We start from the raw sequence: 112694 nt of genomic DNA on the forward strand, positions 1-112694 counted from the left end.
TACGTCAGGTGTAGATATTTTCCGATCGGGGGGAGGGAGGGCGACATTCAGTGTTTGTTTTCTGCAGCAGTGAGAATAAGAGAGAGAGTGGCATCCTCAGAGTTCTGCTAGCACACACTCTGCCCCATCAAAGAAGGATGTAAACCTTTCCAATTCAACACTCTGACTCTAAATTTTGGTGTTACTGTGATGAAGTGTTACAAAAACAGGCAACACGGAGCAGGACTTTTCCTCACTTTGGTCGTTTGGGAAGAAACTGAGGACGCTTTTTTTTCAGGACGGAGTTGTTTTCTGTCCTCCTCTCCTTCCTGCTCCAGCTGTTGTTGAAGTTGTCTGTATATGTGGAAGACTGAGCAGCAAACTGCAGCATCAATCTCCTTCAGGACATGGATTTTCCTCCCTTTCTGCAGCAGATCTGAGAGGATTACACGTTGTTGGCCCCCCCAAAAGGAGAGTCCGATCTGCGAGCTGTCCAAACACGTCTCCACCGGGTCACAAACAAGTTTACCTTGGATGTGTTTTCCCCCCTGACGACATCAGTTACACACATGAGCAGTGTGTGGACATGTGGCGAGGTTACTGTCGGTCATTCAGTAACAGCGTCATTCACAAACTTTAACCTTCCTCGTACAGACAAGCCGTTTGGACCCCAATGCCGTGTCGTCTGAGGTCTGTGTGTGCAGTAGTACCCAGTGTGTGTCTCTTATGGCATCAAGGCCTTGATGAGTGGCTGTATGGACTACATTTAACAATTGTGGTTATAATAGATATTCTTAATGGGCTTAAAAAGGACGAGAGACGAGTCTGTATCTGGTGAGAAACAGCAGCCGCTTGTAGGCTCACATTGGAAAAAGTGCCAAGAAGGCAGCATATAAAAGTGTAAACCTATTGTTATGAAAACCACTACTTGGAAATCCTTTTAAAAAAATCACTTGAAGCATTGTGTATTTTTAAGTTTTAGAGCTAGTCGAGAAGCTTAACGATAGTTTCTGTTGTTTCTGTAAGTCTATGTACACGTAAATACGCGACTGCGGTGGTTTAATATTATTATGCTCACCTTAGGTGGAGAAAATGTTTACAGAGACGATGTTTTGTTACACTAATGTGCATCACAGTATTTATGTTCAATGCATACGTGTCTTTAATTCTTTGTTTTTGCTTTTTGAGCCCGGTTTTTATTGGATATTTTCATTTTTCTGTCATCTCCCCCTTCCCCCATAAAATAACCTACTTACAGAATAATACAGAACACACGTGCTGTTCATTTCAGGTATTCACATCGCGCTGCTTCGACGTGGAAACATTGCAGTAACGTTCCCTTGCAGGCTTGGACGTGAGGCAACGTGTTTTTCCTCTGCTGTTTCTGCCATGCTACTCTAACTTATGTCCTCTCTGTGTATGACAGGAAGTCTTGTATTTCCTGAACGTTTCTTTTCTTTGAATAAACTTTAAAAGAAAATTTAAAGAAGACTGTGTCCTATCTCTGAGAGACCTCCACTGATGTTTGTTCCCCAAACACACACATGCAAACATGTTGAAAAGAGACATGTTGTGACACATGTTGGGTAACAAACACCTCTAACACGTCAAGTTGCACATTTTTGCTGGATTTCAAAAGCTGTTTTTTAATAACCACAACTTCATATTTCCATGGAAACAGCATCTCTAAGTGGTTTGCACAGACGCCCACATGCTGCATCAAATTAAACCTTTAAATTACATCACGTGTAACTGTAAAGCCTTTAAGAAAGCAGTTAGAGTGACATTAAGAGTGGCTTATGATCTTGGGGAGAGTGAAAAAGAGAAGTAATGACACGTGGAATATTCAAAGGATGTCTTATGTAAGATGCCACGCGTATATAATCATGAGCAGTGTGTCATCTGGAAGATGCAGCTCTTTGTAAAAACAGTTTAAAGTTTGGTGAACACATCCGTCTCTGGTTTCTAAAAGCTGATAGTGTTTGTTTTGGTTCTGTCGGAGCGGCAGCCTCAGGCATTAAGAAAAGAAGACGATGTGGAAGTGCTGAACTTTGAATGGAGCATCTGCTTGAGGCTGGCTGCAGAAGCAACATACCTTACTTAAGATAAGATAAGATAAGATAAGAAAGTCCTTTACTCGTCCCACAACGGGGAAATTCAAGTGTCAAAGTAGACAGTGCAAAAAAATATAAAGCAAACAAGAGCCTTTAAAATATCAACTATTAAAAAGTTATTAGCAATTAAAATTAAAGAAGTAAAAATATGAGACACCGCGGGTGAAGAAGTCTGTCACTGAACAAGCTACCCAGTGTTGTTATGGTCTCCTGGAGGCGGTGTGACGTGTTGTCCATCAGAGAAGACAGCTTTGCTATCATCCTCCTGTCAGCCACCACCTCCACAGGGTCCAGCGGGCAGCCCAGGACAGAGCCCAGGACAGAGCCCAGGACAGAGCCCAGGACAGAGCCCAGGACAGAGCCCAGGACAGAGCCCAGGACAGAGCCCAGGACAGAGCCCAGGACAGAGCCCAGGACAGAGCCCAGGACAGAGCCCAGGACAGAGCCCAGGACAGAGCCCAGGACAGAGCCCAGGACTTACACACCCCTTTCTAAAAACCCATCCTTTACAGCCTCGCACATAAATTAGATTTAGTCTGAAATGCTCATTTCTCTACCAGCACACACTGTACAGAGGGTTGATTTTTCATTCAGTAGTTATGAAGATATGAAAGATATGAGATTCAGATAATTAGTGGCACGGCTGACTTAATTGACAGACGTTCAAAAGTCAACATTTTTAATATGGCGACTGCCAACGATTCAAAAACGAACAGAGACTTGGTCCATGTATCATGTGGGCCCAATCTCAATGTCTTCCCTAAGCCCTGAGCCCTGATCCCTGAGCCCTGATCCCTGAGCCCTGATCCCTGAGCCCTGATCCCTGAGCCCTGATCCCTGAGCCCTTATCCCTGAGCCCTGATCCCTGAGCCCTGATCCCTGAGCCCTGATCCCTGAGCCCTGATCCCTTCTTGACTTAACTGATGTCACATGGAAAGTGATTGAGGGCCAGAGGCTGTAAGGGCTCAAACTTTAGAACTGGAATGGGACAGCACTTAGTGACTTCTCACGTGACGTGCATGACGTCACCAGCTCACCTTAGAGATATTAGGAATTATTATTGCACAATTTTTACTTTCCTGAAATTCAAGGCACTTAAGGGACTGGCTGCCTGATTGTCATGTGATCCATTCTCTTACTGTACAGACTGCTTAACCACACAATGTAAAATATAGAAATATTATAAAACTAGAAATTTATGATTTATACTGTACACACATGTGTGAAGATAAATAGATGACGGGTGTTGTCTCTATTTATACTTACAGGCAAACTTTTTTACCTGTAAATTTCATTGCAACTTTCATGCTTCTTGTTTACCGTCGCACTTTTTTAAATTTCATGTTATGGGGTTCGTTTACCCTCCAAGCTCGAGGGCTTCCCCTGGGAATCCTGTGTTTCACATCACAATGCTATGAACTCTGGGTAATTCCCTTACGCTAAGTCTTCAAAAATGTCCACTTAGGGAAAGGGGGGCATAAAGGGCTCAAAAAGTCAGAGAAGAGATCCCTCACACACTTGATGATTTGACAGTGGGACAGCCCTAAACCCTCACAGACTTAGCAGGAACGCACCTCAAAGTCAGTGAGGGCTTGAGGGTGGACATTGAAATTGGGCCTTAGTCTATGTTTGTGTCCCCTCAACAAGGCCTCACTTGATTGCACTTACACACTCAAGGTAAAACTAAAATGTTCAAACAAATCAAAGTAATTTGAAATGTGTGCCCCCTAGTGGCAAAAAGTGAGAACAGATTATTACTTATGCTAAGGAGTTCATGTCTCAGACTTTACTGATTGAGGGAATTATAGACTCTTTTTTTTTTTTCACTTGTGCCAAGGAGGAACATCTTTTGGACTGGATCTGGTATCAAACTGAACTCATGAACAAACTATAACAGCAGCTCTAACTCATGAACAAGCAAAAAAACAGCTGATCTGACTCTGGTTATCACAAGCAGTATTAGCTGGTGTAACTCATTCAAACATCTTTGTGGTAAAGTGAAAGTCATGGTGCTACTAAACACACAAAAACCAACATCAGCCCCAAAAACATCCCTTCAGAAAAAAAAGGTGGTGCGTGAGTTTGTCTTGATTAAAACCAGATTCATTGCACTGGCAGAGGAGAGACAGCTCGGGTGCATGTCTGTCTTTGTTTATTTCTATAAAAACAAACAAGTTAATGAACGTTTTGCTAAATTCAACATTTATGTGAGTATGTTGGAATAAAAGGATTCCAATGAATGAACCTGCAAACTAACTTTGCCTTTGACCTAAATTAAGCTGCAGTTCATTTGTAGACTTTCCCTCACATTTCAAAATAAGCATGAGGTCATGTGTTTTAGGCTTGATTACATTACTGCAGTTTGATTTTTGGTCAGGACAACCTTTACTCAAATGTTAGACCTGGCTTTGGTCTAATTTATTAGTTTTGCACATTCTAAGATGTTCAAAACTGCTTGAACTGAATTTATTTTACTTAAAGAGGCATGCACACACTGCAAAGCTTTACTCTTACTTCTCCAGTTTGGTTTAGCAACCAGGAGTTTCCATTTTCAGAGATACACAAAATGCTCTTCCTGCTCTGCACTTGCTTAGTTTTCGGCCCTGATGGAGTCCAGTTGGGCCTCAGTGTAAAACATTGGAAGTAAAATCATTATCTGATAAAACATGAAGGCAGTCTATCAAACTGTGTATTCATTCCTCCAGTGTTATTGAGTATCAGGATACCACAGATACCAGATGAGGCAGTCTGGAGAATTCCCAAAAGATGCAACACTTTCCGCTTTCTCAACGGCCAACACATGAGTGTAAAGAACAACATGTGCTCTGTCTGTCACCTTTTACCCTGCACTAATGAAGTCACAAGGCCTGTTGTCTTCTGCTTATCAACTTATGATCTTCTGCAAGAGCTGGTTTAACCCTGAAGGCTCAAGAGAATCTGCTTGAGAGAAACAATCATGCCTTCTACTTTGATTTTAGCATGTCTTTATAAAATTCATCATCATACTCAAAGGTGGAGGATTTGTTTTCATTTCCTAACCAGAGCTCTTGAGCAAGTCTGGAGAAGTATGGCAATTGATACAACACATGACAGACTGACAGGTGTCACATCCTGGAAGGACCAAATCCACTGACAGTCTTGATGGCACTGTTCTCATGGACAGAGAGAAATGTTCCCCAGGGTTATTTCAGGCAAACAAGAGAGAGGAATGATGCTACCCTTCATCTTCTGCAAAACCTGAAGATATCATACAACTCCAACCTGCTGCCTGCATCACTGAAGAGTACCAGTGTCATCAGCTCATATATGCCAATATTGCAAAATGCCTCGTCACGATCAATGTCACAAACCTGAGTAATGCTGAATAGTGCCCGATGGTGGATGCCCTGGTTTCTGTGCAGAGAGATGACCGGGCAGTGAGTCACACTAACAACGCACAGTTTTCTTTGTTATTTACAAAGAGAAGATTAGCTGAGCAACACCTTTTTCTTCCTTTGGCAAAGCTTCAGAGTCAATGACTTCCAGGGATTTGGCAGAAATTGCATCACTTTTAAACACAGCCTGCTTCTCTCACTTCAGATTTGAGTTATTTCAATTATAATTAACCATTTGTTTACAGAAAGCTTCATAATGCACTGTTTAAAATGTACAAGGGAACTACAAAGCTTGTCCTTCAAATGAAAGCGGAGCTGCACAATCCCTGTGGATTAAACCACATTTTATAACTGTTACTAGTTATATATGTATCAATGCAGGAAGCCATTAGCAGAGATATATATCCACAATTTCACCTACAGTCATATCATTGTTTGTGTTATATAAAACAAGCCAGTTAGTGTATCATGCTGAGGCTACTCATTAGCTTTTCTCTGTCTCTCTGTCCGTCTGCCCACCCGTTCTTGAGTTTGTGAAGAACTTGAGTTATAATGTTCAGATTGAAGATCATTCAGATCTGACACAGAGGGAGAGAAAACCAAAAATATCATACTCTGAAATAAACAAACCAGAGTGCAGCTACGGCCCAGAGCTTGTTTCTACAAGGTGGTGAGAATATGATTGAATCCTTAAATCATGGCTTTTTTCTGTTTCTGTTGTCCTGTTTTTCCTGTCTTTCCTTTTGTGAAGGACTTTATAACTGTACACAAAAAAAGTACAACATAAATAAAGTATATTATTATTATTTTACTATTGTATTATTATGTATTTATTTTTTTATTTATTTGTTTATTTATTATTATTATTATTATTATTATTATTATTATTATTATTATTATTATTAGTATTATTATTTTAATATTAATTTATATTATTATTTTCATTTTTATTTCTTTATTTTTATTATTATTATTTTTATTTTTTTATTTTTTTTATCATTATTATTTTATTATTATTTCTTGACTTAAGAAAGAAAAAAATAAACATTCAATTCTAAAGTCCTCACCGCTCTCACCCTCATCCCTCCTCCTCCTCCTCCTCCTCCTCCTCCTCCTCCTTCATTCTACTGCAATATTGAACTTTACCTGCCCTGGTGAATGTGCACGTGCACACGTACTGCACTGAACAAAGAAACAATTAAACAACAGGGAGTGGTGAATTTTTCCATACAGTCTGTCCTGTCACTCATGCTACCTCCTCCTGTCACTCATGCAACCTCCTCCAGGGGAAGCAAAGCAACTATTTCCAGCTCAAACAAGACTAGACTCATGAGTTTGGATGATCACAGTCTTTTTTTTTGTCTTGACCTGAGACATGATAACAATAATGTCAAATTAAAATAATAAAAAAGTATAAAAATGTTCAAATCACATTTTTTTATAAATAGTAACTGGAACTTCATCTCAGCTTGAAAGCAAATCAACACTATATGAATCCTTCTTTCTGTACGTTGGAGACAAACACACAACTTGTGTCTGTGTGTTGATATGGAGCCGGAGGTGATTGGATAATTTTGGTTAAGCATAAAGCAGCTGAAAACAGTGACCAATTTCTCAAAAAGGCAAAATCAGAACTGTGTGCCATAGAATGCAGAGGTGACAGATGATTTTTGTAGTTGGGATGAACTAGGACTGAAACTAAAGAGTAAGCAAGTGTTGATCAGGCTGTTGAATTTTTTTTAATTGATTTGTTTATTGGTCTAAAAGTGCATTCACAAAAAAGTGTGTGTCCTCTCATGTCTTGTTTTGTCCCCACTTCAAGAAATATTCAATTTGTCCCAGAGGAGCGAAGAAATAAAAATGATTTGATTTTGAGAAACTGAAATCAAATTTAATTAAAATTCTCAAACTGACCAATTCACCGTTAAAATGGTTGGAGACTGATATTTGGCATTCTAATAAGTTATTACAGCTCTATTTACAAATGTTTAGAGACTGGTTTTCTCTCATGTGTGTACAGTTTGTGTGTTTGCACTTAAACAAACATGGCATGGCGCAACTGGCAGGTGAAGCAAGAGGAAAAGCTACAACAGCTGTAAACATTTGTAAATCTGACACCACTGACTTTTTTCTCAATGAACCAAAAAACTACCACTCTTCCTCCACAATGTAAAAAATGCGTACATGAGTAAGTGTGCGTATATTCTGTGTGACTGTGTGTTAAGGAGTCAGCAGACGTGATTGGTGAGCTGTGCAGTACACTGTGTTACATTGGGAAACCTGAGAAATTTCCCTCTGAGAGGGGTGGGAACCTTGAAAAGAGAGCACAGGTTCCCCCTGAGTGGCAGGGAACTGACCACATGCTGCTGGAGTCCACGCAGTGACCACGTCTGTTGCCAACATCACACTGCCACTGGAGACCCCACGCTCACCTCCACACCGTGAGTATACTGAGCTGTGTGTGTGTGTGTGTGTGTGTGTGTGTGTGTGTGTGTGTGTGTGCGTGCGTGTGTGTGTGTGTGTGTTGAGATCATTTGAGCAAAATATGTGTTTGAAGTTTTGACAAAAATAATTCACATTATAATAAATATTGCATCTGTGCCTCAGTCACACTCCTACATTGTGCTTTATATTACTAAATTAGCCAATTTGGGAAATGTATGGAAGAGCATTAGGGTCACTGACAGTGTCTGTTTCTGACATTTTTAAAATTCCTACTTCAAATTTAGAGTTCTGATTTTTTTTTAACAAATAAAGTACACACTCTGACTTTATTCTCACATTTTCTGGCTTACATCTCAGAATTCTCAGTCCTTAAATTATCAGATATTTTTAGAAAATTAATAGAATTTATAAAATTAATTTTGGAATGTTTTTTTTGAAGACTGCAGCTGTATGTGATCTACTGAAATACTGTTGTTACCACGTCCCACTCCTCACAGCCAGTGGTTGACCCTCTGTAAACTGGTCCATGAAGGTGTCCTCTTGTGTCACTAGTTAATTTGTATTTTTGTCTCTCATGACACAGAATTTTAGTCTTGCTTTTAACTGAGTTTTATTAAACCTTTATTTATTTATTTATTATCCAGTTCAAATTTTAGTAACATTTTATTCAATTTATTTATCTATTGTTTATTTATTTATTTATTTTAAGTATATCATCTTATTTTATTTTAATGGTTTAATATTTTATTTTAATGGTTTAACCATTTTAATGGTTTAATATTTTAGTTTTATTATCTTAGAAATGTATTTTATTTTGGTGAGTTTCATTTCCTGTGTTGAGTTTTAACATCTTATTTTACCTCCAGTGTTTCCTCATTAAGCTATCATGAGAGCGTTTCCTCAGTTCCTTCAGCAACTTATAAAAAAAAAAAATATTTATTATTTTATTTTTGTTATTATTATTACTGTTGCATATATTGTGTTCTTAACCTTAAGATTGTGCGGTGGGTTTGAGGTCAGGCTGGGGTTGGGATTAGGATGGGGGGTCTAGTTTATATCTTTTTTTTTAATTTATTCTATTTTAAGTTGTTTTTATGTACAGCACTTCGTGTTGTAATGTCATTGTATGAAAAGCGCTTTATAAATAAAGTCTGATTGATTAATTGATGAAGCCTGCAGACCTGAACAGATGATCTGTGCTCTGCAGGTGGAAGAAAGTAAGTGCTGCGTTCAAGAATTATGCAAAACAAATGCAATCTAGAGCGGTGGAAAAACTCTCTCACACAGAGAATAGTGTTTTGGTTGGATTTGGTTAAAGTTAACTAAGTGACGTGGTACAGCTTAGTTTCTAAGCCAACGCAGAGGCTGAGCTGACCGGGATCCCCTGTGGGTAATACAGCTCATACAACCCCACTTCAAAAAAACTGGACTATCCCTTTTATCCTAATGTAACTCTCTTACTGCATTGTGACTCATTTTTTTATGCACGCTTACAGCGACGACACGCCCACAGATTTTATGAATGGGATTGCCTTTGAGTGACGCATTTTGAGGATTTCAACTGGAAAAATAATTTAACTTCTGCCTGTGGGGGCGTGTGTGTGGAAAAAGAGTTTCTATATGTCAGAAGCAGAAGTGAAAATGAACCTGTTTTTAAGCAAAGGATGATTTAACTCTGCAGCAAAATGTATCTGCATAAACTGGGGAATAACTCTACTGTTAGAAAAGTCCTGATAATATTTGTGGAGAACACAGAGGAATGATATTATGGATTAACCCGAAACACTGAGTATATCAAATTAAAATGAATACATGAAAATCCTCAAGAGCTTCATGACAAACAGAACTGAATGTTTAAAACTGAAGACTCTTATGGGCTACATTTGTAATCTAAAACATCAAGTGAGACCTGATATTACTCACCTTATAAACCCGACCCACAAGACCTTGATCTAACACAGACTACTATTCTAACTGCAGCGTTTTTTGAGTTTTGGAAAACTTTAAAAAGTCCACTTAAGCGGTACAAAAGTCTTCAAACATGTAATAAAAAAGTATTTTATATATATTGTTTTATATATTCTAAGGCCATTGTGAAAATTAATTGAGCTGCCATCTGATTGAATTGACCTTCAACCAGATTAAGTGACTCATCATCATGATGGTAAACCCCCAAGGTTAAATTTGGCTGCTGAGAGAGGGGGCGGGATGACAGGGAGTGCTGGCGTTTACATGACGCCACCTGTGATGTCATTAGAGTTAGAAACTACAAGAGAGTTCAAATCAAAGGTGGATGTCATCACAACACTTCTCCACCAGTATCAACAGACATCAAGAGTGTAAAAGAGACACGTCTGTTACCCTAGCTGTGATTTTTATTCCCAGGGTTTGCTCTTCTGTCACATTTAAGCTTTTGCAGAGAGCTACTAACAGACCCTGATCCTCCAGCTGTTCCACTCAAAACGGTGGAAATCATTCTATATTATTAAGACGATCTTTTATTCAGACTTTTTTTTCACTGCAGACTGCCATCATGGTCCGCCTGGCACTGATCCTTGCTGTGGCTATCCTCGAATACGTTAATGGAAAAATCCCTAGACTACCTCCTCTTCCCTTCGTAGGTGAGTATGCTGAATATGTTGTAGCTCCTGTATCCTGTGTATTATATGCAGTTTTCCTTGGCTCAGTGAAGCACCCGTTCTGCACACTCCTCAATCCTCATAAATATACAGTACCAGTCAAAAGTTTGGAAACACCTTCTCATTCAAGGGTTTGTATTTATTTTAATAATTTGTAGATTAATGCCAAATACATCAAAACTATGAAAGAACATATATGGAATTATTTAACTCACAAAATAGTGTTAAACAAAGCAGAATATGTTTTATATTTTAGATTCTGTAAAGTAGCCCCCTTTTTCCTTCATGACAGCTTTGCACACTCTTGGTATTCTCTCAGTCTGCTTCATGAAGTGGTCTCCTGGAATGGTTTCTAATTAACATGAGCCTTGTCAAGAGTTCATTTGTAGAATGACTTGTCTTCTTAATGTGTTTGAGACCATCAGTTGTGTTGTTCAGAGGTAGGGTTAGCACACAGTGGAGAGCCTTATTTGACTACTGCTGTAATCCAGATTATGACCAAACCAGATTATTTCCTAGTTTTGATGTCTTCAGTATTAATCTACAATGTTGGAAATAATTAGAATAAATAAAAAACATTGAATGAGAAGGTGTGTCCAAACTTTTGACTGGTAGTGTATACAATATGAGAATTAGCCTCTTAAACCTTGGGGACATTGAACTGAGTGCACAGAAAAATTCCAGATTTCTAAGGTATAAAAATCACAGATTACCAATATGCCAGTAAATACAGTGACCTGCTGGAAACTCTGGAGTTTTATCTATTTATTTTTAGTCCTTTCAGCCCTCAAGTCTGATCTTTTATTCTTTTCTTATTCTGTTTTTAAATGTGTGTACTACAAAATTGAATACATTTCTTGCTATATTTATACCGTACTGATCTGTATTTAGAGTTGCTAATATTGTATGGTGTGATCCTGTAGGGGCGATAATGTTGATTTTCTGTCTTATTTGTTAATCATGATTGTTTCCTTTTTTATAGTTTACTTCATTTCCGGTTGTGAAGTGTATTAAGTTAATAGATAATGCCAGAGTCAGCACAGTGTCAGAGTAACCACTCTGCTCTGAGCTGGTAGGTTTTGAGTTTTCTTCAGTGTCGCTGTCGCTCGTCTCAGCTGTGTTTAAATTCTGCACCGAACGTCTTTAAGCCCCGCCTACCTCTCCCCCTGCGACATGATTGGCTGTTCAATGCAGTCTTCTTCTTCTGTCTAATGTTGGGTGGCAACTAGCGTTTAAGGCTCATTAGCGCCACCTCCCTTTCCAGGGGTTGGGGGATGTTATTGCAGGTTTATTTATATCAAATTTGTATCAATTGAGTAAAATTGTATCACCATAATTATCGTTATTGAATTATCGCCCAGCCCTAGTTCATATGCAGACAGTGCTGAGAGTATTGTAAGCAATGGAGTCACGATGAGCACTATGGGACAAACTTTCTGATGACGCTGTAACTAAATCAACCCAAGCATTGTTTTTTGTATTCTAAGTTCAGAATAAGTTACAGCTCTAAATCAGCTATTTGCTGTTTTTCTCCCCCTGCAGACGGCTGCTTCTATACATCTGAAGAGGTGGGTACGTACAGAGTGGAGGGTGAGCCCACAATACTCTCCTTCCCAATGTTCATGAGAGTGCTGAAGGTACGCAAGATAGCCCCTACAATGGCTAAGTACTTAATCACAAAGAAAAACGTGACGGAAGGTGCGCCCCATGATGGTGAGGGGCGAGTCCAGCAGCATGACAAACAGCTATGGTTCCTCCCAGCTCAGGCTTCAGACTCTGGGGAGTATACCTGCACTTACAGGTAGGAAATAAGAATCAGAATTAAAAACTACTAAAACATACTCAAAATATATCTCCTTAATCCACTGTAATAAACAATGGATTTATCTCCCATATTGTCACTGTCAGCCACCTCAATAAATTATGAATAAAGACACAAAATATCTGAAAATCAAGTTTGTATTTTGTATTGTATGATGCATTTCTAATAAATACTTTAAATCTGTAACTTTGACATGTTAAGGTATAAAATGTTAAAATCAGTTTTTGCAGATTAAGGCTAAAGATGCTTTCTGATTCAAACTTCTCACTGAAGGACTTACTTGTTGTAACTTATCTTTACCCTTGCCTTAAACTTGAATTCTTCTCTATTTCTCCAGGAATGAAACCTACTGTGTTCAGGGGAATATCACTCTACAAGTATACAAGTCAAGTTCTGTGGATGCAAAGAATCTGTCCCATCGAGTATCAGTCCAGGTGGGAGAGAGTCTGACATTCAGCTGTCCCAATCTCCCTGACTTTAACCGGACAGGCGGACTGATCGAGTGGTACAAGGTGAGGGGGAAAGACTGTTTCCTGGATGTTGATTTGCACCAAAGTTCAGGGATTCATTTGTCAGATAATGTATGACGGAGGATTAGGGCCACATTAAATAATCTTTTTTTATATTTTGAGATTTAAAACTCTTAAATTTACAAGAATAAATTCATGAATTTAAATGATGTTTAAAAAAACAACAACTCTATCAGAAGAGCAGCAATCCGCCTACACAAAGAGGAGGAAATGAGAGCGTCTTCTTGATTATGTTATGCATCCATATATGAAGCTTCCTTCCCCTGCGTAATGCTCCAGATGATTTCTGGGCATGAACTTCTGTATTTCCCTGACATAGCTGTTTCCTGTACCTGGGTCAGCACGCAACCACTGTGGACAGCCTTCAATGCGAGTTACTGTGTTTACGAAGTAGTCTGCGATTATCTTGGGATCACTGTTAGTAGATTAGGTTAGATTAGAAAATCTTTATTGTCCCCAAGGGGCAATTTGTGTTGCGACAGCAGTCCACACATCCTATACATACAAGCAATACACACAACAACAAACACAAGTTCACAAATCAATTCAAGTACGTATCCATATAACTTAACCCCCGTGGATGACATCATTCTTCCTGTGCATGAGACCAAGGTAAGGTCCTACAGCTTGTTTAAAAGCCCAACAGCTGAGGGCACAAATGATCTAAGATATCGGTTTGATCTTGCCCTCCTAGTGTAAGTGAACCTCCTCCCTGTTGGCAAAAGTCTAAACTCTGAAAAAAGGGGGTGGTGAGGGTCTTCAAGGATGGCCTTTGCCTTCTGAGTGGCTCTCACTTGGTAGAGATGGCCCAAGATTATTAAGATTAGTGCCAACGATCTTTCGGCAGACTTTGACAATGTTATCTAACCTGTTTTTGTTAAAAATGCTGAGGTTACCAAACCAAGAGGTCATTGTAAAAGTTAAAATAGACTCAATAAAAGATGAATAAATTATTTTTAAAAGTGATCTGTCAACATTAAAACTCCTCAGCTTCCTCAAGAAAAAGAGTCTCTGATTGGCCTTTTTGCAAATGGCATCAGTGTTTGCATTAAAAGTCAGTTTGTCATTGAGGATTGTGCCTAGGTATTTATACTGATTCACTGTCTCAACATCAGATCCAGTAGTGGATGCCTCCATCCACATTATGTGATGACTAAATCCGTCAATGCAGCCATTAAGTCCTATGCCATACGGTTTTAGTTTATCATAAGAATCCACATGCCACAGGGTGTTGGGACCTCTGTTGTTATACTGCTGACGTCGCAGACGCAGAGCTCACCGGGTCTCAACTCCTTCCAGATCCCAAATCTTGATTATCAGTCTAATAGTCTCCTGAGAATCCACGAACCCTCTCTGGATGGCACGCAGGTGTAACCAACGATAGCTTTGTAGACGTCCACTGAAAGTCATTTCCTCTGCCAAAAAAGAGACAGTTTCCTCAAAGTCAGAGTGGTTCTTTCTTTGGAAAAGCCCCAGTTTCTTGCAGTATCTTTTCAGGCTCCTAATACTTATGACAGTGTGATGCTGATGAGCCAAAAGATGAAGTATTTCCTTATTTGTGAAACCTAAACTAAAGTATAACTTAAAAGATGCTCCACATTCCTCATTTTTTTAGGTGGCTGCTGCTCTTCTGATAGCCTAGCTATAGACTAAAATAACGAGTTCAAATCTATAAAAGTAAATGATTAATTAAACATTAACCGTTTACTTAATCATTTACTTATCTCCAATACTGTCTGCACCTTAATATCATTTACACTGTTATCTATTTTCATTTTCATTGTCCATTTTTAAACTGTCACTGCACTACCTGCACTGTGTACATAGGCTGTTTTTATAAAACTGTACTTTATTTTATTTTATATTTAAATTTTAGATATTTAAAAGCTGGAAGAGAGAAACAGCATCTCGTTTTTCCTGTAAGTCTCATATATACAGTGAAAATTGACAATTAAAACCTTTGAGTTTTGAATCTTGAAAAATTTACGAGTTTATTCTATAAAATGTACAAATTTATTCTTTTAAATTTACGAATTCATTCTTTTAAATTTACGAATTCATTCTTTTAAATTTACGACTTTATTATTTTAAATTTTCGAATTTATTCTTTTAAATTTACAACTTTATTCTTTTAAATTTACAATTTTATTCTTTCAAATTTACAACTTTATTCTATTAAATTGACGACTTTGTTCTTTTAAATTTACAATTTTATTCTTTCAAATTTACAACTTTATTCTATTAAATTTACAACTTTATTATTTTAAATTTACGACTTTATTATTTTAAATTTACGAATTTATTTCCGTTAATTTTTACAACTTCATTTTTTGTAAATTTATGAATGTATTCTCCCAAATTTACGAATTTATTCTCATAAATTTATGAGCCTTTATGAAACCAGATTTCAGCCTTTTTACTTCAGCACGCATTTCAAATTTTGTGATTTCATAAAAATAATAACTAAAATTTGTTTTTTTTAACTCGTCTCAGCTAAAGAAATGTAGCTTCTGCTATAGCTAATTTGGGAGAGGAGTTAGGATGCACTTGTTTGGAGTGAAGTTGAATTCCATGAAAAGGTGCTGCCAGGAATGAAAGTCACATCTTTGTTGATGTTGTTGAATTCTTTAATAATCTATGCCTCATACAGCAGTGATAGTGCTGTGCTCATAAACTCATAGACTGATGCTATATGTTGCCTCCCAACAGAACTCCAGCTCAACTTCAGTTCAGGCAGACAGAGCCAGCTCCTCACCGTGGGACACAGGAAACCTAATGATACCAGCTGTGAAGCGACACCATGAGGGTCTGTACACCTGCCAGCTCAGAGTGCTCGTCAATAATCAGCAGTACAAAGTCAGCAGAGTCGTGCTGCTCTGCCTGCAAGGTGAGTGCCATAGAGGTTTTATTTTAAAGCCTCAGTATGAATGCTTGAAGAATGAGATAGCTATGTTAGTGCTGCCTATGCAACCAACAAGCCAGTATATACTATGCATGATGTGCAGAATGAAACACACGGCTGCATGTCTGCTCTATTAAAGCACAAAATACAACAAAAAACAGGGAATGTTTTAAAGTTTGATATCACACACCACCTTATAGTCATCTGAAATATTCTTTGACTGGAGATGTCATCAGTGTCTCCTGATAGCACCATGAAGAGTTAGCACACTGCGCCCTCTGCTGGTCAGATAGTTGAAACACACTGACTCTTAGAAGCCACAGAAACCACACCACTCATTCCTGAACAGTCTCAACTGCTTGTGTGATATACTGATGGTGTGAATTAAATCATAGCAGCTGTGATTTAATAAGATGTCTTTTGGTTTTGTTTTGTTTTGTTTACGCCTTTCTTAATGTGTGCACACATGAAGGTACGACCACTCTGCCCATCTGCATGACCTCTGACCCTGAGTCAACGATCATCAGCAGCAGCACCACACCTCAGCGTGAGTTTTTCCCACACTCATTGAACAGATTCAAGAATCTAGCTTTCCTGATGAGACTAAATAACCACTGTTACTGATTCAATGTTTTTATAATGTCACAGCTCATGTAATACGACCACCTGTGATTGTGTCACCACTGAATGGCACCGTTTTTGGAAGTCTGCACGGTGAGTCCTCAAATAACTTTTCCCATCTAAAGCATAGTTTCGTGCACATAAAGATGGTTCAGAAATGTCACATCTATATGTTGAATCACCTCTGACTTGGTTTAGGTGCAGGACTGGAGCTGTCTTGTAAAGTACTCACTGACTGCGACATGTCTGAGTCCACTCTGGTCACATGGCGGGTCAACGGCCAATCAGTGGAGTCGTCGTACCTTGATGGACGGGCTCTGCAAGGGTGGAAGAGGTAGTTGTTGATTTTTAAAAAGTTTCAGGCTGATATTTATGTACAACAATAATAATAATAATAATAATAATAATAATAATAATAATAATAATAATAATAATAATAATAATAATAGTAATGATGATGATGATGATAATAATAATAATATTTTAATATGTAGAGCACTTTTCAAAATCCAAGTTACAAAGTGCTTTACATAAAATTCTCCTAAAATTATTCTCAAGGAATGAAATTATTTTATTCCTTGAATATTTATAAAAAATATTTATTATATTTCTTAAAACAATAATAATAAAATAAATTAAATTAAATTAAATTAAATTAAATTAAATTAAATTAAAATAAAATAAAATAAAATAAAATAAAATAAAATAAAATAAAATAAAATAAAATAAAATAAAATAAATTAAATTCAGGAAAGGCTCTCTTTTAGCTGTTCCTAATAGGAGAACAAAATCATTTGGTGATGCTGCTTTCAGCCACTACGCTCCTAAACTATGGAACAGCCTGCCGGAGGATCTGAGAGGAGCTGACAGAGATATTGAGGCTTTTAAACGCGAATTAAAAACACATTTATTCAGTCTGGCTTTTATGTAGGGTTTTACAATTTAATTACTTACCTTTTTACTGTTATATTGATTTACATGTTGCTTTATTATTTTATTAATTTGAACTCTTTGTCTTATTTTAATTGTATTTATTTATTCATTCATTCATTTATTTATCTTAATTTATATACTCAGTTTTATTGACATTTTTAGCCTTCATTTCATTTTCAACTCTGATCCTTGCCCTTTTTTAAATTAATTTATTTAAACTATTTGTATCCTTCATGTTAATTTGATGCTTTAACTTTATATTAATTAAACATATTTTAATGTTGTCTGTGTGCATTGGTCTCTATTTTAAAATCCACCTTTGTTTTTTAAATATGTCTTGTCATTATTTTACTTCTGCTTCTTTCTTGTTTTCAATCACTTTAAAGCACTTTGGGTTGCATTTGATTTGTATGAAAGGTGCTCTATAAATAAAGCTTGATTGGTTGATTGATTGATTGATTGATTGATTGATTGATTGATTGATTGATTGATGTTTCAGGGTAACCAGGGTGTCTGAAGGCTGCCAGACTGAGATGAGGCTAGCTGTTGTAGCGGTGACAGAAGAGGACGTAAAGACAGAGCTGAAGTGCATCACTGAGAACCCAGGAGGGAAACAGGAAGTGTTTGTACAGCTCCAACTAGAGGGTGAGATGTGTATTTGTCTGCTCCTCTTTGTGAATCAGGCAGCATCATCTGTTGAATACTTACCACTGGATATTAATGAACATAAATTAAACGCGTGTGAGCCTAAGAGGACAGTGTAGACGTGCTCTATATGTCAAGTGTCATGAGATACATCTTCCTGATATTATAGCACTGTATAAAAAATATTGAATCAACTGATATCCACCTGTCTTTCTCTTGGCAGACTCCACATTGACATGGCTGGTGTTTGGTGTCGTGGCCGCCTTCTGCTTCCTGACTGTGGTTTTGATCTTTCTCTACGTTCTCTTCAAACCTAAGAGGAAAAACAAAATGGATTACTTCCTGGCTCGGCAGAACAGCACCTTCTAACTCTGCTGGTGTACACACTCCCTCTCCAAAGACTTCAACTCTTCTTTCAAACACTCCTTTTAGGATGTTTACCTGATGTTCATTTTCTTGCCCTGGACTGGGTTTTTGTACGTTTTAAAATCTGATGCATGTGCTGATATAGAAGTTGCAATCATGTAGTTTTATATTGAAGTTGCAGCTGTGGAAGAAGTTTTCCTCTGAAGCATCCGTCCATATTGATGAACTGAAAATGTCATGAAGGCAACATGCAGTTCAGATTGAAGTTATTTCATGGGTTACTTTGATCATTCGAGAATACAAAATGCACATTTGCACCATGCATCCAATGCAACAGTAAGAAATACAGATATTAATAAAAGTATTGTACTGTACATGGTTTTCATTGTGGTTGTAGTTTTCATTGAGTCCAACTGGTTTACAAAACATTTGGAGTGTTTTGAAATGTTTATCATGGAGAATAGATGCCTCACTGAGACTGTTGATTAAGACTTTTTAACATTTTTATGACTAAGTTGGGTTTTATCCCTGACCTGTTGTATTTAACTGCATTAAATCTAATAGGTGTAAACAATAAAACAGCTGCTTGGTGTACGTTTGTGGTAAATGTGTTTTTTTTAACAGTTTCTCATTGAAGATCATTAAATAACAGAAAAAGGCTCATGCTTGGTGAACCCCAGGGCTCCTTCCTCGGCTCTTGTTTGTTCTTCCACTTTATGCTAGGGATGGGCAATGATTTGTTCAATATTCCAATATTCGTTCACTTAGTAAAAATCGAAGAGTTACTGCTCCGCCCCTTTAGCATAACTGGCTTCCCCATTCAATGTACACAATCTCGACCTTGCAAAAATGTGCAACTAATTTGCAAATTAAGCAAGTAAACACAAAACATTCTCGTGTTTCACAACATAAGGCTGCAACTATCTCTTTGTGATATGAAACCATATATCTTAACTGCAGTGTTTTCATAACGAACACAATAACATAAGGTGTTTTTCGACCGCAGGATCTTTACCCCGGAACTATGTGCGTTTCAACCAGAGGAACCAGGGTCTAAATTTAGTTCAGGGTAGTTAATCTCCCTCCTGAAAAGCCCCTGCTTTGGGGGTAGTACTTTTCAAAGGTCCCGGGACTTTCGGGGGCAGGGCCTGCAATGCTGAACGGGTCTGATTGGTAGATTAACCGCAGTGTTTTTCTTCCTCCCGCCGTCCACAATAACATCACACACATCTGGGATTCTCTTGATTTCTCTTTCTTTCATTAGTTTTTATTTGTTCTATCTTTTTTGTATGTGTGTGTACTTTTCAAAAGAAGAAGCTGTGATTCTCTTGATTTAGCAGCTTGTAACAGTAGTCTTCTCTCAGCCCGTCTCTCCCGGTGTTACGGTTTCAAAATTGACCCTGTAAACTGGAGACCTTCAGCTGAACGTGTCAGTGTTTGTGGAGTTTACACAGCTGTTGAAACACAGAGGGAGTTCCTGGGAATGCAAGTTTAGTTTTTATTAAGATTTCAAAATATCCTCATCAGATATTTAATGATCGTCTAAAGACGTTTATGAGGGATGCATCCGGCTGAGAGTCTCCAGTTAACAGGGTCGCTGTTTGAACCAAAACACCGGCTGATCTCTGCCACGGCTTTTTGAGTTCAAAAGGATTTTAAAGCCGTGTTGAAACGTCTTTGCTACTCGCGCTTATCTCCTCTCACGTGTTGATTCAGTGAATCCATCTGTGATGAAATATAGCACCATCTAAAACAGCGCCAGCTGAGTCTCTTCATGCTAACAGGCTAACTGTTGCGTTGCTCATAATGACACCTGCCTGTCCATCTGCTTCTATGGTGTCATCTGGGATGAATGGCATTCGTCTTTGTTTTACTGCCCTCTACTGGTCTGGTGGTGTAGTGCATTTACTTTTTTTCTCCATACATCACTGGCCTGATTTGCACAATCTACCCGGGACTTCAGCCCGCGGTTGAAACGCAGACAACAATGGGGGCACAGGAACCTTTTAGTTCAGGGTAAAGTAGTTCTGGGGGCTAAAAGACCCCGGAACTCTTGGTTGAAGTGCACCTTATAGCGTGAACTTTCTGTTAGAGGAGGGAACGAAAGAACAAAGGAAACCACGTGACTGAAAACACAAAGGAGCCCTTACTCGTGGGGAATTTTTCTTTTATGTCTGGGCTGTAAAGTAGATCAAATTTCACATGTCAGTTTTTCTGAAAGTTTGACATTTTACTTGGGGATTGTGGGTTTTTGTTGTTTTTTCCACTGATGAGTGTAAACCTAATCTGCCTGGGGAATTCACCACTCAGTGATGGGAACCAAAGTTCCTGCTTCATTTTAATCTTTGTGCTCACAACGTGTGTGAAGTAAAGACACAACAGACATTTTATCTAAAACTTTGTAACACAACTTAGGTCAAAAACATCTTTCCACTGATATTTTGTTTCCCTTTTTACATTTGAACTAAAGATAAAAAGCACAACGTTTAAATCAAAAGGTGATATTGATCCTTTGTTTCACCGAGACATGACTTTTCAGTTATTTGACGTTGTGGATAAGGATCGCTTTGACGGTTTATCTACAGATGTTATCAGAAAGTCCAAAAGTTCAGCTACCATTCCTTCCTCCCCTTTGTCAGTCAGTGTTTTTCGTGTAGGTGGGACCTAGCACAGCAGTGAAGGCAATTGTTGATATGGTTAAGAGTTGAGGTTTCCTCTGCTGCTGTGCTCATGCTGCATGAGCTCATATCTCTACTTCATCTGTTCAGAGGGTCTGTGTTGCGTTCCTTCAGGTGAGTCATTTTCTCCTTACTATAGCTTATCTGAAGTCACGAGCTGTTTCCTTCTTCTTTCTAGAGTAACACGTTCACTGCCACTGAATGCAAATATAACCATCGTCTCAAGATAGATATTAAAGCTATTTACATATATTTGCCTAACATCACTCTTTGTGTTGATTGAAACAGTAAGGAGGAAGAAAGATTTATCATGCTAGGTCAAAAACTTTACATTGGAATGAAAGTAGTCATTTGTTTTGGTGCAGTCTGACTGTTGTTCAGTGTTGGTCTACATCCTTCAAGTGCCTCCAACATCAGGACGTTACACCACACCAATGGAACAACCATAGTGTCCTTGCCACAGCATTGATGAAAGTTCAAGTTTAAGGGCTTATGTTTTACTGGTTGTCCAATTATGGTCCATCTGTGTGTCTGTCTTACCCTTAATAGGCTAAAATTAGACATAAATGTCCATTTTTGGTAGAGAACGGGTGAAATGTTTGGGGCTAAAAGGTCAAGTTTCTGTGATCAGAGGTTTTTGAGTCATAACTAAAGAAATGATGCACTTACAATAACTACAATTAGAAGAATCACTCCTTTCTGAGGATGAGCTGACAAGAATTTGATGATCCAGGGTTAAAGGTCAGGGTCAGTTTAAGCCAGTGTGGGAATCCTTTTTCTAAATGCATGAATCAATACTTCTCAAGGTTTACTGTTATTCTACAGGAAACACTGAAGATGCAAACAACAACTCAGCAGATTTGCAAAGGTGTAAGACTGCAACACCAATGAGGCAATTCTGTTGCTTTTTGTACGTGTTATGACTGTTTTAGAGTTGCATGTGTTTGCTCTGTAAACACATGCTTTTGTCACAGCATGCAGCTATGAGGCTTGTAGAACGTTGGTGAGGAAGTTAGATTCTCATCAATCAGTGACCACAAAATACTAAGATAGAAAAACTGAAAGTCAAGGTTAGCCACACTGTGTGTATTAGTTTGCTATCTCATTTTATTTCCTGATAAAAGTTAATCTCATGCTCTATCCTTTTTTTTGTACCTTCTACTTTGTTGTACTTTTGAATGGCCTTTTAGCTTCATGCTATAGTTAGCTTACAATGATTCTGCCATGCTTTTTTTTTCTTCAAAATGTAGGTAGATTGTAGTTTTCACATAAAAACACACACAAAAAAAAAACCTCAGTGGAAAATCCAAGCCTGCCAGCTTTTTCATGAAGTATGTTCCTCACTACAAAACCACAGAGACGCCTTTGTTTCTCAGAATTCTCTCAAACCCAACCCTCGACAAACTGTTGGAAACATCAAACATTTTCCCATGCAGAGTTCAATGAGTGATAAAGTGAGTCCGCTGGCTTCATTGAACTCTTATTCATTTATCCATATTCAAAGATTGACACAACCTTTGGAAGCATACCCAATATTATATCCTGGGTTTAGTTTTTTCCTTGAATTTGGAGTTATAGTTTGACATTTACCATAAAGGTAAATACCTTTAATGTAATCTAAAAAGTGAGCTAGGTCCCACACATCAGCATGTCCAATATCCCAAAAGTCCAGCAGTACCATGCTTTTTTTTAAAATTTCAAAACATTTTATTATGCAAAAAATGTGCTTTACAAGAAAAGGGTGACCAAGTAATAGTAGACAGAATAACAAGTAAACAAGGCACGGATATGGATAACAAAGAAGTGATAATAATAAAAATAATAATAATAATAATAATAATAATAATAATAATAATAATAATAATGATAATAATAATAATAATAATAATAATAATAATAATAATAATAATAATAAGAGGAAAACCAAGGTAAACAGCAAAAACAAAAAAAAACAATTGATGTTTATAAAAAAATAGAGCAGAAATAACCTTTAAAAAATAAGCAATGAAAGAGGGGAGGAAAAAATAATAATAATAATAGGAAAGTAAATAAATATATTATATCAATAATGAGAATGAAACAGACACGACTGAATGACAGCTTACTAATTATTAATTTCAAGGGGTTAATATTAAATACAATAGATAAATAAGCAAACAAATAAATAAATAAATAAATAAATAAATAAATAAATAAATAAATAAATAAATATAAACATGTATAAAAATAAATAAATAAACAAAAAGTGTGTCTTGTGAGGGTTAATGTTTGTGTGGGAAGGTTAGTGAATATCTTCTGATGTATTCTAAATATGAGAAGTGGAAAGATTGATAAAATTCTAAGAAGTAAAAAATTATTTTGTATAACATATTTACTTTTTTCTCTTTATTGGTGCTAAATAATAATGTCTTATTATTATTGGTATCGGTATCAGAAGCTTGATATTGAGGGGGTAAAAGTAAGACAGGAAACAGACATAAAAAGATTAACTAATTATTTAATTTAAAAAAGAGAAAAAAAACTGTAGCTTGTTAAACAGATTATGAGTTTTACAACAATGCTAGCTGGATTAAGTTGAATGGAATAAACATAAGACATAGTTATTTTTTCAATTAATTATTTTTGTTAAAAGAAAAAAAACAGTGTGCAGCTCAACTCTCTAATCTCTAGTGCAACTATTTTCTAGGCAAATACAAATATCAGATCAGGACTGCAAATATGCAATCTTAAAAAATCTAATCAGGATCAGGTTCAAAATAAGATGAATGGGAAATCCCTAATTTGGTTTTTTTTTTTCCAAGTTTTTCATAATTTAAAACAAGTTTAAGATTGTTAAGTTCCTCTTTGTGAGTAACATAAAGCATTAGAGTTAAACATCACAGGTTTGCACAAACAGCAGTATGTCATTTATGTCTATTGTGAGCTGGACTGACCTTTAGATTCAACCTTGAATCCTTTTTATCAGTATAAACTCTGTTTTTAAGCATGGTTGTTGATAAATCCTCACTTTAGATACTCTTTGCAAAGGCTTTGATTGATGAGTCAAAAACAGACCAATGGACAGACTGTTATACAAGTGTTTAAAGCACATGTAACATAAACAATTCAATACTCTGAAAGTTGTGAACAGATATAGCTGAGCGTGAGATGAAACCACAGCACACTTCTTTGTTCTTTTTTGAGTCACTTGAGCAGTTGGCCTTCCTGTGAATTGCTGCACGACACGGACTCACCAACGCACAACTTTGTGGTGCTCATGTCTGTGTCAGCCCCTGCTGTGTAGGGGAGACGCAGAAGTATAAATCAGCCTTAAAGCAGTCCCGCATGTGCTCCACTCATTTCTCCAGGACCGGTTCACTAACTTTCCCCATGACAGATTCACTAACTTTAACAAAACAGCTCCGTCTGACACCCGGAGCCGAGCTCCTCTGCGGGCACATACTACACTTCAGCCTCCGCTGCTCCGGGCGTCCCATGGTCCTGATGCCCCGGAGACTACGGAGTGATAAAACTAATAAATGATAGAAGTCCTGATTCTGAAGTATTTTGTGACTCAGCACTCAGAGACATACTTTTGAATGGCTTTTTAGCTTCATGCTATAGTTAGCTTACAATGATTCTGCCATGCTTTTTTTTTTCAAAATGTAAGTAGATTGTAGTTTCACATAAAAAAAAAAAACCTCAGTGGAAAATCTAAGCCTGCCAGCTTTCTCATGAAGTACGTTTCTCACTTCAAAACCACAGAGTGAGAGTTGTTACCCCCAACCCAACCCTCGACAAACCGTTCCAAACATCAAACATTTTCCCATGCGGAGTTCAATGAGTGATAAAGTGAGTCCACTGGCTTCATTGAACTCTTATTCATTTATCCATATTCATAGATTGCACTGATAACACAACCCTTGGAAGCACATTCAATATTATATCCTGGGTTTCGTTTTTTCCTTGAATTTGGAGTTATAATTTGACATTTACCATAAAGGTGTATATTGTTTAAGATCCACTTTTAATACCTTTAATCCAGTCTAAAAAGTGAGAACATAAAAAAAACAACAAACAAAGAAGTGATAATAATAATAATAATAATAATAATAATAATAATAATAATAATAATAATAATAATAGGATGGAGTTTTTATGCTTTTAGATTCAGAGTCAGACGGCTCAAACATGCAGGCTGTGAACTCTCTCTCAAGGTGTCAACCAAAGAGTTAGCGGACACACCCACAGTCCTGAGAAATACTCTGACCTGTAAAAAAAATCTGTTTTTGAACACACTCAGATTTTTGATGAAGCTTGATTACACATTTAATTTTCATATTCTATGTGTATGTTCAATATTCCATTTACGTTTCCAGAGGCACAAGGAACACAATATAAGCAACAACAACAAAAAAAGAACAATAATAATAATAAAAATACAATAAATAAATGGAAAAAAAGAAAGAAGTTGTTGAACGAACTGAGGAAAGGCTGTCATGATATATTAATGAGGAAACACTGGAGGTAAAATAAGATGTTAAAAACTCAACACAGGAAATTAAGCTCACCAAAATAAAATAAATTACTAAGATAAAAAAAAAAAAAATATTAAACCAGTTAAAGAAACTAAGATTATGTACTTAAAATATGACTCAAATTTGAACTAGATAATAAATAAATAAAGTTAGGGAAAATAAAACTGTTATAAGAATAAAACTCAGTTAAAAGGGATTTTTTTATGTGCCTTGCTGTTTTTTTTTTCTTTTCTCTTGTCTGCATATATATTCCTGGTTTGTGTCATGTTTGTCACAAACTGTCAAATATTAATGCAATTTATTCTTGCAGCAAAAGAAAAGAAAGAAAATTTTTTTCTTCTGTGCTTGTGACTGTGTGCATGAGACCATCACCTTCCCTCTTAGAACTCTGGCCTATCTTTTATTGACAGCTAATATCATGTTCTGTAAAAGAGGGCGTGCACACCTAGGTGGGCCAAAAAAAAATAAGAGAAAGTAAAAGAAAGATTACATAAGGTTATACAAAGGGACAGGGAAAGAGAAGGAGAGAGAGACCTAACACACTTAGATGGAGAGGGACCATCTCACCATGACATCAAAAAAACTCTGTGCGGTGATACTAATGATTAAGCAACCCTTAGTGTCCACAATCATTACTGAAGCTTGGGTCGCAGAGGGTTGCCGCCGTGCTGTGTTCTATTTGTGTAACAAGACCACCACTGGTGCAGATGAAACCACTTGGGTCAGATCAGCCGAGTGGTTCAGCCCAGCACCCGGGCCGCGAGAGCAGTCAGACCGAAAGATCCAACGCGCCGCGGGAGACCCAGGCCAGGGGACAAGCCAAGGACCCAGACCGGAAGCAAACAGGTACCGCCGGAGCACCCAGGGCGACCCCCAGGTCACCCAGCAGGAGGAAAGGGGGGCGAGATCCCGCAGCCCCCCCAAGGAACCCCTCCACAACACCGCCCCCACAGCCCCCCACGACAGAGCCAAAGGAGCCACCAGGGCCGAGGGGGCCCAGCACCAGGAGCAGACAGCCAGGCAGCCGGGCAGGACCAGGACCAGAGCCCCCCACCCGCGCCCCGGGACTGATGGACCAGGCCGCGGGGGCATGGAGGGACACCCCAATGGCTGCCGTAGTAACACCCCCCCAGCTGCGCGCCACCCCACCCCCCAAAGAGGACCGCGAGGGAACCCCCGGGAAACCCGGCCGCGGACCAGGCCCCCGCAGGGGGACGGAGGGTGACAGGGACACCAGCCACCTACCCAGCCCCGATGGACCCCCAACGAGTAGGGCCGAGCCAAACACTAAGGCCCCGCCAAACCTGATCTGTGTTTGTGTCATATGATTTGAATTTTTATTTTATTTTTTGTATGTATGTTTGCTAGTGAGGTGGATTAAAATAAAATTTTTATGTGCCTTGCTGTTTGTGAATCACTTTGTAAACCATGGTTTTTTAAAAAGTGCTATATAAATAAAGGTATTATTATTGTTATTATTTAGAGCTTGGGTGATATTGGTCAACAGTGTCATCTTCAATCAAAACTTTCCATCAGAGAAGATTGGGTTTTTTTCGAAAAATGACAGCCTCACCCTTATGACCGCAGAGTCGCTTCCCCTTAACCGTTCTCACACTGAGGTTTCAAGTTTCAGGAAGGCACCAGCTTCTGCATGATCTGCAACCACACTGACCTACATGCATTATGCGTCAACAAACCACAGCAAAAAATGTTAATTAATCACTAATTGTCAAATCAGAGGTAAAACAATACGACTGGTGCACCTGATCTCTTTGGAGCCATTGATTGTGACCAAAGTCGAAGTCATCAGAGGTGATGCCAAGTCTATTTTCAAATATACAATTCACCAACACATTTAAAACAAAACAAAAAGCAACAACATTTGAAACCAACAGCAGCCAGTATAACAGGGGAGTACCCAAACTGCAAGACAAGGATCTACAAAGACACACTACACTATGAATATGAAAGCATGGTATAGCTGGGGCAATTTGAATGCCCCAAATATTGCCTGTGACTCAAAACTTGACTGAGACATCCAGCAGAGAACCTTTACTACCTGTATACCTTTAAGACATGTTGGGACAGGCTAAAAGTGAACGCTCTCTGGCTTTGAATCAGAGTCTCAGTTCCCTAATGCTGTGTTTTATGAAGCAGTTAAACAACTCCAGAAAAACCTGAAAGTGTGTCCCCAATGTAGGAGGGGAAAACCAGACAGGTGGAGACAGACAGCTCGGTTCAAAGAGGAGTAACAACTATTTTTGCAGATGTTTGCCAAGTTTAAAAATACTTTCTGGAAGTGTGAATGGTTCGCGGTTCCAGCTGTTGTTTGTCAGGACTTGGAGCTTCTTTCCAGCGCTGTTCTGTAATAATGTTGTATATATGAATTTCTTACTGTGTTTTTCAGCCATGGCTCATCATTGGACACTCAGAAGCCTCCTGGTTTTTCATGGACTAGTTGGAATCTGTACAGGATTTGTGCAAGGTGAGCCGAGTCAAATGTTTGTTTTGAAAATAAGAAACATTGGAGAAAGAGAGTGTGTGTATGTTTGTTCGTCTATGATCCGTCATGGTACCGGATTTGATAGGTTTCTATTCTAGTCAATGTGTTAACTTCCACTGAATCCGCTCCGTTGCGTTCCGGCTGCGTATCTGATCCGGCAGGTCAGAGCCCTGCGGATCAGATACACAAGACCTACTGTATATATTTGCCGGACGCCGGAGCACGACGCATCAATATCAACAGATTTAGATGGAGTGGGACAAGAAGTCAGGCACCATAGCAAAATGAAAACGTGGTTAATGAATGTTTTCATTTTGTTTTTGTTTTGTTTTCGCTTGATCTAAATCTGTTGAGATTGATGCGTCATGCTCCAGAATCCGGCAAAACAAGAAGTCTTGCATATTTCAATCAGGAGAGACACAATTTGAATATTAAAGGTGACATATCATGCTTTTTTCATCAACATATATTGGTCTAAGAGGTCCCCAAAACATGTCTTTGAAGTTTATGCTCAAAAAAACACTTTGAAATCAGATTTTGGTCTGCCTGAAAAGTCCTCTTCTTCAGCCCTGTTCAGAACGGTCTGTTTTCTCTCTGACCACGCCCCCTCAGGAAGTGGATGTGGCTCGGCTCTCCAGCAAGTTGATCTAATGTTTACATGTTGGCTGAATACACACGGCTGCTCACAGACCCGCGTTACTTCAACCCTCTGAATCTGATCCAGAATCTGATCCTGACGGAGAGGCGCCTGTAGCAGGACCTTTCTGAAGGATTGGTCATAGATTTAGTGTTTCTTGTTGTTTTATTTATCAGTATGTCGACGTGTGTCTTGGGACACAGCTACGAACATGTAGCTATGTGGCTATGCTAACTAGCGCTAGCACTTATCCATGATAAATAAAAATCATCCACTAGATCTTCAAATCTGCAGACGTGGGGAGTAAAACCGACCTCTGCCAGAAAGGCAGCAGGACCTTTCTGAAGGATTGGTCACAGATTCTGTGTTTCTTGTTGTTTTATTTTTCAGTATGTAGACGTGTGTCTTGGTACACAGCTACAGCTATGAACATGTAGCTATGTGGCTATGCTAGTTAGCACTAGCACTTATCCATGATAAATAAAAATCATCCACTTGATCTTCAAATCTGCAGACGTGGGGAGTAAAACCGACCTTTGTGTTTATTAAGACAGCCTACAACTAGCATGCTTCCCTCCTAAGCTCCTTGTTAGCACACATTTGTGCAGGTCATGAAAAACGGAGGGGGGATTCAGTATTATTTTATACAGTCTATGGGCTGAACAAGCTCCGAGCTCTGACTCCGTGACAGACCGGATATTGTTGTTACGTAACAAAAACACGGAAGTCTGAAACGGCTCGTTTCACACACATTTACAGAAAGGTGGAGAAATCAGAACAGGGGCAGAATGGATTTTTTTCATTCTCGGGGGGTTTGTAGACAGGGACACATATTTCAGGTAGAGAACCATTAAAAAGTCAATTTTGCATGATATGTCACCTTTAAAATAATTGTATTCCTTTAGAATAAAAGTTCTTTTAGGTGAGTTTTATGTCTTTTAAAATATGTTTTATTTCTTTATCTTGACTTGTGTGTGTTTTTATGAACTGCCTGTTTTATTTTGCTGCCCATGTAAAGCACTTTGTAACCTGGTTTTTGAAAAGTGCTTTACAAATAAAATTATGTATTATTATTATTATTTTGTTTGTGACTTTTTCATGTGCAGAGTAATATCGTCAATGCCACTGCTTGGATGACCTCAGCATTACTTACGTACAGGATAAAACCCCTTTGGCTACAGTGGGGACAAATATTATACAATCCAAATGTCCCTCACTGAAGCTTCCAGAGACGTTTATTGACTTTACCTGTGATGAAATGTTCTTCATAAGTTACCAAGAATGATCTGCCAAACCAGTATTTTTTGAATGGAGAACTCCAACAAGTTAACATCTCTTTCTATGCCGACTGTTTTCAGAGAACTGTACCAACGTCACACAGAAGAGGGTTTTCTCTGTACCCGGGGACGTGGCTATGCTGAATGGTACCCTGGAGTCATCACATGGATCCAACCTCAAAGGTGTGCCTTACAACATCACCTGGTACAACTCGAGCACAGGTCAAGAGATGAACAACCTCACAGGTCGAATCCTGGTGCTAAGAGAGATTCTGTGGTTTCTCAAAGTGACACCGGAAGACCATGGAATATATTCGACAATCCTGAGGTGAAAACAGAAACATCAGCTGAAGTGGAAAATGTGTGGTTGTGTGTTTGTGAGTCGGTCTGTAATTGCATCCCCAAAGCTTCTGACATTACTGACTATCTACTACTATCCAGGAACGAAAGAGATATGCAATTCTGATTCATTTCCAACAGGACACCCTTTCAGTGCTTCAGGCAGGACATCAAGCTGTCCGTGGATCAACCTGCTGCCAAAGCATGTGGGAGGCCAAAGACTACTCCTCAGTACCTCACAAAGGGAAGCAACGGCATGCTGTCCTGCCCTCTGGGGGACTACATCAAAAAACTGAAAAGCTACAACATCTCTTCTACCAGAAAGTGGTACAAAGTAAGTTATGGGAAAGTCTTGTGGAGCGCTAACTAATGAGCATTTTAATGTAATAAACCGTGAGGTGAGAAAACACTCCTCCTCAAACAGCCCGTTTGAATCAAGAGAATCAAAATACAGTCACAGTGGTCACATCAAGAATGTTTTTTTTTTACTTTTTTGCAGGGACAGGCTGAATTATTTAATTTAAAGCTGGGGTTGGTAATCAGATTTAGATACAGTTTTTGTTAAACTGGTTAAAATGATCTTTATGTCCTGATGGCAATCAATACATCATGTGATCTTAAAAAAGAGCGAAGAAAAGCTGCTATCTACAGCCGGAGTAAACCTGGGAAAACACCAACCAATCACCGTTTTTTGGGACCCAAAATTTTAAACCATTCAAATCCCGTCCTGCCGTTCTGCCCTCCTCCTGCGCGTACATTTCCCCGGCGTGCACTCCTCCGAGTCCCCATCCCCTGCCTCTGCTTCCCCTGACTCTACTGACTGCCCCTCTTACTCCACCTCGGGCCTGTCCCCTCTGACCAGATGAGGTGCTTTGCTCAGGACTGTAGTCCGGATCAGAGTCTAAAAAGCTCTCACCACGGGGGGCTCTGACAAGCAGAAGAATGAATGACATTTAGTAAGTCCTACAGAAATGTAGATGTACTGTAGCGTCCGTCCGGACGCTGTAGTGATGACGAGTCGATTCGTGAACACGTTGATCTTTAATAACCGGTCACTGTCGGCCGTGATCACGCCAACCAACAAAACAACAATCAATGTTTGAATGAATGAAGAACTTCTCCTCTTGTCTCTCCTCTCTCCCACTCACACACTCTACACCTCTCCTGATGCCTTCACTGACCGTCAACACTGTAGGAATTAAGAACATCTACACTGAACACGTTTAACAAACAGTAGAGTTGTTACAGTGTTATATATGTGTTATAACTTTTCTCCTGATATTGTGTCACTGGTAAAACTGTGTAATGCTAGCATGACAGTTGTGAGTACTAACAGCAGCCATATTTATTTGTATTTTTAACTTTCACTATGATAATGTTTTGGTGAGGACCGGTTTTGAATCAGTCACCATCATATGGGGGGGGGGGGGGCGTCGTTTTGGAGGAGCTCTGAGGGAGGAGGGGAGGGGTTAGACGGAGTCATGAGGAAATGCTACATTCAAATTCAAGCTAGTTTTCCGAGACTGCCAACCCCAGCTTTAAGATCTTACAAAAGCAAAAGTTTTAAAAAGAGTAAAATGTTGATGATTTTAAAACTTGGTACAACCCTGATACCGATATCTGATCAATTACATTAATTATTTTAAAGAGAGAAAATGTTTTGTAAAAAATCAAAGACTAAAATGTGACTAAGACTAAATCTAAAATAGCTGCCAAAATCAACACTGTAGGCCAGTTTAACTGAGTTGGTCCTTGATAACGTCCCCCAGTGCAGTATTTGATAGCAGTAAGATTTTCCCGTGGCATATCATTTTAAAAAGCTAACTTCCATTCTCCTCCTCATTCCTCATCTAGGGTTGTGATCTCATTGAGCCTGAGACAGGAAGGTATTCCTTCGATGGTGCAACCAGGCTCAGGATTAAAAGGGTGGGTCCTGAAGACAGCAGCTCTTTTACCTGTACGTTGACATTCACTCTCGGTGGAATTACAGGATCTGTGTCAGAGACAATCAAAGCAGTGCTCACAGGTGAGAACAGAGATAAGAATTTTTAATCTGCTAAAAAAGGGACTAGAACCAGTTGGTCCTGCCCATTGGAAAATAAATTTAGAGAGATCTCAAAAGTGTTTCATTTCTGTCTCCTAGACAACAATGAGATCTGTCTGAAAGCAAAATGAGACTATAGCTTATGTTTCCTGTTTCTCATTCTTGCCTTCAGAAAAAAAGTTGCAAAAAGTTTCAGCGTAGTCTCCCTTTCAGTTCAAAGGGAGATCTCATAAAAATCTGAAATGATTCTCAGGTATTTCTCAAGTGTTGTGACTCCTTTTGAGCTCAGGTGGAGAAATCAAGGAACTGTCTCAATCTAACCTCATCCATTTGTTTTTGTCAGACTCAGGTTTTGTGTCTCAAGTTGAGCTCAGATGGAGCAAAGAAAGAGCCTGAGCTCAACTTTTCATGAACATTTATAGTGCCCTGCAAAATTAAGATTTCAATGCAATTGTCCATAAACTTACAATTCTCATTAAAACATTTGAACCACTTGCAAGATCAGCTATTTATGATCTCTTCTTTGACTTCACAATATGGTCCTTCCTTTACAAGTCTGTTTGGAACAAAACAACTTCACAAAGATTTAGTGGATTTGAGAGAAACTGCTAAAGATAGAGATTTCATCCCAAGTATGACCGACCATTTATTTAATATATGGGCCGCAAAAGGGCTGACCAGATTTATCCAGATTATTACAATTAAAGGGTTGGATTCCTTTGGGCGCTGGTGGCCTAGCGGTCTAAGCGCCCCACATACAGAGGCTACAGTCCTCATCGCAGGGGTCGTCGGCTCGATTCCCGGCCGGTCGACCATTTCCTGCATGTCTCCCCCACTCATTACTCCCCACATTTCCTGTCTCTCTTCAGCTGTCCTGTCAAATAAAGGCAAAAAGGCCAAAAATATATCTTTAAAAAAAAGAGAAGAAAATGAGCCATTAATGAGATCTCTCATTTAAGTCTCAAATAAGACTCATGTCATGGTCTCAACTATTTCTCCTAGTGAATTTTAGGAGACACTAAAGAGAAACGAATGAGAACAATTTGAAACTTGAATGAGGCTGAAGTGAGAATCTCAATTTTGTCTCCAGAGACTTAGAAGAGAAAGCCTTGAGCAGGAACATTTTCCTCTGGGTGGACACAGTGCAGTGATTCCTGAATTGAAATGCACTTCATTGTTCTGGTGACCAATATAACAATGAGCCACTAGAGGGCAGCATAACAATCACAGAAACAGTTTACAGAGACTGATGAGGAGGAAATGTCACTCTCTCGTCAACCTATCCATGGGACTCTGTTACCTTATTTCATACTGTCTTTTCAGAGGATTACATTAGGGCTCCCTGGATCACTGAGCCGACTAATAGACCAGTCAAGGCACAGATAGGTGAGTCCCTGTCTGCCATATATATTTCTTAAAGTATCGTCCGAAGCAATTTAAATCATGTCATAATGTTGTTACCACTAACTTAAGCTGACATCTCCACGTCTTTAGGCTCCAAATTAAGCATACAGTGCCTGGCTTTTGTGCCATTTCGGGGGAAGAATCCCTCGGTTCAAATGACCTGGTCAGTAAGAGAAGGCCTTATTTCCTGGAACCGTTCACACCGTGTCTACTCTCCAAAAAAAAGGTTTGCATCATTTATTTTTTCTCTGCATTGTTTGTTTTTAGCTGCTGCTTTCCAGAGCAGACACATGATAAACAAACGTTTATATGAGGTGCTCCTGTTACCAAAAAAAAACACAAATAAAAGACATAATTGTTTATTTTGTCCACACAGACTATCATCATCATTCAGTCGACAATGTCTTGAGTGAGCAGTATACCCAAACTCGGTCGAGGCAGATGGCTGTCATGGGTTGCACACGCCTCACTCATCACTGCAAACTTTATGTCAAAAATTACTGGCCATTCTTGAGTGTATGCAGACATACACATTGGCTACGTCTGATTTATATATCTCTTATTGGTTTGGCCCCAACTTATTTGTGTGTGTATCTACAAAGATCTAAAAGCCACTATGCCTTTTGCTCCTCCGACATCTTACAAATGTGTGTTCCCCGTGTTCGGACAGAGTTCGGTAAGAGAGCATTTAGTTTTGCTTCTCCTACTGCTTAGAATACGATCCAGAAGGACTTGAAATTGTCTGATTGTACAGTCATGGCCAAAAGTTTTGAGAATGACACAAATATTACATTTTCACAAAGTCTGCTGCTTCAGGGTTTTTAGGTGTTTTTGTCAGATGTTTCTATGGTATAATGAAATACAATTAGAAGCATTTCATAAGTATCAAAAGCTTTTATTGAGAATTACACAGAATTCATGCAGTAAGTCAATATTTGCAGTGTTGACCCTTCTTTTTCAAGACCTCTGCAATTCTCCTTGGCATGCTGTCAATCAACTTCTGGACCAAATCCTGACTGATGGCAGTCCATTCTTGCATAATCAATGCTTGGAGTTTGTCAGAATTTGTGGGTTTTTGATTGTCCACCCGCCTCTTGAGGATTGACCACAAGTTCTCAATGGGATTAAGATCTGGGGAGTTTCCTGGCCAAGGGCCCAAAATCTTAATGTTTTGTTCCCCGAGCCTTTTTGTTATGACTTTTGCTTTATGGCAAGGTGCTCCATCATGCTGGAAAAGGCATTCTTCATCACCAAACTGCCCTTGGATGGTTGGGAGAAGTTGCTCTCGGAGGACGTTCTGGTACCATTCTTTATTCATGGCTGTGTTTTTAGGCAAGATTGTGAGAGAGCCCACTCCCTTGACCGAAAAGCAACCCCACACATGAATGGTCTCAGGATGCTTCACTGTTGGCAAGAGACAGGACTGATGGTAGCGCTCACCTCGTCTTCTCCGAACAAGCCTTCCTCCAGATGCCCCAAACAATCGGAAAGGGGATTCATCAGAGAAAATGACTTTACCCCAGTCCTCAGCAGTCCAGTCCCTGTACCTTCTGCAGAATATCAGTCTGTCCCTGATGTTTTTACTGGAGAGAAGTGGCTTCTTTGCTGCCCTCCTTGACACCAGGCCTTCATCCAAAAGTCTTCGCCTCACTGTGCGTGCAGATGCACTCACACCTGCCTGCTGCCATTCCTGAGCAAGCTCTGCACTGGTGGTGGCCCGATCCCGCAGCTGTAACACCTTCAGGAGACGGTCCTGGCGCTTGCTGGACTTTCTTGGGCGCCCTGGAGCCTGTTTGGCAACAATTGAACCTCTCTCCTTGAAGTTCTTGATAATTCGATAGACTGTTGACTGAGGTGCAGTCTTACTCGCTGCTATAAACTTCCCTGTTAGGCCCTTTTTGTGCAATGCAATGATGGCTGCACGTGCTGCCTTGCAGGTAACCATGGCTAACAGATGAGGAACAATGGTGTCATGCACCATCTTCCTTTTAAAGTGTCCAGTCACTCAATCATGACAGATTGATCGCCAGCCTTGTCCTCATCAACACCCACACCTGTGTTAATGTGTGTGACACCTGTGTGTCATTGAAATGATGTTAGCTGGTCCTTTTGTGGCAGGGCTGAAATGCAGTGGAAATGTGTTTTTGGTGATAAAGTTCATTTTCAAGGCAAAGAGGGACTTAATTAATTGCATTGCATAAATTAATTGTAGTTGAGCTGATCCCTCCTCATAACATTCTGGAGTATATGCAAATTGCCATTATAAAAACTGAAACAGCAGACTTTGTGAAAATTAATAGTTGTGTCATTCTCAAAACTTTTGGCCATGACTGTATTTCACTTGACGCCTTTGACTCCATCTTAAAAGACAGACAGACCACAGAACAGTGCCTGTGTTCTGTGATCACAAATTGCACTTTATTTGCAAATGAGTTGCACTTTTAAATTATTGATTGTTTCTACACACTGTCTGTATATATGCTCCATTCTGTTGAATTGTACTATTTACTTTGAGGTGTGCTGCTGACCTCTTGGCCAGGTCACCCTTGTAAAAGAGGTCTTGATCTCAATGGGTTCTCATCTGGTTAAATAAAGGTTAACATGAGTCTGGTCCTGCTCGAGGTTTCTGCCTGTTAAAAGGACGTTTTTCCTCGCCCCTGTAACTTGCTAAATGCTGCAAAGTGCAATGCCAGGGTTCCCACTCTTTTCCAGGACATTTCAAGGACATTTTCAGTGATGATCAAGCTGGTATGACAGTCTAAATTTAGTTCCTAATTTAGTTCCTAATTTAGTTCCTAAATAGTCTAATATGTTCCTCTGAGTGGAAGTCTACGTTGAAGACATGCAGTCTATGGCTATCCATGAAATCATCTCTTACATGCTTACAGGTTATGGCAAATTGATTGTAGAATAATGCAACTGCAGATGGACAGCACTTTATTAGTGCAACCAAGCAACAATGATGGGCAACTCTCTTCTCAGCTTTCTCTTTTCTCAAAAATTATAAAGCTGCCTTACTGAAATAAATATATAATAATAATAATAATCAGAGGATTAGTGCATTAATTATAATAATAATATAATAATACATTTTATTTAGAAGCGCCTTTCAAAACACTCAAGGTTGCTTTACAGACAGATTAAAACACAATAAATAAACAGAAACAGGTGGGTTTTGAGTTTTGATTTGAAGAGGGGTAGTGAGTCAGAGTTTCGGATGTCTGGTGGGAGTGAGTTCCAGAGTTGGGGAGCAGAGCGACTGAAAGCTCTGCTCCCCATGGTGCTGAAACGGGCAGGGGGCACAGAGAGGTGGAGGGAAGAGGAAGACCTGAGGGAGCAAGAGGGGGTGACGATGTGGAGGAGATCAGACAGATACGGGAGGGAGAGGTTGTGAATGGCCTTGAATGTGTACAGGAGGATTTTGAAATTGATTCTGAGTTTGACCGGGAGCCAGTGAAGCTGCTGGAGGACAGGGGTGATGTGGTGAAAGGAGGGGGTTCTGGTAATGATGCAGGCTGCAGAGTTCTGGACCAGGTGAAGCTTATGGAGGGATTTGTGAGGGACACCAAGGAGGAGTGAATTACAATAATCGATACGGGAGGTGACAAGACTGTGGACCAGGATAGGATAATTGACCTAAATAGATCTTGAATGACAAAAATGGCCACAAATGTTGAATGGGGATGTGTTTTTTTTAACCTTGTTAAATCGCATGCAGTCATATTGGAATAATTTTCCAGGACAATCTGTGATTTTCCAGGACATTTCACTTTTTCTCCCATTTTCCAGGTGTTTTCCAGTACTGGAAAACTGGCCAACTGTTTTCCAGATTTTCCAGTTTTTCCAGGATGCGTGGGAACCCTGAATGCTCATGGTGGATTAAGATGAGATAAGACTGAAGGCTGATTTATACTTCTGCGTCGAATTAATTGGAGACTTTTGTTTCCTTCCCTTTCTGTCATCTGATCTGTTCACATCAGTTCAGAGAGGCGGGATGTCCCTGAAGAAGGTTATCTCTTCACGCAACTGCTGGTGTTTTCTAAACTGAGGGAGGAGGACTTCCACCTGAACTACACGTGTCAAGTGAATGCTGGCACCGGACAGAGTCATCAAAGATACTTCACTCTGCTACCACCTGGTAAAAAGCTTAACCCAAACTGAACCTTTCTCTAACAAGCACAAGGAGAATTCTTTAACCAAATATCTTCCTCTGTCTTTCAACTATCTGAAGTACTACTTAGTGTTAAACTTTGCCAGGAAATACAAACCCTCTTGGGATCCTGTTGTAGTCAGTGATACCCCTCACAGTGCATTTAGATGGTATAATGTTGTGTCCTGTGTGGGTGTGTGTGTGTGTGTGTGTGTGGCTTTCATCTCCACAGATCCCAACATCATACTACCCATTGGATTGGTGTTTGGCGGCATGTTTTTTTTCTTCATCACCAGTGTCATCATCCACTACCTTTTCAAGGTTGACATTGTGTTGTGGTTCAGGAGAGTGTTTCCAGCCCTCTATCCAAACCAAGGTAATATTTCACAGCAGGTGTGTCGTAATTGGGACCAAGCGGCAACCTCCGGTCTCAAAATATATCAAGCCCATGCACAAGTGTTATAAACTGCAGTTCATGGAGCGTCCACTTGAGGCTGGCTGCAGAAACACTGGAAACCACATACACACCCATTCAAAGAAGACAATCTTTACAGCAGAAATAAACATGTTTACAGCCTGGTTAAAAAAATTGCTTCAGTCTGACTAGCTAATTTCTCTATTGGCGCACAATATACAAGGGGGGAATTTTTCTCTAACACGACAGTTCAGAAAACATTAATATTGCAAGTTTTGCCCAAATAAGGGCATGCCTGACTTGGTTGTCAGGTGGTCATCCTGTAGCTGTTGGCTAGGCAGCTCAAAGCCGCCTCTTTACCTCACACTAGCTCGACAGAAGTTATGTTGAGTTCAGAATTTCCAATATGGCTCCCGTTAACGATTGGCTTCAAAACAGCGCTTCAGGAACAGATGGGTGATGTCACAGACAGGGGAGAACGGGGTTGGTTGTCACACGGATTGGTTGGCACACTCATTATATCCCGCCACCAGAGGGCGCTGTCTCTCAAATTGGGGTATGGTCACTTCCAGAATTAGGATCAGAGCTCACCTACATAGTCTTCTCTGGAGTAAGACAGCTGAACTTGAGGTGAGAGGACTTTTTGTGTTTTTCATGTCAAATTGTAAATATTCAGCTCCTCAGTATTTTTCTTCTAGGCTTTTAAACGATGGGTTTATAACAAAACAAGAGTTACCCTTACAGAGTGTGAGGGGGAAACTATAGTTTAGATTTTTATTAGCTAGCTAAGTACTTGTTAGATGGTTGTTAGCCTTGATGCTAGCAAAAAATTGGTTGTCACATGTAACAACCAACCCCTATGTTGGCCAAATCCTGCATGGTGAAATGAGTTGGAGTGTGCAGACCCTACATTTGCCATCACTGTAACTCAGACAGTGACTGCATGTAGCCTAGTTGAGTCGGCCATTATTGTACGGCCTATTTGTTTTGTTCTTTATGTTGTTATATAGGCTGGTCTAAAGATGTGTTTCCTGTTCATGGTCTTTGCTCATGTTATTTTAAAATGCATTAAGTTATGTAGGCCTATCACTTGTCAGTGCAATTAAACTTTCAAATTTAGTTCTGCCTTCTTGCCTTTTTTGAAAGATTTTTCCCATTGAAATACCATTGTGACAACCAACCCCATAGTGTGTGACAACCAACCCCCATAGTGTGTGACAACCAACCCCATAGTGTGTGACAACCAACCCCATAGTGTGTGACAACCAACCCCATAGTGTGTGACAACTATCCCCATGATGGGGTCACAATGTGTCAGAGTGTCTTTGATAGTTAATTGCTTCTTTGTTAAAATGAGTTGGAAAATGAGAGGGATACACATTTCAAGCCAACACCTTAAGCTTCAATTTAATGTAGGAATCACTATTGAAAGATGTTTTGATGATGAGCAATCATCAAAAAAGTAAAAAGTGTGACAACCAACCCCGTTCTCCCCTACTATGCCCATTAATCATACAGTCTATGGTTATGGGTCTACAACATATACGTGACGTCACCCATGTTCCTAAAGCGCTGTTTTGAAGCCGATTGTCGGCGGCTGCCATATTGGAAATGCTGAACATAACCTAACTTCTGTCAGGCTAGTGTGAGGTAAAGAGGCGGGCCTTTAGCCTTTTTGCTAACCCCCAGTACAGTGTGTGCCAATAGAGAAATGAGCTACTCAGACCTAAACTGTTTTTTGAACCAGGCTGTAAACATGTTTATTTCTGCTGTAAAGATCTTCTTTGAATGGGTGTGTATGTGGTTTCTGGTGTTTCTGCAGCCAGCCTCAAGTGGACACTTGATGAACTGCAGTTTTCAGCACTTCTGCATGGGCTTCATATTCCAAGACCAGAGGTTATCTTCTACTATAGAAAATGTCATCGTGCAAAAGATACTTGAAACATCTTGGGGGGTGTTATTTCTACTTTCTTTGAATATTAACGTACAACTGTCTAAACATTGCAGGTAGTGTTAGTCTCCTTCTCTAAAAAACAAAGCAAATAAATCATGCATAAGCCCCTGTATTCAAAGTCAGATCTGACTTCTCTATCTTACCAACCAGCAACTAGCTCCAAGTAAAACATTGCACACAGTTAACTTTAACTCATCTGAAGTGACCTCAAACATGCATAGAATGGTATCCATGATCCTTTCTTGTTCTCAGATTTGGATGACAAGTTGTATGATGCCTATGTGGCATACCCACAGCCCTCTGACAGTGAATTCAGCGTGGATGTCGAGAAGTTTGCTTTACACACACTCCCTAAAGTTTTGGAAGAGGCCTGTGGCTACCAACTCTTTATAGCAGGCCGGGACTGTGCGGCCGGGCAAGGTAGGTCACCTACTAGCCTTGCATGATGTTTAACGTGCCTCGTATATGGGCGTGAAAATGTCTATTGTGATGAAAGTTGTAGAAAGGGACATGTTGTTTTGAAAACCGTTCATCTCAAGTTTGTCCCTTCATCCTCCGTCTCCTCCTGCAGCGGTAGTGGACTCAGTGGAGAAGAACTTACAAGCCAGTCGCAGAGTCCTTCTGCTCTACGCCGCCTCCACCTTCATCAGCAAAAGACACACAAGAAGCCCTGGTAGCAACAAAAACAACACAACCTCAAGGAGCAGAGACTGCAGCAGGAACAATGAAAGTGGCAGCACGGATTTTGAAAGTGATAAAGAAGTCTATTCAGACACACGGCAGCAGTTTGAGTGTGTGGCAGCTATGCACAGAGCTCTCTTGGAGGGATCTCTGAAGGTGAGGGAACAAACCTTTTACGGGACAGCCATGAGAGCACATCAGTTTTTATCATTTCAAGCTAGTGGTACTAATAATACTTGTAAGATGACAGAATCAGCTGAACAGCATTGTTTAACCATTGCTATGTGCACTGAGGTTATCCAACAAACTGTCTTAATGGCGATGTGTCAGTCAGGTTCATGTGGACTTGTTGTTTGTTTCTGATCCTAACTTGAGCTCTGCTTCACAGGTAGTTCTGGTGGAGTTGGAGGAGATCAGCCCAGCTCAGCTCGCTCTCTTCCCAGAGTCGGTGCGTCAACTGAGAAAGAAGCAGGGCGCCGTGTGTTGGTGGAAAAACTTGGGGAAGAGGCAAAGTTCTCAGAAGTTCTCAAAGTTCTGTATCAGGAGGAGAGAGGACGAGGAGAGAGGTGGACAGGACACACAGCTGTCTCCATCCCTCTCCCCCTCCTCTAGGTTTTGGAAAGAGATGAGGTATCATATGCCTGTGAAGGGAACGAGGAGGGGTACCGGAAGAACTCGTGATGTTGTTTGATAAAAAAGCTTCACCTGATAAAACAGAGAGTAGCTGCTTCCCAGTAGAAATGTGAATTACAGTATCCCATGGACGTACACCATATGTACCATCTATGTATGTGCTAATACAAAGATCACTACCTATAATATGATCATTATCAGTGATGATCATATTTATTCTCATTGCTAATAACAACAATATCATTAAATGAGAAGGTGCTCACAAAAGACCTCACTCTTTCAGAAGGATGTGTGTGTTGAGTCTCCTAAAAGTCATCGCCCTCACCAGTCTGCACCAGTCTCACCCTGCGCCATGATTGGCTGTAGGTGTGGGAATTGAAAACCGGATCCGACTTAGAACCGGTTCCAATTCATCAATTCCATCGGAATTCTACACCTCAAATGTTATCGACTCATCTTAATGATTACTTTCCCAGCATGACAAAGCTTGGGGTTCACGTCGGGCCGAAGTGGAGAAGGGTTCCATGTGAACATGTTTGCGTTGGGGAGGCGAACCCAGGCCTACCTACCTCTCCCCTCTCGCTTTCCCTCATGCTCCAGGGGCCACGTCCAAACTCAGGCAGCTGAAAATGAGGCACCAAGAGCGGGTAAAATACCTCTGCGATGACCCCAGGAGGAAAAGCGTTTTTCCTATCCTAATTCAAAGTCTTTTCCTCCAGGCTCGAGTGGCCACGTACGGACTCTCACAGCCGAAAATGAGGCATCGAGAGCGGGTAAAAAACCTCTGCCATGATCCCCTGGAGGAAAAGCGTTTTTCCTATCCAAATTCTAATGGTGCGTTCACACCAAACGCGAACGATCGCGCTAGACGCGCAAATATGGACGCGAGAATGTTTTGTGTTCACTCGCTCTATTCGCGCGTCAAAATTGCGCGGAAACGGGTGCCAAGACGCGAATATACGCGAGAGGGAGGGGGGTGCCCACGCCACAGCTGTCTGTTTTCAACAAACAGAAGACAGTGGAGGCTGACTTGACTTTCGTTTCTGAAGTGGAGGCTGGCTTGACCGCAGTAACAAGGTTGAGCTCGCGGACATTGAATGGGGAAGCTGGTTATACTAAAGGGGGTAGAGATAACCTCCTACTACAACAAGCGATAGCTGACAGACAAAGTTCTTCACAACTCACCACATAATCCTCCTCCCTCTCTGTCCTCACAGTGAGCTCCTGTTTATTCCTGATCCCATAAAAACAGGTAGAGTCACAGAGTTTGGGGAAGCTGCACGGTGACAGAATCAAAGTGTCCCATATATTCCAGATGAGGGAATCCCTGATGGAATCTCCGCTGGTCCATACGTCACACAACACACGTCACCGGGGGATGTGCACGCGGATTGGCTATCGCGCCGCGATTCATTCGCTTGAGTTCAGATATTTCAACTCTTGCGAATCGTTTGCGCGAATGAATTCGCTTCATATGCGCGAATGCACACGAATCGCACCATTCGCGTCACCGAATACGCGCGATACGCGCCGCCAGACCAGTACTTGCGTCTACTCGCGCCTCTACATTGACTTTACATGTACTTCATTCGCACAAATGATTCTATTCGCGTTTGGTGTGAACGCACCATAAGTCTTGTCCTCCAGGCTCGAGGGGCCACGTCTGGACTCAAGCGGCCGAAAATGAGGCATCAAGAGCGGGTAAAAAAAAATCTGCGATGACCCCCTGGAGGAAAAGCGTTTTTCCTCTCCAAATTCAAAGTCTTGTCCTCCAGGCTCAAGGGGCCACATCTGGACTCAAGCGGCCGAGAGTGAGGTCAACCTTATGATCAGTATGTTCAAGTTGAATATGTTCATGTTCAGGCATAATTTTGGAAAAAATATAATGGATCCTTTTGGTGCGAAAGACTGTTTAGAACTACTTTTTCCCCTCAAAAAAATACTCAGGAACAGTTCGGAGAATTGATAAGGAATTGGATTGATAAGCAGAAACGACAAAGGCATTGACTTTGATGAAATCTTATCAATTCCCACCCCTAACAGTCTTCTTCTTCTGTCTAATGTTGGGTGGCAGCAAGCACTTAAGGCTCATCATCCTGGGCCGGGTATCGTGAGTCACACTTTGACTCCCACCCCTACGAGGTAATGTTTATAGCACTGTAGGCCTGAAGAGCCAGTAATACTGTATGTTGTATGTTCACATGGGTTGGCATCACCATGGGGCGACTGTGGCTCAGTGGGTAGAGTCGGTCGCCTATCTATTAAGGTTGGCGGTTCGAGCTCCCGCAGTCACATGCTGAAGTGTCCTTGAACAAGCGGTTTAGCGGTGTGTGAATGTGTACGAATGAGATTAGCTAATACTGATGGTCCCTTACTATAGCAGCCTTTACCATCAGAGAATGACTGAGTATGAATGGGTGAATCCAATGAGTAGTGTGTAGTAGGCGTTTATTATTTTAGCCTGTACATATCAGTAATGCCTATTTGTTCTTTTTGTGTTTGTAGTTGATGTTATTATTATTATATTTATATTTTTATTTGTATGTCTTATTCTTATGCCTTGTACAAAGAGAGCACAGTTTACCAAGTCAAATTCCTTGAGTGTTCAAGTATACCTGGCCAATAAAGCCAACTCTGATTAGTAGTCAGACAGGCTAGAAAAGCACTATATAAGTACAAGTCCATTTACCATTTAACATTTACCATACCTGAGTGAGTGTGTGCACCTGCATGCTCCAGCCAGAGCATTCAGGTCAACGCATCAGGTGCTTTTAGATGTGCTAAGAACCATGCTCAAAACAAGAGGGGACAGTGGCGGCTCCCACGCTGTGGAACAGTCTGCCTCCAAATATTAGAAATGCTCAGACCACTGCAAGTTTTAAATCTTTGCTAAAAAGACACCTCTTTGCGTTGGCTTTTAATACCTGCTGAGCGAGACATCCCAACGTTTTATTTTGCTTTTAATTACTCTGGCTTTTTTTGTGCTATCTGTTGCCTTTTTAACTAATGTTTGTTTTTATTGATTGTGTTTTTAAGCGTGTACAGTGCTTTGGTTGACTGTGTTTGTTTAAAAATGTGCTAAATAAATAAAGTTGTTGTTTTTTTAAGTTATATTTTTTGGCCTTGATTTTATAGGACAGCTGAAGAGAGACAGGAAATGTGGGGAGTAGAGAGCGGGGGGCGACATGCAGGAAACTGTCGACTGGCCCAGAATTGAACCGGCGACCCCTGCGACAAGGACTGTAGCCTCTGTATGTGGGGCGCTTAGACCGCTAGACCACCAGCGCCCCAAATAAATAAAGTTTGACTTGACTCATATGTTGTGTCTAAGCTGTGGTGCAGTTGGCCACCACATAACATAAGGTAAGGCCTGGTGAGATCAAAGCAAATATCATGTTAAACTGTAAGAGGCAAATGGACAGAAAGGCATTGGTAGTGTTTATATGAAAGTATGTATTTTTTGAAGTACATACAAGAATTACCTTCATATCAAACTTTGAGCCACTTGTTCAGTCTCCAGCAGAGGAAAAGCCAAATGAAGGAAGAAACTATATCACAAGTTTCCTCTCTGTGCAGCCACAAGAGGGCTCTCCATCACGGCAGCATTTTCAACATAACTTCCAGTGGCACAGTTATATAACCCAGAGGTCTGGGAGAGAGCTGCACTCAGCGGACTTGGACTTGTTTCTGGCAATGATTACAGAACAGAGAGACTCTGAACGGAGGTATCTTCATGAATCTGCTTGTGTCCTTAATAAACAAGCCCTGTAAGAGCTGTGTACAAGTGTTATGTATGGTGTGAATCACATGAACAGAAGAATCCAGGCTGCTCTCCTCCCAGTTATTGCTCAACAGATTACACACACTGGCTTTCAAAAGATCCCTGAAAAGGAAATTGCAAAATGTGCTGAAGTCTTCGAGAAAGAGGAAGTCAGAGCTGGAGAAGACTCGTCTTAACTTTTTTCTAAATAAAAGCAGAAGATGTTTTTACAGGATTTTCATGTGACCTGAGGTGGACTAGTTTAACTTAAATCTGGTGAGTTCTCTGTCTTGTCAAATATAACGTAAGAGCTGGAGAAATCTCATTCAATCTGATCTATGATCCAAATCTCTGACAGCACTGTTACGGGCTGTGACGTAGCTACAGAGGCACCTGCCCTATATTTCATGATCAGCCGTTTGATGCCATGTCAACAAAGCTGAGTTGTGTTCGAACAACTGGCCTTCAAAACAAACATCAATGTACCCTTTTCTCTCTCCCTGAATTCAGTTTGTCAGGATTCCAACAGGCTTGAAAGAAAGATAAAACAACAGACCGTCAAATTCAAACCACATTATTTTCCCACATGTGTAAGAGTTATTGGAATCATGCTCAGCAGTGCGCTGCTCATGAATATGACCTTAAAAGTCTTGCTGGCAGATATTCACAACCTTATTGAATGTTTTGGAGAAATAAAGCAAAGACTCTCTAAGATTTTAGGCTGTGAGAAAAGAAAGAAAAATAAACATGCATGACACATTTTTTTTTTGTGGTATGACACAGGAAAGAGAATGAGGCACACAGAGGTGTGGATGTGTGTTCTAACAGGTGCACTGTGGCTGTGACTTTTACTTTGTGCATCCTGCTTTAAAGTGACATCTGGTGAATGACTTGAAGTTAAATAAATGTATGCATCTCAGTTTTAATTGCACTCATTTAATGCTGGCAAGCAGGTGAAGTGCTGATTCAGGGAACAGAGTCTTTATTAGGCAGAAGAGGTCACTTCAAGAACTGGTATTCTACGTGAATGATCGGTCCATTGAGCTCATGGAAGAACGTGAACCCAACTGTAGTTAACAGACGGGTGCCTCCTTAAAGTGGGCCATCCACATCCACACGTTAGTACAGCTGACTAATAGTTTCTATTACTGATTCGAATACAATTGTTTTGTCATCATGCTGCAACTGAATGCAATGTGAGCATGACTAATGTCACTATGTGTGTGTGTGTGTGTGTGTGTGTGTGTGTGTGTGTGTGTGTGTGTATGTGTGTGTCGGGGGGGGAAACGCATGACAAGTGCTCTTAAATGTACAAAACATAAAAAAGTGCCCTCCTGATACCCCTCATATTTATGAAACATAAGAAAGTGTCCTCTGGATGCACTTCTACTGAACTTGGAAACTCACCCTCTAGATCAGGGGTTCTCAAAGTGTGGGTCGGGACCCCTTGGGGGGGTCATGACCCACAAATGGGGGGTCGTGAGATGTCTTCCAGAATGCTTTTTTTTTAAAGATATCTAAAAATAGTGCATTTTACCCATTATAGTGAAAAATATAGACAAAAATATTAGCTAAATTTGAAAGAAAACCTTAAAGATAGAAAATGTTATGAGTTTTCTGCCTTTCTTTGTTTCCAGATGACTCCTAATTTTAGGGTTAGTGAGCTGGGGGTCAGTTAATTATCAAAAGCATCAGTAGCAGCAGGTTAATTCATAACAGCACAGGAAACAGACACATGCTCATAGAGGTAGGGTCATTTTCTGTAGACCAGCTAAATGAAGCCACATTAAATCACTTTGAGGGACAGTGGGGGTCGCAAGTCTTTGGCATCTATAATTTGAGGGTCACGGGCTGAAAAGTTTGGGAACCCCTGCTCTAGATGCCCTTACAGTCAATAAATGTTAAAAAAAAGAAGTGCCCTTTGAATGTCCTACTAGTGAATTAGATAAGACCCTCCTCTTGTTACAGCTGCCTCAGAACATTTAAACTAACTCTAAACTTTGAGTACAGGTGTGTGTGTGTTCCTTCGGCGTGCGTGCTGGACAAGCAGAAACCTCCAGCCGCGAGAATTGAAGCCAATGGAAGTGTTTAAAACTGCAGTTCCTCGAGTGTCCACTTGAGGCTGGCTCCGGATGTACTGGAAACCACATACACACCCATTCAAAAAAGGCGATCTTTCCAGCAGAAGTAAACATGTTTACAATACATGCATGATACGAGTGTAGTCTGGATAGCTCATTTCTCGATCGGCATACATTGTACGGGTAGTGAATTTTTTCATAACGCTGCAATTTCAAAGATATTAAGATTATGAGTTTTTCAGTATGAGAGGCACAGCTGACTTGATTGACAGGCTGGAACACTGTAGCTGTTGGCTAGGAGTCTCAAAGCCCGCCTCTTTACGTCACACTAGCTCTCAAGCAATCAAGGTTGAGTTCTGCATATCCAATATGGCTGCTGCTGACGATAGGCTTCAAAACAGCGCTTCAGAAACAGATGAGTGACATCACAGACCAAGGCCTATGGTCGTCACACATCACAGATACTATGTTCATTATTTATACAGTCTATGGCGTGGAAGCTAAACTGAGAGGAGACTAAAGTGCCTGATTGATATGTGCAAAATAATTTAACCCTCCTGTTATATTGCGGGTCAAATTGACCCTTTTTAAAGTCTATTTTAGGCAATATGTTCCTTCCAAACCAGCTAAAATGCAGCATCAAAATGTGGGCAGCATGTGACAGAAGAGGTGTCGTGTTAATTTATCAACATCACTTCATAAAAATAAAAAAAATTCAAAATATAAAATAAAATAAACAAAAATCTGTCATCTAAAACTATTGCATTTATATTTAAGGCTTTGCAATGTACATTAAAAAAGTTTAAACTTTAATCTTAATGAAAAACGAGAGAGTTATCCTCATTGAACCACGATCTGTGAGAATTAAAGAACACCGATGGACTAAATCTTGATTTAAATGGTTAGTAATGGAGTTAAAAATTAGATTTAAAAAAATGTTTTGGGGGATTTTTTTGGGGTTCTAACACTTTTGGATAATTGAATATACCCCGGGTCAAATTGACCCAGGGACATTATTGCTGTTCCAGAGAAACGAACACAACAGGAGGGTTTAAGACGAGTAGAAAACTTGCATTTTACTGCACAGAGGTGAGTTTTATAAAAGCTGCTCCAGAAAATACCTGAAAGCACAGACGCCTTGTACAGTAAGCATTCAAAAGTTTTACAAATACACCGTGCAGACGGGCTTATTGAATGAAAAGAAAATAAATAATAATAATAATAATAATAATAATAATAATAATAATAATAAGCCTTCCTATGTATATATTCCATCATATTTGTCTGGGTAAAGAGATAAGGGGATTACTTATACAGAGTTATTTTCCTCTTCGTTATGTCTTCCACAGAATACCGTCTTGACATTTATTCTAAAATGTAACGCAGAGCTTCACTATTTACTGATTTAGACACAGCTATTTGAACCATGGTGGTTCTGGACTCAGGTCCTAATATAGGCTGTCGATCAATACCCCTTAAACATGCAGACGGTCGTTTATATGAGACAGCTGTCACTTTCATTACAGGTCTGCACTCTCAAAGTCAAATGTGACAGAGTCTCTGAGACTCAGTTTGTAAGACATGTCTGTAAGGAAAGTGTCTGCTGTGTTGTTTTGTTAACAGGAAGGTTTTGCTGATTGTTTCATAGTGTGTTGAAACGCAGAGGAACATGAACACACACAGCTGAGAGGTGCAATCCAAACATGCTCTTCCCCCTCTTTAATCTTGTTTGTGCAGTTATCCCATGGAGGTGGGACAGAGCTGTTGAGTCACTGGCCAAGCAGCACGGTCAACGCTGCATTCTGCATGAGAGGGTCAGAGGTGAGGTTTCCTCTGCTCGCTCTGCTGCGTCGGGTAAACTCTCCCATCCTTCCTCCGTCTGTTCGGTGCTCGTGTCGCTTTCTCCGCGGTGAGTCATGACATTCAGCTCGGTTGTAGTTATATCTTAAGAAAAGTTTTATTTCTTTACAATTTCAGATTTTAAAATTTGAGCCAGATCTTTCATCCCGTGATAAAAAATGAATCCTGTTTCAGAGCAGTGTTATCGTCATCACACACTTTTACACTCATTAAATCCATAAAGCTAACTTATTTCTGCATGGTTAGGCGGTTACACTCTTTGTCTCTTGATAAACTTACAGGAGGATATCTGAAAATGTAAGAATTGATTAAAGGCTTAAATCGTAGATATTCAGAATCAGAATCAGAAATACTTCATTTATCCTGGGGGGAAACTCAGTCATTAAAGTTGCTCTTATACACAATAATTAAGAATATCAAATAATATTAATAGAATAAGTAATTAATAAGATATAAATACAAATACAATGAAAATTATGATAATAAAAGTATGTACAGAAGACAGAATAAGCTATGTAGAAAATAAATGGTTGAAGTCATTTTAAAACATCACAAATCGATCGTTTTATCAAACCTGAACATTGAAGTAAATATAAAGGAGGTCTTAACTTGGATGTATTTAAGTTGAAAGCAATCATTCAGTGTTTCTTTATGCTTATGTTATGAATCTGAAAGCTCTGCAGAGCACCTTATCCATGCACTGCTCCTCATCTTGCACAGTTTGCTCCTGTGTGTGCTTTTACATCAATACAGCACAGCTAACCTGATGACTCCACTCTTGAAGAAAGCTGGGTTAGATAGCCAAAACTTTTCCCTCTCATGTATTGGTATCTGTTCATCTCCTGTTCTGCACCTCTCTTTGCAATACGATCACCCTCCAGTGCCTGCATGCGTATTTGCTTATCGTGACGTCATCTTTTGGGATATTTTTTAAATGTTTCCAAAGAAGTTCACTGTAGTTCTCTGGACAGAGTAAATAGACCTGCTGTGGTCAGGGATAATTAGACCTGCCGGGAAACACAGAGTGTCTCACCACGGAATTTAAGAAGGATAAACAGTGTAGCTACTGAGAGATGGATTTCTTTTACAGCTCACTGAAAGCAGCTGTGACTGTCCTCAGTGTGAAACAACACTGACTGTAAGGAAAGTCATAATCAGGTTCGCCGTGAAAAGGGTAACTCCCATTGCTTTCCCTTTATAAGTGCTAAATGAGTCACAAAGTAGAGTGAGACAACACTTTTAATGCCCGTTTGTAATCGAATGAGTGAGCTGCATTCTATACATCAGTGTAGAGCTGGGCGATATTGACAATGATGTTATTATGATAAATATCAAATCATTATTTCATTTAAATTTAAAGGCTGATTTTTGCTCCTGAGTGAAAGTTGAAGACAGTTTGTTAGTTTGTGTCTGGATTTAGTTTCCTGATAAACTTCTTGAATCCATCATTTCTGAGGGTTCCGGAAGAAGGAATTTTGTGTAAGATGAGATTTTTGTGAAGTTGTAGTTTGTAGATTCTTATTTTTCTCAGGTTGAGGTTATTTGCATGTTTTGATTTACATTTGCAACAAAGATATATCAGATTGTATTCTGTGTATCAGTTTATAGAGTATTGTTTTAAGTTGCCCACCGGCCCATCTTAGCCCTCACTACCCGACTTGACTCGACTCTACTCTGTTTGTGTTGTGTTTCCGTGGGGCCCGGTACCTTGTGTCAGATACCAGTTTTTTGTACCTGCTCTGCTCTGGTTCCAAGCGAGCTGAGCCGATACTAAAAGGTGACGTCGACAGACTGCCGGCCACTGATTGGTCAGAGAATGTCGTCACCGAAGAGTCATGAGCGCGACGCCCAACACAGGAATCAAACCCGCCATTTTTAAAAACAACATCAGTACTGTACAATGTCTGCACGCAAAGCCACAGACCAAGCAGCAAGTACACCATTGCCTCCATGTCCTCCATTGTTTGTGATTGTTGTGTTTGTGTTGCCTTTAAAATGACGTGAAGCAGCTGTGTTATGACGACCCCGCCCACAGTGAGACGTACTCGGGCTGGTGGAAAAGGTACCCAAACTGAGTAGACTTGAGTCAAGTAGAGCCGGGTCGAGCCGAGTAGGGGTTGAACTGTGTAGCTTCTACGACTCGTCTCATCACTATCACTTCTCTCTCTTACTCCCCTCTATCTGTCTTTCCAGACCCAACTCAGTCGAGGCATGATGGCTGTCTAACATGAGTCTGGTTCTGCCTGAGGTTTCTGCCTGTTAAAAGGAAGTTTTTCCTCACCACTGTAACTAGCTAAATACTGCAATGTGCAATGCTCATGATGGATTAAGGTGGGGTCAGACTGAGTCTTACCCGGTCTTGAAGTTGGGTCTCTGTTCATAATTTGACATAGAGTGGTCTAGACCTCCTATGTTTGTAAAAGCGTCTTGAGATAACGTTTGTTGTGATTTGGCGCTATACAAATAAAGATTGATTGATTGATTGATTGTAGTGGAAATGGGCCATTAGGGTTAAGGGCAAAATGATGTTGTTTCCCACAGTGCAGTGAATGCATCATGGTTTTTCAGTGTGGTCGTGGTGGACATTAAACGTGTCTGAAATGCACAGCAGAAGTTGTGTCCGTACTCGTCCTTTACCCACATCCTGAATGTATATTTAAGGAACTGTATGAAGTTAATAGTTAACGCAGAGTCAGCACAGTGTCAGACTAATGACTCTGCTGTGAGCTGCTAGGTTTTGAGTTGTCCTCTATGGTTCTGTCACTCGTCTCAGCTGTACTTACATTCTGCTCCAAACGTCTTTAAGCCCCGCCTACCTCTCACCCTGCAACGTGATTGGCTGTTCAATGCAATCTTCTTCTACCTAATGTTGGGTTGGGAGGTGTAATCACAGGTTTATTTATTTATTATTTATTTATTTAATTCTTGTTGAACATTTGTCATGTTTATATTGAGAAAAATTAATCACGATAATTATGGTTATCGAATTATCGCCCAGCCCTAGTCTATACCTCACATGCTGCTGCCACTGAGCTTAACTACTGTGAATGAAAAGTCCTCACAGAGATGGCAGTTTGTACCTTTTCCTTCAGGGACACCCCCAAAAGCAAACTGTACTTTATTTACCAGTGCGACTTATTTTACAGAGTTTACAATCGTTTTTAATGTGTTAGAATAACACAAAACACCCATGGAAGGATATTTCCAACATTAAATCTAGGGATTCATCACTTTAATAAGGGACTCCCACCAGATCCGTGTCCGGTCCAGCTCCGTGCTCTCGTGTCGGTCAACACCCACCGGTTGCACGGAGCAGGACCGCCGGACAGCTGGAGTCATGTGACCGAGGTTTTCCAGCAGTAATCACTGAATCAAGGATTCTCCTCCTCCTCCTCTCCTCATCCATGTTGTCTTTCTGGTCCTCTGAAAACCTCTGACCTGTTGACTCCAGGCCTGGCTCCGCTCATCATGAGTGTTTTATTCTGAAAATTAACAGGATGTTTTCATTTTGTTTTGGTGAAACCTGACTTCCTGTCCCGCTCCATCTGCTATTTTGAGTTGATGCGTCGTGCTCCGGCATCCGGCACAAATAGAAGTCTTGCGTATCTGATCTGGAGGGCTCTGACCTGCTGGATCAGAGACGCAGCCGGAACGCAACAGAGCAGATCCAGTGGAAGTTAACACATTGACTAGAATAGAAAATCCGATCTGGTGCTGTGACAGATCAGAGACGGACAACACACTGATCTAGTGGAATTGGGAATTTCTTTAGCTCAGAAATTTAGCGCTTACAGCTGTTACTCCACATTTCCTGTTCCGGCAGACACTTAATCTTCATTTTTAAAGATACTTTCTCAGACATGGTTAAAAATAAACTGAATGAGAGGCAGAGCTTGAGAATCAGATGAAGAGGGCTCTTCTCATGGTCAACATATTTCCTGTCAACAAAGAGAAGACCCTCGTCTGATGTTTATTGAATCTGGTGCAAAAAAAGACCTGATCATGAAAATTGTATTACTGTGTTTTTGTTCTCAGACTGAAGACAGCTGGTTGTGACTCTTTCAACATCGTGCAGGGTGTGCCAGTCATTAGAACAAGTTGCTGCTTGTATATATTTTTTTGCAGACATGCATAGGGGATCTGGGTTTCAATTCTCTACTGTCATATGGGTTCACATCCTCTTCCCTTCAGAAACACAATTTTTGCTTTACTTGCACTCCAGGAAGACAAAAAAAAAATGCAATCTTATTTCCCCAAAAGCTGAGATCATCTCAGTGCAAACGAGATGATCGCCAGATTCGGTTTGACCACTGTATTTATTCCCAGACAGAGCGATCTGTATACTTCCCAGCTCTGTAGTGAGATTTCCTGCTGTTCTCTGCCGTATACAATCCTGAGCTGAGATGATTGTTTGATTACATCTCAGAGGTTAATTAATATTTCAGCAAACTAAACCTCTCTAGTTTTATTTCCAGTAATTGGTAAAGTTTCATTTGATCTTCATCTTTGGAGGGAGCACATTGAGCTGTAGGAAATAACCATTTGCATTATTCAGTTTTTTTATACATGTAAACAGAACAATGAAAATATCATATTACAATATTACATATTAATACATTTTGCAAAAATAAAAAAAGCAGATTACTGATGGTGAAAACAGTTGTTGGTCACATCTAGGGCTGGGCGATAATTCAATAACGATAATTATCGTGATATCATTTTTCTCAATATAAATATAACAAACCTGTAATTACACCCCCAAACCACTGGAAAGGGAGGTGGCGCTAATGAGCCGTAAACGCTAGTTCCCACCCAACATTAGACAGAAGAAGAAGACAGCATTGAACAGCCAATCATGTTGCAGGGTGAGAGGTAGGCGGGGCTTAAAGACGTTCAGAGCAGATTGTAAACAGCTGAAACGAGCGACAGCGACACGGAAGAAAACTTAAAACTTAAAAGAGTCGTAAGTCTGACACTCTGTCGACTCTGCTTTAACTTTTAACTTAATATACTTCATTCAATCTACTTTCAGGATGTGGGTAAAGGAAAAGCACAGAGACAACTTCTGCTGTCATTTCTAACACGTTTAATGTCCACTGCGACCGTAGTACAACTGAACACTGAATAACCGTGATGCATTCACTGCACTGTGGGAAACAACATCACTTTGCCCGTAACCCTTAGCAATCTTGAAGGGGGGTGCACAACTCAAAACAACACTCTATAAACTGATACACAGAATACAATTTGATATATCTTTATTGTAAATGTAAATCAAATCGTTCAAATAACCTCAACCTGAGAAAAATAAGAATCTACAAACTAAAACTTCACTTCCTGTTAGCACCGTAAGAAAGCTCATCAGAAAACTAAATCCAGACACAAGCTAACAAACTGTCTTCAACTTTCACTCAGGATCAAAAATCTGCCTTTAAACTTACATGAAATAATGATTTGATATTCATCATGATAATTATGGATATCGACTGACATGAAATATTTGATCCTGATAACATCATTGTCAATATCGCCCAGCTCTACTCACACCCAAAACAGCTCTGACGTTATCACTCCTTTTGCACATTTTGCAGGATGTTCAGTATAACTGAATTCCAAAGAACTTGTGACAGAACATCTGTTATTGCTAAGTCATGTTTCTTTATTCATTGAATCATGACTGTTTTTTATTAGTCATACCAAGACTACATTCAACCACTGTTCAGGCTAGGACTGCCTCTCACCCTGTGCTTCCTTATATTCAGTTATAACTTCAATCATGAGATTTCAGAGATTACTTTACTCAAACCATCACTGTTCTCACAGTCAGCATACTTTTAGCAACATTAAGTAGGGTAGAGCGGTTCTTTACATGTCTGAGTTGTCATGACCTTGATCTGTGGTCATTCATGAGTTGGTGTTGTAACAGCTTTCCCATAAACAGATGGACAAAGTTCGCATCAGTGAGCACATCTGTAGGAAAAACACACCTGATTACCACCTCACCAAATATAAACAGACAAAAAGGACAGTTGTTCCATTCTGTGAGGTTGTTGTAGTGAAGTCAAACATTACACAAATGTGTTCAGTCAGTGCGACACATTTCCAAACAGCTTCTGTCTGGTTTCTATCATGCAAGCTTGAAATAATCCTCTAAAGGAGACAGTAAGGTTGTCAAAAGGGTCCATTCTTTTCCATACCACATGCTTTAAAACATACAATATGAATTAATTTGATGTTCAATATATCAAAAGGCTCAAATACAAATAGATGGAAGTGACTATTAAATATTGTTTTGGCTTGAAAAGTCAAAATGCTCATTCTGAGGGACACTCAAGCATGAGCCAGGTCCTTTCATGAACTTTAAAATTGAGTCTCATTCTTAATAGTCTTATTTCATCTTACTTCATTTATTTATTATCTAGTTCAACTTGAAGTCACTTTTTAAAGTATATACTGTCTTACTTTAAATTGTTATAGTAACATAGACACTACCAGTCAAAAATTTGGACACACCTTCTCATTCAATGTTTTTATTTATTTTAATTATTTTCAACATTGTAGATTAATACTGAAGACATCAAAACTATGAAATAATCTGGTTTGGCCATAATCTGGATTACAACAGTAGTCAAATAGGGCTATCCATTGTGTACTAACCCTACCTCTGAACAACACAACTGATGGTCTCAAACACATTAACTTAATGTGTTTGAGACCATCAGTTGTGAACCTAATGTTCATTCTACAAATGAACTCTTGACAAGGCTCATGTTAATTAGAAACCATTCCAGGAGACCACTTCATGAAGCAGACTGAGAGAATACCAAGAGTGTGCAAAGCTGTCATGAAGGAAAAAGGGGGCTACTTTACAGAATCTAAAATATAAAACATATTCTGCTTTGTTTAACACTTTTTTGTTCATTAAATAATTCCATATATGTTCTTTCATAGTTTTGATGTCTTCAGTATTAATCTACAGTGTTTACAATAATTAAAAAAAAACACAAACCCTTGAATGAGAAGGTGTTTCCAAATTTTTGCTGAAATGTTCATTAATACGCACTGTCTCTTTAAATAAATACATGAAAAATGACACACAGTGTGATAAATTAAGAAATAATGAAGGGTGCATTCCTGCAATAGCTCACAGTTCCTACATCCATCCATTCCTCAGGTGTTACGCAACACCTGTGTCAGCGACAGGTCCCTGCAGAACCCGAATGAATCCAAATAGCAGAGACCTGAGAGCATCTGAACGATGGTGTGCACACTACCACTCAAAAGTTTGGACACACCTTCTCATTCAATGGTTTTTATTTATTTTAATTATTTTCAACATTGTAGATTAATACTGAAGACATCAAAACTATGAAATAATCTGGTTTTGCCATAATCTGGATTACAACAGTAGTCAAATAGGGCTATCCATTGTGTACTAACCCTACCTCTGAACAACACAACTGATGGTCTCACACACATTAAGAAGGCAAGTCATTCTACAAATGAATTCTTGACAAGGCTCATGTTAATTAGAAACCACTCCAGGAGACCACTTCATGAAGCAGACTGAGAGAATACCAAGAGTGTGCAAAGCTGTCATGAAGGAAAAAGGGGGCTACTTTACAGAATCTAAAATATAAAACATATTCTGCTTTGTTTAACACTATTTTAAAAATTAAATAATTCCATATATGCTGTTTCATATTTTGATGTCTTCAGTATTAATCTACAGTGTTTCAAATAATTACAATAAATACAAATCCTTGAATGAGAAGGTGTTTCCAAACATTTGACTGGTAGTGTAGATATGTTATTATTTTTAATGTATTATGGATTATTTCATTTTTTATTTAGTCATTCAGTTATTAATCAATAATTCAGATTTTTTCAGATGTCCTCTCAGCTTTATAATATTTTATTCTGCATCTTAGATTATTTTACTGGTTTAATCTTTTAGTGTTTTATTATCTTATTACTTTTTTATTTCGATGAGTTTAATGTCCTGTGTTGAGTTTTATTATCTCATTTACCTCCAGTGTTTCCTCATTAAGATATCATCACAGCCTTTCCTCATTTCGTGCAGCAACTTATTTTTTATTTTTTTATTTATTTGTTTATTTTGTATTATTATTATTATTATTATTAATACTTTTTTTTTTAAATCATTTTTTGTTGTTGTTTGCATATATCATGTTCTTAACCTTACATATGGATTGTTGGATGGGTTTGTAGTTTTAATTATTCTATCTTTAATATTTTTATGTACAGCACTTTGTGTTACAATATAGATAGATAGATAGATAGATAGATAGATAGATAGATAGATAGATAGATAGATAGATAGATAGATAGATAGATAGATAGATAGATAGATAGATAGATAGATAGATAGATAGATAGATAGATAGATAGATAGATAGATAGATAGATAGATCTTTATTTATCCTTAATAAGGAGATTTGTTGCCACCGTCTGTACAGGAATACATGTATGAACACAATAACCATAAACATCCAGCCTCACAGCAATGGTGCCCTGCATCCCACAAATATACACACCAGACACGTATGCACACACTGGGCACATATAAAACACACCGAACACATATGCACACACTGGACACATATATGCACACCGGACACATTACAGTGGCATTCTGTTTAGCAGTGCTATGGCCGATGGGACGAAGCTTCTGCCAAACCGGGCTCGCCTACAGTAAGGGGATCTGTATCTGCGACTGGAGGGGAGTAGTGTGAAGACCGAGTAGAGGGGGTGTTGGGGGTCCAGTGTTATAGTCCGTGCTCTGCGTATGATGGCTCTGTTGTTGAGGTCAGACAGGTTGGGTGTGGGGAGGCGGATGATTTTGGTGGCAGTGTTTGTGGTGTGTATGAGTTTGTTTTTGTTGGAGACAGTTAGCATGTTGTAGTAGCAGGGGGAACAGTAGAGGAGAATGGGTTGGATGATGCTGTGGTACAGTAACAGTAGAAGGTCATATCATTGTATGAACAGCGCTTTACAAATAAAGTCTGAATGATTGACTGACACTGATACAAACTAATGACCCCTTGACATGCTGCCCTTGTTTTCTTCCAATAACAGAATTAATCTCTTTAAAGAAACATGCTTGATGTACCCAAATGAAGCTTGAATCTTCAATCATTTTGAAGCCACAAGGTTAAAAAAGCAGTCGTGGTTATAAAAAGATACAAAGAAGCTGGCAGGATGAACTCTTTTCCGCTTGTCTTTTAACTGTTTCCTGCCAGGAAGCTGAACTTCCATACGCTGCTGTCTGAACTTCACAGTTTCCAGTTATATCTAGAGGGATAGTCGAGATAAGCTACTGTAAAGTGATAAATTTAGATGACAAAGCTGCTTGTGGCTACGAATCGTGTACAGTCATTTCATGGTCTGGTGTAATCAAACATGACATTGTATGTTGTTTAATTTTGGTAAACAGAGAAAAACAAGCATGACATGCTCTGAATCACTGCCCCATCTGTTACACATTTTAACACCAACACCTCAAGGTCTGAAGGTAACACCAGTAATCTCACTCCTCCATCTGACGGTTAAATATTTTCACCTCAGCCGTCACATCACTCCCACGTTCCTCTTTGTACCACAGGGGGCTGAACCGGCAGCGCTCTTCCCACGCTCCTCTCTGCCCGGGCTTGTCCCAGGGTTTAACTATGCGGCCTCTGTGCTGCTGAGACTTCTGATTCCCTAGAACAGGCATGTCCAAAGTACGGCCCAGGGGCCAATCATGGCCCAAGGTCCATTTATTTATGGCCCCAAGCTTCCATCTTAAAATGTGTTATCTATGGCAAATAAATGAATCACATTCTTAAATCATCTTTACATTTGCAGTTTCTTTCAAGCGCACAAACAAAACTAAAGTCAATCCAGAAACATCTCAAAAAGCTTCATATGGACTCCCTGTGAAAAGCCAAAGCAGTGTGAATTCTGCAAGACGGCAATAAAGAAGAAACACAAGAACTCTTAAAGCTGACAGTTTTTCAAATTAATGTTTTTATCATGATGTGAAAATGTTCTTTATGAACACTTCAAGTTCAGAAGATGAGATCAAAATTAAGAAATTGTGCAGAAAAGGCTAAATTTGGTGCATAAAAAATTCTCAGAATGTAGGTAAATGATTATTTTGTTATAAATTGTTGTCTGCTGGTCAGAAAAGTCTTAAAAACAACATGAAAAAGAAGTGTGATGAAATCCAGATCCTGATCCTGCCACAGAAAAATAATGATACAATATTTTTCCCACATTGCCCGACCTTAATGAAAAAAGTTTGCTGATGTTTACGTGGCTTGTGGGGAACTGAGGACTACCTAGTTACTATTTTAATGAGAACAAAAAATAAAATAATTGTTATTAAATAGATTTCATATATAACTTGTATGATTACTAAGTCTCAGAAGGAGCCACTGGTCCTGAGGTATTCTGACAACATCAAATGTGGCCCTCTTTGAAAAAAGTTTGGACACCCCTGCCCTAGAACATCCAGACTCCCGAGGTTAATATGTGTGTACTGAGAGAAAAGTTGTAGTTTATATGTCAGTTAAGGAACTTTAAAAGCACATACAACTGTCAACTTCTCAACAAGTTTGTACTGGATTATCTTTGTTGGTATTTCTAGGCATGTGGTGTTAATTAACCATCACAATCACAGTTAATTAAATTAAAATTAAAATTGATGACTGTTTTGGTTTTTTGCCCTCACGGCCAAATTCCACTAGATCCGTATCCGTGTCTGATTCATCTCAGACCCGTCACAGCACTGGATCTGATCTGTTTCTATTCTAGTCAATGTGTTAACTTCCACTGGATCCGCTCTGTTGCGTTCTGGCTGCGTCTCTGATCCAGCACATTGGAGCTAGGGATGGGTACCTTTCACATTTGAACCGATACGGTACCGATACCCGGTACCTGGGAATCGGTACCGGTACTCAACGGTACCAATTTTCGGTACTTTTGTGTTTTTATGTGGTAATAAATATTAATAAAAATAAAAAAATCTCATATTTGTTTAATTGAACATATTTATTTAATTTAACATGAAATGAACAGAAACAGGATTATATAGGTGATTAGATATATTAGCTGACACGTGCTCGTGGCGTCTAATTGCTCTTTCGGGAGTTTATCAAGGAACACACGTGAATGCCTGCAGATGGGAAAAAGTCAGTTCTCCGCCTCTGTATAATAACAGGACACACAACTTACTTGTTGGAAATTCACGCACACAGGAACGGTTATAAACAGGGCAGGTAGTCGGAGCCAGGGGGCCCGTCTCAACCATAGACTGTATAAAATAAACTGAATCCTGCTATAGTTCTGCCTTGCGTTGAGTGTGCGCGCCCGTCAGCTGCAGGCTCCGTTTGGCGCGCTCCCGTGCAGATGCAGAGAGCAGAGAGCAGAGACGTCCACCCGATCAGTCTCTGGCTTACTACAGGGAGAAAGTATGGAAACTCGCCACCTATTCCTCTCCCTCACAGTCACAGGGATGCGTTCAGGTACCGAAACATGGTACCGTTTGATTTTACGTGAGTCGGTACTCGGAAGTACCGACGTAATTCGGTAATACCTATAAAAGTACCGAATTCGGTACCCATCCCTAATTGGAGCCCTCCGGATCAGATACACAAGGCTTCTATATTTGCTGGATGCCGGAGCATGACGCATCAATCTGAACAGAGCAGATGGAGCGGGACAGGAAGTCAGGTTTCACCAAAACAAAATGAGAACATCCGGTTAATTTTCAGAATAAAACACTCTGTGTTATCACCAGATCGTATTTCACTTAAATACAACAACAAACCAAAGCCATGATGAGCGGAGCCAGGCCTGGAGCATAGACTGTAAAAAATATGGACGTAGTATCCGTGACGTCACTCATCTGTTTCTGAAGAGCTGTTTTGAGACCAATCGGCTGCGGCAGCCATATTGCTTCTGTCGAGCCAGTGTGACGTAAAGAGGCGGGCTTTGAGCCTCCTAGCCAACAGCTGCAGTGTTCCCACAGGCAGCTGTGCCTCTCATTGGAAGACTAGTAATCTCAATATCTTCGAAATTACCGAATTAGAAAAAAATTCACCCCCCTCACAGTGAGAGGACATCGAGAAATTAGCTATTCAGACTACACTCGTCTTTTGTACCAGGCTGTAAACATGTTTATTAATGCTGCAAAGATCGTCTTTTCCCCATCCATGTGTATGTGACTTCCGGTACATCCGGAGCCAGCCTCAAGCGGATCCTCGATGAACTGCAGCTTTTAACACTTCCGCATTGACTCATATTTTTAGACCGGAGGTTGCCGCTTGGCCTGGAGTCAACAGGTCAGAGGTTTTCAGGGGACCAGAAAGACAACATGGATGAGGAGAGGAAGAGGAGAATCCTTGATTCAGTGATTACCGCAGGAAAACCTCAGTCACGTGACTCCAGCTGTCCGGCGGTCCTGCTCCGTGCTGCGTTCCGAAAATGCAACCGGAGACAGACAGGAGACAGAGTTAATTCTTTTCCCCTTTTTTAATCCATTTAATTGTGGAAGAACTTGTTGCTTGTCAATTTGAGCCTAAAGAAACATTAATTCACAGGGCATGACACACAAACACAAACAGGTCAGCAGTAGCTACTGAAATAATGCCACAAACTTGCCTAACTCAGATGAACACTGTAACTGTAGTGGTTGGACACCACAAGACACCAGCTTCCTTGAGGATTCATTCATAGTTTACACGCATGGTGTGTGAACATTCGCTGACGTCAAGTGGTTTTAAGGAATGCATGGCCATCTTCCAGATCCACACAGTTGTGCAGCATTTCATCAGCAGCTTCACCACAACTGGCTCCTGAAATACCTGAACGTTTGCCATTTATGTGGGCGAGAGAGAAAGGTAGAGCGCAGAGCAGGGAGAGGGAGAGAGACATAGTTCTGGAGATATTAGGAGGTATTAAGCTCAGTTTAAAGGGGAAGTAAAACTGATAATTGCTGCGTGTTAGAACCTCTCGTGCACTGTGAGTGACACTGAACAGCGGTATTCCTGTAAGTTGTCAGCTGCTCTAATTTCAGGCAATTGCAGCAGTTTTTTGTTTTTTGGCAGCTTTGTAGCCTCAGCTTGTTTCACTTATGTATTTTTCTGTGTTTCAGCCATGGGCCTGAGTTCAACACTGAGATGCCTTCTGTTTTTCCTCGGGACATGTGGGATTTGTTCTGGATTCCTCCAAGGTGAGCTGTTTTCTCAAACACTACATTAACACGACTCGAGTCTGAGACTAATAAATCAAACTGTAAAAAACACGTCTTAAGCAAACACTGTGTTAATACTTCAAACATGTTTCTTTGAAGTATTATAAGTCACAAGTCTTGGCAAAGTGCAAACTGTAACATGTGCTTCCAATCAGTACAAATCCACTGTCACCATCTTGTGGCCACTGGTGTAACTGCAGAAACTTGTCTTGCCTGTCTCAGCTAAATCAAGACTGCATCAAATTCTCACACTTATCTATCTTATCTATCTGTATCTGGTTTATTCATCCTGATAACAAACTATAATCCTGTCCCTGTGTTTATGTCCAATTTCTAAAGAACAAGGCACTGAACTAGGGCTGGGCGGTAAGTCCATAATGATAATTATCGTGATATAATTTTTCTCTATATAAATTGAACAGATGTTCGATAAAAATTTGATATGAATAAACCTGTAATTAAACCCCCTAACCACTGGAAATTGAGGGGGCGCTAATGAGCCTTAAACGCTAGTTGCCACCCAACATTAGACAGAAGAAGACAGCCAATCATGTCGCAGGGTGAGAGGTAGGCGGGGCTTAGGGACATGCAGAGCGGAATGTCAACACAGCTGAAACGAGCTACAGCAAAACTGATGGCAACAAAAACGACCGGTTCAAAGCAGAGTCGTTAGTCTGACACTGAGTCGACTCTGCTTTAACTATTAACTTAATACACTGAATTAAATATACTTTCAGGATGTGGGTAAAGGAAGAGCACAGAGACAACTTCTGCTGTGAACAAGTTAAATGTCCACCGCAACCGTAGGACAACTGAACGCTGAATAACCGTGATGCATTCACTGCACTGTGGGAAACAACATCACTCAGCCCGTAACCCTTAGTAATCTTAAAGGGGAGTACACAACTCAAAACAGCACTCTACTAAACTGATACACAGAATACAATTTGATATTTGTTGTAAATTTAAATATTAATATGCAAGTTAACTTGACCTGAGAAAAATAAGAATCTACAAACTAAACCTTCACAAAAATCTCATCTTACATCAAAAACCATAGACTGTAAATAAAAATGGACAGTGTTGCTCCGCCTCTTCCCGTTGTACAGTTCTGAAGCCAAAAAATCCCGCTCCTGGGCGCCGCCATTGTGCAGCCAGAGCCTGTGAAGCCACTGTAATAAGCTCCGCCCTACAGCGTAGCGTCACAAGACGCTGTGTGTCCTGTGAAGTTTCGTTCTACGGTGGCTGTGAATCAAAGGAAACAGGAAGTAAAACCCCGTTTTTTAAACTCTAATAACTAACGAAAAAGAAACTTTGCAGAAAAAAGAGGCCTTGGACACAAAACAGTCAAATAATAATTACATATCACCACAGCATACGGAGGGGAGAAAGATTCGTACGACGTGTATTTATTCTTTAAAGTTTGACTGCAGCCCTATTCAAATGAATGGGGGAGACAGATTTTTTGACCTATACTGCAGCCAGCCACCAGGGGGCAGACACACTGCTGAAAGCCTCACCACCAGGGGAGGATCCGGCTCCCTTGTTAAAGACCTGCTTCCTGTTAGCACCGTCAGAAATGATGGATTCAAGAAGCTTATCAGAAAACTAAATCCAGATACAAACTAACAAACTGCTGAGTTTATTCAACTTTCACTCAGGAGAAAAAAACAATCTGCCTTTAAATTTAAATGAAATATTGATTTGATTTTTATTGTGACATCAATAGATTGATATGAAATATTTTATCGCGATAACATTTTCAATATCGCCCAGCTCTACATTAAACTCTCACTGATATAACCATTCTTAGCAGATGTTGGTGATCCATAGAAGCATCTTTTCAGTAGCTGAAATCAAAGGGGTCACTTTATGGGTCTGACTGTGTTTGCTGTCTGTTGGCTGCTCTATGCTCTGACTAACCTATGAAACCTCCCACATAAATATTCATAAGAAATCTACTATTAAAAATAAAACTGCCAATCCTCATAAACAAGCTTTACTCAAATATGTTCTCTCAGAGCTCTAATGATTTTGAATGAATCACTTATCTCTTCTCCACTGATGACTGTTTCAGAGAACTGTACCGACTACCAACTCCAGTTTGAGAGGGTTTTCTCTGTACCCGGGGATGTAGCCATGCTGCATAGTACCCTGGTGTCACCGGATGTCTTCAATTTCACGAGTACGCCTTACAACATCACCTGGTACGACTCAAAGACAGGCCAAGAAATAAACAACCAGGCCGGTCGAATCCTGGTGCAAGGAGAGACTCTGTGGTTTCTGAGAGTAGAGCTGGAGGACCATGGTGAATATGTGACCATCCTGAGGTACGGAGACAGAATATGTATCCTCCTGTTCTTAAACATATTTGTCTAAACTATAAGAATGGCTATTTAAAACTGAGTAGCACTCGTTCTTCAAAGAATTACTGAAGAAGTTTGTTTTTTTGTGATCAAATTTGTGTTGTCATTTGTGCAGTTGAAGGGAGAAAGTTCAAGGTTGTTGCACATGTTGTGGTAATGTGGTGAAGTTATGTGATGTAGGCGTGTGTATGTGGGTATGTAAGAGGAGTGGGTGAGGGGGGGTTGCTCAATTCAGCAAGTTATTAAGATCGTCCAATGTTCCAGACCATGGCTGAGTTATGTCCTCTTTGGCTTCATGGATGCGAGCTGTGGAAAGTTCCAAATACACAACATCAATAAACGTCAGCAACCATTGTTTACGAGTGAGCAGTGAGGGGTGTTTCCATCTAGTGGCAACCATCTTCTTAGCAGCCATCAAGCCAGCTAAAAACACATGCTTCTGAGCTCTGTGAAGCTGCAGCTGATGTAAGTCATTTCAAATCAAGAGGGAAGGAGACGTGTATAGACACGTGTAACAACAGGGACAAATTTACCTGAACCATTTTCCAAAAAATGGCCACACCAGGGCAGAATTTGCAATTTGGGTCAGGCTTCAGTTTCATGCTGAAGAGTCTGCGAGGGGTCATGTAAGTCCTGTGTATGAAGTTAAAGTGTATTCATTGATGAATTGGGATTCCTGGATGACTGTTTTACCATCTTCCAAACATTGCTCCAGTCAAAGTCAGGGCTGAGGTCAGGGACAACCGACCGCCAAAGACTATCAACTAACAACGGGTGGTATGTTGCCTTTAAAATATAATGATAAAGCTTGGAAATTATTCCCTTGTTACCATGAAACTCACACAGAACTTTAAGCAGTGGGTGTCTGAAAAGAAGGGTCTGCCAGGGGACACCATAGGTGTTCAATACTGTACCAAGGCCTAAAACCGAAACACAGAAACACCCAAATAAATTATTATGCCAATTATTAGTTCCATTGCATTTATGGTTATGACTGTGTAGGGAGGTCATCAATTAATCAACTATCGATTGATTGATTGTTATGAACTTACTCAAACAAATTTTTTTGGTTTGGATTTTCTATCACATAAAACAAACATCATGTGGTCTCATATTTCGTTCAGCTATCAGGGAGGTGTTTTAAGTTTAAAGCATGTTTGGATGTGAATCAGCTGACTGAAGGTGTTGAGCACAGCGGAGACCCTCAGCTGGGGGCTGCGGCTGAGTGACAGGTCTCCACGAGCGCTTTTTTCTCCACCTGCGGACTGATCATGACCCGGTTGCGCTTCCGGCTGCATCCCTATTGTGTACTAACCTCCTGGATCATTTCTTGTGCGCGCTGCTTTATTCCCAGATCTAAGTAATGATCTTTATATAACGGATCAAGTACAGTCGCAATGTTTTCACATTGTGGTCTGTCTCAACCTCTTTGCTTTGGAGACGCTTTAGTGCTGCAATTAAAGGAATAACGGATGCAGACATGTTGGCCCTTATCCAGAATTTTCAGTACATCCCTAATGTAGAGCTCTGCAAGTTAAACTGTACAGAGAGCTCCTCAATGGAGACTAAACCTCTGTCTCCAAACACATCACCAACACAAGACAATGTATTCCTTTGTCAAACCAGTGTCTACGGTAACTAGACTTAATTGGGTGCTCACCAATTAAGAGACAGTGATTGTTAAAAATAGGTGACTGTGGGTTTCCAGTTGTTTGACAGCTCACATACTTTCTCAACCGCCCTCCAAGCTGAAGAAGTATTAAAGATACTTTGGCGACACCCAGTGGTGGACAGTAACAAAGTGAATTTACTTGAGGACTGTACTTAAGTACAGTTTAAAATGTTCACCCTGTTTCCCACTCTTCCCAAAAATTCACAGTCCAACCTGAGAAAGCGTGTTGAGCTATGTAACGTTTGTTTAACTCCAGATGAGCATTTCAAACTAAGTTGTCTGTGTTGAGAGTAACTTAGTTGCTGTTTTTATTACCTGGTATAGTTTTTAGAGATTGCAAGTAATGGTTTCTAAATAAACATGATTAACCGAATGTACTCCTATGTATTCTTGACTGCACTTATGTATTTTGAAAATACAACGTTTTGAGATTTTAGAAGAAGTACTTTGAATACTTAAGCATTTTTAAAAGCAAACACTTCAGTACTTTAACTCAAGTAATAATGTGACAGAGCAACTTTCACTTGTATTGGAGTCATATTTGACCTTGAGGATCTATACTTTGACTTAAGTAATGAAGCTGTGTACTTTGTCCACCACTGGCGACACCTTGTGTGAAACATAACCATGTTTTCTCTTCAAATCTAGCACAGTTTTAATACATGAACCATATGAAAGAATGATGCACGTAGTAAGAATTCTTATTGATCTCCCACAGGACTCCATCTCAGTGCTACATGCAGGCCACCAAGCTGGTAGTGGATGCACCGGTTGTGGGAGACTGTGGGAGGCCAAGGAAAGGCTACCAAACACTTACAAAGGGAGCCACTGACGTGCTGTCCTGTCCTCTGTCGGACCATATCAACAAACTGGAAAGCTACAGTATCAGCTCTTCCGTCCAGTGGTACAGAGTGAGTCACGGGACTGTCTTCCAAGCACAAGTTTAAGTTGGCAATGAAAACAATTTTCCTGACAATGATGGGATCTTGACTCAATGCTCTGATGATCTACTTTCTTTAAAAAAAAGTATGTCTTCTCTCTCTTGAAGGGTTGTGAACTCATAGAGGATGGGAAAGGAAAGTATACCTACTGGGATATGATCAAACTAAAGATTGATAATGTGGACTTTCAAAACAACGGCTCCTACACCTGCACCTTGACCTTCACTCTTGGTGGGGTTACAGGATCCATGTCAGAGACCATTGATGCCTGGGTCAGAGGTAAGAACAGAGACATGCTACACTTCAGTTTTCTAAATCACAAGCATCCAGTAGAAGGGAAGCACAGGACTCAGAGCAAAGACTGATGGAGGTAGAGAAGAGGTAGCCTTTTACTTATGTGACTCTGCCACTTTCCTTTTCAGAGGTGTACTCTTTGGTTCCACAAGTGCATGAACCCGGCAATCAATCAATCAAGGCACAGATAGGTGAGTCTCTTCAGAGGGAGTTGTAATTTTAACGTACGACACAGCCTCATTAATGAAGGTGACTGTATTGGTATTAATGCGCTTAATGGAAAAGATAAAGAGTGTTTATTTGAGGTTTCACTTTGTCTGATATAATCTATGTCATTGTTTCTGCATGTGTGTTTAGGCTCCAATTACAGCCAGCGGTGCCTGGTGTTTGTGCCTTGTGTTGGGAAACCCATGGTTGATATCATGTGGTTGGTGAGAAATGATTTCGTCATGACGTCCAACCCCGCTGATCGCATCTACGTATCAGAATACCGGTCAGCACTCTTACTCTTTCCTGTTTTTTTGGTTTGCACTGTGAGGTGAGGCCCTCTAGATAAAGACCTCTAGGGACAAATGCAAGAGCTGACTCATGGTTGGAGGAGACAGTTTTTTTGAATGAGTAGTATTTTTTTGTCCTAAATGTTTACATCAAATCATTTGTATTTGTAGCTGAGGTTTTTGTATGTAAAGGCTAAACAACAAACAAGAAATGTGTATCAGCCATGTTTTTAAACAAGTATTATTAAATAAAAAATATTAGGGATGTCCCGATCAGCTTTTTTGGCCCCTGATCCCAATCAAATTTTTTATTATTGAATATTTCCCGATCCGGGCTGCACGGTGGCGCAGTGGGTAGTGCTGTTCCCTCACAGCTGGAAGGTTCTGCTTCAAATCCCCGGCCCGCCAGATGCCTTTCTGTGTGGAGTTTGCATGTTCTTCCTGTGCATGCATGGGTTCTCTCCGGGTACTCCGGCTTCCTCCCACAGTCCAAAAACATGCTTACTAGGTTGATTGATCACTCTAAATTGCCCGTAGGTGTGAGTGTGTGCGTGAATGGTTGTCTGTCTCTCTGTGTTAGCCCTGTGATAGGTTGGCGACCTGTCCAGGGTGCACCCTGCCTTCCACCCGAAGCAAGCTGGGATAGGCTCCAGCCCCCCGTGACCCCTAACGGGATAAGAGGTCAAGATAATGGATGGATGGATTTCCCGATCGATACTTGTTTGCCTAGATAAGAGAGTTGATCTGCACAGTTATTAACAAAAATAAGTAATTAGAAAAAAAGTAGTAGTTGAGATCGGGACATCCCTGAAAAATAAGGTTAAATACAAAGTACCAAGAATGTGACTTTTTGTCAGTTTGTTCATTTCTTTCCTTTTTTTCCTCATGTCTGTCCTCATCAGTGAGTGGAGCCAGGATGTTTCTCCTAAGGGTGTGTGGTTCGAGCGGCTGCTGATGTTCTCTGAGCTGAGAGAGGAGGATTTACACGTCAACTACACGTGTCGAGTGTACAGTTACAGAGGCCTTCCTGAGGGATACTTCACTCTGCTACCAGAAGGTACAAAACACAGTGAAATAAAAGAGGCCTAAATACACAAGCAGATTCTCACAATTTAGAAGGTTAAAGGAGTGCATTTTAGGTAATTTGTGCAGTTAACAGGGTTTTTCAGGTGAAAATGATAAGTTATTAAAATTGTTGCCTTGAAAATAGACGACCAGCAGAGGGAGTAAGTTGACCGTGGAAAAACACATTACCTGCGGACTAAAGCGCGGACCCATGATCAACGCTGGAATAAATGGACTAATTACCAGAATAAAAAGACAGGCGGTGACACCTGCTGTGCGGAAAAGACTTCATAAAACAACAATATAGATATTGAGAAGGAGCCCCTTACTATATTCATGTTTGTCTGTGTATGTTTTGTGTATTTGTTGTTCTTTATGTTTGTCAATATTGGAAAAAAGCAAATAAAAAGTTTAAAAAAAAAAGAAAGAATGACTCATCGTTTCATACGTGAGAAATGCTATAAAATCCCCTCTTATATTACAAGGACTAAGTCAAACATAAAGGTTAAGATGTAAAGGGAACACGTCATTATTTTCATGCCTCCAAAAACAACATTGAAGGATTGTATTAGAATAAATCTCTTGAAACATCCACAGTGGAGACACAACCATAAAACTGATGTTCCTGTTCTTTGTGATGTCCTTCTCTTCAGACCCCAACATCATACTACCCATTGGACTGTTGCTCGGGAGCATGACGGTTCTCTTCATCAACAGTGTCATCATCTACTACCTTTTCAAGGTTGACATTGTGCTGTGGTTCAGGGGAGCTTTTCCAGTCCTCTATCCAAACAAAGGTAATATTTCACAGCAGGTGTGAAAAAATGTGCCCTTTATTACGACACATTCTCCTTTTAAGTCCTTTTACAACCACTTACGAGCAACCGGTGTTTTGGTGTAAAGAGTGACCGTGCTAACTGCTAACTATTTTATATTGTAATACAAAATTAAACTAATCAGATATGTGTTTGATGAAAAACTAAAAGCATTTGTGAGAGGCCCACTTGGCTGACAGTCACCAGTTAACCGGGTCACACTTTACACTGAAACACCAGTGGCGTCTGTATCTGCAAGCTATTAAGGGTGCATCTCAAAGCTCTAAACGTCCATTCTCGCGTCTCTTCCTCGCGTCTTAGTCCCGCCCACCAGAGATGCGAGGAAATGAAACCAGAGGAGTGAGAAGAGAGGAGATTTGTATTTAGAGAAATGAGACGTCCTCTCCTCCGGAGCGTCACGTGAAGCGACGTCGGTTTGTGATGACGGCTTTAACAGCTGTTTGTGTCTGCACACATGTTCACTGTGATAACTCTGATCAATATAAACAGTAACAGAGCTCTGTCTCTGTGTTTAACTGTTTAACACACACCTGTTTAACACACACCTGTTTAACACACATGTTCACTGTAATAACTCTGATCAATATAAACAGTAACAGAGCTCTGTCTCTGTGTTTACCTGTTTAACACACACCTGCACATGAAGAGAATCAGCTCTCTGTTTATTCTGTCCTAAAGCATCACGGATCGATTCACCGGTAAAATGCCTCATTATTCAATTATTTATTACTTCAAGGGAAAATAGAAACCATGCAACTCTTTTCAAACCCCGTGCTCATTAATGATCAGCCTCGTATGAAACTTTATTAACCTGACAGGAAATATAACAAGTGTTTTTACTAACAGACAAACTTTACTGTCAGACTTCCCTTCATGAAGAAAACGAGAACAAATGGGGAAACTAACAGGAGGAAGAACTGATCATTGATATATATTCTATCAATGATGTTAGACTCTATTACTCTATTTCGTTAGACAGTGAATCTGACAAAAACAATCAGATATAACATAATCCACCCTCTGTTATATTGAATTTATGATTTTGCGATCAGTATTTTGTTTTTAAAATTCACATCAAACACTTTTTAATCTCAGCTCATCACACACAGACTGTTTAGATCTGTTTCAGGGCGCCCTTAATGACTGTTTTAAGGTCTGTCTTTTCTCTGTTATTAAACTCAGCTGATGTTAAGTTTGGTTAAGTCCGAGCCGCTGCAGCGTCCAATCGGTGAGTGATATCCGATAAGGGGGCGTGTCTGTCAGAAAAAAGACTTCCGCAAAGTCTGCTCTCGTGTTTCCTCGATTATCCCTCCTCGGGTCAGTCTCCTCGCTCCTCGTTCCTCACTCCTCTCTCCTCCAGCAGCGTTTAGAGCTTTGGGACGCAAGTTGAAATGGCGCGTCAGTAACTACTTCCGGTTCGACCGAGGAGCGAGGAGCGAGGAGACTGCAGTTTAGAGCTTTGGGATGCACCCTAAATGTCTTCTTTACCTGACCTTGGTTCATCAGGTTTGACTGAAATCAAATAATATTCACTGACAAACATCGAAACACAGATTTCACATTGGAAAAAGTTGGTTTTGTGCTGAGGTTATGACCGAATAAGACTTAATTTGGAGGGGCAAATTATACGTGAAAGTTTAAGTACGAGTAGCAGAAACAGATTTCATGTTAATATGAATACTACATTATATCATCAGACAAACAACCAATTAAAAAACACAGAATCATTATTACTCTAATCTGTACTGGTGCACTTTGCTGTCTGGACCTGGTTTTCTGGCTTGTTTGTTGTGATCCAGGTCTCAGGCGTAGCGGTCTTGTGAGCTTGTCTGTAGGAGGATTTCTTATTTCCAGACACAAGTTCATGTCTTCATATTTGAAGGTCTGTACCAGTGTTAATTTCATTAACTAGAATTATGACGATAAATGTTCGTGAACGACTCATTTTTTCATGACGAAAACGAGACTATGGCGAGCTAGACTGCATCACTGATAACAAAAACTCTGACGAACTTATGTTTACTTTTTCTTGACGAGAGGAAAATATTAGTGGCCAATCACCGGACATTCAAAATCCATGTTTCCCCCCCGCTGTGCGTCTTTAAAGATAGAAGTGATGACTTCCTGTGACAGGCTGTTATTATCTGAGGGGCTCAGTGTTAGCTTGGTCTCTACCTGCAGCAGGTGTGCTTTATGAACCAGCTCTCCTCACCTCCATGCATCTGTCTCATCTTCATTGATGATTTTTACCCCCCGGTGTGCGTTAGTGACAAAGACACAACCGGGGGACGTCTGTTTAATATTTGATGTTTGCCGTTTTTGCCGCTATTACCGTAAAAAGCTCTACAGCTTGATTTATCCAGTTTGGTGATGCATCAGACACATTTAGTAAGTTTGGATCAACTCCTAGTCATCAAAGATGCATTTCAGAACTGACTGTCCTGTGCGCCTGTCTCTGCAGGTGCATTCAGGGACCACTGAAACGTGCAATACAGGCCTTATATTGTGTTCATGGCATTTTTATTCAAATCAAGAGAATCAAAATACAGTCACAGTGGTCACATCAAGGATGTTTCCTTTTGACTTTTTAGCAGGGACAGGCTGAATTATTGAACTTAAGATATTACACAAAAGTGTTAAAAGAGTGAAATGTTGATGATTTTAACACTTGGTTTAACCCTGATACTGATATCTGATCGACTACATTAATTATTTAAAGAGTGAAAATGTTCTGGCAAAAATCAAAGACTAAATTGTGACTAAAACTACACTATAGTGTTTTGAGAAAGGGCTGAAAAGTATTAAATGTGACTAAAACTAACAGGCATTTTCATCTAAAGACTAAGACTAAATCTAAAATAGCCTCCAAAATCAACACTGGTTTGTACGTGTTCACAGAAAATGTGGCCTAAGGCATGGACTGACTTGTGTGCTTATCACTCTCTGGTGTACACGCTGGTTTCTCCACTAAAGACATCCGTCAATTAAATATGTATCAACTCACTGATTTCACTCGGAGCTGGAAGTCACACTGTTTGTCAAAGTGACTTTGTTTAGGTAATAGTTTCTGTTTTTATGGTTAACAGTAGCCTTAAAAGAAGTGTTAAAGTGTCAAACCAAAACCACAATGTTCCAAGGTGGAAAAACCCACACTGGTGTTTAACCTTTGTACCCATACATACAGTACCTACCCACACATGCATCATAAACGACTGCCTCTCCCACTAAACCTCATATCTGCTTGAAAGTGTCAACAGTAAGAGCAAACAAATGAAACGAATCAACCACAACACTGCCTGCAGACTCAAAGCTGCACACCAGAGGAGCCTGCAACTCTTCAGGGCTGTGAGCTAACAGGTTGCCCGCAGCTCGTTGATATCAGGCCTTAGTGGTAAATAGACAAATCAAGTATTAATTTGCATTAGTGGTAAATAGACAAATCAAGTATTAATTTGCATGACCTTTAAAAAGCCTCTATGACTGAAATCCCAGAGAAACACTTACTACAAGCAGTAAGCAAGTTACTACACAGAAAAGACAACCACATCCTGCCCTTGTTGTTTGATATATTTAGAAAAGTGGGACACAAACAGCAAAGCAAAAAGCACCAAGCAACAGACATGAAGACTCTCACAGAGCAGAATTTTCTAATTCAGCAATTCAGGCCCCTACGTTGCCGTACGATCACTGATTCAGGGTATTTTGTTTCTCAGATATCAGGCTCACGTCTCGTCAGGAAACAACAACCAACCACACACACTACTGACTCACCTGGCACTAACTCTGATGCTCTTTCGCTGCTGAACTGAAGTGATGCTTAAATTTGTCTTCTCCTAACCATTTGTCGACATAGTAGACAAAAATATGACAAAACGAGTCGCCAATAAATGAAGAAAGTCAATGAGTTGTTGGTGATGTCATGACAGGTTTAAATGCTGTGTGGTTGAAAAGGGTGATAATACATTAAAAGGCTGATTGCTAAATTACAAGCATTAAGTTATCGTGCAATTAAATATCTGATTAGTCGAATAATTATTACTATAATCGATGACTCGTTGCATATCATAATAGTCTTTAGTTGCATCCTTAATTTCAAGAATGTTGTTCTGCTGCTTAGGTTAACTCTTTCTTGTGGTGATGTTTCTATAATTACATATAATTAGGGCTGGGCGATAAAACGATAACTATCATGATATTATTTTTCTCCATACATACATAAATATAACAAATAAATAAAACCATAGACTGTATAAATATGGACGTAGTATCTGTGACATCATCCATCTGTTCCTGAGCGCTGTTTTGAAGCCAATCGTCGGCGGGAACCATATTTTTTGAACCAGGCTGTAAACATGTTTATTAATGCTGTAAAGATCGTCTCTTTTGATTGGGTGTGTATGTGGTTTCCTGTGTTTCTGCAGTCAGCCTCTAGTGGACGTGTAACCACGGTCAACTGCACTTTACTGCAGCTGGATGGTTTAATGAACTCTGCGTTGTGTATTCAAAGGATAAAGGAGGCTTGAAAGAGTATCCAGACCAACACTTTATATCTGAACAGAGAAGGACATAACAAATGCTGGTCAGTTGCACAGTGGCTCGTTCAGTGTTTCATACACCACACTACAAAGAACAATGACAAGGTTAGCTACTAGCTTGCTAGCTTAATTATAAATGTACACAGTGCTGCGTTCTGACACTCACCTCCGGCAGGTCTATACACACTGGCACAGCACTAGAGCTGCACAGCGAATATATACCTTGGAGAGGGGGCGCTCTAGAGCCACAAGTACATGTATCAAACCATTACATACTAAAGCAAGTGGGAGAATATGCAACACAATACCCGTTACAGACGCTCGATGAACTGCAGTTTATAACATTTCCGCATGGGCTTCATATTTTTAGACCGGAGGTTGCCGCTTGTATAAAACATTGATATGTTTAAACGTGTAATTACAACCCCCAACCACTGGAAAGGGAGGGGGCGCTAGTGTGTCTTAAAAGTTAGTTCCCACCAAACATTAGACAGAAGAAGAAGTTGGCATGAGCCAGCCAGTCAAGTCGCAGGGTGAGAGGGAGGCGGGGCTTAAGACTTTTGGAGTGGATTGTAAACACGGCTGAAACGAGTGACAGCGACACGGAAGAAAACACAAAACCTACCAGCTCAAAGCAGAGTCGTTAGTGTGACACTGAGTCGACTCTTAACTTAATACACTTCATTAAATATACTTTCAGGATGTGGGTAAAGGAAGAGCACTTAGACAACTTCTGCTGTGCATTTCTGACACGTTAAATGTCCACCCCAACCGTAGGACAACTAAACACTGAATAACCGTGATGCATTCACTGCACTGTGGGAAACAACATCACTCTGCCTGTAACCTTTAGTAATCTTAAAGGGGAGAGCACAACTCAAAACAACACTCTACTAAACTGATACACAGAATACAGTTTGATATATCTTTGTTGTAAATTGAAATTAAATTATGCAAATGATCTGAGAAAAATAAGAATCTACAATCTAAAACTTCACAAAAATCTCATCTTACATTAAAGACCTGCTTCCTGTTAGCACCGTCAGAAATGATGGATACAAGAAGCTTATCAGAAAACTAAATCCAGATACAAGCTAAAGAAACTGTGTTCAACTTTCACTCAAAACCAAAAATCTGCCTTTAAATTTAAATGAAATGATGATTTGATATTTATCGTGATAACATCGTTTTCAATATCGCCCAGCTCTAAATTGATGACTAGTCGACTATCATAAAAGTCTTTAGTTGCAGCCTTAACTTCAAGAATGTTGTCCTGCTGCTTAGGATCATTTATAACTTAGATGTCTTCATAGTTTTTCTAATAAGAGTGAAGCACCTGATCTGGGTTTGAATCACAACACTTCAGAGCAGTTTAACAAACAGCTAAAAAATAGCCTCTCTCTTTCTTCTGTTTCAGATCTGGATGGAAAGCAGTTTGATGCCTATGTAGCGTATCCTCAGCCCTGTGCCGACGGATTCAGCGAGAAAGTGGAGGAGTTTGCTCTTCACACACTGCCTCAAGTGCTGGAAAAAGCCTGTGGCTACAAACTTTTCATAGCAGGACGTGACTGTCTGCCCGGGGAGGGTGAGTCACTCACATGGCAGAGACAGAACTGTGATCCTCCTTCACTCTGAAGGTTTGCTAAAATGGCCTTAATACCAGAATGAAAGGTGGTCTTAGAAGAAATCTCCACCTGTTGCACGCTAAAGCTGTAGAAAAATGATTTGGCTAGTTGATTCAAACAGCAAAAAGTATATGAACAAATATAAAATGCTTGAATTAAATTATAAGGCTATTCCTGTTAATCTTGAACCCACTCAGGTATATCATATCTAAAGACCTAATGCACTGACCCTCTCTCTCTCTCTTCTGTTTCTCTTCATCTCCTCCTGCAGCCATAGTGGACTCAGTGGAGGAGAACTTACGAGCTAGTCGCAGAGTCCTTCTGCTCTACACCGCCTCCACCTTCATCAGCAAAAGGCACACCAGCAGCACAAGTAGCAACAATAACAACATCTCTAAGAGCAGTGAAAACAACCAAGGCAAAACCACAGACGACAGCAGCATGAATTATGAAAGTGATAAAGACGTCTATTCATACACACGGCAGCCGTTCGAGTGTGTGGCAGCTATGCACAGAGCTCTCTTGGAGGGATCTCTGAAGGTGAGAACAGAGAGCAACAAACTGTGATAAGCACTATCTGTATGCATGCACTCAGAGGGGCTGATTCTAACTTGAGCTCTGCTTCACAGGTGGTTCTGGTGGAGTTGGAGGAGATCAGCCCAGCTCAGCTCGCTCTCTTCCCAGAGTCGGTGCGCCAGCTGAGAAAGAGACAGGGTGCCGTGTGTTGGTGGAAGAACCTGAGGAAGAGGCAAAGGTCGGGGACGTGTATCAGGAGGAGAGAGGACGAGGAGAAAGGTGGACAGGACACACAGCTGTCTCCATCCATCTCCCCCTCCTCTAGGTTTTGGAAGGAGATGAGGTATCATTTGCCTGTGCGAGGAAAAAGGGTGGTGTTTCCTGAGAAAACGGCCCTGCTGAACTTATGAGGGATTAAGAGCTGTTTTCAGAACAAATCTGAAAGGGAGAAAATCCCTTCTGATGCTGTGACTTAACAGCCCAGGTGCTCCAACTGCACACGTTCAACAAATGTCACCTCATCAGGTCCTGAGATGTCTCAAGAAAGACAGCTCTAAATGATGTGGAGATCATCACTGTCTTTGGGCTATTACTGAGGTTTTAAAGGTGACATATTAAGCTCTTTTTCATCGAAATATATTGGTCTAAGAGGTCCCCAAAACATGTCTTTAAAGTTAATGCTCAAAAAACACTTTGAAATCAGATTTTGGTCTGCCTGTAAACCCCTCTTTTTCAGCCCTGCTCAGAACAGGCTGTTTTCTGTGTCTGTGCCTTTAAATGTGAATGAGCTCTCTGACCACGCCCCCTCTGGAAGTGGGTGTGGCCTCGGCTCTCCAGCACGTTGATCTAATGTTTACATGTTGGCTGAATATACACGGCTGCTCACAGACCTGCGTTACTTCAACCCTCTGAGTCTGATCCAGAATCTGATCCTGATGGAGAGGCGCCTGCAGCAGGACCTTTCTGAAGGATTGGTCACAGATGCTATGCTATCTAGCGCTAGCACTTTTCCATGAAAAATAAAAAGCATCCACTAGATCTTCAAATCTGCAGACGTGGGGAGTAAAACCGACCTTTGTGTTTATTAAGACAGCCTACAACTAGCATGCCAAGTCGATTTTGCATGATATGTAACCTTTAAGAACTATTGATATTCTCTCACCGGTTGAGATCGATGTGGACAAAGAAAGTCTGCTCTGTTTATACTGTATAATAGCTTTTAGCTTACATGTACATATGTATAATAAAGACTGTAAATATGTAAATAAAGGTGCCTACAATATTGTAAAAAGTCGTGAAACAAACTGGGAGCTTCATAATAAATGTGTTGTGAACAAGAAACTTAAAGTTTAAATATGTTTTTCTTGTGTTTTCATTCAACAAAGCAGCTCAAAGCACCAAACTGTGTGCTGGTGTTTTCTAGGGAAGTCCCGATCTGATTCTTGTGTTGGTTACAGATGGAGGTAGTCTGAGACCTCCAGGGCTCCTAACGAGCCCATCATTGAGAGCACCTGCCCTCATTGCACCCAGCTTGAGCTCATCAGCGTGACTGCTCAATAAAAGGAGCTCCTTTCCCTCAGTTAGGTGTGTGCAACAGAGAAGACAACACCTTCAGTTGTTTCCACTGGGTTTAGTTTGAAGTGTGTGTTGTCAGAGAGTGTGTATGTTTGTGGATGTATTGTGGAGGGAAGGAGGGAGGCAAAAGGATGATTAAAAAGAGGATTGATCTCTCAGGAGAGTTTTTTTGATTACAGTTGGTTTAGGCCTGTTCCTTACTTTGTCTACTCTTTGCAGTAGAATTAGTGGGTGGATGTGGAGCTTTACACCTCCACTCCACCTTTTAAACCCCAACGGCCTTACATTTGTTTATATTTGAGGGTTTTAAGTTTCTTTTTGTTAGTGTCCCTGTCCATGACCTCTGACCTTCATGTCATGCGACTTGCAGACACGTAACAGCTTAGATAACAGTATATATGGTTAAGTGAACTCTGAATGCTCATTTACACATGCATGTTAGCCTTCAGCTGCAAATGGTGTTCAGTGACAGCAGACGTAAATGATCGGATAAGATTATTGGCTCAAATTAAAAAAGCGCCCAGATCGGCTCTGATCCGATAGTTGAGATCGGGATCGGGACATCCCTCGTATTTTCTAGAACTGTTTTAGGTCCTACAGTTCTCTTTGACTCTTTCACTCTTTGGTACAAGAAACAACTGGAGACTAACGCTGGAAGAGTAATATTCCACCACACTGAATATTTAATGATGAGGAAAACATGCGGTTACAATCCAGCTTTAAAAGTATCAGAGGACTTCTCTCATTTTGAACGAGTCCTTCTTTCTTCATTTTAAAAACACAGGACTTTTATTGATTCAGCAAGTTTAAAAGAACAGCTGGAACCCCGGCAGCTGTATTGCACAGTCTGGGATATCCACATGCAGCCAGGTTTCGGTGAAACTCAGAGCAGCAGAGTTGGAAAAGCCATTGTTTATCTGTGTCAGGAGCAGAAGTTCCTCTGTTTTGTTGGCGAGGGAACGGAGGATCGCCAGGCAGAGCGGTCTTTAACCCCCGCTGTCTGAGTCTCACCAAAACGCTGGCCCGCTTCTTCGATTGCGCCATCTGAAGCGCGTGTAAAGGGACACTGCTCCTCCAACCAAAATGTCCAGTAAACAGTCTGTGTTCAAAAACCGTCTTGAAGATATCAGGTGTGTGTTGCCTCATGTTAAAAGTTCACTTCTGGTAAAAGTGAGGAGAGTAAAGTGGCTCAAAGCCTGATTTATACTTCTGCGTTGAATCGACGGCGTACCCTGCCCTGTAGCTCCAGTACCTAAGCAGAGGCCTACACGCATAGCTTTATTGAATTTCTTTATTAGGATCCCCATTAGCTTCCGCACTGTTGTTGCTAGTCTTCCTGGGGTCCACACAACAAAACAAAAACAAGAAAAACAATTATTTAAAATGACACATAATCCATAAAACAAGCTGACGTGCACCTCCTCCAAAATGTAACTACCCATAGAATCGACGCGGACCGCAAGACCTGTGATTGGTCCATTAGGGGGCATTGGATTTCACGCATTTACAGCACTTCCTGGATCCCTCTCATTGGCCGTGTATTTCATGTCCTCCTCTCTATTCTTCCCTGTAATCATGTCTGCATGATAAACAGCAACATGTATCAGCTGTAGAATAACAGAACACGCTCTGAATCTCTGTGGAAAAGAAAACAGAGATCGCAGCCGTAAGAGAGAGACCGCACTGCCCTCAAGCATTTCAGCAGAGAATTGTTGTGCGACTCTGACACATCGACGCACAAGTATGTGGGGCTCATGTCAGCGCCAGCTCCTGCTGCGTAGGGGCGATCCAGAAGTATAAATCAGCCTTAAGGCTGAAAAAACAAACAAAAACAACAAAAGTACAGAGGAGGTCCACACTGTGGTCGCCATCTGCGACTGCGGCGCCATCTCGGATAGAAGCAGTGGCGCCGTATAGGGGGGAAAAGTTAGGATGATTCTAAGGGCCCATGACTGACAGGGGGCTCGAAAATAATAAGAAAGAGGGAAAAAAATAATCATAATTAATATTTTTATTTAGAGTAATGTAATTAAAAAAACGTCCCGTTGTCTTCATAAAATGTATATCAGAGATCTCTACTTTATTTGGGCAAATTCATATTAATCCCCCCCCTGTATCGGCATGAAATGGTACAGCCCAGCCTGAGTCGTGCTAATCAGCTGTGCCGCGCAGTCAGACAGAAGTTGCAGAGTGCGCTAAAGGCAGCTAAAATGTCTGGAAAGACAAAGTCTGGGTCCCAGAAAAGGAGTGAAAGAAAGGAGAGAAGAAAGGGTGACAGTATGTCACCCAGTTTTTCTCCAGGAAAGGTTGGTATGGTCTCTGAGTGGTTAAAATCAACCTGTTTGCTAGTTTGATGTCCACAATGAGATGAACAACGTTGTAGCTAATTATACTAAATGGGTTTCACCGCTCTCCCTACCAGACTCAGCAGCTGATATGTCAGCAGGTGCACTGTCTCCCCACAACTCCCCCCAACCCAATGAACAACAAGGTGAGCAATGTAGCATGTCAATTAGCATTATTGAAGGGGGTCTGTGGGAATCTCTTTTTTCTCTCTCTCTATCTGTACTTTTACAAAAGCCTTTAAAAACAAAGCTATAGCTAAGCTACATAAGCTACAGCCTATAGTCTGTTTTGGATGCTGGGCAGGTTGAAGCATTGAGTGATTTAGTCTGTTTTAATGTCACGTCTGGGTCGATTGGATCCCGGAGATGTGGTTACAGCAGTTGCACAGGGTTCTTGTGGCCTTTGGTGATGGGGCCCAATGTGATATTTTTTCATGGGGCCCAAAATCGCTGGCGGCGCCCCTGGATAGAAGTACTGTCGTTCCAATCACCACGTCAAACTATTTGTGTGTGCGCTCACTTGGCAATAAAGCTTTCTTGATTCTTGTTGAAATAAAAACTTCCAACACTTCTGCTAAACACCTTTTATGCAATATTGGGGAGCACATTGTCAAGATTCTACATAATGTTGTGTAAAAGTGAAGGGACTGAAAACACTGAACATTTCACAATAATGAAGCTAACATGAGACAGTAGGCTGTGATTTCAGAAATGAAATTGTTACCTTAGTCAGTTTAAATGTATTAAAATAATAAGCCAGTGTCAGCAAAGACTTTCTGTTTTAAGCGGGAGGTTGTGAAAAAAATCAACGAACTTTGGGAGGTTTTATCGTAGGGGGAAAGTCAGCGGCTGTCACATTCAGATCTGAAGCAATCGAGGTCAAGTGGCCTACATTTAAGAAGAAGCTCGATTGAGTCAGGGGAGGGTATCATTGCAACGCACCTTTACTGTGAAGTAGGTGCTGCTTGTTCCTATGTGAAGTGGAAAGTCAGTCGGGGGTTAGTGGTATAAAATGATGTGGAGGTAGGAGGTGGAAAAACCCAGCAGCCTAACAGAAGTAAGAAGAGGGTGGTTTTTTATTCTCAGCACTTAACAAGGTGAGTTTAAATCGTTCTGAAAGTACAGTCAGTCGAGTCTTTACTGCAAAGAAAGGGATTTAAATTGTAGCTTAGTCCAAAACAATATTATAGAAACACCAGGGTGCAGATTTAAAACAGAAGTACTGTAATGATTGACAAAGACAGAGAGATAGATGAAGAGATGAAGAAAGCTTCATATACAAACAGAGAGCTCCTTTTCCAAAAAGCCTCTCACTGGAACTTCCTGGGGTTTTACTTGGAGTGTTTACTCCCTGCTTCGTCTGAACTGCTTCTTTCACTTCCCTTTATTGGGAGCCAGTTTACCCTCCAGGGACTGTGTGCAGCACCCTTATTTACTGCCGGCTTAGTGGACGTGAGCCAGGTCTGAGAGATCATTCAGGTGTTTCTGTTTCCTTTTACTGGATTAAGGACCATGGCAGCAGCAGGTTGGGTCTTCTTTCTGGCTGCACTCTCGTCTGTTGGATTTACAGAGACACACAGTAAGTACTGATCACTTTTAATGAAGCTGTTTTCACACTGAGCAACACTTTCTCTAACAAGCCAGACTCCAGCTGAGTTAGAAGAACTTTTTTTTTTACTACACAAAGCTCATTCAATATGATGTTTCATTATCTACATCTTAACCACAAACCACTGTGACAGAATGTAGGTGAAGCTGATCACCGTGAACTATCTCTGGTTCCTGAAAGATAAAGTGCATAACACACAAATCCACATGTCAAACAATGAACTGAAAGTAAGCGCACAGGGTTTGAGTTGCTGAACTGGTTTTTCTGTCATTAAAGGAGACCGATTTTACTCATTTTCACCTTTCACTAGGAGTGTCAGTCTGGGGGACATTTAGAGTAGCCGTATTTATCTATTCATACTGGTGTCTGTGTAAACCCTTATTTCAGCACTGTTCAGCCTCTGCCTGAGGCGCCTTGCTTGGCTACTTTTAGACACAGCTTGTGGGTATTACTTTTCACAGCAAGCCTTTTACAGTAATCGTCTGAGGCTATCCATTACCTATTTTTACTGCTGTTATAATGTTACTTACTGTTAAATGTCCCTCACAAGCGCCGGCCAGAGAGCTTTCTGTTTATATGCACCAAACCTGTTAAACTCTTCCTCTGGACAGTAAAACGGCGAGCTCTCTGGGTGCTTCTAAAATTAAATTAAAGACTTAACATTTAAATCTGGCTTTTAACTAAGGGTAATTTCCTTTTAGCTCTGGACTGCATTATTACCATTGAAAAATCCTATTTTTATTTATTTTATTCTATCTTATTAAATATTATTTATCTGGTATTTATCTGATTTTAATACATTGGTTTCATTATAATGATTTTTTATTATGATATTATTTTTAATTTCTAATTATTTTTCCTGGTATTTATCTGATTTTATTATAATTATTTTTATTTCATTTTATTATATTATATTTTATATTTATTTTCTAGTATTCATCTGATTTAATTCTAACAATTTTATTTCATTTTATTTTATTCTATTTTTTCTGTTACTTCTCTGATTTTATTTTATTGATTTGATCGTCAAGATTTCATTTTTAAGAATTTTACGTCCCTTTCCTTTCCACTTTTTAAATATAGCTGACTGATAATGACCCGGTTGCGCTCCCGACTGACACCTGATCACGTTCACATGCTTATTGTTCTCAATAAGAACGAGTAGACAGAAAACTGGACTCTGTGAGTCTGAAATATGTTTCTCTTGTTGCAGTAAATCCACATGTTGCATCCTGAGCCTTCACTTTATATGACTGTTGGAGCTATTTGTTTATTTTTTGTATTTAGTTGTTTATTTAGTTTGGAATTAATAAGTAGTATTAGTTGTTAGATTTATCTAAACTTTTCTTTTTATAACTCATTTAAGTTAGATTTTGGGGTTATATTTTTTGTTAGTCATTTGTTTAGTATATTTAGATTTTTTGCATATTTATTATTTCTTTTGTTTGTTTTTGTTTGTTTGGTAATCACAAACTGTGGGCTCCTGATGTTATTTAGGTAGGTAGGTGGCAGAAGGCCGGCATGCACCTGGGTGGGTCTATGGTTTTTTACCAGCACAAGAGAGGCAGCAGGAGCTGTGATTTTCTTTGTTCCTTCTTGTTTGCTTGCTTCCATCAGAAATAAACCATTGAAAACCGCTGAACTTTTGCATGGACATTAGACTTCTTTTGCCTGCATACATCACATCCCCACGGTGCATCAGTGACCCTTTGATTAAGTTTAGTTAAAGTTTGAGTTTGATACTTTAATTATTCTTTGAGTTTTTTATGACAAATGGCCACTACAATGACCATGCGTCCACACGTTGATATTCAGCATCTACATTTTTTTAATGATTAATTGATAATTGTTAATGTTTCCAAACATCAATCATGGAGAATACTTAAAATTGACATCCCTAGTCTTAATAGATGGAACAACCCCAGGTTTCAATACCAGCTGAGATTACAAAGAAGGTATCAGAGAAGCGGCAAACACAAACAGCTACGTTGTGGCTGCTGTCGTCCCTAAAACATAAAAACTTCCCACTATTTTTTGGTGCCTTCATTTTTGGGAGAAGAACATAGTTGGGAAGTTTGACACAGGCCTAAGTCCTGTGTTCCTATTGAGCATGTCCCAATCAGCTTTTTTGGCCCTGATCCTGAACAGATTTTTTAATATTGAATATTTGCCAATACTGAGTCCTGATCTGATACTTGTTATTGCTTAGATCAGGGGTGTCAAACTCGTTTCAGTTCAGCCTGAGTTGATCTGAAGCGGGCCGGACCAGTAAAATCAGAACATAATAACCTATAAATAACGACAAATACATTCTGAAAATGTTCTCATTTAATGAACTATCTTTATTTTTCCATGATGAGTCTCATAGTGGGCCGAATATTTAACTCTTTAAGCCCTGAAACCTGCTGTGAACACACCAAACACACAGGTTACCCACTCACCTGACACACAGAGTGTAATGTTTACTGCAAAAGAACAGAGGTTATAATAATGAAGAAGGTAAAGTTGATTATTTTGGACCCCTCAGCTCCATCATGAACAGTGTGCCTGCTGGACAGTGTTGTATGCAGGGGTGTAGTGCTAGTGTTAGTAGTTAGTGGATAATCTTATAGTGCTCTAAAAAGTCTTTATGAATCGACCCCCAGAGGACACATTTGAAGTATAGGTTACTTTTATTGAAAAATTGCAGTTAATGTCTTCTCTGTCATTTTTTCACTTTGCAAAGTCGTTCCGCGGGCCGGATTTGAACCTCTGGCGGGCCGGTTTTGGCCCGCGGGCCGCACGTTTGACACCCCTGGCTTAGATGATAGTTGCACGAGAGGTAAACGAGTTGAGCTGCACAGTTCTTTCGTCTAACAAAAATAAGTAATTAAAAAAAAAACTAAAACATGTCTCATGTTTATTCCATTCAACTTAATCCAGCTAGCGTTGTTGTAAAACTCATAAGCTGTTTTACAAGCTCTGCTGCGTGACACCCACCAAACCGGTGTGCATGCAACTCCGAGGCTGCTCTGAACGCAACTCTCACGAGACGACAGCGAGATCAAAACACCAGTTACATGCCGCTAGCTACAGAGCAGCATGTCGGTATAGAGAACGGCAGGTATCGCTAGCCACGAGGAAGAACCATAGGTCCCTGGAGAGTTACCGTAGGGTGCAAATAGCAGATGATTTTCCTGTAATGTGTCTGGTGGTGCACGTGACTTCTACAATAACATGTAAATCATGGCTTGAGTTCTACATCAATGTCCCCTTTATTATGTTCTTATTATGTGTTAAGGGACCTCAGAAGCCTTATTTACACTCTTGTGTTAGCCTTCAGTTCCTAATTGTGTTCAGTGACTGCGGACGTAAATGATCAGATGAGATGAGCAGCTCAAATGGTGATCACCGATCAATTAGAAAAAGTCCAGAGTGGCTCAGATCCGATGGTTGAGATCGGGATCAGGACCTATCCTCATTATCCTATCCTCAGAACGACAAACATACTTTTGTTGCTGACAACCATCACAGGCTTACACTGCACAGACAAAGCTTACTGCATCTTCTCCATTCACACAAATACTGTAAGTATACAGGAAAGCAGAGCAACAAATGACAGCCCACTGAAAATCTTAAGTTAGCTTACTATGCTATGAACTATGACCTGAAAAAAATAAGACAGGGGATAAAAATCACGCCCCATCTGATGAAGGATTCAAATCAATGATGCAATCTTTACAGTGTTGGACTTTGTAAAAACTGAAACCTCCAGACAACAGGGGAACAGACTCGCCACGTTGACACTAAAATGCATGCCCTACAAGACCTTGAGCCTCCTCATGCGCTACACCACCTGCCCTATTTATCACTAAATAGATCAACTGCTGCAAACACACACCCTCACTCTTCTATGGTTAGGTCTTCAGGAAATCCCTTGCGTCAACACCGCTTCACAGAGGAAACTGTACACTCAGCGTGAGGTTACACAGTAAAAGGGAAGCTTTACACGGGAGGCTGATCGCTGAAGCAAGACATGTCAAAGATTGTCCTCTGAAAACTGCAGCTCAGTCAACCTTTCAAGTGAGACATTTTCAGAGCTCTATTATTCTCATATTCAATCTGGTACTATAGCTCGGTGTAGAGAAAACTTTATAAAACTCTTCTATTTGGAGCAATCAAGGACTTTGTTATACCCATGACATATGAGTGAGATAAAGTAAGATAAAGCTGCACACAAGAGCTAATAGGCCAGCTCAAAAACCTGCGTATTTGACTCTGTGCTGCTGTAACTCATACTGTCCTTAATCTGTCATCATTTCCTGGAGGGGTCATTGTGTTAACAAAAGAAAGGATAAAATTGATGAAAATTATCGTTTGCATGGTTTAATCTCAAATTTAGCTACAGTGTTTGTACAATCATTGAAAACATATGCATTTATTTTATTATTTAGTTATATTTTTGGGGCTTGTACTCCTTCATTTTATAGCAGGAAACTGGGAGAGAGATTGGGGAAATGGTATGCTGGATAGAGGCAGCAGGCTGGAAGCGAACCTGCACTGCTGGCCATATGGTTGCACAATATAACCAATAGGCTAAATCTGTGCCACAAAATATGCAATTTTAAAAGGTGACGTATCATGCAAAATTGACTTTTTAATGGTTCTCTACCTGAAATATGTGTCCCTGTCTACAAACCCCCCGAGAATGAAAAAAATCCATTCTGCCCCTGTTCTGATTTCTCCACCTTTCTGTAAATGTGTGTGAAACGAGCCGTTTCAGACTTCCGTGTTTTTGTTACGTAACAACAATATCCGGTCTGTCACGGAGTCAGAGCTCGGAGCTTGTTCAGCCCATAGACTGTATAAAATAATACTGAATCCCTCCTCCGTTTTTCATTACCTGCACAAATGTGTGCTAACAAGGAGCTTAGGAGGGAGGCATGCTAGTTGTAGGCTGTCTTAATAAACACAAAGGTCGGTTTTACTCCCCACGTCTGCAGATTTGAAGATCTAGTGGATGATTTTTATTTATCATGGATAAGTGCTAGCGCTAATTAGCATAGCCACATAGCTACATGTTCATAGCTGTAGCTGTGTACCAAGACACACGTCTACATACTGACAAATAAAACATCAAGTAACACAGAATCTGTGACCAATCGTTCAGAAAGGTCCTGCTGCCTTTCTGGCAGAGGTCGGTTTTACTCCCCACGTCTGCAAATTTGAAGATCTAGTGGATGATTTTTATTTATCATGGATAGGTGCTAGCGCTAGTTAGCATAGCCACATAGCTACATGTTCGTAGCTGTGTACCAAGACACACGTCTACATACTGACAAATAAAACAACAAGAAACACAAAATCTGTGACCAATCCTTCAGAAAGGTCCTGCTACAGGCGCCTCTCCGTCAGGATCAGATTCTGGATCAGATTCAGAGGGTTGAAGTAACTCGATCTCTGAGCAGCCGTGTATATTCAGCCAACATGTAAACATTAGATCAACGTGCTAGAGAGCCGAGGCACATCCACTTCCTGAGGGGGCGTGGTCAGAGAGAAAACAGAGTGTTCTGAGGAGGACTGAAGAAGAGGGCTTTTCAGGCATGCCAAAATCTGATTTCAAAGTGTTTTTTTGAGCATAAACTTTAAAGACATGTTTTGGGGACCTCTTAGACCAATATATATTGATGAAAAAAGCGTGATATGTCACCTTTAATGCACCTCGTGACCCCCCAATCAGTGTCTCCCAACCATAGACATGTATTTAATGGACGTAGTATCCGTGACGTCACCCATCTGTTCCTGAACGCTGTTCTGAAGCCAATCGTCGGCGGGAGCCATATTGGAAATGCTGAACTCAACCTAACTTCTGTCGAGCTACTGTGACGTGGTTTCCGGTACTTCCGGAGCCAGCCTCTAGTGGACACTTGAAGAACTGCAGTTTTGAACACATTCGTAGTAGCTTCAATTCTTGGCTTCAAAATCTGCGATAAAAAAGCGATAGATTGTGATGGTGATAATAGACTGTTATAAGATTCTCTGTCGAACAGGATTTAAGTCTGAAGGACGATTTTCATTTAATCTCCCAACTGAGGGACTAAAATCAAATATAGCAGTCGCAAAACTAAGGTGCTTTCTGACGAGTGTCCCCAGTCATGTTAAGAATACAAACTCCAAGGTTGATGGGATAAAAAAAATGGCAGAAATATATGATCCTACTAAGAAAAATTTATCAAAACCACTCAGAAAGTGTGGCTGCAGGAGAGATAGTATCAGGAGGACCCTGAAAAGATGCAAGGAAAAACCCAGCGAGGTTAAAAGACTCCAAAGGAAGCATTTACTGCCTCACTTCCTCACAATGTCACAAGATGTATCGCTGAATATAGACAGAGATGTACAGACATTTTTTGTAGGGGACAACAAAGGGTTCAGGGGGTAAGTAAACTTGCTGGAACCAAAGTAAAAAATTCCCATCATGACCATACTTTAATCAAACACTAATACAAGCTCTCTATAAAGAGACAAAGGCCAAAGTTGCTAATGTAGCATTTTGACCAAGAGTTCCAGGGACTTTTACCCCCCAGAACTAAAAGGTTCCTGTGCCCCCATTTCTACCTGCACTTTGACTACGGGCTGAAGTCCCAGGAAGATTATGTAAATCAGGCCAGTGACGTTAGAGAAAAACAAAGTAATTGCAGTACACCACCATACCATTAGAGCGCAGTAAGACAGACGAATGCCATTAATCACAGATGACACAGCTGAGGGCCTCCAGTTTACAGGGTCACTTTTAAAACCGTAACACCGGGAGAGACGCATTGGCGGTGGACTCAGAGAAGACCACTGTTACAAAGCTATTTAATCTAGTGAATCACAACTTCTTCTTCTTTTTGACAATTTATCTATTGGATGAAGGACAGACTAATAAACAGATGAGTACACAGAATTGGTTTTTAAATATAACAAACAAACAAAAAGATAGAACAATGATGTGTGATGTTATTGTGGAATAAAAATACCGCAGGTAAACTACCAATCAGACAAGTTCAGCAATGCAGGCCCCGCCACCCTCAAAGTCCCAGGACCTTTGGAAGGTACTACCCCCCAAGCAGGGCCTTCTCAGGGGGGAGATTAACTACCCTTGAACTAACTTTAGACCCTGGTTCCTCTGATCGAAACGCACGTAGTTCAGGGGTAAAGTCCCTCGTTCTGAGGGAAAGTTCCTGCGGTCGAAAAACGCCTTTAGTCACCATGGATGGGTGGACCATGTTGGTGTTGTGATGTTGACTGGTTGAAGGAGGGGGGCACTACTGACTTAGAATACAATCAAACTACAGGGTAAACAAATATACCAGCCAACCACAATTCATGTAATACATCCCTCAAAGACATTTTCTTATCAATTATGAGAAAATTCTGGAGGTATTCCTTAAAAAGTGAAGCATTGCCAAGCCCATTCATTAACTAGTCCTAACCTCATAAGTAAATGTGCAACAACCCCCGAGCAACTCAATTAAGCTAACTAATTACACACAACAATAACTAAGGCATAGCAGTTTTTTAATTGTTGGCAATGCGGGTGTATTGTTTTTATTTGAGGTACTCCAGAAGTCACAACCAATGAGCAAACACAATCACAATTTAACAACACACAGCTTGGTGAAAACAGAGTCAGCTGTCTTACCTTGTGCGTCCTCCGTCTGCAACTCCAGCGTCACAGTTCCTGCAGCGTTTTAATCCTCAAAATATCCACAAAGTGTCCTTTCACAGAACTGTCCCAAAAATTATCCTTCTGACAGAGAATGTCTTTGTTTGCACGGCTGCAGGAAACTAACTTCAGTTCCTTCTCTGCGGTTTGCTGTCCTCAGCTGCGTCCGCGCGCCACGAGTTACCTGTCACGCGTTGCGTTCACGTAAAGTCATTAATCCGAAGATCAGACTGGGAACCTTTTTAATCAGAGGAATACAGGGCAGCTGAGTGAGCTAAACTAACCTCAAGGAAGGTAAATAACTACAGAAGACTAAGTGTACAACAACAAAACTCATAATCAACTATAATACTACAATTTTATAATACAAAATATCAAACTATATCTAATAGTTGGAAATTCATTCTTCCAAAGTTTATTAAATGCAGCATTACAATTCGTGCCACCTAGCCTAGTGGCAGTGAGAGTAAAAGCACCAACAATGTTTTATATAGTCTAGGGCAGGGGTTCCCAAAGTGTGGTTTGGGACCCCCTGGGGGGTCGCGAGACACAAATTGGGGGTCGTGAGCATAGACTGTATGATGTGCATTTGTGGCATGAGTTTCCATAGGCATCACCCCAAAAATAGCATTAAGTGGGTTGGGCGTAGTCAGGGCCGGCTCTTCCAATAGGCAATATAGGCAAATGCTAAGGGCGCCGTGGCCTCTAGGGGGCGCCACAAAAGAGGGAAAAAATACCTTAAATATAATTGTATTAAAACTAGTTATTACTATTAACTCTTCAAATGGAAAAGCTCACATTGATTCAAATGTAAAGCAATGGGGCGGCGGCCATATTTAAGTATGTAAATTTGGTGACATGTTACCTTACAAATTAAAGACATTGATAAAAGCAATGCTATTCGATTTCTTTTGTAAGTGCATGTTAATCGCCGATGGAGGGGGGGGCGCCATTTAAAATCTCGCCTAGGGCACCACATTGGGTAGAGCCGGCTCTGGGCGTAGTGATGTGTCGGTCGCGAACAATAGGGCTCTAAGAGCCGGCTCTTTGAAGTGAATGACGGGAGCCGGATCCTGACTGGGAGACGTTTTTTGTTTTGTTTTTTCCCTCATCTTTTTCTGTTAAAGCCTCACATGATTGGTCAAGACATGGTGGCGTCTTGATCAATCAGGTGTCTACATTGAGCACTGCGGGGAGGGGAGGGTTTACTGACACACAGTACCGTAAGCACACCAAAAGGAGGGAGACGAGAGGGAGAATATGCGCAACAGACAGAGAACGTGCTGGAAAAGTGAGAAAACGAGTGACTGCAGGAAACACAGTAAACTTTAGACACAGTTCAACGGCATAGACTGTTTAAAGGCAGAATTTAGACTGTTCAAAGTGAAAATGTCATCAATGAGGGTCCACAAAAAACCTGCAAAGGCACATTAGAAGTGTCTGTGAAGGATCTCAGTCATCCAGGTCATGGACATTAGAACTGTTTTTCCATCAGTGCAATAAGTGAAGAATAAAGACAGTGAAGGAAACCTGCTGTTAATGAAGGTGTTTAAAAGTTTATAAATAATATACATACAATCAGAGATTGGACCTTTTTGTCTAATTGTGATGGGTCTTGTTTTTGTACTTCATAATACATTTTTGTAGCACTCTGCTCCATGTTGAGTATATAAATAAAGCCTTATGAATAATAAACATTTGATATAATGTATGTTTTTTACATTAGTTACTCATTTTACATATAATTTTACACTATTGTAGGTCATGCATTAATTCAAACAAGAAAAAATCTGAGGAGCCACTTGGGAGCCGAAAGAGCCGGCTCTTTGTAGTGAGCCGATCCAAAAGAACCTTTAAAAAGAGCTGGAATTCCAATCACTAGTTGGGCGTATCACACAAAGCAGAGAGGCAGTCAATAATGACGACCAAAAATTGACCATGGAGGGGCAAGACCAGAATTCTATTTATTTATTTATTTTGCTTGGAAACACTGAAGCATCTTCTCTGCATATATACGTCTGGAAAAAATGAGTATGCTAATGAAAAATGATTTTTTTTCTCTTTGCAACGACACATCCAGACCACAATGGGGTGATAGATGTCTACCATGTAAGTGCTGGACATCTCTTCTTGCTGAGGTGTCCCAATACTGATTCTATCACCAACATAACCTGGAGAAGAGAGGGAAGGCATAACCTGAGCCTGCCTGCAGGAGTGGAAGTGAGAGACGGGCTCCTGTGGTTTCTACCAGTGCAGGTTTCTCATAATGGATCCTACACATGTGAGAAAAGGTAAAGAAACGTAGCGTCTTGGTGTAACAATAACAATAGTGAAAGTAGAGTTTAAGATCATTGAGACTCCAGTTGTCTCACTGTCTGTCTTCTTCTTTTTAGGGATGAGACCGGTTTCTATGGAATTACAATTGGGGTGTCAGTGTCCAGTGCACAGTGTCCTCATCCACCGGAGACCATACCTGTTCGCGAAGGAGTCAATGACGGTCTCCCTTGCAAACAGAGAGAGATCTTTGGACTGAATAAACCAAGGAACATACGGTGGTTGAAGGTACACACTGCTCCGTGACATTCATGTGCTGTTTTAGCTGCAAGTTATGTGCTTTACTAAATACTTTTGCACTCTGGTCCATTGAAATCACTCAAAACAAGAATTGGATGTCTGGAAATTCTCTACAGCTGATTGACTCTAAACCTGAAGTCACTGTCATGACCCCCTCTGCAAACAGCCTGGGTGATCTTTCTAATTATGTATGTGAAGAGGCCTACAACCTAGGGGTCATTTACTACTCTGACCTGTCCTGTTGCACCAAGGTGACCAAAGTCAGTTGAGACAGTTGACCTTTCTCCTGCAGGCTTAGAAAAAGTCATCTGTGCATTAATTTTCTCCAGACTAGATTATAACGCTGCACTTTGTTTCGGCATGATCAAGTGTAACACCCAAAGACTGCAACTGATCAAAACTCCTGCCAGGCTTTTAACACATTGCAAGAGAAGCAATCACATGACACAGTTTTTGCTGCCCTCTACTGGCTACCTCTGAGTTTTATGACTGATTTCAAGATTTTACTGCTTGTATTAAAGCCTTAAACTGACATGCTCCTGCTTATATCTGTGAACTGCTAAGTCCTTGTGGTGCTGCCTGAGGTCTTCTAGCAGGGCCCTACAGGGGGTCCCTAAAAGAAGCATTTGCAGCATTTGCAGTCCCTGCCTGAGGATGCCAGACAGACAAATTCAGCTTATTCACCTCTAACGTCTGGCTCTTTCTTGACCGTTGGCTTGGTTTTATTTGTCTCCTTCACCTTGTATTATTGAAGAATCAGATCTTACTGATTTATCACTTGCGCTTTATTTTGGTGTATATAATCCCCATTCAACCTTAATCTCCTACTTTGAACAGTGTGCTACTTCTTTCTATTTCCTTGCAGTGAAAAATAACAGCAGTGTGTGTTTCTGGTTGTAGGACTGCGGCCCTGTGCAGCGGCAGGGGGAACCCATGAATGTGCACGAGGACGGCTTCATGAGACTGCCATCAATCTCACAGAAGGACGCTGGGATTTACACCTGCCTGGTGGACATCAGCTTGGACGGCAAGAACTACACGTCTGCACGCAGCATCAAGCTAACCACCTACAACAGTATGACAACATTTAAACTATGTCACCATTACAGTTGAACAACAGGTTTGCATGATGTATTTGAAATCAATAGACAGCTTTTGTTATATAACACTATCTATAATGCAATTCATCAATCAATCAATCTTTATTTATATAGCGCTAAACCACAACAAACATTATGGGAAGACTCTTTCCAAACAGAGCAGGTCTACACCGTACTCTATGTTCTATTAACAAAGACCCAACATCAAGACAGGATAAGATCCAGTCCCATCTTACAGACAGGACTCAGTCTGATCTCTTCTTAATCCACCATGAGCAGAGCACTTTGCAGCATTTAGCAAGTTACAGTGGCAAGGACAAACTTCCTTTAACAGGCAGAAACCTCCAGCAGGACCAGACTCATGTTAGACACACATCTGCTGGAGAGAGGGATAGAGGGAGATGAAGAGAGAGAGAGATGATAGTGGTGAGACAGATAGTAGTAGTTGTAGCAGCTGGAGTCTGACACGTCCTCAGCAGCAGAGATCAAGAGGAACCTACGAGACAAGGGAGCTCAGGGACTCCAGAGAGTTAGTGACTTTAATGGGACAGGAGACAGACAGAATTCCAGTGTGTCAGTTCCCCTGGCAGTATAAGACTATAGCAGTTCAACTATTATTATTAACAAAGACCCAACATCAAGACAGGGTAAGATTCAGTCCCATCTTACAGACAGGGCTCAGTCTGATCTCATCTTAATCCACCATGAGCAGAGCACTTTGCAGCATTTAGCAAGTTACAGTGGCAAGGACAAACTTCCTTTAACAGGCAGAAACCTCCAGCAGGACCAGACTCATGTTAGACACACATCTGCTAGAGAGAGGGATAGAGGGAGATGAAGAGAGAGAGAGATGATAGTGGTGAGACAGATAGTAGTAGCTGTAGCAGCTGGAGTCTGACACGTCCTCAGCAGCAGAGATCCAGAGGAACCTACGAGACAAGGGAGCTCAGGGACTCCAGAGAGGTCCACAGTTAGTGACTTTAATGGGACAGGAGACAGACAGAATCCCAGTGTGTCAGTTCCCCTGGCAGTCTAAGACTATAGCAGTTTAACTATTATTATCAACAAAGACCTAACATCAAAACAGGATAAGATTCAGTCCCATCTTATTGATACGACTCAGTCTGATCTCATCTTAATCCACCATGAGCAGAGCACTATGCAGCATTTAGCAAGTTACAGTGGCAAGGACAAACTTCCTTTAACAGGCAGAAACCTCCAGCAGGACCAGACTCATGTTAGACACACATCTGCTGAGACTGAGATTGGGTTGGAAAGAGGGAGATGAAGAGAGATAGAGAGAGAGATGATAGTGATGAGATAGGTAGTAGTAGTAGTAGCTGTTGCTGCTGGAGTCAGGATTTATCAGAAAGGTACATAATTTTGTACTTGAATTCTAGGATTGATATTTGAAGTAGTTGTAAGGTGCTGACACAAAGGCAAAGTTGTCTGAGTGATCTCATTGGTCGGTTCTCAGTTTATTTGGTGTCCCTTGTTCCACAGTTTCATCAGTTTGTATTATATGTTATATTTTTGTTACACTGACTCTACGTGTTTTTTAATTCTAGAGCCGATTAATCCTGAGCCGACGGTTGTGATTGCTCATCAGGAAGTGGTCGTGGTTGAAGTGGGTGAGTAACACCACTATGATAGTAACACGCACACAAACACAAACACTCACTGACTGTACATGTGTGAGGTGAGAGATTACTAAGTGTCACCTCCATTGAAATGCTGACCTCACTTCTTACTGCAGATCCTGTTTTTGTGGCCTGCAGGATTCAAACATTTGAATAAAGGGTTTTTTTCTCTGTCGTCTGAAATTCTATAAGAAGAATCAGACTTAGAGCAGATTTACTCATGAAATGATGTTGTTTGTATATTACAGTCAGTGAGTGAATGGTTGTGAATGGGTGAATGTGACGAGTAGTGTAAAAGCGCTTTGAGCGGTCAGAAAGACTAGAAAAGTGCTATATAAGAACAAGTCCATTTACCATTTCCTGTCTTTCTTCAGCTGTCCTATCACAAAGGCAAAAAGGCCCAAAAATATATAACTTTAAAAAAAAGATTTCACACATTGTATATATACATATATACATATATATACACACACATAAAGATCCACAGATTACTTCAAATATACAAAGGCTGTATGCTCTTACTCAAGTTATCTGAGCTCCATCTTCCCTTGAAGGAGTAGGATGGAGCTCTCTTTCTCAGGTTTCTAAGGTAAATGAACTGACTGTGAGAAAAACGTAGTGCACCTTCAGTGTCAGTCAGTTACACACTGCTGCCCTCTAGTGGCGAAAAGTTTTAACAACCTTCACAAATTCAATTCAATTCAATTCAATTTGCTTTATTGGTATGAACAAAGACATGTTGTTGCCAAAGCACATAAAATCCATACACATACATTACATATATATTCATTACATATATATTCATTATATATATATTAATTACAAATTATATTCATTACATATATATTCATAACATATTATATTCATTACATATATATTCATTACATATTATATATATTACACATATATTCATTACATATATATTCATTACAAATTACATTCATCACATATTATATTCATTACATATATATTCATTACATACACATGCTTACATATATATTCATTACATATATATTCATTACATATATATTCATTACAAATTACATTCATCACATATTATATTCATTACATATATATTCATTACATACACATGCTTACATATATATTCATTACATATATATTCATCACATATTATATTCATTACATATATATTCATTACATACACATGCATTACATATATATTCATAACATATTATATTCATTACATATATATTCAGTATACATTCATTACATATTATATGTAATGAATATAATATGTGATGAATATACATTCATCACATATTATATTCATTACAAATTATATTCATTACAATCGTATATACATTACATATATATTTATTACATATACATTCATTACATATACATTCATGACATATTATATATATTACATATATATTCATAATACATTCATTACATATTATATACATTACATATATATTAATTACATATTATATATATTACATATTTTATACGCATTAATGAACGATGATGTCACCTATACAGAATATCTCAATGTCCTCACTTGATGCGGTATGCTCATAAAACCTTCACCTAAAATCAGATATTATGGGATGGTGCGTCCCTCAGGCTGTGACAGGCAGACACATATTCAGCAGCCAGAGGAGCTGCTGACCCTTCCCCCAGGAGAACTACTGACAGTTTCTCTTCTGGGGTTCATGTTGGGAAGTTTGTTACTACTTTGGTAATTTCCCTGTAGTGGGAATCTCTTAGTAAAGAGAACTTGCTGCAGTGGAGGAGGAAGTGCATCTCTGTCTCTATGTCCCCTGTAGAGCAGTGAGCACATAGACGCTCCTCTCTTGGCAGCTATGTCTGCCTGTGTCTCCCTGTCTCTACAGCTAGCTGGTGGTCACTCAGCCTGTATTTAGTCAGGATACATCTTTGTTTTGTATCTCTGACACTGTACAGATATTCAGATCATTTATAATCACGGTTTAGGGTCAAGTAACAATTCATACTACTTTGGAGTGCTTCATGATGAGTTTGCATTTGGTTGTGTTTTGGATCAGTGCTGATTGGAGTCTGGCTGATTTAGCTTCCTCACCAGCTGACTAAGGGGACAGTTTTTAGGGTTCACAAATTCTCTCTGTGACCAGCATTACATGAGGCAGGTGTGTCAGCCAACTCTGTTGATGATAAAATGACCACGTTAAAGAAAAATATATTTAACAGAGGTTAAATGTTTTGATAATCATTTTTCAAATTAACTTTCATTCTTTTAAAAAGAAACGCCAGTAATGAACAGATGAGCAGACTGAAAGCTGCCCTCTTTTGATGAACTTCTCTGATGAACAGGCACGAAAGTGGAGCTCAAGTGTTACGCCTACATCGGCTTCAGCGAGGACAACGAGACTCTCATTTACTGGACAGTCGACGGGACCTTCGCTGATGGCTATGAGGAGTTCCAAGAGTCCAAGGAACAGTGAGTCAAGATTTTCTGTAAAGCTGTTTCAGCCTTGACATCAACACGGAGAGAAGAGTAAACAAAACCAGATGAACACATAAGCACTTCAGGGAAAGAGCACATTAGGCTGAAAGCCAATAAACAGTAGTCAGACAGTCAATCACTCTTGCACTGCAGGGAGGGTTTTTTAATCTGAGATGAAAAGGTCATGAATGAACAGAAGTCACTGCCGGCACAGTTTCATTCAGATATCTTGATACTGAAACCTTGTTGCCATGGCTAACACACAGCCTTTAAACAAAGCATGAACACCATAATTACATCACATTTTACTCAGTTATAATGATAGACTGAATGGTGACTGATCACTTCTCTCCCTTGCAGTTCTAATGACGGTGGCCAGTTATACAGTGTGACCACTCTGTCCATCTCTAAAGTTCTCCGCTGGTTCCTGGACGTCCCCATCGGCTGCCATGCAATGACCACAGATGGTGTGAAAGTCAGCTATGTGCGGCTTCAGGAAGGTATTTTAAAACCCTGCTCTTTCTTGATTTTACATTTGAACAATGATGAGCAGGAAGCTTCAACCAGATACAGCAGGGTTACAAACTGAGGGGACTTTGAGGTGTCTTTGCAGTTGAGAAAAGCGTGATGCATTGTCCTCTGAGCTGCTCTTAGGAAAGGAAATGATGAAGGATCCTCATGTGGGGCCTAACAGTGGACAAAAAGGACTTGTATCCAGGATGATCAAATACTGTACAAGTTCAAAAATCTGATCTGTTTCATATTCAGAAAATTACAACCAGATGATTTAAAGATGGCTATTATGAGATTGTTACACCCTGTGGGGTAAAATGACCCAAAGATGTGAGGCAGGGGCAAAAGGTTAAGATTGTTCATCGGCCTATGAAACCCTGGTGTAGTCTTAGACTCAGACCTTAATTTCAGCAGCCACATTAAGACAACTACAAAGTCAGCCTAGTATCACCTTAAGAATATATCAAGGATTAAAGGACTCATGTCTCAGCAGGACGCAGAAAAACTCATCCATGCATTTATCTTTAGCAGACTAGACTACTATAATGGGGTCTTTACAGGACTCCCTAAAAAGTCCATCAGATGCCTGCAGCTCATACAGAATGCTGCTGCTCGAGTCCTAACAAGGACCAACAAAGTAGATCACATCACTCCAGTTCTTAGATCCCTACACTGGCTTCCTGTCTGTCAGAGAATAGACTTTAAAATCCTGCTGATGGTTTATAAAGCACTGAATGGTTTAGGCCCAAAATACATTGCTGATCTGCTGCTACTGTATGAACCACCTCGACCTCTGAGGTCATCAGGTACTGGTCTGCTTTCAGTCCCAAGAGTCAGAACGAAACATGGTGAAGCAGCGTTTAGTCATTATGCACCACACACAGTATCTCACAAAAGTGAGTACACCCCTCACATTTCTTCTAAAGATGATGCACAAGGAAGCCTGCAAACAGTTTGCTAAAGACAAGCAGACTAAGGACATGGATTACTGGAACCATGTCTTGTGGTCTGATAAAACCAAGATAAACTTATTTGGTTCAGAAGATGTCAAGCATGTGTGGTGGCAACCAGGTGAGGAGTACAAAGACAAGTGTGTCTTGCCTACAGTCAAGCATGGTGGTGGGAGTGTCATAGTCTGGGGCTTCATGGGTCCTGCCGGCACTGGGGAGCTACAGTTCATTGAGGGAACCATGAATGCCAACATGTATTGTGACATACTGAAGCAGAGCATGATCCCCTCCCTTCAGAAACTGGGCCACAGGGCAGTACTCCAACATGATAACGACTCCAAACACACCTCCAAGACGGCCACTGACTAGCTAAAGAAGCTGAGGGTGAAGGTGATGGAGTGACCAAGCATAATAATAATAATAATAATACCTAAGTTTTATATAGCACTTTTTAATAACTCAAAGACGCTTTACAAGAGAGACAATAAATAAATACAATAAAGACATATAAGACAAGCAGATGACAAGGGAAGAGGTGGAATAATGAATGTGTGGGGAATGCCTGTTTGAAAAGGTAAGTTTTTAACTGTTTCTTAAATGAATGAAGTGAGTCAGAAGCACGGATGTATGGGGGGAGAGAGTTCCAGAGGGTGGGGGCGGCTATGGCAAAGGCCCGGTCCCCCAAGGTACGGTGCTTGGATTTAGTAATGGGAGCGAGGAGGTTGGAGTCAGAGGATCGGAGGCGGCGGGAGGGGTGGTAGTACTGGAGAAGGTCAGTGAGGTATGGGGGGGCCAGGTTATTGAGGGATTTGTACGTGGTGAGCAGGATCTTGAAATGGATGCGCTGTTTTACGGGGAGCCAGTGGAGCTGTTGAAGGACAGGGGTGATGTGGTCTCTGGAGCGGGAGTGGGTGAGTAGCCGGGCAGCAGAGTTCTGTACGTATTGTAGTTTTTGTAGAAGAAGAAGAAGAAAGGTACTTTATTGATCCCCAGGGGGGAAATTCAATTTTTTCACTCATGCTATTTTGGACATGCTACACATACATTTTTTTTTTTTTTGGTATATACAGGCAAATGCACACACATGCAGTGAACATGCTAAGGGAGAGATGTCAGAGTGAGGATACTGCCGTCAACCAGCGCACCCCAAGCAGTTGGGGGTCCGGTGCCTTGCTCAAGGGCACCTCGGCAGTGCCCAGGCAGGTGAACCAGCACCTCTCCAGCCACCAGTCCACTTGCCAAACTTCGTCCATGCTGGGACTCGAACCGGCGCCCCTTCGGTTCCCAAGCCAAGTCCCTATGGACTGAGCTACTGCCGCCCCCACTGAGCTACTGCCGCCCCCCGTAGATGGGAGGAGGGAAGACCATACAGGAGGCTATTACAGTAGTCGAGTCGTGAGGATATAAAAGCATGAATTAGGGTTTCAGCAGCGGATTTGGAGAGAGTGGGACGGAGGCGGGCGATGTTGCGGAGGTGAAAGAAGGCAGTTTTGGTGATGTGACGGATGTGGGGTTGGAAGGAGAGAGTCTGATCGAAGATGACGCCAAGGTTTTTGATCTGAGGGGAGGGGGTGACTGAGTGACCGTCTATGGACAGCTTGAAGTCCTGGGCGGAGGGGAGGAGGGATTTGGGGCCGATGATGATGATTTCAGATTTGTTACTATTGAGTTTTAGAAAATTGGTGGTCATCCATGATTTTATTGCAGATAGGCAGGTGGTGAGGGTGGAAACAGTGGCAGCGCTGATTGTTTTGGTGGAAAGGTAGAGTTGGGTGTCGTCGGCGTAACAGTGAAATTGGAGTCCATGATGGCGAATGATGTGACCAAGGGGTAGGATGTACAGAATGAAAAGGAGTAGACCAAGCACCGAGCCTTGAGGGACACCATGGGTTACTGAAATGGAGTGGGATGAGCAGTTGTTAATGGAGATGAATTGCTGTCTGTCTGTGAGGTAGGATGAGAGCCAGGAGAGGGCTGAACCAGTTATGCCAGTGTAATGCTGTAAGCGGTGGAGCAGGATGGAGTGGTCGATGGTGTCAACGGCTGAGCTGAGGTCGAGGAGAAGGAGAATTGAGAGGGAGCCAGAGTCTGAGCATGTAGAGAAGCTGTAGGTCCGCTCCAACTCTCACCTCTTTTAAATCAAAGACGAAGCCCTTTTTATTTGACACTGCCTTCCAATCTTAGCTTCTTTTAACTTTAACTCACTTTAAATGCAAATTTTAATTTTATTCTAAATATATGTCTAATTATCCATTTCTCTTCTATGTTTCATTATATTTGTCATTGTAATTGTATTATTTTATGCCTGTCTGAATGTTTCCAATGCTTTTAATGTTTTAATGTAAAGCACATTGAGTTACCCTCGTGTGTGAAATGCACTATACAAATAAAGCTGCCTTGCCTTGCCTATGAGTGATGGGGGCCCTAAGAAATATCAGAACATTTGCACATGTGAATTGGTGGAGCCCAAAATCCTTGGTGCCCCCCCCCCCCCCCTGTGCAGAAGAACTTCTTGTTTCCTGGAAAGATTTCTCCAGCAGGATTTATTTCTTCTTACAAGAGTGTGTTTACAACTGTGTTTATATGAGTAACCAAACAGCAGATTCTAGAGTTTAAACTTCCTCCTCCTCCTCCTCCTCCTCTTCTCCCTCCCTGCAGCCGACCACAGTGCCCTCTACACCAGCGTGGCTCTCTGCATCCTCATCCCGCTGACTGTTCTGCTCCTGGCTGTAGCCCTCCTCTTCTTTAAAGTCGACCTGGTGCTGGCTTACAGGAAACTGTCTGGACGCTTTTCCAAACAGCAAGGTGAATGTTTTCGTCAGTAGAAGGAGTTCTTCTCTCTTTTGTCAAACTGCCAGGAACTCTCACGCTTGCTTAACCGCACTACAAGGAAACTACGTGTTTGACCTTCAGCTGAGTTTTGCTTGAAAGAAAAATCCACACAAACATGACGTTGACAAAACGCAGCACATACAAAAAACATGACAGAAAAAAACTCATAGAACTTGATAACAGCAGAAAAGGATGGATGACAAACTGAATTGGATTGTTGAGAATTGAATAATGCAGTGATGTTGATGCTTCCTCCACCTGTTTTTTTTCCTACAGCTCCAGATGGGAAGCTCTATGACGCCTATGTGAGTTTCCTCCATCCTGAAACAGTGAATTCATCAGAGATAGAGAAGTTCGCCCTGCAGATTCTGCCAGAGGAGCTGGAGAACAAACATGGCTACTCCCTGTACATCAGAGGACGAGACGACTCCCCGGGAGAAGGTCAGAAACAGACACTCGGCTGATTCAAGCTCTCACTTCCAGCTAACCCAAAGTTATCTGTGCTGATATGATGATTCCAGTTTCCACTCTGGTATCTGTTAGCGATCATTAGTTTGCAATGTCTGATAAAACTTTCACAACTGTGCGTATCGAAGCATAAACACACCAGAGGGGTTATGTTGACCTGAGCTAGTTGCACAATGTAACTGAAGCCAGTTAAGTCTTCAGGGAGGTAGTCTATCTCAGAGAGTAGTATGATCTTCAGTTGGTCCTAAATGATAAAGTGTCTGCTTATACTGGGTGAACTGTTGTTGAATATTAACCACAAAAACAAACATAAGAGGAGCATGGATTGTATTTGATACATCAGTTTTTGAGACCTCTACATCATCAGTGTGATATATTATTTCTGATAAAACCTGATGTATACAATCAGATCCATCCAGTGCATGGATAATCCACCAGGTGTGAGTGATTCATGCACCAGAAGGACGTCACTTGAGACATCCAAAATGTCAGTTGTGGACCAGTGACCCACTCGAAGTTTTTCAGGGATTTTTTTACCACTTTTGAAAAAGTTTGGATGAAAAAAACTTTCAAATTGTTCCTGAAACTTCAAGAAGAATAGTTACTGGATTGATGCAGTGTAAAAATAATTAATATTTCATTACTTAATTTATAGTCAAATTGTGTTGAAAATGTGTGTGTCAAAATTGATACAGCAGGTATTTATTTGGAGATCTGTCAATCATAATTTTATTACATCTCATACATTATGCATTCAAAAAAGCAACATAGTCTTTTTTATTATTTAATTAGGTATATTTAGAGTAGAAATTGGGATATTTATAAAGTATATTGTATTTTTAAAAAAAAGTCAGTCAAAGTCTTCTTTATTGTCAAATAAACTGCAGTATGCACTAGACATACTGAGGATAGAAAAAGACAAGAAGTAAGCTAATAAAAATAATAAAATACAATTTAAAACAGTGCAAAAACTTTGCTATGGTGCAATTTAAAAACAAAGTGAGTGTGTGTGATTCAGTCCTGAGGATGACAGACCTCACGGTTGATTTTGGGGGTCAAGTCTGTAAATAATAATAATAATAATACATTTTATTTCAAGCGCCTTTCCAAACGCTCAAGGACACTTTACAGAGAGGATAAAACACAATAAAAACAACACGATAAAATAAATAAAAACAACAAGCAAAGTAACACCAAGTTAAAATGAGGCAGTGAAGTTAAACAGAGAATGCAGATTTGAAACAGATGGGTTTTGAGTTTGGATTTGAAGAGAGGTAGTGAATCAGTGTTTTCGCTGTCTGGTAGGAGTGAGTTCCAGAGTTGGGGAGCAGAGCGACTGAAAGCTCTGCTCCCCATGAGACGGGCAGAGGGGCACAGAGAAGTGGAGGGAAGAGGAAGACCTGAGGGAGCGAGAGGGGGTGACGATGTGGAGGAGATCAGACAGATACGGGGGGGAGAGGTTGTGGATGGCCTTAAATGTGTACAGGAGGATTTTGAAGTTGATTCTGGAGATGACCGGGAGCCAGTGGAGCTGCTGGAGGACGGGGGTGATGTGGTGGAAGGAGGGGGTTCTAGTGATGATGCGGGCTGCAGAGTTCTGGACCAGTTGAAGCTTATGGAGGGATTTGTGAGGGACACCGAAGAGGAGTGAATTACAATAGTCAATACAGGAGGTGACGAGGCTGTGGACCAGGATAGCAGTGGTGTGAGGGGTCAGAGAGGGGCGGAGACGGTTGATGTTGTGGAGATGGAAGTATGCAGACCGGGTTATGTTATTGATATGAGAGTGGAAGGAAAGTGAGCTGTCGAGGATGACACCCAGACTCTTTACCTGAGGGGAGGGGGAAACTGTTGAACTGTCTATGGTGAGGGAGAAACTGTCGGCTTTGGATAGGGTGGACTTAGTACCTAGGGGGCACTATGGGAAGAGGGAGCAAAACAGGGAGAGAGTTCAGTATCCTGACTGCCTGGTGGATAAAACTGTCCCTCAGTCTGCTGGTTCTGGACCGGAGACTGCGCAGTCTCCTTCCTGATGGCAACAGGCTGAAGAGGCTGTTATATATGCAACCTGCTGTATCATGATGATTGATGACTGGCTGAATGTTACAATGTAAATAATTGTCTCTTGCTCAGAGAAGAAATATTCACTAAATCAGGTTTTTTTTTGTTGTGTAGTGGATACAAAATATGTATGATGGTGTTGTGCAATATGGACAAAAATCATTTCTAGTTTTGAAATCACTTTGGGTAAAATTTGAAAGGAACTAAAAATTGAATAGGCTAAAAATGTTGTTTTTACATGTTTCAGTTTTTTTTTTGTTTGTTTAAAAAGAAGAAACTTTAAGCAAAAAAATTGCACCAAAATTCCTGATGTATCAAATATGATGGAAATTAAAACTCATGTATGAAAATTTCTATCTAATTATTTATTTATTTATTTATTTTATTTGTCAGAAGGTCCAATAAACACAGAATTAGAATTTTCTGACAATTATTTGATGGTTCAGGCGAATGATTGGTTACTGCAGAAGCTTGACGACACACACTAAAGAAGGCTTGGTTATGATGTCACCGGACCACATCAAGAATCTTTGGCGTTTTGTCTGAATGTCAGGCTGTTTTCAGTTCGCATAATAACTCATACCTTTTTAGTAATGACCTGTTTTTCACTTCCTGTTTATAATCTCTTACAGCGGTGCATGATGCCATAGCTGCCACACTGAGCCAGTGCTGCAGACTCATAATCATCCTATCACCTGTGGCAAAGTCCTGCAGTGACGTCAAAACAGAAGAAGTTCCCTTAAGTGACAACCTGAACCAACTGTCCTACGAGCATAAAGTCGGCCTGTACAACGCTCTGACGCAGAACAGCTCGAGAGTAATTCTGGTGGAGATCGGTGAGTAAGAAACCCTGCTGTGAGTCATTTGAGGGGAGCATCAGGCGGCTTACTAATTCTGAAGAAGTTGAAAAGTCATGTCGAGAGTTATTTGAATACAGTATATGTACAAAAAAAATCAGTAAACAGCAAATATTTACAAGTAGTGATACAAGAGCCTGTTAAAGAAAGGTGGGATGGGACTTTGGGTTTGGTTGGGCCCTTTGCGGTGGGGGTGGCTGGGGCCTGTGGTTGGGCTCGGGCCTTTTGACGGGGGGCTGGCGGTGCCTGCCGGGTGCCTGCCGGGTGCCTGCCGGGTGCCTCTGGTGCTACTGGTGGGGGAGGTGGGGGGGTTACGGGGTCTGGTCCTGGGTTCCCCCTCTGGGCACCTCTGCGCTCTGTCCTTGTGGCTGCCTGGGGCGGGGCCTGGGGGGCCTCCTGGGTCATGGGGGTTTGGTATGGGGGGCGGGCGGTGTCCTGGGCTGGGGTTGGCCGGCCGGCGGGCGTGGTGTTGGGGGGTGAGGGTGGGGGAGGCAGGGGAAGGGTCCATAAAATAAAAAAATAAATAAAAATAAAAATAAAGAAAGGTGGGATGAGACTTTTTCAGAAAACACAACGTATGCATTCAGAACAAAACCAGCAAAGATCAAATACACCACTTTGTCCACAGGGGGCGCCAAACTGAACCCAAACCTCCCAGGAGCTTTAACTTGTTGGCTGTTTTCAAAACCGCCTACTATACTAGCAGTGCATACTGATTTGGCCAAAATACAGTCTGTATGTGAACAAGAGGAAAATCTGCTGTACGCCAAAACTCCCCGGATGTCGTGCTTTCGCGTACTGTTTCCCACTAAGCTCAGCACAAACGTTCCCCTTCTTCTTTTTCGGTATCTGACGGGGGTGACTCAGTTTTTCTGTGCTGTGAAAATGATCACATTCTATATAAACCAGTTCATAACTTTTTACATCATAAGTGATGCTGAAGAAGCAGTTTCGCTATCAGCTTGGCCGTTGTTTACTTCTGCTTTCCAAAACCGGAAATCATGCAACACCTAACCCTGCATACTGCAAAACTGATACAACAAAACAGTCATACTACATATTGCCCTTTAATGCAGAATGCAGAATGCAGCTTGTATGTAGCAGCCACAGTATCACTCTCCAGAGATGCAAAAAAAATTGTATTTCTAAGTATTATTAAGTATTCTTTTTTCTGGGCAAAAGCAATCAAGTGTTTAGATTTCCCAGCTTCCTTACATGCATCATATGGTAAAATCATTATTCTGAAATCTTTAGGTCAGTGGTTCCAATCCTACTTGAGGGAGCAACCTTTGGGGTAGCAGTAACTCAGTCTGTATGGACTTGGCTTGGGTTCAAGTTCCAACACAGACCAAGTTTGGAAAATTGGTCTGGTAGCTGGTTGACTTCGGTTCACTTGAGAACTGCCATGATGCCATTAAGCAAGGCACTAAACCTCCAACTGCTTTGGGTGCTCATGCATGTGCTAAGCCCCATCACTCTGATATCTCTGTTAGTGCACTTCCTTAAGATCCTGTTGGTGCATGTATGTTTAGCCTGTATTATAATTCAACACCACAGTGAAAAAATGTAATTTCCCAAAAGGCATTATTCAAATGAGTCATATTCTTCTTCCTAAAAGACAGGCCTGACCATGCCTTACTTTTTTACCCAGTGTCATGATTTTATTTTGACAAACATAAGAGCTATAAAATGCAAATAAATCTCAATGAAACTTTTTATTCAGGGTTGAAAAGAGACTATTTACAGTGAAACTGAGACTCACCAGACAAACAGATAAACGTTAATAAAGGTAATGAAACAAGAAATAACGGTGCTTTCTTTAAAGGAAAATCTGGAGGGAGAAAGTAAAGCAGGCTGCTTCTCTCTGCTTCCAGTCTTTGCAGGACTGGCTTTGTAGTTTCAGACATGAGAGAGGTATCAGTCACTGCAGGGGAAAACAAAACACTGTTACTGTAAGATTTGATGAAATACAGATGTCAAAACACTTAACATGATGATTTCAAGCTCTGGTAAACACTGTTCTCTCTCCTATCAGATGGTCCAGTGGATTACAGTCTCTTACCAGAGTCTCTGTGCTACATCAAGAGGAAACAAGGAGCCCTGAAGTGGAGGAAACCCTCAGCTGAAAACAACACACTCAGCAAATCACACTCAAACAGAAACCTGTGGAAGGATCTGAGGTATCACATGCCGTCAGTGCCTGTCGGGAAACTCAGGACTGTGGTCTAAACAAAGACGACTGGAAAGATGTTGGACTATGTGGAAACGAGATAGCAAGACCATCATCTGTTCCTGGATATCTGTGAACAAATATTGGATTCATTGCAAGCAGAGGGAGTATCCTCGTTTTATAGCATCAGATAACTGAACTGAACTCTGAACAATGGACACTTGGATTCATGAGAACAGATACCATGTTGACTCATGTTCTACAGTACTGAGTAGGTGGGTTTTTGGCCGATACTGCAGCCATGTGCTGTCCATGTTTATACAACCAGTGATCACACATGGAGGTCTACCTGATGAGTGTGGGACCATTTAACCTCTTTGGACTTCTTGTTGAATGTTAATGTAACAGTTTGGCATTGTTTATATTGTGTCCACTGCAAACACCATGTTAAATATTGCTGCTTGATGTTGTGTGTTTTTTTTTTTTACATTAAAGCTCAGGTTGGTGGTCATGGAAAACTAGCATGAATTTGAATGCAGCATTTCCTCAGGACTCCGTCTAACCCCTCCCCCCCTCCCCTTGGAGCTCCTCCAAACGACGCCCCTGTCCAATCAATAAATTAATCAATCAATCAATCAATCAATCGATCGATCGATCAATCAATCAATCAATCAATCAATCAATCAATCAATCAATCAATCAATCAATCAATCAATCAATCAATCAATCAATCAATCAATCAATCAATTAATCGATCAATCAATCAATCAATCAATCAATCAAACAGTCAATCAGTCAATAAATCAATGAATCAGTCAGTCAGTCAATCAATCAATCAATCAATCAGTCAGTCAATCAATCAACCAACCAATCAGACTTTATAAAGCGCTTTTCATACAATGGCATTGTAACACAAAGTGCTGTACATAAAAACAACCTAAAATAGACTAAATTAAGAAAAAGATCCCACCCCCAGCCCTGACCCCAAACCCACCCCACAATCCTAAGGTTAAGAACACAATATATGCAATAATAGTATTAAAACAATAAAAATAAAATAACAAAATAAAAAAAGAAGTTGCTGAATGAACTGAGGAAACGCTCTCATGATATCTTAACCCTCCTGTTATGTTCGTTTCTCTGGAACAGCAATAATGTTCCTGGGTCAGTTTGACCCGGGGCATATTCAATTATCCAGAAGTGCCCCCAAAAAATCCCAATGCATATTTTTTTTAATCTAATTTTGAACTCCATTACTAACCATTTAAATCAAGATTTAGTCCATTGTTGTTCTTTAATTCTCACAGATCATAGTTCAATGAGGATAACTCACTCGTTTTTCATTAAAATTCATGTTAAAACTTGTTTTAATGTCCATTGGATGCATAAGTTTTACATGACAAAGATTTTTGTTAATTCTTATTTTACATGTTGAATTTTTTTTATTTTTATGAAGTGATGTTGATAAATAAACACGACACCTCTTCTGTCACATGCATATATTTATGCTGCATTTAGCTGGTTTGGAAGGCATATATCGCCTAAAATAGACTTTAAAAAGGGTCAATTTGACCCGCATCATAGCAGGAGGGTTAATGAGGAGAAACTGGAGGTAAAATAAGATGTTAAAACTCAACACAGGAAATTAAAATCACCAAAATAAAATACGTTTTTAAGATAATAAAACACTAAAATATTAAACCATTCATAAAACATAAAATGCTATACTTAGAATAAATAAATAAGTACATAAATAAATTAAGTAGAATAAAAGTAACTAGAATTTGAACTAGATAATAAATAAATAAATAAATAAAACTGTTAAGAATAAAAATAAGAAAACACCAAAACATTCTCATAGTGAAAGTTGAAATCGCAAACAAACTGAAATGTACGCTTTGCAGGAGGCGGGCAGAACGGTAGGACGGGATTTGATTGGTTCCATAATTTGGCTCCTGATGGCAGGGATTGGTTGGTGTTTTCCCAGGTTTACTCCGTGTGTGTAAACCTGGTGTGTATGTGGTTTCCGGTAGTTCCAGAGCCAGCCTCAAGTGGACACTTGAGGAACTGCAGTTTTTAGCACTTCCACATTGGACTCATTTTTAGACTTGAGGTTGCCGCTTGGTTCTGACATTTGCTTTAAAGAGAAAAATTCAATGTTTTTGCTGTCTGGTATTTTTCACTGATATTGATTTTTTAACTAATTCAAAATAGAAAAAAAACGCAACTTATAATAATAATAATAACAATAATGATAATAAGATACATTTTATTTATAATGCACCTTTCAAAACCAGAGTTACAAGGTGCCATACATTAAAATAACAAGGGTAAATAAGATGGATCATCAGACCTCGCCCCTGTGCAATGAATGTGGGAGGGAGATTAGAACCTACTATCACTATTTTTGGCAGTGCAAACTGATCAAAAGAATCTGTGGTGCAATTTCAAAAGAACTGAGTGGCATTTTCCAGACCTGCATCAATTCATTCTCAGCCTCCCCTCAAAATCTGCTGCATTAACACGACCACATTTCAAACTGTGTGACAAACTGCTGTTATTGGCTAGAACATGTATTTTGATAAACTGGATTAAAGATAAACCGCCATCTGTTACGCAGTGGTATCAAGAGGCTGTAGAAAGCAGCTTTTTTTCACTCTTTTTTTACATTTTTTAAATTTACGTTTTATTGATTTTGTACATAAACAACAATGAACATGAAGACCTATAGACAAGTACAAAGACTTCGGGGGGAAAGTAAAGACTTACATAAAGAGACTGGTAGACACCACCAGAAAAAAAACAAATATGAAAATAAACAGATGAGTGTCAATCACAGTCCAAGCAGAGATCACCTAAAATCCGGTCTGATAGTAGAGACATATGAGATCCATTTTTGCCAATTTACAATAAATACCTCCTTTTGTGTTCTTAAATTAAAAGTAATTCTTTCCATCACAAAGATACTGTACACAATATCAATCCATTCATCCACATTGGGGGCCTCCCTCTTCAACCATTTCTTTGTTATAGATTTCTTACAGGCCACTAGTAATATTCTCAGCAAGTATTTATCTCTGTTCCTCCAATCCAGTTCCTTTAGATCAACCAGATACAACAGATTGAAACATAAAGTTATTCTTGTTGAAAAGACAGTCTCTAGGATCTGATGTATGCGCAACCAAAATGGGTTCACAACGGGGCAACTCCAAAATATATGATAGTGGTTCGCCTCTTTACTGCCGCAGCATCTCCAACACTCTGTCTGGCTGGAATTTTTCACTCTTTTTGAAGAACATATTATGTATTGATTGCCATCAGGTCATGAAGATCATTTTAACCAGTATAACAAAAAGAGTATCTAAATCTGACTACCAACCCCAGCTTTAATATTATTATTATTTTCTGGTGTCTTGAATGTACTGTTTTTTTTTTGTCAGAAAAAGAAGTAAAAATGCCAAAAAAGAAAGAACACACCAGGTGAATGAACATGTGTTTCTCAATAATCTAAGGATGACTTTCTTCATTCTAAGCCTGGGCATCAGGGGATTTCTAACCACTCAAACCGCATATTATTTCAGGGTGTAACTTTCCACAAATTCCTCCATTATTATTCTTTTACTGAGAAAAGTTCTGCCAGCTCAGTTCATTTCCTTTACAAATAACAGGATTTTTTAGTTTGTATAACACTTAGCTGACTGAATGATTCAGACAGTTCTCAGGAATCTACTCTCTGATTTCCGATGTCCCGTAAGAGCTTACATACATATTATTTTCCACATCCAGGTGTGGTGCTCGGTCTCACTTCCCCTGAAGAACACGCAGAGGACAATCCTTAATTTGCATGTAATTGAATTGTGATTCATACAATTCAGGTCATGTTCAATCACATTCATGCCCACTTTAAGGTGTGACTTAGACATGAAATGGATCCAGTTGTATGTGCTTATTCCAAACTCAGATTGTGGTTTATGTGACTCCTGAATTTATTTTTTTTCCTGCTCAGTTTAGCTCTTAACATTTAGCGAGTTCTCACTATAGACTGTATAAAATATGGACGTAGTATCTGTGACGTCACCCATCTGTTTTGAGGCCAATCGGCGGCGGCAGACATATTGCTGCTGTTGAGCAAATGTGACGTAAAGAGGCAGGGTTTGAGCCTCCTCGCCAACAGCTACAGTGTTCCTGCTTGTCAATCAAGTCAGCTGAGCCTCTCATTGGAAGACTTGTAATCTCAATATCTCAGAAATGAGCTATCCAGACTACACTTGTCTTTTGAACCAGGCTGTAAACATGTTTATTTCTGCTGTAAAGATCAGCTTTTTCCCATTCATGTGTATGTGACTTCCTGTACTTCCGGAGCCAGCCTTAAGTGGACACTCGAGGAACTGCAGTTTTTAGCACTTCCACATTGGACTCATTTTTAGACTTGAGGTTGCCGCTTGGTTCTGACATTTGTTTTAAAGAGAAAAATTCTATGTTTTTGCTGTCTGGTATTTTTCACTGATATAGATTATTTTAACTAATTCAAAATAGAAAAAACACGCAACTTATAATAATAATAATAACAATAATGATAATAGGATACATTTTATTTATAATGCACCTTTCAAAACCAGAGTTACAAGGCGCCATACATTAAAATAACAAGGGTAAATAAGATGGATCATCAGACCTCGCCCCTGTGCAATAAATGTGGAAACTGATCAAAAGAATCTGGGGTGCAATTTCAAAAGAACTGAGTGGCATTTTCCGGACCTGCATCAAGAGGGACTCAGGTTTATATTCATTCTCAGCCTCCCCTCAAAATCTGTTGCATTAACACGACCACATTTCAAACTGTGTGACAAACTGCTGTTATTGGCTAGAACATGTATTTTGATAAACTGGATTAAAGATAAACCGCCATCTGTTACGCAGTGGTATCAAGAGTTATTCAGGGTCCTCCCTCATGAAAGG

At 40.3% G+C, this 112694-nt stretch overlaps 5 protein-coding genes and 1 long non-coding RNA gene across 11 annotated transcripts in view; 5 read left to right on the top strand and 1 right to left on the bottom strand.

The window, feature by feature from the left end:
* LOC117820733 (mitogen-activated protein kinase kinase kinase kinase 4-like) overlaps positions 1-1465 on the top strand; it is a 51039-nt gene extending 49574 nt beyond the window's left edge. For all 4 annotated transcript variants that reach the window (XM_034694637.1, XM_034694638.1, XM_034694640.1 and 1 more), the window contains one exon: positions 1-1465. This exon is cut by the window's left edge and continues 1676 nt beyond it. The gene's annotated coding sequence lies outside the window, so the exon portion shown is untranslated.
* Positions 1466-10430: 8965 nt separating this feature from the next.
* LOC117820816 (interleukin-1 receptor type 2) lies at positions 10431-18964 on the top strand. Its single transcript, XM_034694757.1, has 9 exons — positions 10431-10533; positions 12094-12352; positions 12711-12885; positions 15613-15790; positions 16278-16352; positions 16454-16519; positions 16625-16760; positions 17859-18004; positions 18228-18964. The coding sequence occupies exons 1-9, from the start codon at positions 10446-10448 to the stop codon at positions 18371-18373; spliced, it is 1269 nt and encodes a 422-aa protein (XP_034550648.1). The 5' UTR covers positions 10431-10445; the 3' UTR covers positions 18374-18964.
* A 2110-nt stretch (positions 18965-21074) lies between these two features.
* LOC117820332 (interleukin-1 receptor-like 2) lies at positions 21075-42247 on the top strand. Its single transcript, XM_034694061.1, has 12 exons — positions 21075-21162; positions 27973-28050; positions 30064-30310; positions 30463-30655; positions 32176-32347; positions 33689-33751; positions 33860-33995; positions 37750-37907; positions 38152-38295; positions 40541-40708; positions 40860-41125; positions 41358-42247. The coding sequence occupies exons 1-12, from the start codon at positions 21108-21110 to the stop codon at positions 41658-41660; spliced, it is 1983 nt and encodes a 660-aa protein (XP_034549952.1). The 5' UTR covers positions 21075-21107; the 3' UTR covers positions 41661-42247.
* Positions 42248-45388: 3141 nt separating this feature from the next.
* Positions 45389-78255, top strand: LOC117819761 (interleukin-1 receptor type 1-like). 3 transcript variants are annotated; one of them, XM_034693213.1, is made up of 12 exons: positions 45389-45638; positions 62463-62540; positions 64639-64891; positions 67318-67510; positions 67648-67819; positions 67963-68025; positions 68192-68327; positions 69234-69388; positions 70050-70193; positions 76185-76352; positions 76664-76932; positions 77022-77600. In XM_034693213.1, the coding sequence occupies exons 2-12, from the start codon at positions 62465-62467 to the stop codon at positions 77316-77318; spliced, it is 1926 nt and encodes a 641-aa protein (XP_034549104.1). In that variant the 5' UTR covers positions 45389-45638; positions 62463-62464; the 3' UTR covers positions 77319-77600. The 3 variants fall into 3 exon arrangements, with proteins under 3 accessions (XP_034549104.1, XP_034549103.1, XP_034549105.1); XM_034693212.1 differs by lacking the exon at positions 45389-45638 and adding an exon at positions 49211-49352 and having other exon boundaries at positions 77022-78255; XM_034693214.1 differs by lacking the exon at positions 45389-45638 and adding an exon at positions 62145-62357.
* A 3142-nt stretch (positions 78256-81397) lies between these two features.
* Positions 81398-90568, bottom strand: LOC117820806. The gene is made up of 2 exons (XR_004632844.1): positions 90101-90568; positions 81398-82383 (listed from the first exon to the last, which is right to left on the bottom strand). It is a non-coding gene; the product is annotated as an uncharacterized LOC117820806 (long non-coding RNA).
* LOC117820805 (interleukin-1 receptor type 1-like) lies at positions 82256-108200 on the top strand. The gene is made up of 11 exons (XM_034694746.1): positions 82256-82407; positions 92205-92415; positions 92518-92686; positions 93599-93773; positions 95367-95429; positions 97752-97878; positions 98245-98384; positions 102006-102152; positions 102456-102620; positions 105341-105544; positions 107601-108200. Exons 1-11 carry the CDS (start codon positions 82341-82343, stop codon positions 107792-107794), a joined length of 1662 nt encoding a protein of 553 aa, XP_034550637.1. The 5' UTR covers positions 82256-82340; the 3' UTR covers positions 107795-108200.
* The last annotated feature ends 4494 nt before the right edge of the window (positions 108201-112694 follow it).

This window comes from Notolabrus celidotus, chromosome 10, assembly GCF_009762535.1.
Source record: "Notolabrus celidotus isolate fNotCel1 chromosome 10, fNotCel1.pri, whole genome shotgun sequence".
Taxonomy (NCBI): domain Eukaryota; kingdom Metazoa; phylum Chordata; class Actinopteri; order Labriformes; family Labridae; genus Notolabrus; species Notolabrus celidotus.

What these genes read in the sequence shown, in the direction of transcription:
- LOC117820816 (XM_034694757.1), top strand. Translation starts at nt 10,446, where the DNA reads ATGGTCCGCCTGGCACTGATCCTTGCTGTGGCTATCCTCGAATACGTT. An exon ending in CAGCAGCACCACACCTCAGC is followed by an intron (nt 16,353 to 16,453) that starts GTGAGTTTTTCC and finishes ATAATGTCACAG; the next exon opens with CTCATGTAATACGACCACCT. An exon ending in CGTTTTTGGAAGTCTGCACG is followed by an intron (nt 16,520 to 16,624) that starts GTGAGTCCTCAA and finishes GACTTGGTTTAG; the next exon opens with GTGCAGGACTGGAGCTGTCT.
- LOC117820332 (XM_034694061.1), top strand. Translation starts at nt 21,108, where the DNA reads ATGAGCTCATATCTCTACTTCATCTGTTCAGAGGGTCTGTGTTGCGTT. An exon ending in AATCAAAGCAGTGCTCACAG is followed by an intron (nt 32,348 to 33,688) that starts GTGAGAACAGAG and finishes CTGTCTTTTCAG; the next exon opens with AGGATTACATTAGGGCTCCC. An exon ending in AGCCCTCTATCCAAACCAAG is followed by an intron (nt 38,296 to 40,540) that starts GTAATATTTCAC and finishes TCTTGTTCTCAG; the next exon opens with ATTTGGATGACAAGTTGTAT.
- LOC117819761 (XM_034693212.1), top strand. Translation starts at nt 49,250, where the DNA reads ATGAGAGGGTCAGAGGTGAGGTTTCCTCTGCTCGCTCTGCTGCGTCGG. An exon ending in ATCAATCAAGGCACAGATAG is followed by an intron (nt 68,026 to 68,191) that starts GTGAGTCTCTTC and finishes ATGTGTGTTTAG; the next exon opens with GCTCCAATTACAGCCAGCGG. An exon ending in ATCTACGTATCAGAATACCG is followed by an intron (nt 68,328 to 69,233) that starts GTCAGCACTCTT and finishes TGTCCTCATCAG; the next exon opens with TGAGTGGAGCCAGGATGTTT.
- LOC117820805 (XM_034694746.1), top strand. Translation starts at nt 82,341, where the DNA reads ATGGCAGCAGCAGGTTGGGTCTTCTTTCTGGCTGCACTCTCGTCTGTT. An exon ending in CAAGCTAACCACCTACAACA is followed by an intron (nt 93,774 to 95,366) that starts GTATGACAACAT and finishes TTTTAATTCTAG; the next exon opens with AGCCGATTAATCCTGAGCCG. An exon ending in CTATGTGCGGCTTCAGGAAG is followed by an intron (nt 98,385 to 102,005) that starts GTATTTTAAAAC and finishes CCCTCCCTGCAG; the next exon opens with CCGACCACAGTGCCCTCTAC.